We start from the raw sequence: 144,179 nt of genomic DNA, 5'->3' as shown, positions 1-144,179 counted from the left end.
CTCTGCTCCTAATTGCTAAATAGCCAAGAGTAATTAGAACAAGGAGGAGGATATCTCCCATTGAGCATCTAGAAGGTCAGGTTCTGTGCTAAGCCTTTGGGGTAATTATCCTAGAAAAATGATTACCATTATTTCAAAAATTTCCAGTAACTGGAAGCTTCGGTACCTCATTAACTTATCTTATTTTTCCCCATGACTATTAAAATAGAAAACCAAGCAAAACTCCCCAAACTGAAAAAGGTTTTCTGATTTTTAGAGTCAGAGGGAGGAAGGGACTGTGTGCATGTCAAGGTTTTGTGGCATTTTCTTCATCGGACTTCAAGTGGGAGAACAGATGGTAGAAGTAGAAATGGGCCAGTCGGCAAATCTCTGAGACATTGAAGGGACAGGAAGGAAGGAAATGGGATGCTGCCCTGGGGGACAGGTGTCCATCTGCTGAGCAATGACTGCTCGCCTCAGCACTGCTAAATAACCAGAGGTCTGCTCTCAAGTCTTAACCCTGGTACTCATCCCCTGGGTAATCGTGGCAAGTCACCTTACCTTGATGACCTTCAGGTTCTACTCTGTAAAGATTAGCCACGGCCAGTTACCAAACTCAGAGGACACAACTGTTGTTCAGGCACCTTCTCCCCAACAGACTAACTGTGTGTGACCTTGGGTGAGTCATTGAACACTGTCTGAGTTCATTTCCTCATCTAAAATGGAAATACTGACGCCTACACTACCCCACGGATCAGTGTGATAATGCTGGGCCATTGCTTTCAAAGCTTACGAACTTATTTAGGAAGTGAAGGGGTTGACAGGTGGAGATGCAGGTCCCTTTTAGCTAAGACATATTCGGATACGGTGACCTCATTTACTGGAGAAGGGCCTTGCAAAGCCTCCAGCAGCCCTGCCCCTCCACATGGCTACTCCCTGTTTCCTACAGCACTAGATGAGGGAAGGCTCCTCAGGGGTGCTCACTCAACCAGGCATTAGTATCTTGTTTCTCTGCTGATCGGAGAGGCTGGCCAAAAACTAAAAGGATTTCTCTTTCGATCTGGCAACCGTTTTCTTCTTCCCTCTAAAGTCACTAAGCAAGGTCCAGTTCAGGGAACTGAAGTCCTTAGAAAAGGATTCCCCGATTGTCTGGGGAGAATTAGTTCATAGTTACGATGGGTGTGTCGAGACCCCTGTGGTTTCTTTCTCGGGGTTTTTGTAAATTAACCAAAGGTGGATTGTGTTGACGCAGGCATTAACTGTGACTGTTTTTATGGGCTGTTTCAGGTGCCTTTTGTGCATTTCATGATTCTCTCTTATGGGATGGGTGGAGTGGTGAGGGACTTGTTTTTTAGTTATTGATTTAAATTCATCATAGCTCATCCTGTCCAAATGCTTACTGTGTACACAGGTGACAAGCTATTCATCTTCAGGCAATGAAATCCTGCCTGCTCTTATATATCAGTATAGATAGACCATCAGGCTGCAAAAAATATAAGGATCTCCTCCTGAAGAGACCTCTCATACTGCTTCTAAAAGGTTATCGAAATAGAAAAGAAGCATTTGGCTTTGGAACCCATATTCTGATTTTTTTTAAGTGGCTAATATTGAGGAATGAACTGGATTCTATCTTTGGAATGATAAAACTTGTTGACCTCTCTGGAAAGCCCCAACTCTACTGTGTAGAATACTGGGTATTCTTGAGTAAATTACTTCTCTGAACATCAGTTCAGTTTCCTCATCTAAAGATGAAGGTAGGGCACAAAACCATGCCACATCATTTTTAGAAGCATATTTATCTCAATTCTAATATGCAAGGTCTTTGGTTCCTTATGGGTTATGATATGAGGGTAAGGGGTACCTTTTCTTTTTCCCTGTCATGAACATAGTGCCTTGGACATGGTAGATGTTTGACATATATTTACTGGGTGGATTGGAACGGAGTTAATTGTAAGTAGTGCTAACTCAGAGCATCAGGTTGATTTCTCAGTGGCCGCACTACTACACATCCTCATTTTACAGAGGGAGGAACTGGGAGGAGAGAGGTCAGTTGGCTAGAGAGGTCACCAACAGGCTCACGAGCACATGGTCTTGGGTGGTAGACCAGAGACTAGAATCCGGATCGCCTAAATTTCAGTCCGATTTCTCTTCCACCGCATACAACAGCCTCTCACATCTTGTTTGTACTTATTTACGGAAACAAATATAAAAAGAACTTATGCAAATATATGTATACACACACACACACACACACACACACACACACACACACACACATATAAAATGTTAACTTCACCCTGAATTATCAGAGTCCCAAATCAATGAAGCCTAAACGGTTTTTAAATTTTCAGTTAACTGAGAGGAAGTGGTATGTCAAAATTCAAAGAAAATTCTGTACCCTCAAGACATTCCAGTATAGCAAGGTAAGTGATAGAGAGTGATAGGGAGTGGATGCCATTTACATAGGATGATCTACCAAGGCCTCTTAGATGGGGTGACATTTAAGCAGAGGTCTGAAGGAAGGGGGGGGAAGCTAGGCAGGTGTCCAGGAAAGAGTATTCAGGCAGAGAGAACACTGAAGGTAAAGGCAAAACTGGGGGCATGCTCAGGCCCTCCTAGTTGCCGTGGAGCGAGACAAGGGAAGAGAGGGAGGAGGTGAGGTCAGAATCATAACATCCCCTTCCATGCCAGGAGAAGCGGAATCTCGGTACGGACTTAATATTTTACCTAGATGAGCTAAAAGTCATGTAAGATTTCAGGTAAAAGAGGAAAGTGGTCTGATTTATATTCGGGAAAAATCACCAATGACACTACGGAGTATAATATGTAGGGGAGGAAGTATATAGAGGGGACCAGTGAGAAGTCCAGGGATGATGGTAATTCTGACTAGGGTAGTAGTAAGAAGTGGTGGTAAGAATTTAGGGTTTATTTAGAAGGTAAAACCAATAGAATTTTCCGCAAATTGGAAGTGGGTTGAGAGGTGGGAAGGAGTGGGAAGATGATTTCAAGACTTTTGTCCAAACAACAAGTAGAAAGTAGCCGTTGCTAAATGAAGTGAGGAGAACTGAAGGGGATGCAGATTGGGGGTGGGGGCAGGAATGAAGGATTCGTATTTGAAAGTGTAAAGTTTGACCTTCCTATTGGTTATTCAAGTGGGGGTGTTAAGTAGGAAACTGGATGAAGTCTGGAGTTCAAGTGGAAGGTCAGGTTGCATTTATAAATTTGGAAATTATCAATGGAGAGATGGTATTTCTAGCCATGGAACTATACAAGATAACCTTAGGAGGGGTCGTACTTACAGAAGCGTGCCCAGTACTGAGTCCTGGACATTCCAGCAGCTAGAGGTCAGGAGCATGAAGACGCTTATAAAGCAAAGGACGCGGAGAAAGTGCATTCACTGGAGTGGCTGGGTGGCTCAGTTGGTTAAGCATCTGGCTCTTGATTTTGACTCAGGTCATGATCTCCCCGTTCGTGAGGTCAAGCCCCACATCGGGCTCTGTGCTGATAGCCTTGGAGGCTGGAGCCTGCATCAGATTCTGTGTCTCCCTCTCTCTCTGCCCCTCCCCTGCCCATGCTCTCTCTCTCTCTCTCTCTCTCTCTCTCTCTCTCTCTCTCAAAAATAAATAAACATTTAAAAAAAATTTTTTTTTAAGTACATTCACTGAGACAGGAAAGAGAACCAAGAAAAGTGGTGAACCAGGAGCTAAATGAAGAAACCGTTTCAAAAAGAATAGAGTGTTCAACTGTGTCGAATGATGTGGACCGATGTTTGACTATCAGACTCAGCAGTAGGAACGTTGTCAGTGATTATTATTATGTCAGTTATGACTATAATTATGATCATTATGATTATGGAAGAGCAGAGAAATTGGAACTGGAAGTACACACGGAATCAAGGGAGATGCTTAGCTGATGTTCGGAATGATCCCCTGTACAGAGAAGGCAGGAGAGAGAGGACAATGGCTGGAACCATGTCCCTGAGTCGAAGAGATGAGAAGGAATCCAGTGATCCGATGGAGGGTTTGCCTCCAGATAAGAGCCCAGTTAATTCATTGTAACCAGGAAGCAGGCTGAGCCTGGTTGTGTAGATAGTTAGCAGAAACCGTGAAAGCTCTCTTCCGCTAACTCCTGCTTTCTCAGTGAGATGACGAGAAAGCTCATTAGCTGCGAGAGAACAGGACAGAGAAAGTACTGGAAGACTGAGGGGCAAGCGGAGTTGTGAAATCACAGCTAAGGAGAATAATGGCCCGGAGGAATGAAGTAGAGACGCTGGACACCTTGCGCCCTGCCTGGCACAGAATCAGGCTCAATAAATCTTCCCTGGATGAAAGATGACCCGGGAACCTAAAGAACGAGCCAGACTGAGGATCCAAGTCCCAATAGAGTGTGCGACTCAGCCCATCAGATTTGAATCCATATTCAATCATGTATATTTGGCTATTTTCCTGAAGTTCCATTGAAGGAAACTATAAAAATCGTGATTTAAGCATCTTTCCTGGCAACTCAAAGGAGGGCTCCAACCTTTGCCAAATGATAGAATTACAGACTCTCTCCTTGGAAAGCTCCTTTCCCGCGTAGAGATTTTTATGGCTGCATTTCATCTCCCAGTATGGTACTGCTCTCTTTATTGGTACCTTTATACCCCTTACAGGTTTTTAAACAGCAGTTCCCCAGCATCTATCATTTTTACAGCCCCTCTTCCCATTTTCCACACACAGAAATGTTCTCTTACACTTGCCTTAGGAATGTCCCACGAATTTCATACGTTTACAAACTTTTGCTATCCCATAAAGGCACTTCCCTCTACCCCCAGAGAAGTATCTAGTCAGAGAAATAAAATATGTGAACCAAAGGCTTAGCATTCTTTTCAACTCATTCATCTACATTAGCGAGGTCTCCCGAGCCTTCGGCTGCCTACTAAATGAATGATTCACCTGCTTGTGGACAATTTCAGTAACTTTTTGGTAATAGCCTTTGGTTTTCAGCCAGAGGTTGCCTCTGGAAACATATCTTTCCAAAGGTTTGGGGCCCACAAACTTTGACCAGAGAAGTTCTCAAGGGATTGACTCGTAGGTTCGGCTTTTCCTCTCTCTTTCCTTTTTTTTTTTTTTTTTTTTAAAGAACATGTCTCAGTGAAGAAAGAAAACTATCTTGAGAATTAACCAAAGTCTAGGACTTAACTTTTTGAAGAATATCTATGAAGGCAGTAGTCAGAAGCTATAGACAGAGATACACAAGTAGATACAGAATTTTTATCTTATTTTTGAAACATAACAGGAATATCCAAAAACCAATAACAGACACTATCGCTTCTTTTACACCCTACCTTCTTTCTGGAGCGTATCCTTTAGTAGTTCTTTCAACAATACTTACAAGCCATAGATTCAAGTTTTGTCTGGAAATTTCAAACTTTTACTCTCACTCTTGCGTGATAATTTAGCTAGCTGTAGAATTCTAGTAAGATTTTTACTTCTGCACAGAACATTGATCTCCATCATCATCTGTTTTCTATTTGGCTGGTGATAAACCTGTTATAAGTCAAAATATAACATATGAGATATATATATATATATATATATATATATATATAGTCTCTTATGCTGACTTTCTTCAAGATCTTCTCTTTCTTATCAATGTTCCACATTTCCACCCTGAGGTATCTAGATGTGAATCTGACTTTATTTATCCTCTTTGAGACTCCCTGTAATTCTTATATCATGCCATCAATTATGGTAATTCCCACTCAGGGTTTATTTTTTTTAGTATAACTAAAATTTCCTTTTCCTCTTCTTAAACTCCTATTAGGTATAGGCTTGACATCTTAGGATTCCCCCCAGGCTTGTCATGTCTATTTCATAGTGTCAGTTACTTTATTTTTCTATGTGAATGCTCCTCAAGTAGATCTTTTCATTTGCTGATTCTCTCTTCATCCATATCTAATCTGTTGTTTCATTTGTTCACTGAGTTTTTAATATTAATGATTTTTTTTTTACTTTCAGAAATTCTAGTTTCTCTGTTGAAATGAAACAATTATTTCATTTTTTTTCCTGCTTATGCCCTTAATCATTTAAACTCAATTGTAGGCAAGTGTTCTATTATCTGAAGTATTTAAGATTGCAATCCTATTAGCTAGACCTTCTTATTCTCACTCATGTTGGATTTTTTTTTAACCTCCTATGTTTTCTAACTTTCTACTGGGACTTCTTCCTCAGTAGGAATTGTTTTCTGTGAGAATCCCTGCAGGCTTGATTGTGGGAAAAGCCCTCCAGAGGGATGTGAAACGGAATAAAGGTAATTTGCGTTTCTTTTGCTTCTATGGGTGCCTGTTAGGCATCACTGGCTCGGGCTTTAGAGTATTGGTGCCACAGTGGTTGCATATTTTGAACTACTAATTTGCCAAGAGCTCAGTCCTGAGACTTTCATTTCCCACAGTGCTTGTACTCACTCAGAACCTCAGCAGAGCTAGATGAACTTCCCTGTCATCTCCCTGGACCACTGGGCAGAATCTCTCCTAGTCCAACCTTTCACTGATGCCCTTTAAGAGTTCTGGTGTTACGGGGGCGCCTGGGTGGCTCAGTTGGTTAAGCGTCCGACTTCGGCTCAGGTCATGATCTCATAGTTCGTGAGTTCAAGCCCTGCATCGGGCTCTGTGCCATCAGCTTGGAGCCTGGAGCCTGCTTCAGATTCTGTGTCTCCCTCTCTGCCTTCCCCCACTCGCATTCTGTCTCTCTCTCTCTCTCTCTCAAAACTAAATAAACCATAAAAAAAGAAAAAAGAGTTCAGGTGTTATGCAGACATGTCCGTTTCTGTGCCAGCCCGTAATGTTGACTCTGTCCCTGCGTGGCTATTCGAATCTAACCCAAGGCAGAACCTGACCAACTCCCATTACCCCCCCACACATTAACACACAAGCTTGTTTTCCTAGGTTTAAATTTTCTCTTTATTTTTGGCACCCAGGTAATTCTCATTCCTTCTTGAAAACTAAATCAGACATAAGAGAACTTCCACAACTTTCATTTCACATCTACTTACCTATCAGCAACTACCCTCTACCTTTCCTCCTGTTACTACGGATAAACAAACCATCTGTGTCTGTAAGGCCAATCCCTCCACTTGGTCACCGGCTCCCATTTCCTTTCACTTATTCAATGACATCACTCCTGTAATTCTTCTCGCTCTCTCCTACATTAACTGTCTTCTTTTTCCTAGACTAGTCCTATCAGTCTATAGTTATTTCTCCTATCTTAAAAAAAAAGCCTCATTTCCTTTCCCTATCCATCTACTGCCTCACTTCTCTGTTCTCTTTACAGAAAACTCTGAATGTTTCTGTCTCTTAGCTCCCCTTTCCATTTCTTTCTTATGCACCTTCTAATCTTTGTACTCCCATTCTTCCAAAACCGCTCTTTTCAAGGGCACCAATGATCTCTATATTGCTAATTCAACTCCCAGTCAGCCTCTTACTTGACATTCTAGTAGAATGTGGTGCAGCAAAGCATTCCCTTCTCCAGGAAGTCCTTTTATCCCTTGTCATTCAGGATTCCACATTGGCTTTGTTTTTCTTCTTTCTCGTCAGCCATTTCTGTCTCCTTTGCTGATTCTTCCTTTTTCCCCAAACTCTAGAGTACCCCAGAGTTCAGTCCTTGGGTGTCTTCCCTCTCCTAGCCACACACAGTCCACTGATGATCTCATTTAGTTTCAAGACTTTAAATTTAAATTCCATTTGTGACCTGACAACTCCCAAATGTATATCTCTAGCTTGTAACGCTCTGCTAGATTCTAAATTCCTGTGTCAAAGTGCTCACTCAACATCTCCAATAGGTTGTCTAATAGACATTTCAAACATGGTCCAAAATTGGCCTCTTGATCTTTCCTACCAATCGTACTCTCAGTTAATGGCAGCTCTGTCCTTGTGATTGTTCAAGCAAAACCCTTGGAGTCACTCTTGATTTCTTCCTCTCCTCTTTGGATCTGAAGATAAAGCTCTGGAATTTGGGCATTTCTTCCACTCAAATGAATAAAGTTGTATGATCACAGAGAACAGGGAGTATATGTTCTTTTAAGGAGAGGTATGAGAAGCAGTAAGTATTATACAAAACTGAGCATGCCAAATGAGAGGTGCAGAATGCTATAAGAGTTGAAAGGAAGGAATGATCATACCTAGAGACAGAGAAGCTAATGGGTCTGTAGAAGGACAGAGGGTTTCGAGATGCTCCTGAAGGATGGCAATGATTTGAGTACTTAAGTGGAAGTGGGGCGAATTTTAGGTGAAGGAAGCAACTGAGCAAGACACATATCTTCGTGGTTAGTGTCCCCTTCCCCTTAAGTATGATTCTTTCTGCCTACCTTGGTAATATATTATCTGTGAGCCTTTGGTAATCCCTTGACTTATCCTTACTCTATCTCAGCCCCAATATAGTTCAAATCGAAGTTGCTATATCTTACCAACATTAGTTTCCAAAATGCCTCTCACAGGTTATAGGCTTCCCTCTCTCAACTCATGTTACTGCTCTCCCAGTCCACCCTTCTTTTTCCATGTTCTGCCATGTTGGTCTCTTTGCCTTTGGGCCATTGCTCCTCTGTTCATTCTATTCACTGTAGCCAGACTTGTGTTAACAGCGTGTTGACTCCCTCAACCAACATATAAGAGCCTATTCTGCACCAAGCGCTGCTCTCAAGGAAGCTTTTAACCGAGCAAAGGGGCCTAGGACACATACACAAGTTATAGGTGTTTCTAGGCATGAGGGAAGGAAATGCAAATTCTACCAGCTGGCAGGGCAGCAATCATAGAAATCACTCAGAATCCATGGTTACCCATCACCTACAGAAGGAAGATCTTGAACAGTGTGCCCCAGCTACCTTTTCTGCCTTGTTGCTCCTACTCCCCTTCACATATGTTACATTCTAGCAACACTGCTCTGTTTGTGCGTGTGTTCTGAGCCTTCTCCTCTCCATGTCTTTGTTCATGCTGGTTCTTCTGCCTGGAATGCTCTTGCCCCACCTTACATGTTTGAATCCTACTCAGCATGTGAAACACTGAGCACAGTGCCCTGCACATAATGAACACTATATAGTGTCAGCAGTCTTTGTCATTATCATCATCGTCATTATCCTGGAAAGATTAGCTAAATTCTCACATCCCTAAATTTTTACTTAAGTTACTGTCATCTACATATATACAATCTTCTCTGCCTCATTGTCCTTCCCCTTGACAATAGAAAATTACCTAGCTACACGCTACCATCACTGAATAGTGAATAGTCATAAGGAATAAGCAGAAAATGAATTGGGAAAAAAAAAAAAAACCTTTCAAATAAAATATTTGGAAGTTTTTAACTAATTGAATGTAGTGGCCATAGATTTAAAGACCTAATCTGATTAAAATAGAATGGAGCAGGCCTCTGCACTTCCTGGTAATGTACAGCCAGATTGCCTTAAACTATGACCTGAGTGAGTCCAACCTAGATCACACCCTGACTCAAAATACCTTTATTCAGATAACATAACTTACTCTCGTCAGATGGCTGGCTTAGTCTGAGGAAACCACTCAACCTCTTAGAAGAATTTATGAAGAATCTGAGCCCATCATTCAGATGTGGATAACAGGGAACTGGGTGTCCCGGTTGGGTAATATTTAATGACAAGAATGAGAAGAACAATGTAAAGGGTCCCCTAATGGAAAGGGGATGGTGCTCTCACTTCTGTTGGTCGCAGCTCCTCTGCCTTGTCACTGTCTCCATCCCCCCAACTAACACCACTCTGCCCCTTCCCTGCTTTCGGAATCAAAACCTCATCACCAGCGTGGTGATTTGAGATTTGTGCCTCGAACACTCTCAGCTCAACATAGCTTCAGGTTCTAGGAGCATCCTTCCTTCTGTAGTCTTACACAGATGCCTGCTCTCTCCCAGCAAGCCCACACATTATAGGCATGCTTGTTCAAGAAGAAAACACACACTGGAGCCATCTCTCATAAGTGGAGGTAGGACGGGGCTAGAGCCTTTATTCCACTTACCTGTGGTCAGCACAAGGCGCCCAGGCAAAGCACCTAGTGTTAGGATCAGCAGTTCAAATATTTTAATGTCAGCTCCCTCAAATTCACCCCCATTTGGTTTCTTCTACCTAGACTTTGTGCAAGGACTTAAAAAATATGAACCCACCTCCACTCCTTACCCCACAGCACATGTACTTGTATTCTTTTTCTTGATTTGGGATTTTTTGGGAAGCATATACCAACTCTAAAATATGGTACACCTCATGTATAGAAAAGAGCATAGGTTTTGGAGCCACAAAACCCTGGATTTGAATTCTGGATCTACCAGAATTATACACACACACACACATACACACACACGGTTAATTATATATATATGGTTAATTTTATATATATATATATATGGTTAATTATATATATGCTAATAATATATATAATGTATTATATAGATTGGGCACACTGCCCTCAACCCAACCCGGTGCAAGCCTGGACAGGTAGCTCACAGCTAAGAACAGAAGGGTCTATACCCTGCCATAGGCTTTCTAAGAGGAAGAAAACCAACCAAGCCTTTATAATAACTTTCCATTCATCTTCATTAAAAAGGCAAGATAGAAGAATATACAGCTCACTTTGGGTGGCCTCCTCTTCCCTTTCCATGCAATCAAGGGCTGCTACCATGTTCCCCCTCATCTTCCCTCATCTTCCTATCTCAGTCTCACACTAGTCAGACTTAGCCCTGAGCCACTGGTCTGGCAGACGTGCCTGGTGATGCCAGGCTGTGGAAGAAGGTGGAATGAGAGAGATAAACATTGAAAGAGGGTGGGTTGGGGAGGCAGAAAAGGGATGGAGAGAGATAGCCTGGTTTTTTTACTACCCAATTCAGAAACAAAGACAGTAACTTCCGTAGTATGGGTCAGTCAGATGGTATACAAAGTAGCTGGGACTTAGGCCATCCTGATATGGCCTCTCCCAAGTCCACACATCAAGGATAAGACACCATAGTGGCAAAAGGCTCAGGAGTGGGCCCCACACTGTGCAGTCAGGGTGGAAAAGGTGGTTCAACATCATCCTCCCTCTACCACCACCAGCCAAAGAACCAATCAAATAACCCAGAGGAGCGCCCAATTCTGGAACCAGTAAGCAGCACATCTTTCATGGGTCAATCAACAGAAGACTGAGCCAAGTCCAACAGGCCACTGCTGACAAACCCACAGGTAACTCCTCCCCCACTGGCTCTGCCGCCGGGCATCAATATCGGTGCTGGTAAGGAAAGGGCTAGGAATAGAAAGGTGGAGAGAGCCAAGACAACAACTTAAATACCCAGGTCAGACTACAAATGAGTTAAGCTAAATGCATTTGGATGCACTGAGATACCTTTAAAAGTGTTTTACATTCCCCTCCCCTCCCCACCAGCCAGCCTGTGCAAGGTGGGTGCTGGTCAAAAGAAAAAGTTGCTATCAGTTATTTGGAAAACTCAGAGTGATCAATGTTTATATTTTCCTGACACAGAACTCTTCGGCCAAGGCTGTTACACTCTATAAATCCCCGGCTGAGTTTCTTAACCTCTGAAATGGTTTGCTGCTTCTGAAGGTGGAGACCCACCCCAACTCATAGGGCTTGGGGTTTGGAAAGTTCCTGCAAAGAGCCTTTCAGTGGAGTTCCTGAGCCTTGAGAAGTAGGGAAATTGGCATGGCCTAGGAAGTGGTGAGTTATGTATTCCATTCTTTTCATTAACATTAACTTAATTGCCTGAGAAAGAGAACACGCCCTTGCTACTTCTCCTTACACAGGTCTCAGCTTAAATGTGCATTCTCAGGAAGGTCTCTCTTAGCCCCGCCAACCCATCCAAAGTAGGGGGAGCCTTCAGCACATTTCCTGTTATTCCTTTACAGTCCTAATCAGGATGTGAAGTTGTTTAATTAACTTATTTGTCGAATTGTTCCTTATCTATGTCCTGTCCCCCACAACACTCCCTAAGGAGTCCCCTCTGCTTTTTCTCTCTTATGTGTCTAGTGTCCTTAAATGTGTGCTCCTTAAATTTGTTGACTCTTGTTTCTGGAGGTTCTGGGCCATGAATCTGAAAGTTCTTTTCTCTTATTTAAAATTTCTGAAATAAAGTATCTTCTTAGTTTGGTCATCCCACTGCTGTTTGCTTGCTTTGGCAGAGGAAAAGTGAAATGCCCTTTAATTTTGGGGGGGGGAAGGGGGTGGTTTACAGAAGCCAGTAATATAAAGCACAGAAATGGTGAATTTCAGTACCTAAAACTCTGTGAATGATTACTGGGTGGAGCTATCTTTACAAGGCAATTTTCTACCTTCCCCGTGAAATAAAACCCCAAAAATGTGTTACTATGGCAGCATATTTCCTTACCGAGACAAAAGCGGAAGCAACCTATGCACTAACATCAACCACACCCCTGCATTGTGAGTCCTCTCTGAAATCAGGTTCAGTGTGTTTGGAGATGCACCAACTGTTAGACTAGTAACATGCTTGACACCTACACATGTGGGGGGAATGTGCACACGCACAAACTGTAATTTAGCAGCATCAGCAGCAACTGTGTATTGAAAAAAACAAAAAAAAAGAAACTGCATTTAAACATAGTGGAGAGTAGTCACATCAACAGCATTGGGAAGGAGCTGTGCACTGATTTGGGAACGTTTCCTCATTTTCTTACAGATGTTGGCCCAGCAAAATGAATGGATACCATTGTGATGTTCTCTGGTCCCAATCCTGCCATCTCGAGGCACATTCAGTGGCCAGCTCATGGTCCAGCCCCTGCCATTGGTCAGGATCCACACGGACATGTATTTTTTTCCAGAACTAAATCCTTTCCACAAACAGAAAGCCATTGCCACCTCTCCTGACAATCAGAATGGAGGCAGTGGCACCTCCCATCCTCCTAGGAACTATAGAGAGGGCTCAGGAAGCCCCCAACTTGCTCCATGGTGGACACCCAAGGAGCCCTATCTGGTGCCAGAAAGTTATTCAGAAGTACTGACAACAGAAGGTCATTCATTAAACAGTGTTATTTCTTATGGCATCAGTCCCTCTCTCAGAAGCATCCACCAGACACCAGACCAGGGAACTGGGCAACTTTTTTCGCCCTCTGCAAGAGCCAGGAGCAAGATTATCAAAGACCCTTTTTCTACTATAATGCCCTGTGCCCGGTGACTCCTCCAATGAATGCAAATCATTCTTTAGCTGTGGATAGACCCACTGGCTTAGGATCCACATGTTGTAGGCAACCAAAAAAGATTGGTATTTTGTCATTTGTAAGAATTTACAGGGTGCTTACTATGTGTCAGGAACTGTGGTAAACCCAGCACATGCATTTACACATTTCATTTCTGCAACAATCCATAAGGCAAATACCAAACCCATAAGGTAGATAACTAATGTTATCACTCCCATCTCAGATGAAAAACCTAAAGCTTAGCAAGCTTACGGGAATTGCCCAGATTCTATGTATGAGGCAATGCCAGGATTCAAGGCTACGTCAGCCTGACACCCAAACCAATACCCTCAGCCGTGATGCTATGCTGTCGGTGGATGGAACCTTTCCGATGTGCTGCAACCCAACTAACGTTTCAGCCAAGAAGAGATTGTGTGGTGAGGTTGACTTCGGGAGACCAAAGCAGAAACTGATTCTAAAGAGTAGACTTTGGCTCCTCAGAGGGGTCCAGGACCAACAGCATCACATCCTGGTGCAGAACTCGGGCCCATCCCAGACCGCTGAATCAGAGTCAGTGTGTTGACAAGATCGTGGGAGGGTCACAAGCGTATTAAAGGAGAAAGAGGCACTTATTGATATTGAAGAAACGCTAAATAAACTTTGCAAGAAAGTAAGTCTGTAACTGAAACAGAGAGGGGAAAATGTGAGATCGTGGAGGCTAGAATAGTGCCTCTTTTATTTTTTAACCCCCAGTGCCTATAGAAAAGTAAGCATATGGCATATTTATTGAATAAATGAGTGGATAAAACAAGGGATTGAGGCACTTTGCAGTAGGGACATTACATGACACCGGATATTAAGTCTAGGTTTGAGTCCTGGCCCTACTTCTTCCACCCTTGGGCAGGTCACCATTGTTCTAGGCCTCAGTTTCTCCATCTAGAGGCAAAATATAACAAAATAGGACAATAAAACAACGATCAGTGTAGGCCTAGGAAGACCTGGCCAAGTTGGCATAACAGGGAATAATCTGAAGGCCATTCTCACTCCAGAGCCCCATGCAGCCTGCTGAGGCCCTCACGGGCCCACGTTGCAGCATGACTCCCCCCCTCTGGCCACTCCTGCTTCCTTCCCCTCCCTTCAACAGGTGTGTGTTCCAAAAACAAACTACCAAATAAACATCCGGCATCTGAAACTTCATCTCAGAGTCTGCCTCACTGGGAAACCAAGCCACAAGAGCCATTAAAGGAAAGCCAATCATCCTCCAAGCATCTAAGGTGGTTTCGCATGAATTTGTGGAGCCCCTGCTGGGTTGTGGAAGATCAGAATCTAATGTTCTCCAGCATGGATTGTATAGCTCGGAACTGTGTACCACAACTTGATTAGGCTGTAGCACTGGAATAGGCTTTTATAGAAATTCCCATATGAGGATACTATTAGTACTTAATAGCTTGCTGTTGTGGTATGTATTTTCTATTTTTGCTATTTGAGGTTTTTTTGGTTGTTGTTATGTTTTGTCTCCCGTTGGTGAAACCGAGGTACAAAACGGTGGCAACTTGCCCGAGATTGGGAGAGGTAGTGCCAGAACTCAAGTGCAGGCCTCCTAATCATCCAGTGTTGAGTGACATAGTATAGTGGGTAGGAGGTGGTAACTGGGATGGATGGGGCTTCCTTCGCTTTTCCACGAGGAAAAGATGTCAAAAAGCTTACGGTCAGCAGTTCATAAAAGGACTCACCCTTGTGTCATCCAGTTGTATCATCACTTCCTGTTTTCCTTGCAAATTTCGTTGGAACAATTTGGTGGGGTTAACCTTGGTCATGAGATCGGTTGCCTGGGGACAATGCACCGAGTGCAAAGGGGAGCACGCGTCAGTAAGCCTGAGCCTCAAGCCTCAAGCCTCAAGGTGAGCTCCTTGAGGGAAGGCCCCATGTCCTTCAGCCTTGTGTTTCCCCCACCATCTAGCCAGGGCAGAGCATGGAGTTAGTGTTGGATAAATAAAGGTCTGCTTGGATAGGCAGTGGATAGCAGCGACTACTACCTGCCTTCGAACCTACTGAATGTTGACTCAAAAGAGGCAAAACAATTGCATTTTACTATCGACTTAAAACTTTCCAAGCACAGACCCTGAGAGGCTCAGCCCTCCTGACCCGAGAGACCCATGACACTCCTGCCTATGTCGCCCAGCCCTTCCCGCTGCTCTTCTGACCGTGACAACCCGTGCCACTCAGTTCAGCACTGGATTACAGAGAGCCTTACCCTGCTTAAGTCAGCACGCAAGTCTCATGCCCGGGGTAGGGCGGCCCCCAGGAGCTCAGTTGGCTTGCTGTGGGTTACAGAGCTCTTGCCCATCCCGTGCTTCCTGCCCAGGAGGCGGGAGCAGCCGGGTGCTGCCCTCCAGGATCTCAGCCGGCTTTCCTTGGCAGGAGCCATGCCTATTGTTGGAGCCGCTGAGCTGCTCATGGGCAGGAGCCAGGGACGGAGCTCCCGAGGCTCACGTTGGACGCCACACGCACAAGGTCACAGGGTCAACCCTAGAGTCAACCCACGGCTCAGACCCCCAGGTTGCCTTTTCACTTTTATCATTTTCACCTGAGCCCTCATTATGCAAATGCAGTAGCCTCTAGTCAATTCATGGGCCAACAGACCGTAAAAGGAAGGGAAAGAAATACTGGCTAACGCAGTGGAGCAGAAGGCCAGGAACGGTGTTTCGGCTCCTGGGTCGTCCAACACACGCAGCTCCTGTGACACCTCCAGGACACGTGGCAGGGTAGGATGGCGGGCGGCCTATCTGAGGGCGGAGGCACAGAGAAAAACAGTCGCCTTGGGTCTAGGGAGGGCAGATGGCAGAGGCAGGAGAGCAGAAGCATTTCCTCCTTCAGCGTCCGAGACGGAAAAGCAAATCTGCTGGACAAAAGAACCTCCACGTTTTATGTGTTCTGTTGTCAGGCGCTTCACGGCGACAGAGCGATGTCGAAGGTGAGTCAGGTGCTGCGGCTGGAAGGTCAGGACGGCCAGTCAGCAAAGCCTTCCTTCCCCTGCCCGCGCGGCCCCGCTGACCCCTCTTCCTCTTCCTCCTCCCCTCCCTGTCGGCCAGTATTCTCATCCCTGGTCCTCAGCCCGCTGCTGGGCGTGGACGCTGTGGGGATACTTTATGGACAAGTTTTTACCCTCCCTGGAGCCGGGAGAGGTCCGGGTAAGTTCAGTGACTTGGCCAAGGGGCTGTGGTCAGGGAGTAAGAAGTCCGCCCCCGACAGCCACCTGAGCCATCAGGAGGCTTTTAGACACAGCGAGCGCTGCTGTGCCCTCTTGGGCCCGATGGTCTAGGAAAGTCCAAACTCATTTCCTGAAATAAGGATGACATTTAGTAAGGCAGTCTGGAAGCTGAAAACAAGTGGTCAGAGCCTCCCCTCCTCCCGACCGGTCCACAGGGCGTCTGCCAAAGCCTGGTGCCCTACAGAGAATAGGACAAGAACACAGCCCGCAGGAAAACTGCTCTGCTCATCTCCCCACTTTGCCCTGTTCTCTTCCCTTCCTCTGTCCCAAGCCCCCGGACCTGCCAGGCCCAGAGGAGTTCACAGAATATTTTTGATCATGGTCCTGGCAGTGGGAGTGATGGGCTGTCCGAGGAGCACCCGGGAGACCAGCTGGATGCAAGCATGAGCACCGTGGAGCTGCCTGGAGGCCAGCTTCTCACACCCATGCTGTCTTCTGGATTGTGGCACGTCCCTCCTATCGGGTCTGCTGGCCACCGCTCCCACCTCCTCCGACCCAGTCTCCACTCCAGCCAGAAAGGAGCATTGCCAGGCACACACCCAGTAAGCTTGCTACTCACTTGAAATCTGTGGTGGGTTTCCCAAAGCCCTCTGACTTAGCCTGAACCCCAACCTGACTTTGAGATCCTCACGCTCAATCCCCTGGCTCTCTCGGAAGTTCCTTCCCGCTGCTGCACCTCACGCTCCGCGCTCCAGACTCCCCCACTTCAGAGAATCCATCATTCTTCCTCCTGCCTTCCAGAAATTGCTTTGAACTCAATGTCACTCTGCTCAGAACACCCTCACCAGCAACTCCCCCTTGCCCCCACCGGCCTGCAGGTCCGTGCCTGTCCTCTCCCGTCCCACCCCCTAAGCCAAGTGAGGCTAAGTGTCCTTCCCACGGCAGGCTGGGCCCCCCACCCCCACCCCGGAGCCCTCCCCACAACGTAGGCCAAGCTCCTAATGTTCGTCTCTGTTCCCAGCTAGACAGAACCTCCACAAAGCACAGTGGTGGTCTCCGTATCACTAGCCTGGTGCTGACGCCCCAGACCAGGCCTGCCCGTCTTTTGCTCACTCCAAGTCTCCCTCCAGCCATTAGCGGGGGCAGGGGAGATGCTCTGGGACTTGGTGCCAGGATCCTAGCGCTGCTCGGTACTCCCCTCACTCCGTACCTTCAGGCAGGTCACTGTCCCTCTGGCCCTCAGTTTCTCTACCTGCTCTTCTCTTCCCACAAGCTCAGAAGTAAAGCGACCAAAGCAGCTTGATTGACTGACTCCCATTTTTTTCTTTAAGTTGACTTATTTATCTTGAGAGAGAGAGAGAGAGAGAGGAGAGCAGAGAGAGAATCTCAAGCAGGCCCCCCGCTGCCAGCGCAGAGCCCAACACGGGGCTCGAACTCACAACCGGTGAGACCGTGATCGGGGCAGAAGTCAAGTGACTGACTGACTCCCCTCGAAAATGTTATTTTAGCGTAGTAACATGGTACCTACCACCTTAACAGATGTCCAAGTGCACAATACAGTATCGTTGACTCTAGGTGCAGTATTCTGTGGTTGACTCCGTTTTGGCGTGGGCTGGGGAGAGCTGGACTGCTGACAGTCCCCTGCCCACTGCCTGCCTTCCAGTGTCCCGGCCTGGGCAGCTGCGTCACAGGAGGCAGGGGTCTGGTGGGTGGGTTTGCAGTGGTTCAATCAAGGGAGAAAGCGTGTGCCGAAACACAGACAGGGTCACCCAGAGAGCTGGGCTGGGGCCAGGGAAGTTTCCCCAGATTCTTCAGAGACGTTGTGCTCCTTACCTCAGGGAAACAATTAGCCATTTCTCAGGGACCCAAGGAGGCAGAGTCAGAAACTGTGCCCCCACACACACAAACAGCCTCACAGAGCCTGGGGGCCAAGGCAGGGAGCTTAGCCGGGACACAAAGCAAGACAGTAAGGTGGCAGAAGAGATGAGACATTTTGCCCGGGGGCCTGTGATCCAACAAATTGCATCTTTCCCGTCTGGCTTCAGGACAGACAGAGCGTTGGCCTGCTTCCTGCTCGCTACCCCTCCAAAGGCCAGCACCTGTTTGGCTTTGAGCCGCTACGTAAAAAACACGTATTTGCCTGATTTAACAGCCAATGATAGATTCATGAATCAAAACTCCACTTTATTTTTCTTTAAGTTTATTCATTTATTTTGAGACACACTGAGACAGAGTGAGCGGGGGAGGGGTAAAGAGAGTGGGGGAGAGAGCGCGAGAGAGAATCCCAAGCAGGCCCCGCACCATCAGCACAGAGCCCAGTGTGGGGCTCGAACCCACAAAACCGTGAGATCATGACCTGAGCCGAAACCGAGAGTCGGACGCTGGACCGACTGAGCCACATTGGTGCCCCTCAAAGCTTCACTTTAAATTCTACCACAAATGATAATCGTTGGCCAGTATTGCCCGAGCCTGAATCCCCGACACCAGACGAAAGTCAAACCCGTTTTAATTTGCTCATTGGCACTGATAAGTTAAAAGAAACTCATCTTCTAGCACAGACTATGAGATGGAATTAGAACTCATGAAGCCACACGTGTTCTTGCCTGATGCTTTTGATAAAGACAAATACACTCCTTGTCAGAAGTTAAACAAAATGAGTTTTAGGGACTACAAGTTCCCTCTGCCTTTGAGGAGGGGGTGATCAGAGTGCTGCCCGAGAGAGAGAGCCTGTGGCCCTTCCTTTGCAGGCTATGGGGCAAGATTAGCTCAGCCCCTCTTTGGGACATGCCTCTTTCTCCTCCTGCATTCCCGATTTCCAGGCTAGTTGGGCTTCCTAATTTGGAAGTCACCACAGAGCAAACGCTGACAGCACTTGAGTGTCCTGCTGTGAACTCCCTGAGAGGCAGTGGCCCTGGTTACATAACACGCACCTCGGTTAACCCCTCCAAATGCCTCTCAAGGTTCCCAAGCGGAGTGGAGATGAGGCTCCAGACCCCCATGCACTGAAGCTGTGACATCCGAACGCAGCCTTTCTGTTGCATAGACATTCCTCCCAGTCCTGCTCTCTTCCTGCTCTTTCCACTTTCTCCACCCCCTCACCCAGAGGAGGGCCTAGAATCTCACTCCGGGCCAGCCCTCGAAGGCAAGGACCTCATGGTCTTTGCATCCACGCTAATACTCAACACACTGTTGGGCTCATCAAGGTCGACACGCAGGCACTGAGTGAAGACAGAGGGTGAGCAAAAGAGAGACAGGGAAGTGGAGGAGAGCTGAAGAAAGGAACTGTGTGACTCATCCCGTGTTCATTTTGAACCTTTCTGGGGGTTCTTGCAGGTGAGCCCAGGTGGATAAGTGTCCACGGAGGGGTGACGAGTAATGTCCCCAGCGCCTGCGTGGGGGTCTGACCCCATCAATCAAACGCCTCCCCCAGACACGGCAGGTGAGTGGTGGGGTTGCTGGTCACAGCAGACATTATCCAAAATTTACTTTTGTATTTACTTATAAATACTGTCTTAACATTAATGTGAATTTTAAATAAGAATATAAATCATTCCTGATCCCCCAAACACAACAGATTTTACTCTAGCCTATTCCTTCTGGTTGGCTTTAAGTGTTTTATTTTGGGATTGGACCGAGGGCAGCAAATTCCTATGTGGCCAGTATATGCTTGTGCGTTATAATTTTCAACCCCTTCCAGCTGGAGAGCTCCTTGGGGGCGGGGACGTGACTTTCACTTTGGTGTCTTAGCATTTAGCCCAGTGCTCCATACTTAGTAGGTGCTCACTAAACACTTGTTAGATGAATGAACACACTGCCTCGACACCAGGACCTTGCCAGAAGTGTACATTTAAACCGGGAGGGGAGCAACTTATCATTATTTTCATCATGAATAAATTCAATATTCTCTGAAAACAGGAAGCACGGCCAGCGTAGAGAGTCAGAATGTCACCCAGAGGCACCAAGGTCAAAGTTACAAGGGAACACGGTGTCTCGAATCTTCTGGGAGGAAGGACAGGAATGGGAAAATGAAGCTGATGACCTGAACACTCAAAATCAGGACAGAGACGGGGGAAAGAATGGGCTGGGGCAGGGGTTGAGAACTGGGTCTGTGAGCTGACCGGGTCTGCCAGGGACTTTGTAGCATTGGTACCCCGCATCCATTGTGGGGGCTAAGTGTGGAGGTTTCTAGGAAGCACACCAGGCTGAAGAGTACCTGATGCTCACGCATCTTAAGCTGCTTAGGTAGAAATTCTGCTTTTGAGGGTCTAATCAGAGTGACTGGTAGGGAAATTATTCTCGAGGTAAGAGTGGCAGTGACCGTGTGATCATCGCATTACTTCCGTATTACGCAGAAGAAAATCTTTCAACCAAGGTAATGGAATTTCTGTCCCTTTCCATAGATTGGATCAACTATGGTTCTCTCCTATTATCACTTATATTGTCTGTTTTCAAGTACATCCTTACGTTTATACACACCGTATGGTGTGTTTAATTCACACTTGAAATCTAAATGTCTTGGCTGAACTTTCGGAAAATGCTAAGAAGGGCTCTATTTAACACCCAGTATTATGCACAGAATAACCGTTTCTTTAGTGATAGGATGGTCTTCTTTTCTGGTAGATGTGACCCTCCTCCACAAGGCCAGGGCCACTTGCATGGCACGGGAGTGGTTCCTGGATAAGGCACCTGGGCTTTGAGCTGTCACGTGGCCTGAGCTGGCCTGCAGAGCGGTGCTATCTGTCCCTCAGTTGGGCAAACAGAGTTAATGCTTAGCTTCCAGTTCTGAGTTTCTCTAGTAATCCTTGACCAAGTCTGGATTTGGGAGTTCTGGGATTCTGTTAAGTCTTGGTTTTTGTTTTTTTTTTTTTAAAATAACTACCTGTTATCATGCTATAAAAACTTCTTTACAGGGTCAGGTAATCTATCTGCGAAGACATACAGAGTAGGAGTCAGTCCCACATGATGGATAAAGTGGATGTGAATTTCCAGATTGTAAATGAGTTAGGTAATGACACTCAAGAAGCCATAAATATCTGTGGGTTCATAACAAAGTGCACATTTTGGAAGTGCTTCCAACAAATCAACCTCGCTCGAATCTCATCCATCTCCTAGAACCCTCCTATCCCATCAGCCTAATCCTATGGAATACTTGTTCCTAATATCTCTCATGTCCTTCACTTGCTTGGCCTCCTGCCGTTATTCCAGCTCAAGTCCTCACCACAACACCCCTGGATTATTGCAATGGCCTCCTCATCGCTCTACCTGTCCCCAGTTTCTGATCCATTCTCCACACGGCCACCGGGCTCAGGGCTTGACTCTCCTCCACGTAACCACTTTCGACACGCTCCAGCTCGACTCAGAAATTTCCGACTATTTCCTATTGCCTTCTGAGTGAAGGCGAGATCCATAGTCTGGTAGTCAAGGTCCTATAGGTTCCATCTGACCTATCTAAACTTCTCTCTTTCTTGAGGTTCCCGGGTGGCTCAGTCGGTTAGGTGACTGACTTCGGCCCAGGTCATGATCTCCCAGATCGGGAGTTCAAGCCCTGTGTCGGGCTCTGTGCTGACAGCTCGGAGCCTGGAGCCTGCTTCGGATTCTGTGCCTCCCCCTCTCTCTACCCCTGCCCTGCTCACGCTCTGTGTCTCTCTGTCTCTCAATAATAAATAAATGTTTAAAAATTTTTTTTTAACTTCTCTCTTTCTCTACGGCTGAAAGCACCAGCCAGGTGGAGGTGCTCACTGTCTCCCCGTAGCAAACCTGTGCCTTTCTGCACTTTGTTCCCCGGGCCACCCTCCACCCAGATTGTCCCTAGAAGGCCTTCTCCCTTCCCCTCTGCCTGTACAAACCCAAACTTCCTACAAGGGCTCCATCTCCTAAAGTTTTCTGCCATCTCTGTAGTCCATCTTGGTCTGAGTGGCTTTCTTGTATTATCCTATTTAAATATAAGCTTCCTGGAGACGCAGAGTAACTTGAGTCAAAGGGGAAAAAAAGAGGAATTTCAGCTACCAAGACCTATGGTGGCAGAACTACTTTGGGTCAGAGGGCCTTATAGATGACCACACGCACTCACCCCTGGCTCTGTGTCTCCACGGCCCCATCTCAGAAAGGTGGCAAGGAAGCTCGTGTTGGCTCTTGCAATCAACCCAGGGCCGGGATGGCCACCCAGGCCCTACACGGTGAAGACTGTGTGCACACTTGCACTCTCCTTGGCCACGCTCCACTCGACAATTTAAAAACTACATGTTGTTCCTCGCTTATTTTGAGGCAAAAGAGGAAGAAGGGGATGGGAGCAGATCAAAAAGGAGGTGTCGGTTTTGACTCCTTTCTATTCCAGCATATCTGTGAAAGTCACTTAGGAAGACAGAACCCACTCTAGATATTTCAACCAGGGAATTGGTTCACGGGTCACAGAGATATTCACGGTTGCAATAACCCATGACCGGTGCTGGGACTGGAGAATCAGCAGGAGAGGGGGCATAACCAGGCCAGAAACCAGCCCCCCCGCCCCCCCCACTAGGGCAGGGGCTGCTTGTTGGGAGCTGGGACCATGGAGGGAGGGGCTTCCCTGTAGGGCCCGGAGCCCAAGAGGAAACACAGCCCACGCCAGTGATGCCACAGGGAGGGGAAGAAGGTGAGAAATAACCTCGAGTCGCCCTTCCTTCCACCCCCCAGTACTCTGCCAGTGCCTCCACTGGTGGATGCTACCTACCGGCTGGCGGGCTGGGAAGCCTGGGAAGAGTCGGGATGGATCTGACAGGACGCTGGCCCCTCCCAGATCTCACCCCTCCTTGCACCTGTCAGACCCGCCTCCCTTCCCCGAGTTGGGGCCAGATGATCACCAGACATCTCTTTGATGCCCTCATGCCCTGTCCTCTGCCGCCCCAGCCCTGACCATGCCACCCTGGTCCCGTCTGCACTCCCTCCGGAGCTGCTGAGCCCTGATGGAAGACAGCCACAGAGCAGAGCTCCCCAAAGCCACCAGACACGGATCGGATCGTTGAAACTCTATGTGAACCTCAAAGCTGTGGGAGGATCCTTTGCACCGCTTTGGCTGATTTCCGGCTTCTCTGGTCTTGGCTCTAAAGCCCCTGAGCGAACCTGACTCCTGCAGGCTTTCTTCACACTTTCCTGAGACACCCGACGCCTTTAGGCAGGACCTTTCTCAATGTCTGTCCCGTGGACTTAACCTTCATCCTGCTTTCCCTTGTACCCATGCCAGTCTCTGAGAAAGGAGCACTGGTCTTTCTTGGCCCGTGCTCTTGACCCTGTTTCCTCCTGTCTCCTCTGTCACTTGACCGAAGTCCTCGTCCCTTCTATTTTTCTGCTTTACAGCTTCCCTCTCCCTTGGCTTCCTTCTCTCTGCCTGTAAGTGAGCATAGGTAACAGCCATGAAAAGTCCTTTTACCCCTTTTATCCCTTTAGGCCAGTTTTCCAACTTTCTCTTTACCTTCAAATTTATTGAAAGAGCAAGGTTAACCCATGATCTGTTTTTCATGACTTGCTGACTGTCCGTTCCCGTGGCTTGTAACCGTCTTTCTCCTCTGACTGTCCCAGCAGCACTGGACTCCACTGACAATCCCCCGTAGCCCCACCCCTTTCCAGAATCCCTTCCCCCCGATTTCTCTGAAGCTGCTCCCCCTTTGCGGTCCTCTCACAAGTTTCTCTCACTCCTCCTGTACAAATGTGTGGGTGCTTCCCTGGTCTCTGCCCTCAGTTCCCATCACACTCCTCCAGCGGCCAGGGTTAGGGTTAGGGTTAGTCTGTAGGTGGTCTCCAAATCGGTCTCTTGGGTCCAGATCTCTGGAATGTAAGCTTGTACCAATTATTCAACTGTCTCTGGCAATCTGAATATCTTCTGCTGCCATAAACTCACTACGTCCCAAACTACATTTGTTTCTTCCTATAATCCCTCAATCAGCTCCTACCACCGACTTTATGCTTTTCTCAACATCCTGCCTCAACACTCTAATGAGGCCTTGACTTTCCCCTCCCCACATCCAATCCATCACCAAGCCAAGGGAATCCCATGCTCCTTTCATGTCTCCATCCACCTCAGCTTTGAACAAGCCCTTATATATTAAATATTAATATTTTATATCAATCTATATAATTAATCTATATCTATATCTAGAGACATTTCATACCCATGAGCATATCTGAAGATAGATTGTGTGCTGAGCCATCCAGAAGGCCACAGTGAAATCATAGGAGCACCACTGGGTATTTTATTTTATTTTATTTTATTTTATTTATTTTTTTTTTTTTTAAATTTTTTTTTTTTTTTTAATGTTTATTTATTTTTGGGACAGAGAGAGACAGAGCATGAACGGGGGAGGGGCCGAGAGAGAGGGAGACACAGAATCGGAAATAGGCTCCAGGCTCTGAGCCATCAGCCCAGAGCCCGACGCGGGGCTCGAACTCACGGACCGCGAGATCGTGACCTGGCTGAAGTTGGACGCTTAACCGACTGCGCCACCCAGGCGCCCCTATTTTATTTTATTTTTTAACATTTATTTATTATTTTTGAGACAGAGAGAGACAGAGCATGAACGGGGGAGGAGCAGAGAGAGAGGGAGACACAGAATCGGAAGCAGGCTCCAGGCTCTGAGCCATCAGCCCAGAGCCCTACACGGGGCTCGAACTCACGGACCGCGAGATCGTGACCTGAGCCGAAGTCGGACGCTCAACCGACTGAGCCACCCAGGCGCCCCTCCACTGGGTATTTTAAACGTCCAAGAGACACCACATAATCTACTACTTTGAAGTTATGTGGACCCAACCACTGAAAAACAAAACTATTAGGTATTTGGTTTTGTCTCAGGACACTGAAAACTTCACTGAGACACTGAGAGCGCTCTGAGCTGGGAGAACTTCTAAAACTCTAGCACACAGGGTTTCAAAGGAGAACGTATTGACCACCCATGTGCCTGCAAAACAGCACAAGGCAGGGAGAATGTAACCATTGTTTGAATGAGGCAAGGACAGGAATCAAGATGGCGACACAGGAGACTTTACAACCTCTATCTGAAGTTCCGGTTTCTAATCTGCGGGCATCTAGGGGCTAGCTACGATCCTCAGTGGAACCCAGGGATGCCAGGGGGCATTTCCACCACCTTCTCCCTCTGTTCATCCCAGCTATAACAACCAGATCATCACCATCTCTCTGGGAAGAGCTTGTACACACGCCTGGTGCCCCAGCTTCTGTGGCTGCTATTCGGGGATACTATACTGTATAAGTATAATTTGCTGAGAGTGTTGAACTTAAGGGTTCTCACCAAAAAAGAAAAAAAACAAAAAGGAGAGGCGCATGGGTGGCTCAGTTGGTTAAGCGTCCGACTTCGGCTCAGGTCATGATCTCGCGGTTTGTGAGTTCAAGCCCCGCATCAGGCTCTATGCTGACAGCTCAGAGCCTGGAGCCTGCTTCGGATTCTGTGTCTCACTCTCTCTTTCTGCCACTCCCCTGCTTGTGCTCTGTCTCTGTCTCAAAAATAAATAAAACATTTTAAAAAATTAAAAACAAAGAAAAAGGAAATACATGAGGTGACTGGTCTGTTAATTAACCTGATGGTGGGAAACCTTCTGTGATGTGTATGTATATCAAATATCAGATTGTGTATTTTTTTAAGTTTATTTATTTTTGAGAGAGAGAGAGAGTGAGTGCAGGTGCATGTGTGATGGGGGGGGGGGGGCGGGTAGAGAGAGAGGGAGACAGAGAAGCCCAAGCAGGCTCCATGCTGTCAATGTAGAGTTCTACCCGAGGCTCAAACTCACACATAGCAAGACCACGACCAGAGCAGAAATCAAGAGTCAGACGCTTAACCGACTGAGCTACCCAGGTGCCGTGCAGATTGTATATTTTAAAAGATTACAGCTTTACTTATTAATTATACCTCAATAAAGTTGAAAAATAAAATAAAATAAATAAAACAAAAATAAATGCAGTTTAAGCCCACTGAAACTTCGACCCTCATTATATCCTCCCTCCTTTTTCTGTTCCCCCTTCCCAGAAGTAACTATTAGCCTGAATTTTTGCATTTGCAATTTCCTGGCTTTTCTTTGTAGTTTTTATTGCAGATGATCGTGTTTTTATTTTTTTTTATTTTTATTTTTTTATTTTTATTTTTTTTAATTTTTTTTAATGTTTATTTATTTTTGAGACAGAGAGAGACAGAGCATGAATGGGGGAGGGGCAGAGAGAGAGGGAGACACAGAATCCGAAGCAGGCTCCAGGCTCTGAGCCATCAACCCAGAGCCTGATGCGGGGCTCGAACTCACGAACCGTGAGATCGTGACCTGAGCTGAGTCGGACGCTCAACCGACTGAGCCACCCAGGCGCCCCTGATCATGTTTTTAAAGCATATGTGTGTGTTGTTTAGATTTGTATGTCAATCTTTAGCACATTTTCCACCAAATGCTAACTGACCCCTGGCTAATTTCCCACCTCTTGATTTATCCTATTGCCATTCTACACACTTCTTTTCTTTAGTCTCTGATCAGGTCATGTCCCTGCCCAACCACCTTCAAGGACTCCCCCATTTGCCACTGAATCAATTCCCTTCCCAACCTTGATATCTTGAGCTTTGCCAAGTCATGTAATTTCTCTGAGCCTCAGTTTCTTAATCTGTGAAATGGGAATGAAGATCCTCAGCTTGCAGGGCTGTTCCAAAGATTGCACGAGACAATTAAGGGCAAACATGGGGACTGACACACAGTAGGTGTGTGATACCCTGGAGCTAATCTTTTTACTATTTATTTATTTGTATTTTTTAACGTTTATTTATTTATTTATTCATTTTGAGAAAGACAGAGCCAGCATGAGTGGGGGAGGGGCAGAGAGAGAGAGGGAAAGAGAGAATCCCAAGCAGCCTCGCCACTGCCATTGCAGAGTCTGATGCGAGATTCGAACGCATGAAGCCACAAGATCATGACCCGAATCAGAACCAAGAGCCAGAAGCTTCACCAACTGAGCCATCCAGGCGACCCTCTGATCTTTTTATTTCTATTACACCGCCCTGAGCAGTTCTTTTTTTTAATGAATATTATTACTCCTCTCTGAACTTTACCCCAAGCCATGGCGCAGAGCCCTACACGTAGTGAGAGCTCAGGAAACGCTTGATGAACGTGAAATAAACCAGTCTCCGGCAACTCACACACAAGCTGATAACGCCCAGGGTGGGGACTCCTATTACTTGGTCGAACTCCAAAGGGTGGTTGATACTGCCCTACTCTGCAAGGAGGGAGGAGAACACGGACAGCTGCTCTTGCTAAGTGGAGTACGTAAGACGTTATGAATCTTTAAAACATTTTCAGTAGCAGCGTGCGGGTATGGGCTTGGGCTGGGCTACTCCCCGAGCTGGCTCTTGTCAAGCATCCGATGGCCACCCTTAGAGCACAGCTGCCGTCCTGGGGAGACCGCAGGATTAGCGCCTGCCCCAGCCGAAGGGAGGGAACCCATTCCTCTGATGTGCACAGTTGCCCCTCTGCCTGGAACCCATCCTTTGCTCAGTTGCCAAAGGACTATTTTAGATCCTGTCGAGTTGGCAGGAGTCCCTCATGCGCCCGTGTCTCTGTGTGAGAGCTGCTGTCACTTGCCTCTTCCCCTCGGGATTTTCAAAGAGGATAGAAGAGATTAATGGCTGTAAAGGACCGAGGCCCTCTAGTTACGATTTTACTTCTGCGTAATTTTGACAGGTTGTCTACTTATTGAGAAATGGCATGTTTCCTATCTTTTAGAAAAAGTGTTCTCATGGATCTGAGAAGGGGTACATTCTATGTTGCCGGAATAGAGCAACATGTGATCAGTCTTAGCAAAAATACGCCCCAAGAGGCCCGTGATTGGGCCTCTTCGTCTTTGATTGGGTTTGTTTCCCCAGTAGGTCCTCAGCCGGGCCTCTCCGTTACTTCTGCCCGATCTCCAGGCTTGCAGAGGAAATTCACTGCTTGTTCTCAAAGGAGTGCCGTGTCTTCAGAATTAGGCACACACTGGAAAACAGAAAAAATTTGCACCCAGGTGCAACTATTCAAATTTAACTGTATAGAAATATATTTCTACACAGCATAGCGACGAAACAGAATAGGGTTCTGTGATAGGAAATGTATATTAACTACTCAAAAAAAAAATGATAAAAGTTTATCTGTCTCCTATCCTGAGTAGCACAGAATAACTTACCAAATGTCAATGGTTATGCTAACATTTACTTTAGCAAAGAGATAATTACAAAGGTTGAAAAAAGCCTATTGAACCCATCAGATTGTCCACACATCAGCTGGTTTTCATCCAAACCAGTTTATAATCTAAAACAGAGAAGTCTTTACTTTAGAGGCAACCAAGGTCATGACCTTTTGGTTTTTTTTGTTCTTACAAAGGTTCCATGGCCCGAGTGACCCCAACCATGTTTCTCTTGTCTCTGAATTTCTGAATGCAACTCTGTTCCTAATGTCAGCAGGCCGAGGGTAAGAGTGGACCAGTGGTTCTAAGTGTAATTCCCACTTGACAGAAGAGGTTTCTGTGGAGGCAGACGGGGCCTCTCGTGGGTCACAGCCCAATTGAGCTGTAAACTACATTTGTTTCACCAATTCATAGGGCCCTGAAGGAGTAATCGCCATTTTTTTTTTTTTGTGATCTCCATTTTTGTGTATTTTGTTTGAAAGTCCGAGTAACTTACAAAATAACCCTTTGCCCAGTGATCTTAGTTGCAATTTGTGATTTGACATTGAAAATAAAGATACATTGGAGGGTTTGAAACTTCTTGCTGACTTCTGGGGAAAAAAACAGTCAAATATCACTCAGATGCACTTGACTTTGCACAAACGTGTAAATAGTTGCACGCCCAGCAATGTCTTTTTCTCACTGGCACTCAGCTCTGAGGTGCTTTGTCTTAATTTCAGATAGAACCTCACTTGGCAGTGGCCTCTACCACTGGGGCGTTTTGCCCTGCCTGCATTTGGAATTGTTAAGCAGATAATTGCTTATAGCAATGGGACGACTTCCTCTCTAGAGAAAACAATTCTTTTGTGCACCTAAAAATCCTCTGTAAAATAATTGCTCATATGCACCCATTATGTAATTTACACTTTCTTTTGTTAAAAAATGTTTATTTATTTTGAGAGAGAATGCAAGCATAAGCAGGGGAGGGGCAGGGAGAGAGAGGGAGAGAGAGAATCCTAAGCAGGCTCCATGCTGTCAGCACAGAGACCGATGTGGGGCTCAAACTCACGACCGTGAGATCATGACCTGAGCTGAAATCAAGCTGGACACTTAACCAACCGAGCCACCTGTAATCCTAAACTTTCTCAAAGTTGTTTTCCTTTAAACCCACCTAGAACACCTCCATAGGTTTGCTATGCAATCATGTGAAGTTTCAGGTTTGAACTTTTCACGCTCCCAGCCAAACCTTACTTTCCGGAAAGGGCAGGTGGCAGTACCAACCTTCCCCTCTCCATCATTGTGTCATTCTGGGAATGTTCACCTGACATTTTTCGAGAGGCTCCTGTTTGCTGGAGAGGTCACGCTGGGCTTTATCTACCTCAAAATGAAAAAGACTCTCAATGGCAGAAGTGCCTTTGTAAGCAAGCCATGGCAACAGAATCAGATGAGGCATTCAGGGTGGGGACTTGCTTGAAGGAGTCAAAGAGAAGGTTCCACAAGGAGATAATATTTGAGCTCGATCTTGGAATAGTTTTGCCAGGCAAAAGAAAAGGCCGGAAGGACTCTGAAGTTACAAGAAATGTCAGCATGAAAATGCAGGGGTGATAGGGAAGTATTGGCGGAACAGGTGGGGAGTGACACATGTAGTAATGCCAAGCACTGAGGCAAGTGCATCTTTATACATTGTCTCATTTCATTACGTGGCAATGCTATGAGCTAGGAGTTCTTAAATCACCATTTTACCCAGGAAGAAGGTGTTGTGGTTGTTACTTTACAGAGGAGGCCCCACATAGTGAAGGACTTACCCAAGTCAGGTGTCACTAACACCAGAGCTTTTGCTCTTAGGGACAGTGCACATGGGTTCAGGCAAGGGGATAAGTCCCCTTCACTCCCTCAGCTTTCCTCATTACATCACCTTCTCGGACTCTGACCCTCCTGCCTCCCTCTTATGAGGACTCTACAGAGTACATCAGGTCCACCCAGATAATCCAGGATAGCTCCCCATCTCGAGATCCTGAGCTTGGTCACATCAGCCACGTGAGTCCCAGATGCACGTTCAGGTTCTAAAGATTCGGCCACGGGCATCCTTGGAAGGCCATTATTCTGCCTGCCACAGTAACTTATCTTCTAAATTCGGGGCTAAAGCCTCTACCGAAGGATTTCACAAGCCCTGTCTGTGAAATTCTGGATGTCACCATGTCTACCCTTACCAGAATGGCTTCAGTGCAATCCTTCTTCATATCCATAGCTCCCAAATCACCATCTCTGTGGTCGTATGTGATCAGAGGTGTCTGGATCACACAGCCAAACCTTAGCTGCAGGGGAGGCTTGGAAAGCAAGTTCTGGGGCACCCGAGTGGCTCAGTTGGTCAAGTGACTTCGGCTCAGGTTATGATCTTAAGGTTTGTGAGTTCGAGCCCGGCATTGGGCTGTGTGTTGACAGCTCAGAGCCTGGAGCCTGCATTGGATTCTGTGTTTCCCTCTCTCTCTGCCCCTCCCCTGCTGATGCTTGCGCTCTCTTTCTCTCTCTCTCTCAAAATAATAAATAAACATTAAAAAAAAATTAAAACTCAAAAAAAAAAAGCAAGTGCTGACTTCTTTCTTAGGGATAACCAGGCTCCTAAGAGGGGGTATTTAAAAGTTGCTGGGTGGTCAAAAATATGGCAGGTATCTACCGAACCTGGTCAGACCTCAGGCTGTGGGATGGATTCGGTGGTCAGCGTCACACTGAAGAGGAGCGTTTGCAAACTGGAACCAAGACAGTCAGCATTGGAGCCTGGCTCCATGGCTCAGGAGTATTTGTAGACTTGGGGCCATAAGGATCATCTTGAGCGGTGCCTGGGTGGTTCGGTCAGTTAAGCGTCTGACTTCAGCTCAGGTCATGATCTCACAGTTCAGTTTGTGGTTTCGAGCCCTGCATCGGGCTCTGTGCTGACAGCTCAGAGCCTGGAGCCTGCTTCAGATTCTGTGTCCCTCCCTCTCTCTCTCTCTCTCTCTTTCTGCCCCTCCCCCACTCACACTCGGTTTCTCTCTGCCTCTCAAAAATAAATAAATGTTATATATTTATTATATAAACAAATATAAATAATATATATTATATAAATAAATAAATAAAATATTTTATTATAATATAATATTAAATAATAATATAATACATAATAAATATTTATTATAAATTATAAATAAAATATTATAGATAGATAGATAGATAGTCTTGAAAGGCATATAACCGAAGTTTCCTAATGGCAAAGGAAGGGCTTGCGCAAGGAAGAGAGATTGGACTTGCGCGTCTCCAAAAGGCATCTCCAGCACTATGGGGAGATAGGGTAGCAGAGAGTTCTGCCTCTCAACCAGCAAGTTCCAGAGACAGTTGCCCCAGGAGGCAACAGACTTGCTGCCACTGAAAGTTTTGAGCCAGAAGCAAGATGGCAAGATGTTGGGGGCACAAAGAGGGATCCAAATATCAGGTGAGAATTGCTCTCGGTGACTTTTAACTTTTCGTCATTTGGTTCGTCCCCAATAACCCAGTTATTGGGGGGTAACTAAGGGTCAAGTAGTAATTTTACATAGAAGGAGTATTTGTAAGAAGGAAATGCTTAAGTTTTTAAATCTTGCCCTTATATTTAATTTTCTGACTCCTGATTACTTTTTTTTTTTTTTTTTTTAGCAGTAAGTAACATTTTAAAACAGTATAGCTTGTTCCCACTCTGACTCCAAAGTCTGGTTTTTATCTCAGGCCCACTGCCATGTTGGAGGACTTGACGTGCCTTTTGCGTTCTGTAATGTCTTCATCTGAACAACAGGCCTGGAAAGGTCGATCCCCAGGCGCTGATGCCAAATGTTGACTGGATAGAAGTTGATGAATGTACAGAGGAACTAAGTGATTCCAATCTGTTTTCTTTTTCTATGTATGCAATTCCCCGTCTGCATTCCAACCTTGGTAGAGAAGTCCTGGTCGGCTGCCCCAGTTTATCTGCTGGGTGCAGAGATCAGGTGGCAGGCACTGAGCTGAGAGTGGGGGCCGTGTTGACTTGCTTCTTTCCAAACTGCTCTAAGGGCTACACAGGTACACACGCCCACAAAATGTGTTTTGGAAAGTTACTTTGCAAAACTGAATCTAACGGAAGGAACCGCACACGTTTCTAAGCTAAAAGTCAAGATGCTTTTGCTTGCATTCAACTTAACCTTCTTTTGTCCGAATCCAAACCCTACATTGCTCCATATGTCACAGGTTTCCTGAGTGACCCAGGCACCGTTAGTAGCTGACACTTTTTTTTTTAATGGGAAAAGCAACTTCTGTCCAACTGCAAAACACCATAATGGATAGGTCTGCAGATGACATGCTTCAGTTTCTGAATCTGTTGTCGACTTAGTGTGCAAAGAGTAGTGTGTGTGTGTGTGTGTGTGTGTGCGCGTGTGCGTGTGCGTGATATGGTGAGAATAGAGAATGGGGGACATAAGAAGCTGCAAAAATAAAAAAAAAATCTTAGTGCTTTGTTGACCTTCTTCTAGCAACCGCCACCCCAAATAACAAAAATTATGTGGCATATTTATAGGCAGTTTTTTTCTTCCTTTATTCTTGGAAAGCATTCCTTCTGGGTTGCTTTGTTTCAGCCCTGAACAGCTATGCTGCCCCAGAACAGAGGGAATCTTCATGAGCAGGTGTTGCAATCAAATAAAATTTACAACAAAAGACACTCTGGCAGATATTCACCATATAGATAATGCTTGCCTGCACAGCGATTAGCTAGAAATGCTAAGCAGCGATTCTCATAAATGACTGTAATTAGGAATCTTTTAACACAGCTAAACCGACTCACGCTGTCTCTTCTTACAAGGTCTCTAGAATCTATAAATAGAATATACGAAGCGTTCTTTCGATACTATGGGCAACCTGATTCTCCCTCATAGAGCTCCCTTCCTTTTTTCTTTTTCTCCCCCTCCCCACTCCCTTTCTCTCTCCTTCCTCCGCCCATCCTTGTCCTGCAGGCAATCCATCCCCGACACTACTTTCACTATCATTTTCTCTCTTTCTCATTAAAAGAGGAAAATTCTGCATCTCACTCTCCCTGCCCCCCCCCCCCATAACGGACATTCTGTATGTCTGTGTCCTTGTAAGGGAAAAAAAAAAAAAACCCGTTTTCTCCTTCCGTGTAGGGAAAAACCCAGTTCTTCCCTTCTAGTGTTTCCTCCCTTTGTGTCTCCTTGACTTAAACACATGAGAGCACTTCCTTTCTGGTCACCAAGCGTGTGAAGGTTTCTCCCCACACCAAGCAATTTGTGACATCAGCTGGATGTCCTACAATGCAACTCGATTCTGACAGTCTCTACCTAGAAATGTATTTCTAACCACGTCAGGCTAGACTGGCACGCTTTTGCTTTAGGAGTGAGGGGAGGGGGAGCGGGCCAGAAGAGGGGCCAGGAGCATCCATCACCAAAAGAAAGAGTGGTAACAACTGGACTATTTAATCTTTACGATTGCCAACACTTTCAATATAGTACGTGATACTCAACCAACACATATTAATGGAAGGCCACCTCTGCGGAGTCACTGTGCTGGACTCCTGGGGTACGGGGGAAACGGGCAAAGTCCCCGACCTAGTGAACCTTCTATTCTAGTAGAGGAGATAGGCAATAGACAAATAAACATACGGTAGCAAGCCAGCTAATGCAGTAGACATTTGTCATCCTTTTGTCGGTGCCTAGAATCTGAAACTCCATCTCATACCTGGAGAGTCTGTACCTATGGGGATGCAGAGCCCATGGCCCACTACATAGAAATAGAAATCACCAGTTTGATCAGCCTCCCTTGCAGAAGGGGCCAAGACCTGTGGTCAAGTCTTGGCCGATCAGACATACGAGCACATACTTTGGGACAGGAACCGGTGATTCAAGGACACAGGACCTGCAGGAGATCCTCCCTGGTGGTGGTGGCATGTGCAGGGGGGATGAAGATTGCAGTGGGTACAGCAGGGCCAGCATCCGGGACAGTAGCACCGGGGACGCACCCTCTGGCAGAAGGGCAGCAGAATTCTTACCCACTGGCATGATTTAGGCATTGCTCTTGGCTAGGAACCGCTGAGCCTCCCCAACCATTCCTCCAGCTTCTGTCTCTTCTCAAATCCCTCTTCTACTTAAACTAGCCAGGGTTTCTCACGCTTTCGCCTAAGGATAGGTTACTCCTAGCACAGGTAGTCAGAAGTACAATGACAAAAAGACAGATGAGGGAATGGAGAGTGATGGGAAGCTATTTTACTTAAGTGGCCCAATGAGGCCGTCTCTGCACTTCTGAGAACACAGCCACGCAAAGAACCGGGGACCGAGAACTCCAGAGAGAGAACACCGGTGCAAATGTGAGGGAGGAACAAGCTTGTGAGTCTGGGGAATGCCAAGAAGTTCCGCGTGGCTGGAGTAGAGATACAGGCTGAAGTCAGAGGATACGCGGGGACCGGAGCCAGCGAAGCAGGCTAGACATTTGCACGGAGTTTGAATTTTATTCCGTGTGTGAGAGAAGCCCTGATGGTTTCGAGCAGGCACTTAAAAAAAAAAAAATCAGTCTGCCTGCCGTATAGAGAATTGCCTATAGCAGGGCAAGAGTGTGGAGCAGAGAGACAGAGACTGCAGAGGTGGTCCAGGGGGGAGGTACTGTGGCTTGTTCTCCATCAAGCCTAGCGTGTCTCAGGGTGGTGGGAAGAGGTCAAACAAGGGATGCATTTTGAGGCAGAGCCTCCAGGCCCATGGATTAGATGCAGACTGGGAAGGAAAGAGAGAAGTCAAGGATGACTGCAAGGTTTTGGGACTGAGCCACTTACTGAGGTGGGGAAGGTTAAGACCAAGGGCAGCGGGAGCACCGGAAGGGTGGGAGCAAGAGTTCAGCTTTATGGTCTCTTTAATTTTGAGGGACCCAGTTTATTTCACCAGTCCCCTATTGTTCATCATTTGGATTGTTGCCAGAATTTTCCCCTTATCAAAATTCTGTTGTAGCAAAGGTTTTTATGATGAGTATGATTATATTCCTAGAAGTGAAATTTCTGGTCAAAGCATGCCTTAATACATGCTTATTACATATTAATACATATTATCGTGTTGCCCTCAGGAAAATCACAGCCAGTTATATGCCACCAGCAACATAGAGGTATGCCAGTTTCTTCACATCTTATCAAAGCTAACAATATTGTAGAAAAAGGTTATAATCTGACAAGGCATGAATACCATTTTACGGTTTTCATTTGTACTTCTTTGGCTGCTAATGAGGCCAAACACTTTTAAAAGACTTACTATTTCTTCTTTTTGTGAATCACTTTCCCTTTGCAATTTTTAATTGAGATTCTATCTTTTTGTTCTTTATTTATAAGAACTATTTATATATTAGAGATAGGAAAATTTTGATTTGTCATTTACTGGGAAGTTGTTTTCCTGATTTGTCACTTGCTTTTAAATGTAGTTTATGTTTGGGGCACCTGGGTGGCTTAGTCAATTAAGCGTCTGACTTTGGCTCAGGTCATGCATGATCTTGCCGTTTGAGGGTTCAAGCCCCACTTCGGGCTCTGTGCTGACGGTTCAGAGCCGGGAGCCTGCTTCGGATTCTGTGTCTTCTCTCTCTTCCCTCCCCCCCTCAAGCTTTCTCTCTCTCTCTCTTTCTCAAAACTAAATAAACATTAGGGGCGCCTGGGTGGCTCAGTCGGTTAAGCATCCAACTTCGGCTCACATCATGATCTCGTGGTTCATGAGTTCGAGCCCCACTTTGGGCTCTGTGCTGACAGCTCAGAGCCTGGAGCCTGCCTTGGATTCTGTGTCTCCCTCTTTCTCTGACCTTCCCAGTTCACACTCTGTCTCTGTCTCTCTCAAAAATAAATAAGCATTAAAAAATTTAAAAAAAAACATGAAAAAAATTACATGTAGTTTATACTTAATTTTCCAAAATGGACGTTACGCCTCTTTGAGAAGTTGGTTCTGAGATATTTTATATATTTTTTAAAAACTTCTGCCATATACAGCACCTTTTTCATTATATCTTGAATTTGTTAGAGCTAGTATAAAAGGTATTAATATATGCACATTTATTTTCTAACTGACTGTTACCTGATTGATCTCTCTTTTATATTATTTTCTGTTAGATTCTCTTTGGTTTGCAGTGTTGACAATCATGTCATCTGCAAATAATAATTTTCACCCTCCTTTCTTCTATCCTCTCCCCTCGTTTTATTTAATTGACTAGAAGCTCCTGATCATTGTTTACTTTTTTTTTTACTTTTTTTTAAAAACGTTTATTTATTTTTGAGACAGAGAGAGACAGAGCATGAACGAGGGAGGGTCAGAGAGAGGGAGACACAGAATCTGAAACAGGCTCCGGGCTCCGAGCTGTCCGCACAGAGCCCGATGTGGGGCTCGAACCCACGGACCGCTTGATCGTGACCTGAGCCCAAGTCGGCCGCCTAACCGACTGAGCCACCCAGGCGCCCCTCCTGCTCATTGTTTAAATAGCATCAAGATGGCTACCTCTTTCCATTCTTCCTGACCTTTAACATGAAGGCCCCTATTTTTCCATTATTGCACACGAGGTCAACTATTGGCTCTACATGGATGTCCTTTCGCTCGTTAAAAAGAGTCTTCTAAAAAAAAGAGAGAGAGCGTTCAGCTTTAGATCTGGTTAGTGCGAAACACCCATTAGACCCCCCCAGTGGGGGGGGGGGGTAGAGTCCGCAGCAAGCTATAGAAATCTGGAGTCAGGGACAAAGCAAGAGCTAGAACTAAGCATGACAGATTCCTCAGGGCACAGAGGGAATTTATGGCCATGAAACTCGGGGTGTTCATCCCAAAGTGAACGTGGCTAGGGGAGAGAAGCCTCAGGACAGAGGTCTGGGGCACCCACAGTGCAGAGATTACAAAGCGGAAGCAGATCTGGCAAGGGGACTTCGAGAAAACAGGAGGAAAACCCAGATTGCTGTTATCCTGGAAGTCAAGAAAAGAAAAAGATTCACAAGGACCCTAGGGGATTCCGGGGGATGCTTGTAACCAACAGGTAAAGGGAGCTCAGAGAGCCTGGGCCACTGAGTGTTGGGGTTCGTTTCAGAGGCCCTGACTCCAGAATGTGCTTCAATCTGCACAGGGCAGACAGCAGTGTGGCCCACACACCATGCCCGCCCCCTTTCTCTCTGAAAAGAGCCCTTTGTAACTTCTTTAAGAAGGAAACACCTCCATCAGGGGAGGAACATTATTTGCTTCCTGTTAGAACAGACTCTTACTTAGGATCAGGTTCCATGCCAGCCCCATGCCCGCAGGGAGCAATGATGGAAAGAGGAGGAAGGGGCCCTCTGGGGGGTGAGTGGTTTAGCAGGAAAGGTTCTGGAGAGCTTAGAGCATGGGGGGCTGGATGTCTACAAATCCAGCCTTTTTCAACCAAAAACTCTCCCCTGTCTTCCACCAGTCTGTCCTCTTGAAATGCCTGAGAAGTGGCATAAAGGTGGTCAGTCTGGGCGCTTAGTGGTTGGGTCAGTTTGACCCTTAGATGCCTGCCAGCCTTTCCCAGGGTAGGTTAAAGTCAATCACTCTTTCACTCATTCGGCGGTCCTTCACCAAGCACCTACTTTCTGCTGGGCCCTGTGCCAGGCACGAGGACACAGCAGGACAAGAGACAGACTTGTGTCACATCCCCCGGAACGTAGAGTCTAGGGGGAGGAGATAAACAACCATGGAAACAGCTCTCTAATCACAAATGTGGGAAGGCTGTGAGGGAATATTTCCTCCAGGGTGCGGAATACGATGGAGGCCAGGCAAGGAGTCCTGCCTGAGGAAGTGACCGAATCTGTTAAAGCAAGAAAAAGGGCAGGGTACAGGAATCTGACCCCCCTCCTCACCCCCCGGATTTTAGAATCCAGCCAGACACTGTTTGGCCTTGGCCTGGATGCTTTATGTCCCCAAAGCCCAGATTAAATAGCGGCGCATGGAGACGGGTCACTTATTTCTGGCAGGAATTGAGAAGCTGGAACTAGCAGCCTAAGGTCCCTGGTGTAGAAGGTACTCCCCTCTAGGGGACAGCAGCTTGAGACCCAGGAACCAGTGCCATGAGACTCCCAGGATTCCTAAAGCAGAAATGACAATATATCTACCCTCACCCACAAATATTTGTGAATCTTCTGTTCAAAGAAGAACAGAGGGTACTATGGTAATTTTATTTTTAATGTTTTGAGGAACCTCCATGCTGTTTTCCATAACGGCTGCGCTAATTTACGTTCCTGCCGGCTGTGCACAAGGGTTCCCTTTTCTCCACATCCTTGACAACACTTGTTATCTTTTCTCTTTTTGATAATAGCTACCTTGACAGGTGTGAGACGATATCTCCTTGTGGTTTTCATTTGCATGTCTCTGATGATTAAAGATGCTGAGAAGCTGTTAGCTATTTGAATTTCTTCTTTTGAGACATGTCTATTTTTTTTTACATGTCAAAAATATTTCAATAAGCTATTAAAAAGGAAAAAAAGAGGACGTCTATGCCTCTTGTAAAAATCAAGGGAGAAATTCCACGTAGGCTTCTGCAGACCTATGACTGTCGCTGCAGTGCAAATACGCTTAGGTAGCACGCTTCACCTGCACCCCACGAACGCGTGCCCCACAGACACACACACAGCACCTCCACACGCGGGTACACACGCTCCTACAGAAGAAAAGACAGTTGAAAGTGAGAAGGAGAGCGCAGGCTACCTCAATAAACTGATATCCTTTGGAGTCAAGGGTTCTTTTATTTAATTCTCTGGATAGCTGAATATTAACCTAAACGTTCCTTTTATGGTTGAAAACACCTTGGTCCCGGGTCTTCCATGAATCTAGTACACCAAAGGCCATTACATTGTTCATGGACAGATGAGCAAATTGAACACTCGAGGCTTTTATTCTGAATTTCAGTGTGCGTTAGAGGAGGTTGGGTTGAATGTGTGGAAAGGATAAAAGAAGGCTCATCTGGATGTAGGACATGATCGCTCGCAAGGCATTTATACTACATTACTGCCTTTGATCTATGCAACCATCCTGTGAATTAGGCAAGAAACATTTCAGCTTTAAAGAGGAGGAAACTTATGTTCCAAGATGTTAACTTACCCAAAAGTCATATAATTAAGTTGTTTTGTTTTGTTTTTCATCTTGACCACTGTATTCTTCTGTACTGTCTTCAACACTCTGGAAGATAGATATACGTAACTTAGAATATATATTTATAAATAAAACACATAATATATATTATATTCTGTATATTTTATATATTAGTATATATGTATATTATATATATTTTTAATTGCATTCTTAGTTGTCTTAATATTCATCTCTTCCTAAAATTATGGTGCAGAAAATAAAATCTGACAAGTAACTCCAAATTTATTGTTTGTCGGGATAATTACATTTTACTATATTTTGTTTTAATCCTGTTAATGAAATTTTGCAAGGAGCCCAGAAGATCTTCCCTAGAGTCCTAAATTAAACACACATGGATCACATATGCATCCAGCTCAATTACACGGCAGTTCCAAATTCTTAATTTCAACCTTTCATTTGAATGAAAATCTTTACTTTCTTTTCACCGTTTTTTGTTTGTTTGTTTGTTTGTTATTTATTTTGTTGTAATGGCCAAGGAAAGGAGTAGGGGGTGGGGTGTTTGGCCGCATCTTGTCTCTTTCGACAATCGTCAGCGCCATCTACTGTCAAGAAATAAAATCGCGAAGCATTGCAATAACTTGTCAATGAAGTTAGGGGTTGTGTAGTGCAGGAAAGAAATTTTGCATCCCCGGGGACTTAACTAATAAATTCGTGCACACATATTTTTTACTTTAGATCATGAATTCCTTAAGCAACTTTCAGAAATAACCAGATGAAATAAAAATAGAATTATCTTTGTTGAGGACTAACTTTGGAAGAGGAAAATACGGGCTCCCAGCTAAACCACTTAGTAGATACCTTTACCCTCAGATTTTCACCTGTAAAATATGAATAATTATAAGATCCTTCTGCTGAATAAATGATAGATGTAAATTTTACCCCAAAGCTAGCGGAACAAGGTAGCTTTGTTCTATGACATTTACTGAGCACCTGTTAAGTATCAGATTGTGCTAGGAATTTTCTTCATAGCAATTCTGTGAGATGGCGAGCTTCTGAGATAGGAGAGACCACACCCAAGATTATACACAGCTAAGTGAGATCCAGGTTTAAACCCAATTTTTCAACTGATTCCAAAGTTGTTCTCATTCCTGACAACTCACAAAACATGGCTTTGCATTCCCTTCTGATATCTTTCTGTGGATGTTCATTTTGGGGGCAATCAGGTATTGATACGGACCCCATCCTTTGTGGTCTGATGCATATATCTCTTTGCATAGAAGAGCCAAGTTTGCCTAACCATGCTATGCATATGTGTATTTAAGAAAGTAATTTCAGGAAGAAGTTTAGAGAGTTTGGCACGTAACCTTGACCGTAACCAAGAATGAAAAGGATGATAAGCGTTTAGGCCCACGTGTCCTCATAGCATTTTACACAGACCTCTCTTTTACTATTATCTCACTGTGTTACCAAAGTTTTTTACAAATGGATGAGTGAAAAATGGTTACATACTATAGAGATGGTATCTCTATAAGGTTTTTGAGGACAAAGACCTTAAATTCTACCCTGCCAGCAATGGTGGTCATCATTCATTTAAGATTTATTGGCTTGATTGCCAAGTAGTATTCCATTGTATATATAAACCACATATTCTTTGTCCATTCATCACTCGATGGACATTTGGGCTCCAAATTGTCCTTAGACACAAACCACTGTAAAATGCCATCCTTCCCCCTTTTGGATAACTAAATTTAGAGAGAATTTCTTTTAATTCGAATGTCTTCTCTAGGGAATATGAAAGGATTTTACTAAGATCCAAAAAACCCCCCCAACAATTGGAAACTGATAAAATGCTTATATGAAACACAAAATTGTATTGCTAAAGTTGCTATAGCCTAGGGTGTTCGGCCACCCAGCTGTCAAAGAAGAAACCTGTCATCTGGAAGGGCTCTGAGTACTGAGTGAAATAACGTATACAGAGCATCTGGTCCAGTGCTTACCAGCTTCATTCTTTCACCTACAAGCACATTTCCCAACACTTGAGCAAAGAGCTGATGAAGTGAGAGACTGCGCCATGACGATATCTGGGGTAAAGCATTTCAGACGGAGAGGACAGGAAAGATAAAAGGACAGGAGAGATAAGGGCTTCCTAAGATGCAACTATGCCTGGCTCGGCAAATGCCAGAAGGTGTTCCTTCACGCCTTTGCTCCCACAGCTCAGCAGAGGTTTTCCTGATGCGGCTCCCACGATCACATTGATTTAAGGTGTGTGAGTATTGACCGTGACTGTGTAGAGACACCATTGACAAAGTCCTGGCCCTTGCAGTGTGCCTCAAAGGTTATAAAGAAAAGGAGCCAAGGTGAAGTTCTCTGTGGCAAGACCATTCCCGCTTTATGACTATTTCATTTACCATGTTGTAAAGGGTGACTGGGTTTCCAGGCTAGACCACAGGACCCTACTTAACATCTAAAGTAGGTGGAATGTGGGGCATTTGTAATAGAACACACTGTAAAACAACTCTGTCGGCAAGGTATAACATGATGGTCTAAGTTCCATTTCAGCCCTGACATTCTGTATTTCTATGATATATATAAAAGGAACAAAGGGAAAACTCATTACCTGTACTAGGGGTGGAATGAGTCTTTGTGGGTTGACCTGGAGACCCAGCAAACACTTAAAACATCCTCTCTACAGAAAAATGAGTTCTGGGTTTCAAATGCTAGGCTTATAGACATGCCAAACAGACTATTCGTGAACCGGAGACCTTCCCAGGGTGGGTGAGAGCGTCCCCAGTGGCAATGGGCAAGAAAAGATGAAAGAACAAAGCCCAGAGCTACTGAAGCTGGAATCTTACGGGGGAAACACGACAGAGAACCCAAATATAGAGCCCTCGGAGAGCCCCAAGCTTCAGCATTACACGGCTGGTAGTGTCACAACACAAGGCCAGCAAACCACGATCTGTAGAGAAGACTGCAAAATGTCTGTGGCCAACTGATGGGGCTCTGTAAAGAACTCCAGAAATGTCAACATGCTTTTCTCTCTACGTTTTTTGGAGTACACGTCTTTTTCCCTTGGCAGCCTGAAATATCACCTGTCTCTAGGATTAAGATTATTACAGCAGGAGCACAAACTGGATAAAAAAAAAAAAAAAAAAAAAAGTTCGATATTTTGGATCATAGCTTTAGTTATTCAAAACAGGATTTTGTAGTAAAACACCACGAGTAAAATTCAAGCTTAAGAGAGAGAAAGTTCTTCCAACATTCTGTTATTTCCTTCTTTGACATATGAAAACCCCTATTGACCATAAAAGTCCATATAGGAAATAAAAAAGGGGAAGAGGATGGGGCGCCTGGGTGACTCAGTCGGTTGAGCGTCCGACTTCGGCTCAGGTCATGATCTCACAGCTCGCGAGTTCGAGCCCCGCAGCTGGCTCTGTGCTGACAGCTCAGAGCCTGGAGCCTGCTTCCCATTCTGTGTCTCCCTCTCTCTCTCTCTGCCCCTAACCCACACGCATTCTGTCTCTCTCAAAAATAAATAAACGTTTAACAAAAAATTTTTTTTTTAAAAAGAGGGGAGAGGAAAGTGTTGGTCTCTAGACCCAGGCACCGGTTAGGAAGGAGAAAGAAGCTGACTTAGACAAGCTTCCGCATACTGATTTGGTGCCAAGAAGCTCACACCAGTGAATGTGAATCAACTCACTGCTTTATTCGGCAAGAAAATCTTATTAACCATCCTTTAAAAGTTGGCTGAACTATGCAATGTACTTACTGATACAGGAAAAAAAGTGGAATGACATCCTGGCTGATAAGTCCAACTCAAATCATTCTCTTTATTATGTGTTAATATGGAATACTGATCCATAAAAAAACAATAGTTTCTTGATGAGGCACGATGGCTATGGAGGGGCAAAGCTCTAGCGACTCAGGGATGTTTGAACTGTGAGATGAGCTCAAAGTGTTTCTGCAAGGTGAGAAACCACTTCAGTCCCAGCTTCTGTAGATGTGAACGAGACGGCCAGACTTGCGTATGCGTTCGACGTCTTCGGTGTCTTTAACAATCATGACGCTGCCATGCAAGGAAGGAAGGCACCATGGTCTTCAATGTGAGATAAGATCAACGGGCAAACACACAAGTTAGGAGCTTGGAGTCACGGTTTCTACATACGGTGGCAACAATAATTACATGTGAGGCAGATGAGGATCTTATTATGGAACACTGGAGAAAAGTTAACACACTTTACGTGTTCGGTAGAACGTCTTGAGTCTTTCCACCAAAGAAGATCCACACATAGGAAAACCAGGGATATAGAATCCATTTCCGTCATCAAAGATCATGTAAATGTTCCACTGTTATGAAGAAAGAACGTTTGTAATTAAATTTTGCTAGTGTTTAATATTTAAAACGTATTTGCTAATGTTTAATATTTAGTGTTTAATATTTGCTTAATGTTTAATATTTAAAATGTTGGTACAAGGTATATGTAATTCGTAAATAAATATACATACACCAGAGGCTCTTTGGTCCTCTGAAGGTCCTGTAAAATCTAGTCCATTCTACACAGTAGCTGCTTAATAAAGTTATGGTGATGTAAATTACTGATGAAGGAACCAGAGGAAGTGTTAGGAAATCAAATCAAAGGTGCCAGTAACAAGAGCTTAATAGATTAAATAAAGGGTTGTGCCAGCATTGCGGCTGGTTTCTGGTTGCCATGGAAACCAGGCACCCTTCAGTCCTCCTATTTTGAAGCCCAGATTACTGAGGACAATTGGCCGGAGAGAATGGGGCAAAGAGGCCATTGCTGGAAAAGTGACCTGGCCCAATTACTCAACTTCCTCATCGGTGAAGCCAGAGGGACAGACCGGATGACGTCTCAATCCTTGGGCTGGTATTTGGCCTGCGTGTTCCTACAAGAACATTCCAGGTCTTAATGTGTTGAAACACTTGCCTACTGGTGGCTACGAGGCTGCTGGCACACTTCCCTTAAGGGCTCCCCTACAACCTCCCTACCCTCACTACACAAACCCTTCTGTCCTTTCTCATTCCCCCTGGTTCTCCCCTCGATCTGGCAACAAAGGGCTAAAGCCTTGGCTCAACAACGGACTTCCAGACCCAACCCAGCGCTGTCGCCTTGGTAAGTCACTGTCACGCCCTCCCTGGTCAGGCCCCTGCCATATCTCACAATCCAGCCTCCTCGAGTGTGCAATGGAATATGGGGGTGGCCCTCCTCGGAGGGTTTGGCTGGACGGGGAGGTGAAGATGTGCCCAGGATTGAGTTACCCAGTTCGGCTGCCCAGACTATGTCTCAGTCTCTGCACTGGTGTCCTGCTCAGACAAGGCCCGGGAAAGCAGGAAACGCACAATCCACAGGGATGGACTTGGCGTCTCCAGCCATGGAGAGGTGAGCAAATCAGTGCCGGACCGTCCATGGCTCAGTGGGACGCTTCTTCGTGAGGGCTAAGTTTAAGCAGCTTGTTTAGACGTTTTCAGTCGCCAAGCTGTGGCCGATGCATCACGCACTCAAGGCTACTACTGAAGGTAAAGAAAAAGTTTGTACAAACACTTGAGCTGCGGGAAGGGATTTGAAGCTCAGGTCCTCAGAAACGTACCTGAAGACTCCGAGAATTAACTGATTCCTTCCTCCGACATCCTATTTGGTGCTTATGTTGGTGGCTAAACTCCGGCTTGATTTCTCAATATTGTAAAACGTTTTGTGGGCTGCACAAGACTCTAACATGCACGATTGTATCTGCTTCTCACAACAACCCATGCTGGGCAGTAACTATTATTACTCATTTTACAAACAAGCAAACCAAAGAATCTCAGAGAGGTTCGATAACCTGCCTGCGCTGTTTCTGAAGTCAGGCCCTCAGGCTTTAAATCCAATGTTTCCCATTACGTCATGTTGTTTCTCAAAGTCCTGTGAATAAAAACAGGGCCCTCTTTTGTTTGACTTAACAGGAAGCAGCCCAGTGAAGCTTAGTGATGTATGTTCATTTCTGAAGCAAGTAGGTGGCAGCTAGATTAGGTGGAGTTTGAAAAGAAGTACAAGACAGGGTCCCAGGAACTTGCTGCCCTGTCAGTAAAACAATACACACACCCCTGGGACTCATCATGAGAAATATAAGAACCCACTCTTTTTCGGTCGTAAGAACTTAACTGATTTCTCTACCGATAAGTACAGTTCATTGCCACGTTGCCTTTTCAGCAAGTGAAATAAACAGAAAACTTAGCAGTAGGAAGTTGACTTCTTGGATGCGTACCCATAACCAAGGAGGTAGAATAGGATGACAGATTCAATGAATGGGGAAGATTTCCCCAGGATTTGGAAAGAATGCAGAAGAAAGAAGAACAACCTGCTCTGATTGTAGCATTGGGAGAGGGGGAAAACTTCAGGCAATGCATGTTTTCTGAACCTGCTAATGGACGGAGTTCTAGAGAGAAGCCTGTAGACATTCTGTCACTTGTCCTCGCCTGTCTGAGTTTTTTGTGTGGATTTTCTTCTGTGGAGGAAGAGACTGAATATCTCTTCATGTCGTTTCATGGTTTTATGATTGTTTTGCCTGCCATATATGTAAGGAGATGAAGACATTTTTGTTCTTCCAGCAGCTGGTAGGTGAATTCCTCTTCACAGGAGTCCCATTCTTATTGGGGAAATACTCAATAGGCCCACTCAGAGGAGATTCATCTGGGGAGTGGGGAGGAGGGTGGGGACTGGTGACAAGGCCACGTGGGAAGGGCAGACAGTGCAAGGAGATGGAATTGTCTGCTTTCTATGGAGGGAGGGAGGTGGTGTTAGGAAGAGGAAGAGGAAGAAGAGAAGAAGGGAAGACATGGGAGATGTCAGAATGTGGGTGTGGCATCAGATGACCCCTCTGACTCCTCTTTTACACCATCAACTTCTAGAGATGATTGAGTAGAATGACCAGGTACATAAGTTTCCAAGTCTCTGAGTTTCCAGGTTGAGGGAGAGACAAAATAGAAAAACATTTGCGAATGTAGGAGCTCAGCCCAAGTTCCATTAGAAAGTTTCCTAAATCCCCAATGGGCAAGGTGGTCTTAGATGAATTCTAGGTTCCATACTTAATCCCTTTAAGACATTTTGTACAATATGGAAACCAGGGCAAGTTGCGTGCTTTGCCAGTTTTCAAATTTGGGGTGAGCTTGTACCAGGTACCTTTTTGGTCCTCCTCAACTCAAGGCACCATGATTCTTTTTTTGTTCTAAATTGTAGTTTCTGGAAATCTGGTCTTTGAAGGCCCTCCAGGTGGTCTGCGGTTGCCCAAATGCAATGAGTAGGTTTTGTTCGAAGAGTGTTTTTTGCTAGAGATTTGAATTATCCATAAAAAGGGTACAAAAATAGATATTTGACAATTGTAACCACAAAGATGGTCACACGCTAGGCAGACACTTCAAATGGTGTGGTTGTGGTGGGGTGTGTGTGTGTGTCTCTGTGTGTTCCATGGTTGCAAGCAGAAGCTTTGAGGTAGGTGGTCCAAGGGATTCTTTCAATGTGGTTCATAGTCTAAAATCTCACTTGGGAGGAAGTGAAGCCAAGCACTTACAGGACACTAGGAAATCAAACCGCTTTGTTTGAGAATCTTGAAAATAGGTATTTGAAACTGATACTTCAACTGAGAAAATATCCTGACCCCAAACCTTCGCAATTCCATTTCTGACCATAATGGGAGGATATCTTAGCCACATAACTCTCTATCTAATTTTATTTCTAGTAGTATAAGTAGCTACCCAGCTTTGAAGTTTAGTGCTGAGTCATATTTTAGGGGATGGTTTGGGAAGAGATTGGCTAGGAAATCCATTCTCAGAAAAGGTCTTTTGAAAACCTTCATTAATCTTTATCATGATACCTATTTTCTAACTTCACTTAAAAAAATAATACCTGTCCATGACTTCAAAACCATGGCAAGAGTACAGACCATTCAGATAGCAAGAACTTGTGGCAACAGAGTTTTATTTAAACTCCCCAAATCCTAAAAAACAGACATAGCTACAAGGGTGATTAAAAGGAAAACACTAAGGACACCTTCTACATAACTAGGTGAAAAAGAATTCTCATAGCTTCAGAGTATGGGAGGGTGTGCCAAAACGTGAGACAGAAGCAAAGCCTGAGAGAGAGAAGAAAGTCTAAAAAGATCTCAACAAGCCGGAGGATCCATAGATTATCAGCCAAACTCACCCCTGAAAAAAATGAGCCATACTCTATGTGAGAACCTAGGTGAGCAAGTTGAAAATCATCTAATAAAAAAGGCTCCAGTTGGTGGGAAGATGGCTGGGCTGTGTCACTGTGGTGGTCCGAATCACAAACCCCGAAACATGGTCACGTTCTAATCCCTGGAACCTGTGAATGTGTCTCCTTACACGGCAAGAGGGATTGGGGCACCTGGGTGGCTCGGTCGGTTAAGCGTCCGATGTCAGCTCAGGTCATGATCTCAGGGCTCATGAGTTCAAGCCCCATGTTGGACTGTGCTGAGCTCAGAGCCTGGAGCCTGCTTCCGATTTTGTGTCTCCCTCTCTCTCTGCCCCTCCCCCACTTATGCTCTGTCTCTCTCTCAAAAATAAATAAACATTGACAAAAAAATTTTTGATAAAAAAAAAAGAGGGATTTAGCAGATGTAATTAAGTTAAGGATATTGAGATGGGGAGCTTATCCTAGACTATCCAGGTGGGCACAATATAATCACAAGGGTCCTTATAGGAGGAAGTCAGGGGGATCACAATCAGAAAGGAGATGTGGCAACAGAAGCAGAGGCTGGAGTGACACGTTTTGAAGATGGAGGAAGGGGCCACAAGCCAAGAGTGCAGGTAGCTTCTGGAGGCTGGAGAAGGCAAGGAAGTGGACTCCCCCACAGAGTCTCCAGAGGGAGTGGGGCACCACCAATGCCTTGATTTTAAGTAAGTGGAACATGTTTTGAACTTCTGACCTCAAGAATTGCAAGCTAAGTTTGCATCGTGTTAGCCACTGAGGTTCTGGTGATTTGTTACAGCGGTAATAGGAAACAAATACCCTGGAAACCATGTTTCCCAGAATCCCCTTTCCTGTATGTCCCGGTTAGAGTTGGCCAAAAGACAAACTTGGACAAGATTTGGGAAGTGAGAATGAGTGAAGCAGGAGCTGTTTCTCTCAGACAGTCTTCGTGATTAGGTGCCCTGCAGAGGCCATCCAGGTTGGCCTCGTTCTCCTTGGCTACATGTCTAGCTCTTCCAGACTATAGGCCCTGCTGAGCCATGGCAGCCCTGGGCCTCCCATCAGATGCTTGGCCGTGAACCCACAGAGGCCACAGCTACACCAAGGCGAGAGCTTACTATAGACCCTCTTATGAGTTCCCCTTCATAGCCCCACATCAGAGCTAGACACGTGGCTTTTCAGATTCCATCGCATTCTTCAACTTATCCTATGAGACCAGAGCTTTGAGAGGACTAGTTAATGTTGGTGTTTCTCAAAGTAATTATACCATTTACTCTGCAGTGAGTGGATTTTTCTATTGTCCCGTAACCTCGACAACACTTAATATTGGCTGATTTATCTTGACCAATCCACAAGCTATGTGCTGATATCTCTTTGTGGCTTCACTTCACAGTTCTCTGATAACTAATGACATTGGACATAATATTTTTTTTTAATTTTTTTGACGTTTATTTATTTTTGAGGGAGACAGAGACAGAATGCGAGTGGGTTAGGGGCAGAGAGAGGGGGAGACACAGAATCCAAAGCAGGCTCCAGGCTCCGAGCTGTCAGCACAGAGCCCGATGCGGGGCTTGAACTCACGAGCTGCGAGGTCATGACCTGAGCCGAAGTCAGATGCTCAACTGACTGAGCCACCTAGGGGCCCCTGGACATAATATTTTTAATGGCCTTCTACATCTCCTTGTTTCTGAAGCATGTGTGACTTTTGCCCATTTTTCTTCTAGGTTGTCTCCCTTTTCCTTATGGATTCATGATTGTTCGTATACTCTGCATATTAGTCCTTTACCAATATTCTACTGCAAACATCTTATCCCAGGACATGGCTTGCCTTTTCACTACCTTTAAATATTGATGTGATCAAATGTATCAGTCTCTTTTATGGATAGTGCTTATTATGCATACACTAAAACTCAGCAATTCTTCTTCTAGATGTATGCCCCAGAAAAACTCTTGAGAAATTCTCCAGGCACAGGAATATTCACAGAAATGTGGAGGGAGAAACCCAGAAGCTCTGTAAATGTCCATTGAGAAAGGAGATGAGGGGTGCCTGGCTGACTCAGTCAGTAGAGTATATGACCCTTGATCTTGGGGTGATAAGTTCAAGCCCCACATTATCGGTAAAATTTACTTTAAAAGAGAGAGAGAGGGGGAGAGAGAGAGGAGATAAATCCATGTAGGCATGTACATGGTAGTGAACTACAAACACATGTGTCCATATGGATTTTTCTCAAAAGCTTACTGTTCATTGAAAAAAGATAATTCCTGGGGTGCCTGGGTTGGGCGTCCGACTTCAGCCAGGTCACGATCTCGCGGTCCGTGAGTTCCAGCCCCGCGTCAGGCTCTGGGCTGATGGCTCAGAGCCTGGAGCCTGTTTCCGATTCTGTGTCTCCCTCTCTCTCTGCCCCTCCCCCGTTCATGCTCTGTCTCTCTCTGTCCCAAAAATAAATAAACGTTGAAAAAAAAAAAAAAGAAAAGAAAAAAATAATTCCTTTTGTTAAAAATTCAAAATCAGCCCAAGTTAAATAATCTATTATTTAGGGATAAACAAACAAACAAAACAGAACGAAAACCAGAGGTGGTAAGCTCTAAAGACAAGGAAGGAGGTGATTTGTACAAACCTCAGGATTATGGTCACCTCCTGAGTGAGGGAAAAGTTGTGAGGTGAGAGACACACGCGGGCTTCGAAGGTGCAGACGACATTCTACTTTTCCACCTACCAGGTGTCGGCACAGTTCTTCCCTTTATTACTATACTTTGAAATGAGCATATGTTTTAGATATTCATTGTTGCATGATTTCTTTTCTCAATAAAACATTTTAACACATTAGTCTCCTAACAATCGTTTTCGTCGTCCTGGGTTAAGGGAGCTCAAGATAATAGAAGATTCAGAGTACTTTAGGATACTGTGGATCTGTTGCCCAGTTAAGACTACAGACCGCCGGCCCCCACCCAGGCTACTGAGTCAGAATGTCCAGGGTGAGGCCACGGAATCAAATCAGTTTGCCCAGGTTTGGGGGCACCTAGTCTCCCACAGTACGCCACCTAAGGGTGTCAGTGGCTCCCTACCGCCCTCTCGTGGCCAAATTTTCCCATCCAAACTGCGCAGAGTAGCCAGCCAAGATGAGCGAGTGCAGACGGACTGTCTTGGGATCCGTGGTCTTTTCCAGGTTTGGTGGCAGCTCTGAGAACTTCTACCATTGAACTTCTACCAGGACGCAGTAGAGAGGACCCACTAGGCTTGTCTAGCATTTCTGTTTGAAGTCTTAGGCGCTCTAGCCTGGCTTACTCGCCTGAAACTTTATCTGTGCTCCTCCTGACAGAGATGATCTCATGGAGCCGAAGACCTCTCTCACCTGCCCCAGACCCTCCTGCTGCTTGGTCCTCCCTCCCACAGAGATGCCCTGACTCTGTATCCTGCCCCCACCACCCCCCGGACTGGCCATCTGCACACAAGTGCCCTACATTACCTGGTCTCCTTTTCTGCCTGAACAAACAGCTGTCTGACTAGACCCCTGGTCCTGGCCTCTCTACAAGAGCCTATCCTGTCCTTTGGTTTCCAGAAGATGAGAGCTATTAAGAGGCCAAGAATTGGGGCACCCAGGTGGCTCAGTTGGTCGGGCGTCTGACTTTGGCTCAGGTCATGATCTCACGGTTTGTGAATTTGAGCCCATGGGTCGGGCTCTGTGCTGACAGCTCGGAGCCAGGAACCTGCTTCAGATTCTGTGTCTCCCTCTCTCTGCTCCTCTCTCTCTCTCTCTCTCTCTCTCTCTTTCTCTCTCTCAAAAATAAGTAAAGCTTAAAAAAAATTTTTTTTAAGAGACTAAGAATCAAAAGCCACAGAGAAATGCAGGCCGGATGCACGCTCTGAGGCTCCATGAACACACTGCTTCTCCACCCCAATCCACCACTCTCCTCCTTTCTCTCTCTCTCTTTTTTAAATGTTTATTTATTTTTGAGAGAGAGAGAAAGAGAGACAGACAGACTGTGAGTGGGGGAGAGGCAGAGAGAGAAGGAGACACAGAATCTGAAGCAGGCTCCGAGCTCCGAGCTGTCAGCGCAGAGCCCGACGTGGGGCTCGAACCCAGGAGCTGTGAGATCAGGACCTGAGCCGAAGCTGGACGTTTAACCAACTGAGCCACCCAGGCGCCCCTCCTTTTTCTCTTTCTCTTCCTTAGTCAGAGTTTCTGATTCCTGACATGCAGCTTGGAATGGGCAGGTTAGGTCAGAAAAAACCAGAATTGGTATATCTCGAAGGAAGAGTCTGGACCAGACCCCAGGGGCAGAACCCTAGTGTGGAGAGTCCTCACTCATTTTGCCCCATCTCTGTCCCCCTATTGGACCCTGCTAGAGTCCTGAAGTTACTGTACATGCTCATTGATTCCTCTCGAGTGAATAAGCTCTTACTTCATCCCCAGGAGCCAATAACCTGCCCAGTGGAAGGTGGTGTGATGTAACGATTAAAAATGAATTTGGAGGGGTGCCTAGGTGGCTCAGTTGGACTTTGGCTCGGACTTTGGCTCAGGTCATGAACTCGCAGTTGATGAGTTTGAGCCCCGCGTCGGGCTCTGTGCTGACAGCTTGGAGCCTGGAGCCTGCTTCCGATTCTGTGTCTCCCTCTCTCTCTGTCCCTCCACTGCTCATGCTCTCTCTGTCTCAAAAATAAAGACAAACATAAAAAAAAATTTTTTTTGTAAATAAAAAAAAAATGAATTTGAAGTAAGAGCTGGATTGGAATCGCTGCCCGCTTATATGCCGAGTAGTCTTGGGACGTTACTTTACATCTCTAAACCTCAATTTCCTCCCCTGCAAAGTGAGGATAACAATGTTTAACTCGAAGTTTGTTGTGATTATTGAATGAGACAGAGCATGGAGAAATGCTTATCACATTTCATACACGTGGAAGTACATAATGATGGGGTTTTTGGAGATGAGAGTGGGGTTCGCAGAGTCCAGAGCTGACAAGCAAGAAAGAATTCTTGGAGAAGCGTTTGGTGCAAAAAGGCGATTTTAGTGAAGCACGGGGGACAGAGGACCCGTGGGCAGGAAGAGCTGCCCGGGACTGCGAGGAGAGACTGGTGGTGTACTATGGGGTTGGGGGAGGTGAAGTCCAGGGGAAGTTTCCAGTGAGATTTTCATATGCTAAAGTCTTCTTTAGAGAGTGGAGGGCCAGCTATTGTCAAGCTAAGGAGGTGTTTCCCTCTAGCAAAGCATTAGCATTCAGACAGTAAAGAGTTCCTGGACAAACGTTTTACTCTGCCAGCCTCAAGTATTCGTCAATGGGCTGCAGGTTGTAAGGAAAGTTAGTTCTCTCTGCCATTTCCTTCTGCCTTTGTTTCCCATATCACTATGGAGGGGTGATGGAGACTATGATCTCTATCACGCCATTTAAGTTAGGAAGAAGTTTTTCATGGATGTAAATCTACCAAGAATCTTTTCTGGTTACTCTGTCAGTTAACCATTTGTTTTTCCCCTTTCCTTTGTTCTTGGGCAGCCAGGAGTGTCCAAGGAATATCACACATATCCCACCTGGTTTGGGGGGGGTGGCGGGGGAGGGAGTGTTTGTGGCCTGTCAGCTTGCCTTATGCTCCCTCATGATTTAATACATCTTGCTTATTATTTATTATCAAGTCCAGACCTTTTAGGGTTCCAAGGGCTGTATCTTAGAGGCGGAGTCGTTTGGAGCCCGATGGAAGCATCCATTGTCCAAAGGCTCCATTTGGAACAGCCAGCTACTCAGAGACTCTAGAAAATGCTCCAGTGTGACTCCATCCTGCCTGTCTCCTCCAAACCCTATCAGGGCGCTGGCCCAGAAGCTGGCATTGCACCCTCTAGCCCAGAGATCACCTACCCTTCCCGTCTGTCAGGTAGGCGACAGCCCTGCTCCATCAGAAGAGGGAGGACCCTTTCTGTCTGCTCTCTCCTCGGCTTGCTTCTCCCCTTCTTTCCCTCCCTTCCCTTCCCCTCCCCTCCCCTTCCCCCTGGCCAATATTCTCACCAGATACTGTTTTCCCAATATCCGTCGGCTGTCACTCAGAGTCTGGGCACCGAAGCTCCCAGTTCCAGAGAACATGGCTTCCTAATCAGGTATCACATCGTTACTACACGCTTCAGATCTAACAGTTGAATCCCTCAAAGCAACTCTTCAGATCACCCCCAGGAAAACAAAACAAACACAAACACAAACAAAAAAGCAACACACATGCGATGCCTGGATAACCTCAGCTGTGAGGTGTTCTGTGCCCAGGGGCAGCCTACCTCTGCTCTGACCCTCCCGAGTTCATGCTCTGTCTCTCCCTGTCTCAAAAATAAGTAAACGTTAAAAAAAATTTTTTTTAATTTATTTTGAGAGAGAGAGAGAGAGAGAGAGAGAGAGGGCAAGGGGGGGGAGGGGCAGAGAGTAAGGGAAAGAGACAGAATCCCAAGCAGACTCCACATGGTCATTGCAAAGCCCAACGTGGGGCTTGAACCCACGAACAGTGAGATCATGACCTGAGCCAAACCAAGGCTCTGACGGTTAACCAACTGAGCCACCCAGGCGCCCCGAAACTGAATGCTTTAGGTGCACAGCTCACCGGCACAGAAACCCACACTGACTCAGCTCTGAGTATTGAATCCCCACAGACTAATCGGGCTCCCAGGAGGAAAACCACTGAAAGGAAACATTTTTTTCCCAAGGCAACATAATCTTATCTCTGACTTTGTTCCCTTATCTAAGAAGAGAGGATCAAATTCTTCCTGCTTTTCCCAGACCCGTGCTTGTGGTGTCGGAAGCAAGGCTGATTTCTAATTTTCCTCTGTGATAAATCTCCACGTGCACACAACTGTATAAAAGGAAAGTGAGGATTTGGAAAATCTCGAGGTCGGGAGTCTTTCATTAGATAGCTGTGCTTAATTGTGTCACCATTTTTTTTTTTTTTTTTTAATGAACGGGCCAGTTTGCCTCAGAAAGTTCTGTTACCCCACCCAGGTAAGAAAGCCAGCCGGGCAAGAGTTTCTAAGACCCCTAAGGATGGAGGGGGCAGGGGGCGTGCAGAGTGCTGGGAGGGCCAGAGAGCAGAAAAAGCTTGCAGTTGTGATGCAAAAGAAAACAAAACGCTAGACCTTGAAACCAAAGGCTGCCATGGACCCCAGCTCCTGAAGCCAGAGTATGAGCCCAAGGACAGAGTGGAGGGAGGGCTGGGGGGGTGGGGGCAGAAACAAGTTCCCTGGCATGAGAAGTGAGTGGGAACAGAGCATGGCCACACTAGTGAGGTGCCAGGTTGATACATGAGCCTCCCTAAGAGCTTAGCTCACCCTCAGGGAGAAGGAGAGAAGGTGAATTGGAGTGGAAGATTCCCAGATTTAAAATCTAGAAGCAACCGAGTTCCCCTGAATCGGTGATATTAATCTCTGCTGTTGCGTTGCTAGCCAGGATTAAAAGATCCAGCGTGGAGTTCAGGTACAGATTAATAAAGAAAGTGACATTTCTGCATATTTGAATCTTCTGACTGAAAGGCTTATCTACTCTACTAGCGATATTTTGTTTTACTGAAGATACTGTGGTAGATCTCTGTAAGGATCCACTAACTCCCTGACTCCCACACTGTGAAGGTAAAAGCCAGAATCCTTTTTTTTTTTTCTTTAAGTGTCATTAGACATGGGGCGCCTCCACAAATCTTTCATGGCCAATTGGAAATTTGTTTGCATGTGTACAAAAGGAAAAGCAGTGAAAGCTGTTTTTGCATGAATACAAATGTGATCTCTACAAAACAAAACTCTTTCTTGACCTCCCATATTTTTGGACCTCTGTTCACTGTGTTTCTGGCAACCATAACATGTTGGAACACATTCTCCTTTTTCACACAGACATTGCTCCTTCAAGTGCAAAAAACCGTGTTAGTGGGAGAGCGAGCTCATAACCAACACCCTGTTCTCTAAAGTGAGTTAATGGGCTAGAATTACTCTCAGGAGATAGGAAATATCTGGGCCTGAGCTATTCTAATATGAAGCCAGGTTTAGAAATCTGACTCCCTTGTATTGAAACACCTAGGCAGAAACACTATATCTGCTCACGAAACAATTTTGTTTGCTCACCCACAAGTTGCTCTGCCCAATAGCCAGTCTCCTTCCTATTCTTCCTGTTTGACAAAGTCTGCCTCCTGCAACAGAGGTGCAAAGGACAGTTGTTTCTTGTTCTGAAACAGCTCCTTTATGGTGATGGCGTGGGTATGATCAGTTACAACCACTGAGACATAAGGAACACCGGGGGAAATTGTCCTTAGTCATAAAAAAAACAAAACAAAACAAAAAAAGAGATGGCCTCCTTCTTCCCTCCTGCCCTTTGAAGCAATGGTGAAAGGGCCTGATTCCTGGAGCTGGGGCAGCCATTTTCCAACCATGAGGACGCAGGCCTAAGGCAAAAGTCAACACGCAGTGGGTTGCAGCTTGGAAATATGGTAAGTGTCTGGCTCCTAATGATACTGTTGAGATGCTGAATCAGTCTGATCTCCAGACTTTTTGAGATATGAGATGATAAAAACCTTAAGTGTTTAAGACATGTCAAGTTGGTTTTCTGTTACTTGCAGGCAAGCAATACATTAAAAGTCATAGGAAAGAGAACTAATTTCCATACGCTGTGAAAATGGAATAAAAATATTTTAGGTTGTGTTCTAATTGTCCTGGATTTAAAGGGAGGGAGTCCCCTTCCCTTTCACCTCCATTTTATTCTCCAGAGCTAAATGCTTCATTCTCTCTGGAGGTCCACCCTACTCCCAGCCCCTCTGTCCTCTCAGGACCACCCCTCTCAGAGCTTTTCCTCCTAGTCTAGATCTGTTCCCCATAGGGGTTTCTCTGGCACTCCATGGTGCTTTTCAATGGCTCTTGCATAGTACCATGACAGACCAAATAGATGATTTCCTTATCATCCTGGGTATTCAGATATTGCAAACATACATGAGCACAGAGTGGAGAGCTTCTGTACTATTTTTCGTGACTGTGAGCATCTAGATTTTCATTCTTTACAGTTTTCTTCTTCCCACCACAACTCTTTTTTTTTTTTTAATTTTTTTTTTTTCAACGTTTATTTTATTTTTTTGGGACAGAGAGAGACAGAGCATGAACGGGGGAGGGGCAGAGAGAGAGGGAGACACAGAATCGGAAACAGGCTCCAGGCTCCGAGCCATCAGCCCAGAGCCTGATGCGGGGCTCGAACTCACGGACCGCGAGATCGTGACCTGGCTGAAGTCGGACGCTTAACCGACTGCGCCCCCCAGGCGCCCCCCACCACAACTCTTAAAGAAATCCCCTGTGTATTCCCTTCAACGATCTAATTGATGATCTCAGGAAGTGAGTCTAATAAGTGCCTAAGCCATAGTGTACAAGATAAATGAAAAGTACCAAGAGTTGGAATCTTGAGAATGGATCCTCGTGGGCCTTTCTTACCCTTTCTTATCTTTGCACTTGTTCACCTGTTCGTCCCTGTGCACAGGAAAAATTGCAAGAAGGACCCCTGAAGAGGTACGCAGATTCCCAAACCTGAATTTCATTTGGTTTCTTTTTTCAACACGATCTTTGAACCTCTGTTTTTGCACAAAACACCAAAAATGAATAAAGAACAGATTTAACAGTGGTTCCTCCAGTATAACGCTGACTTATCTCATTTTTACTTTAGAAATACTGTTACAGTGCAAAGTTTCTTCAAAGGGTGGCCCATGCGACATCAAGTCAGAATAATATTTTGCTTAATTGTTTTTTAATGTCTTATTTATTCTTTTTTTTTCTTTTTTTTTTTTCTTTTTTTTCAACGTTTATTTATTTTTGGGACAGAGAGAGACAGAGCATGAACGGGGGAGGGGCAGAGAGAGAGAGGGAGACACAGAATCGGAAACAGGCTCCAGGCTCTGAGCCATCAGCCCAGAGCCTGACGTGGGGCTCGAACTCAAGGACCGCGAGATCGTGACCTGGCTGAAGTCGGACGCTTAACCGACTGCGTCACCCAGGCGCCCCTGTCTTATTTATTCTTAAGAGAGACAGAGAGCAGGAGCAGATGAGCGGCAGAGCAAGAGAGGGACACAGAATCCGAAGCAGACTCCAAGCTCTGAGCCGTCAGCACAGAGCCCTACACGGGGCTTGAACGCATAGAGTGCGAGACCATGACCTGAGCCGAAGTTGGACGCTCAACCGACTGAGCCACTCAGGGGCCCCCAGAATAATATTTTGAAATGCAAGTTCCTGGGCCCCATCTCAAAGTTAAGAATCTGAGGGGCGCCTGGGTGGCTCAGTCGGTTAAGCGTCAGACTTCAGCTCAGGTAACGATCTCGTGGTCCATGAGTTCGAGCCCCGCGTGGGGCTCTGGGCTGATGGCTCAGAGCCTGGAGCCTGCTTCCGATTCTGTGTCTGCCCCTCCCCCGTTCATGCTCTGTCTCTCTCTGTCTCAAAAATAAATAAAAAAAAACGTTTAAAAATTAAAAAAAAAAAAAAAAGTATTTTAAAACAAACAAACAAAAAAGCTAAGAATCTGAAGTCTTGGTGGTCAGAGAGTCTACAAAATAAGCAAGCAGTCTAGTTGATGAATATGCACATAAATGTCCTAATCATTCACTTTTCTGTTTTAGTTACAAATGCTACCTACAAGATTTAATGGGCCTTGCAAAGCAGAAACCAGTGACACTAAACCTTTCTGAAGTATACATATTTAGAAAGAATTCCAAACACAGGATAGTATAATCCTGATGAGAAAAAGTGGTTTGATAACCAGAGCTAGCTTCACGCAAAATTTAGGTCTTTGAGGTGAAGTCAAAAATTCCATTTAATTTTGGATAGTTGAGTTGTCCTTTCTCCGTTTCCCCACAAATTCCATATTCCATGACCAATGGTCCTTTCTCCTCCATAACGTACCTTACCTGGCATTAGCTGTTTACGAAAAAACATTTTTTAAAGCAATCACGTAGGCTGGCTACGTATGTGCAAACTTGCCAAACTTCAGGTTGAGAATTCAGGTTAAAGAATATAGATGCTGAGGTATTTGAATTTATCCATCAGTCTATTTATTCATTCAAGATGTATATTAGTGAATGCCAAGTATTGAGGGTAGAAAAATGAATCAGACCTGGGCCCATGCTTTAAGAAAAATGATCTAACCTTAGAAATTCAGAACTCACATCACATTCTTTCAATGTTGCAGCACTGCTTGACAAGCTTGCCCAGGGGGTATTTAATTCTTTAGAAGAATGCATGGGTGTTTGGGCTATTCACTGTTAAGTAAGGGCTGAGATTCCATGAAGTTACATGTCAATTTATAGGTCTACCGGTTAACTAGAGGGTGGAGGCCACGGATGCTGTTAAACATCCCACAACAGGGAATTCTCCCTACAACGAACAATTCTCTAGTCCCCAAAGTCGGTAGGACTGTGGTTGAAAAACCCTGTTCCAAAGAGATCAAAAGCCACTAATTTGGGAAATCAGGAGACTCTGTCGCCTTAGTGAGAGTAGTGTTAGTGGTTTCCTGCACTGGGCTGATAAATGGTTGGGGGATCAAGAAGCGAAGTCTGTGAATGGAAAGTTTTCTCTCACAGCTTTTGGTAGTTCCCCATGTGAGATAAGGTATAAACACCAAAGGCAAAGCAGGGTTAAGAAGCTTTTTGCAGAAGGATAATTGGTGGTAGCAAAGTATTTAAAAATATTTGGATCAACTAAAATTTTCATTTTTCCTTTAGATATTTGATGCTGTTGAAGCTCTAACCTGAGCCAGAGTGGCAATTACATCATCTTTTTTTTTTTTTTTTTTTAATGTTTACTTATTTTTGAGAGAGACAGACACAGAATGCGAGTGGGTTGGGGCAGAGAGACAGGGAGGCACAGAATGCGAAGCAAGTCCCAGGCTCTGAGCTGTCAGCACAGAGCCTGACGCCAGTCTCGAACTCACGAGCTGTGAGATCATGACCTGAGCCGAAGTCAGACGCTCAACCGACTGAGCCACCCAGGCGCCCTAGCAATTATATCATCTTGTTGAAAGATCTTTACAGCTTTTACCCCTTAAAAGGAGGAGAAAATACTACTACTTACTTTTGGTCGTGCCTTCACAATAACAAGTATTTAGCAAACCATAATGATAGAAGTGCTTTTATGTAGAAAGTTGGGTTCTCACAATTAAATATACTTTTTTAAACTACTGTCACTCTGGAAAGTTGCATTGCATTTTTCTATGTGAATATCTCAATGATTAAAATTAGTTTAAGAGTCTTTCATTTATTAAATACAGACACTCCTTGAGTTATACTTCCTGTACCATGAGTGACTACCCTGTGGCTGAATGGATAGTTCTTTTCTTGCTAGAAAACTCAGCAGATCCTGTGGTTGGAGGTAGGAAGAATTTTTTTTTTTTTTTTTTTTTTTTTTAACTAGCAGGTAAGCAGATGCAATAGTTACAATATGGGGTCTCTCTTTTCATCGGACAGTTATTAGCTGCTGCAGCTGGCCGGGACAAGTCCCTTTTTTCTTTTTTTTTCCTAAGTGGAAACAGCAAAGGCCATAGCTACAGATTGGTGATAGCCTGACATCAGCAGTTCTGAGTGAGAATTCAACTGAAACCATATAGTATGTTATTGTGTAGATTACAAAGGATTTTATGGGGTTAGTTAGAAAACAAAGCACAATTATGGCATGATTTTTGTAAGATATGTTCTAAGTTCCAAACAAACCACAATTATTTTGGATCATAATGCCTATGGGTTAGTCACCTGCTTTATGAAGCAAGTTTTCTTCTAAAATCATTACGGGAATGAATTCCAATCTTCATCTGTTTTTAGATTCACTTTTCTGAATGAGAGTCTACACGTCTTAATTATAATGATGGGACTACAATCTTTATAAAATGGAAAAAGTTTTTTTTTTATTTTTTTTTTCAACGTTTACTTATTTTTGGGACAGAGAGAGACAGAGCATGAATGGGGGAGGGGCAGAGAGAGAGGGAGACACAGAATCGAAAGCAGGCTCCAGGCTCTGAGCCATCGGCCCAGAGCCTGACGCGGGGCTCTAACTCACGGACCGCGAGATCGTGACCTGGCTGAAGTCGGACGCTTAACTGACTGCGCCACCCAGGCGCCCCAAAAAAATGGAAAAAGTTTTAACAATGGTTGGTTAATTAATGTGTCTCTCTTGTGGCATAGAATGAATTCTTCCTACAGATTTATTTGCATACCAAGAGGCTGTGTCTACTGAATAATTTTTTGAAAGAGATCTGCGTCTAAGGAGAAAATGACTTCTGTTTGTATAGTCTGAGGAGAGTGGGTCTGGGAAACTGCTAACCTAAATTTTCCCCAGCAGAACCTCCTACAAAATTTGCCTATCACCCAGGTTCAAAATGAAATCTTTTGTTCTTATGTATAATTAAAACTATCCAGTTATCTTAACTACTTTGTACATACACGTATTGCAACAGTGTTTTGCCTAACTGATGAACATTTGATTTTGTTTTGAATCTGCCACAAAGAAACTGACCTTGCCCTGTGAAGTTGACATATAAATCAGCAAGAATGTCCCTGAACATTTTCTCTCAAGATGAAGAAAAAAGGCAGAGGGGAGGGGCAAAATTACTCTATACTCTGAACATGTTGAGTTCCATTTTCAAGTGGATCCAAGGCTGTGCTTTGAACTTTGAACAGGCCGACCAAAACAAAAAAAAAAAAAAAAAAAAAAATTCAGTGTAAGAATGTGACTTAAAAAGCCTTCTGCAATTTCTGAAGAAATTTCATTCCTCTCTTCAAGTGTGCCGGAAAAACTGATCATCGTCAAACGAGGTTAGTATCAATCAGGCAAAGTATATGCCTTTCTGCAGATGACTTTCTTCACTGAACAAAAACTTAATTTTTCTAGCCAGACAGAAAGTTTTTAAAATGAACTCCATATTTCAATGAGGTAACCATATTTAATAAATTGTTTCAACATTGAATTGCTAACTAGTATTACATAAATATTGTTGCTAATTTTTCTTTCATACATACTTTTCTAAAATACCTCTTAAGATTTATTCAGCACAGGAATATTGGGTCAACTATTTTATTGTATTTAAGTGATGAATACGTAGTTTATTACACTAATTACTTAGGCTTGTGGAAACAGTTAATAAAATTATTCTTATGCCCTTTTCAAAAAAAAAGCATTTTTCCCTTGGAAGGTCCAATTTAGTCATAGGAATCTCATCACTTGGGGGAATAACTTTCTTGTGTTTCTTGTGTCAGGGGTCCTCCAAAAGGAAAAATGCCCCCAAAACACCCTGCTTGCATTCGACACAGCATTATTTTTCCTCTTTTCCCCAAGTCTATTCCTAGCCTAACCTGAACACGACAGACCCACCATAATTCTGTATGCATCCTGTGGCTTAGAGATAATGGTAAACCCCTAGAGAGAGAAGCTCCCCATAGGATAAAGTCCTCTGATCTGGAGATTCAGTCCCTCTTGTAAGAGACAGTGAGGGTTGAATCCCAAATAACTGGGGTGGGAGATTCTGACAGGACAGTATCACGTAAGAACTGCTGTAATGTGCTTAGGAAAGCTGTTTTGTGGAGCCTCCTTGGTCAAGTGGTCCATCAGGCATGGAGGCCTGCAGTCCAGGCTGGGCTCACAGGGTGTGGTCAAGAGGAAAGGCTCTCAGACAAAGCTAGGTTTGATTATTGCTGCTAAAGTTTATTTATTTATTTAGAGACAGAGAGAGAGAGAGAGAGAGAGAGAGAGAGAGAGAGAGAGAAGGCAAGGGGCAGAGAGAGGGAAAGAGACAGAATCCAAGCAGGCTCCATGCTGACAGCACAGAGCCTGATGCAGGGCTCCAACTCAGGAACCATGAGACCACGACCCGAGCTGAAGTCGGGCACTTAACGGACTGAGCCACCCAAGGGCCCCTGATTATTGCCTGTAAAAGTGACTGTGTGGCCGGGGCCAAGTGTCTTCACCTCTCCAAGCCTTGGTTACCTCACCTGCAATGTTGTTTATCTCACTGCATTGCTGGGAAGATGGAATAAGATAATTCGTATGATGAAGGAAGCAGGAAGTAAGTGTAACACGTATTTTTGCTGTGGCTGTTGGCTCTCCCTCGTTTCCAGGTCTGACTTGGGAAACTTGGAGCTTCAGTTATCCTCCACCGCGGCTCTTTGAACGTGTAGTTTTTATTTGGCAGTTTGTTTTCATTGTACAAACCACAGAACGTGAAACTGGGTAAAATCTCGAAACTGGGTAAAATCTGAGAAGACAGTGGTTTTCACATAAAGGCAACTCAGGATGGTGGGGGGGGGGGGGTACGAAGAGGATGGGGATTTTCTCCATTAAAATGGAACGTGAGCTAAAGTCAGGAAAACGTGGTTGCGGACACGATTACTAAGTAGTGTAAGACGTCTGAGCTACCCTGTATTGCAGATCAAAGTTCAAGGTTGTGCCCCGAAGGGGGAACTAAGAAGGGTTGGGGAAGGGGGCGGCGCCGGAAGGGGGCCAGCGGGGGCCAGCGGGTTCGGGGAGCTGCAGAGATGGGATGGAACGCGCTGAGCCAGGCGCGGGTGGCCCGGAGCCAGGGCGGGTGGCCCCGGGGGAGACGGGCCTGGAGGGGAGGCGACATCCCGGCAACAATGTGCGGTGCGGGCCGAGGCGCCCGGGGAGCGCACTCTCCTTCTGGGAAAGGTGCGCTGGGCGCCCGCCCGGCTAAGTCAAACCCCCCGCGGGAAGAGGCGGGAGCCGTAGGGCTAGCGGCCGCGGGCTCCTCCCCCGGCGCCTCCGCTATCTGGGTCAGGACGCGGCGGCCGCGGGGCCGGACTAGGGGACCCGCGGGCTCTGGAGTGCCGTTCGCCCGCCGCTCCTCTCCGCTCCCGTCCGCTCGGCCGCAGGTCCCCGGCCCCGGTTCTCCGACGGCGGAGAGGCCCGTCCGGCGAACTCAGGTGCGTGCCGAGGTGGGCAGCGGGCGGCTCGGCGGGCGGGGGCCGGACGCGGCCGGGGTGCGGAGGGCTGAGGCGGCACTTCCGGCGTCGTCCCCGGCACTTCCGGGTACTGCGCGAGTGCTCCGCGCCGCCGGTTCCCTGCGAGGCGTCCTCCCGCTGGCCGGCGCCGCGGTGCGTCAGATTAGGCTTGGGGCGGCTTCCTCCCCGGCACGGCCCCGCCGAGCCGGTGTTTGGAAGCTTCAGCCCTGGAACTCGCCGGTGTTTCCACGCAGGCCGCCCGTCGTGGGTGCGCGGAAAGCTGGCGGTGTGCTGCCGCGGCCCCGGCGGGTCCCTGCAGACCCGGGGAGTTTCAGCCGGAGACTCTGGGTCGCCTTTAGCCTTCGCCCCTGGGTCTGACCTTTCAGCCTCTGGCAAACATTTGTGTTTTGCTGAGACTCCGATTCTTTGTTTTACACGAAAAGAAGGCCAGATTTTCAGTGCCACAAACATTTGCAAATAAGCCAAACGTCAGCGACCCCTAAATTTAAAAGAAATTACAGGAAAAACAGTGAAAACCTAGATAAAATAGGAGTATTAGAATTCATTTAGAAAGTATCAGGTTATCCAGGTCGCTGTGGGGAATCTGATCGCCCAGTCAAGGTCTCGGAGACAATCCCTTGGGAAATAAACCTCAGGCCTGCGTGTAACCCATGGTGTTCCTGTATCCTTGCAAAATTTTTCATACATCTCATGTAGCAGAATTACATATTTCATGTACTTCCCCCTGAGATTCCGCTGATGAGTTAAACGAAGATATGTGCTGGATATTGCTGAAAACATTCTAAGTAACTGGGTAAAGCATAATTTGCATATCTAAAAATTTTACGTGTCTAAAATTTCTTTAGTGTTAACATTTTGATGACTTATTACTTCAGTAAGATTCCTGGTTCTCATCTGCAGATAATTATGTATTGCCCATTAATTTTAGATGCCAATAATTTTTATTAAAATAATGCCTATCATTTTCCGCCATTATTGCTAGCACCTCACACATCGAAATTCGTAACAGGAATAATGATAAGCATTTGATTATCTAGTCAACAGATTTTTTTTAATTAATGTGTTTTTATACTAAAGCGTGAGTGTGTGCTAATTTGATAATTAAACATAAAAGTTGCGTAAATAACATAACCTTTGAAATTATACTGCAGGCAAGCAAGTATTCTGATTTCTTACTTTGCTAGTTACTGTTTTTAACGTGTGGCATTTTTCAGATTGGTGGCTTAGAAGCACATTTATTTTATGCTGATAAAAAACTCCAACATAACGTGCACTGTTAGGCTCTAATTGTGGTTATTTAAAAGCAATACCTGCTCCATTGATTCTAGTTTCCCCTCCCCCCCAGTTGATTTTAATAGTTCTGAAGTCATATTTCCGCTCTGGACGTCTCTGCCCAGCCAGCATTCTCCTTCATGTCCTTACTGATGCTTTTGGAATCTTCCTCATGCCCCAGTACATCCAGGAATTACCCGGGTGACAGTTTTCCTGTCCTAGTTGGATGGGCCCTGGGTAAATGACTTGACAGCTGTATGCCTCAGTTTGCTTATCTGCAAAATAGAGGTAATAATAGGACCTGCCTCAAAGAGGTAATTTGGAATTGGTGTAATCCCTAAAGAAAAGCTCAAACAAAATTGATACTCTTTGCCATCTCCTTAAACTGGTACAATCTCAGCGAAAAGATCGCCTTCCTGGGTAGATTTTGACTTCCGTTTATTTACTTATTAAATGAAAAAACTTTTCAAAGTAGGCTACGTTTTTTCACGTAAAAGTCAAGGAAGGCCGGGCAGGAATGAGCCAAGAAACAATCGGAATAGGAAGATTTCTTTTAATAGACTTCAAGATCAGCATATGAACATTCTGCATTAATCTTTTTATTGACAAAAAGCCAAGATGTCCAAGCTCTACGCATGGTCATTAGATAACGATGCAAATGGAAGCCATGAGCATGTAGGGCCTTTTCTTGTATCTGTTGCCTTTTTGCAATAGTCTTTCAAAATAATTTAGTTTGGTGATACATTATTTTGTGGAAATAAAAGAGTACGGCTAATAATAATTACCTACAACTTCAGCTGAAGTTACAATTGATCCCAGTCTATTGCTGGCATGTCTCCTGGATGCGGTAGGTGTAGGCAAATGGTTAGACTTACAGTTCAGTTTCTACCAACTAGGTAAAAATGCTTTTTGCTTAAAAAAATTAATTCTAGGCAAACTATGCTGAGGTCAGGCAGGCCAGATTAAGCATACGGGCTTTCTACTGGAATCCTTGGCTTTAAGAGAAGGGATTCTTAATTCCCTTGGGTATAATATTCACCAACATCTGAGGTAATTTCTGGAAAATTATTTAAAATTTTTTTAACGTTTTATTTAAAAAAAAAATTTTTTTTAACGTTTATTTATTTTTGAGACAGAGAGAGACAGAGCATGAACGGGGGAGGGGCAGAGAGAGAGGGAGACACAGAATCCGAAGCAGGCCAACAGCCCAGAGCCCGACGCGGGGCTCGAACTCACGGAGCGTGAGATCGTGACCTGAGCTGAAGTCGGACGCTCGACCGACTGAGCCACCCAGGCGCCCCAACGTTTTATTTTTTTAAGAGACACAGAGGTACGGAGTGTGAGCAGGGGAGGGGCAGAGAGAGAGGGAGACACAGAATCCAAAGCAGGCTCCAGGCTCTGAGCCGTGAGCACAGAACCCGATGCGGGGCTTGAACCTACAAAAGCAAGATCGTGACCTGAGCCGAAGTCGGATGCTCAACCAACTGAGCCTTCCAGGTGCCCCATAGAAAATTATTTTAAAATCATTACTCCTTCTCTTTTACACTTAGACCTGTAATGAAATAGAACATCCAGATAGGATACTCCATGTGTTCCATGTGTATCATCTAATGTATTATTTAGGAATCTAAAGAGACATTCTTTTAGGCAGACTTCTTGGAAATATTCTTATTCGCTCTCCCATAGGGCATCATTTGAAACACCACATTTAGTTGGTCATTTAGAGTGTAAGAAACAATGCCTTGGGCCGCCCCTGTGGCTCAGTCCATTGAGCCTCCGACTTCGCTCAGGTCACCATCTCACAGCTTGTGAGTTTGAGCCTCAGGTCGGGCTCTGTGCTGACAGCTCGGAGCCTGGAGCCTGCTTCAGATTGTGTCTCCCTCTCTCTCTGCCCCTACCCCTCTCATGCTCTGTCTCTCTCTCTCTCTCTCAAAGATAAACAAACGTTAAAAAAATAAAAAAAGAAATTAAAAAACCCCCCAAACAATACATTGCTTAAGTATGTGAGATCATGGGATATAGACCATAGGAATTCATATGTTTCCAATGTGCCTTCCCCTATTTTCACTCTCGGCTGTTTATTTTGTTTCCTATTTCACTTAGAACAATGAAGCAACCACAAAGGACTTTCATAAGCTCCCACTGTCACATCCACCCACCTTCAATCTGTTCACATAATCTGCCTTTTCTTTCATTACTATGAATGAATGGTTTGTGTTTCCATCAAAGGTCAATGTTTGTACTTGGGCACTGCAGTCCCTCCAACCCTCTGCCTTCTCAAGTTCACTGCTGCTGTGATTCTCTGATCTTTCTTCTACTTCATCATTTTATCTTCCTTTTAGAAAAAAATTGGATTTCGTCCATTCCCAAACAGAAATACTGTTATTTCTCCATCTTTTTTTGGCACCATTTTTCCTGTAGAGTCATGACATGATTTCTTCTCTCTTTCCTGGCTTTCTGTTTGCCCATTTGTTTTTTTCCCCCTTCCCTGGCTTCTTTTGGACTAATTGAATATCTTTAGTATTGCATTTTTATCTCCACTCTTGACTTACTATATATACCTTTGTAGAGGTGTTTTTTTTTTTTACTGTTATTATTGTTTGTTTGTTTAGTGTTTGTCCTTGGATTTACAAATGTATATCTTTTAACTTATTATTATGACACTGCATTATAATCCAACACCCTTGCAACAGTATATCCTACTTGTCCCTTCCCATACTTTGGGCTACAGTTGTCCTAATTTTTTACTTCTATGTAATAGTTTACTATTATTTTTGCTGTAATAAGCCAATATTTTATAAAGAAATTTTTTTTTTTTTTTTACTTTCTAGTGTTTTTATTTATTTTTGAGAGAGAGAGAGAGAAAGAGAGAGCATGCGCACACACGGGGGAGGGGCAGAGAGAGGGGGAAGCAGAGGATTCAGGCGGACTGTGCACTGACAACAGAGAACCTGATGCGTCACTTGAACCCACGAATGCTTAACCGACTGAGCCACCCAGGCACCCTTATAAAGAAATCTTAAAGTGAGAAAAATGACTTTTGTTTTACCCACGTATTTGCCACTGCTGGTGTAATTCACTGCTGGTGAATCACATCTCTTGTGTAGATCAAGTTTCTGTCTGTTATCATTTTCCTCCTGCCTGAAGAACCTTTGTTAGGATTTCTTGCAGTGCTTGTCTCATGGCATAGATTCTCTCAACTTTTGCCCAAAACAGTCTTTGTTTTACCCTCATTTTTGGAAAATATTTCACTGGATATGAAAATGTAAGTTGACCATTTCTTTCAGTACTTTCATTGGTTTTTTTGCTTGAATAGTTTCTGAGGCTATGTCTCTGAGACAAGGTCTGCTGTAATCTTATCCCTTTTTCCCTGTACACAATATGTCATTTTTTTCCCCACTGAGTACTTTTGTAAAAAAATTTTTAAATGTTTATTTATTTTTGAGAGAGAGAGAAACAGAGTGCAAGTGAGGGAGGGACAGAGAGAGAGGGAGGCCCAAAATCTGAAGCAGACTCCAGGCTCTGAGCTGTCAGCACAGAGCCCCATGCGGGGCTTGAACTCTTGAGTTGTGAGATCATGACCTAAGCAGAAGTCAGGCGCTTAACCGACTGAGCCACCCAGGCACCCCTCCCACTGACTACTTCTAAGATTTCTTCTTTATCACTGGTCTCAGTGTTTTAATAACATTGTGCCTGGGTTTACTTTGCTTACTTAATTCTGCTTGGATTATGTTGACCTTTGTGGATCTCTGGGTTTATAGATTTTGTTTAATTTAGAAAATTTTTGGCTATTTTTCCTTCGAATATTTTTTATGCCCCTTTTTCCTCCCTGTAACTTTATATATGTGTTAGACTACTTGATATTGCCCATAGGCTGTGCTTGTTTTTGTTTTTGTTTTTGTTTGTTTCTTATCTTAGGCATATATATAATATATGCTTTCTTTTGACTAGTCTGATGGGTTTTCACTCCGTGCATATGCAGACTGGTATTCATTTAAAGACTTAAGAGACCCCTATGCATATTTCTAGATCTCTTTGTCTACATACTCCCCTTCATCTTCAGGACTGTGTGACACAAATTCTAGGTGCTTTGGTTTCTCTGAACTCTGATCTCTGTTCAACTCAGTAAACTACCAGGCTTTGTTTGGATTTCCCCTTCTGTGCCATAGTCCAGAAGTTGCCTCCAATTAATAATAACCTGGGAGATCATAGGACTTAACTTCGTTTGTTTCCTCTTTCTTGGGAATCAAAGTGATTAATCTCCTGGAGAAAGTGTCAAGAAAAACAAACCAAAAATTTTGTGAATTTAAATACCTGTAATGGACAGTTTACCATTATTTGTAACATTTTCCCCAAGTTGCTAACAACATTTAATATAGATGTTTACCTGTTTACACAATAGTGGAAATTGATGGGAAAATAATTGTGAGAACTTCAAAAGTCGATAAAAAGCCTCAGTGTATTTTGCTCTAATCACAGAAGTTTATCACAATACTAATATATTTACTGCCATTTTAAAGTCTGGGAAGAAAAGGGAGCTTTATATTTTTTTGCCTTTAATGGTCTTCTGATTTTAAAACCAGAGATGAGCAATAAAACTAGTGAAGACGGGGTACACCAAAGAAAGATTATGATGCATTTAGTCAAAGTAGCTGAGTTTATGTGGAATTAGGCAGGCTAAGGCTTGAGCCGTACATGCAAACAGTGAAAGTTCAGATGGAGAAAAGACTCTAAGAAATGACATTCTTGTTACTTTAAAAAATAGGAAAATTTAAAGAAAATAACAACATTAAGACTTCAGACAGAAATAGACATGTAAGGAGCAGAGGAATTCCGGGTAAAAAGAAGACCAGAGATAACACCTCTACATGTTAGCAGTTTTGCTCTCCATGTTGAATAAAACAGAGATGAGGTGCATTACAAACTTGCCAGAGCTTTCTATGTTTTATATTCTCAATCCTTGGGCTTTTAAAATGTTGTTTATTGGGGCGCCTGGGTGGCGCAGTCGGTTAAGCGTCCGACTTCAGCCAGGTCACGATCTCGCGGTCTGTGAGTTCGAGCCCCGCGTCGGGCTCTGGGCTGATGGCTCAGAGCCTGGAGCCTGTTTCCGATTCTGTGTCTCCCTCTCTCTCTGCCCCTCCCCCGTTCATGCTCTGTCTCTCTCTGTCCCAAAAATAAATAAAAACGTTGAAAAAAAAAATAAATAAAATGTTGTTTATTATTCTAAGTGTACATGTGAACTGGGTGCTAAGAAAAAGCTCCTTTGACTTCCTTAAAGATAAGACCCAGAAATCAGCACACTCATTTTATAAGGGCTTCAAACACAGTTAAGCACAGTTTGAATTCTTAAGTCGTTTTTTTTTTCAGAAATGTATAATGATGCTTTTCTTTTACCATTATCATACTCTTTAAAAATACATGATACAGTACGTTTCAAATCAGTCATGTAGAATACAGATTCCGAATTAGAGTTGCTACTTTTCACCGCACTTCAGTGATATCCTTAAAGCAAATATTTCTATCGGGCCACTACATTTTTAGAGGTAAACATATTCCCATTTATGATTTATTGTGTGTGTGTATGCGTGTGTGTTGTTTATCCTGTAGACTTGGCTTTTGTTGATTGAGAAAGCCTTCATATTTTTGTCTTGGGCAAAGACAGAAACAACATTCATTTACATTTATGCTTTCAATTTTAGAAACAAAACCCAAGAAATGCCTCATTCCACAAATAAAGAACTGATATTTGGCATCATGGTGGGAACTACTGGAATCAGCTTGCTTCTCTTATGGTACCACAAGGCTCGTAAATCAAGGACAGCACTGAATTTACCTAAATTTCTTTCTCTGGGTAGTAAGTTTGATGCGATGACTTTTCAAGATGAAATGTATAATGGCCGTGGAACAGTAGCAATCTTTCAAGGAAGGCAGCTTCAGATACTGGAGAAGTTAAATGAATTACTGACAAATATGGAAGAACTCAAAGAGGAAATCAGAGTCCTTAAAGAAATCGTTCCAAAGCTGGAGGAATATATACAAGGTGAACTTGGAGGGAAAATAACTGTTCATAGGATAAGTCCTCAACACAGAGCTAGAAAAAGAAGGCTTGCCACAGTTCAAAGTCCCACAACAGGTAATAGTTCAGAGGAAGCAGAAAGTGAAGGAGGGTAAGTTTCTTGACGATGTTTCCCATGTTGAATTGATGATTTCATTATTGCTATTATGTAGGTACTTTCATTATGCACATCCAGTTATATATCCTGCTATTAATAAGATATAAAAAGGAATGATTATTTTGGCTTACATCATACTTAAAACTACACTCAATCGTGGTCTGTATTTAAGATAGTTTAGACTCCTTTGACGAGAGGAATGTAAGTAACTTACTAGTACGAGGTGACATCATGTGAGTAATGAAAAAGCCAGTAATTATTTGTAAAATGTGTAACCTGTTTTTGTATGTGGCCATGGTATGACCCCTTATATAAGAACTTTCTGTGATGATGGAAATTGTCTAAATCGATGTTGCCGTTACGGTAGCCACTAGCCACATATCTCTATTAAGCACCTGATATGTAGCTCGTGCAACTGAGAAACTGAATTTTTAATCCTGTTTCATTGTAATTAACTTAAATGTAAATAGCCACAGGACTAGTGGCTTACCGAATTGGGCAGTGTAGACCTAGAAAGATTTGAAAGTGTTAGTGTGATTCACTGTCATCCTCGCTGTCCTCAGTGGTCATCCTTTGAGTTCTAAAGCCAAGAACATAAATAATATTCGTTTAGAAGAAAAACAAATGATTAATGAGTAAAGAAATCGTGCCTAACTAGCATTTGTGAGGGAGTAAAATAGGCAGATAAATAAATAATCGCTAGAAATTCTTTAGGGCAGGGACACTCTGTTTCCTTTGCCATGTTCTTAACACCTTATTCTTGTACATAGCAGAGTAGATGCCAATAAATATTTCTTGAACGAGTGAGTATTCTGCTAAATCACCATGGAATTGAGAGAAGGGATCTGGCGAGAAGAGACAATCAGGAGGGATAAAAGTGTGATTTCATAGATAAAGAAATGTAAATGGTTGATCAGGTCTTTGACATCATGCTAGGACTGGAATTACTTAGCATTTTTATACATAAACCGGACACATAACTCCATGAAAATATCTTTCAGATACTGGAAGATTCATGATAGATCCAGATAACAAGAAGGCCTTAGACATTTGTGTTCCTGAGCAACAACAAATCGTGGACTGATTTTGAAAATTGGCAATGGAGTGTTTAAAAGGAACCGAAAATAGTTCTAAATCATCCAGAACTGTAACTTCCAAAAGACATCAGTTAATTGTTAAGGGTATAGAGAATAGCAGCTCAGTAGTCTCATGAAGACAGAAATCCCAATACAACATTAGACATCGATGAGAGTTTTTGAAGAGCAGCAGCGGGTATCCAACCTTTATCTACATACTCTGTAGCATTTCCTCCTGAGGAGTCCCTTTGGCAATCACATCTCAGGGAGGATATAATGGAACTAAGGACCAGCCAGAGAAGATCCGCTAGACTGGGAGGGGGGATGGCAGTCCTGGTGAAGGAGTGGAGATCAAGAGGCCGAGTGGCCCTTAATCTAAAAAGACCGTGGTTGAGCGCAGTCTTGTTCAAGAAATTCTAAAATTCTAGAAAGAGAGGCAACTTTTGATACAGTTTGAGATAAGTTTGGAACAAATGAAAAGAAGGTCATTGTGGGACTTAAGTAACTTCAAGTAGCAGCGTAGGCATAAATTGTTTATGTGAGTTCAAAAGGATTTGTGAAATTTCTGAATAACAGTCACAGACAGCTGATAAGAAAAACTTTAAGACTGATGTCAAGATTGAGCTTGGGTGCCTTTGTTAGCAACAGAACACTAGAATAGAGATAAGGACCAGGACTAGATTACAGTGAATGGCTCTTGATAGAGTAGAGGAAAACTTATTCCTATTTAGCAGTGCTTCAATAAAATAAAGAAAACAACCAAACAAATACTTAATTTGGATATTTTTTTGAGAGAGAGGAATAAGATAAAGATTTTTAACACGTCTTTCTAAATGAAAACCTAGAGCCAAACGTTTTAAATGAATAAAATACTTTTTAAAAACGCCTGGGTGACTCAGTCGGTTGAGCGTCCGACTTCGGCTCAGGTCATGATCTCACAGTTTGTGAGTTCGAGCCCCGCGTCGGGCTCTGTGCTGACAGCTCAGAGCCTGGAGCTTGCTTCATGTTCTGTGTCTACCTCTCTCTGTGCCCTTTCCCCACTCATGTTGTCTGTCTGTCTCTCAAAAATAAATAAACGTTAAACATTTTTTAAAATAAGATAAAATAAAAACAAAGTCCTTATAAAGTATACTTGTGTAAAGTTTAGATTGCCTGTCCTTATAAACCTCGCATGGGACAGAAATGACTGCTCATGGTCAGATTCTGCCCTAGTCCCATCACCACATTTAAGTTGGGGTATGTCCTTGATAGCAAAATTAAAACATCAAATGACAATTGCATGTTCCATATGTAAAGTTTATCTTTTGCTAAAGGTTCCCAGAGATTTTGACTTCTTTTAGTGAAAGAGATGCCAGTCACAATTTGCTGACACTGTTTTACACAAGGAAAGGAAAAAAACCTAATTGTATCCTTCGGGGGCGTCAACAACTTGAGTGGGTAGGTCAGTAGAACGTGTTTTCTGCAAGTATTATTAGCGTTTTCTGCATGATGTCTTAGTTCACAGCATCATCACGGACTTAGGGATTTATGCCTTTTTTGGATTTAGCTGATTTCATCTACTTTGTTGTAGATCCGATCATGCCTGAGGCTCAAATTCTCATAACGGGGCCATCGGAGGGCCCGTCAGGGTTCTTCTTTTTCCTTCTTAGCATCAGCACGAACATCTTGGAAAGCATCTGTGCTTCTCGGTAATATTATGTCTCGCTGATTTTGTTTCTGTCCCTGCTCCAAGGCTTGGAGTCAGTCACTGCCTTGGCAGCATCGGTTCCTTTCAGTGACAAGTAGCACTAGAAAGCAGCATCTGGGTGTAAAGACACGCACTGTTTGTAGGCAGGATGATACCGGAGCTTGTTTGGGCCCATTTAGGGTCAGGGTGAAGAAAAGTCATTGTCAATATTTTTCAGGTCACAAGTTCATGTTGGTGTTTTTCAGCGTAAACTGAAGTCCTGCCTTATTTCTGAAAACTTTTTAGCTCATCTTCTTTTTCAGGCTGCTCACTGTTCTTTTCTCTGTCAACCATTATCTACATTGCTCTGTTGAACCATGAGTTTAAAAAGCTCTTGATTTATTTGTAATGGTTAAATTTATTTTTGAGAGGCAGAGCACTAGCAGGGGAAGGGCAGAGAGAGAGGGAGACACAGAACCCGAAGCAGGCTCCAGGCTCCGAGCTGTCAGCACAGAGGCCGACGTGGAGCTTGAACTCACGGACCGCGAGATCATGACCTGAGCCAAAACAGGACACCTGGGCGCTCCTAAAAGGTTATTTAAACCACAGTGTTATGTAAAGCTTTAGAAACCTCTCTTACAACAGTTCCATCTTTTAACAGTTTGGATTAAAGTAATATCCCATAATAAACTCATAATTCTTCATTTCAACTGGGCTTTACAAAGAATACATGTGTTTCAAAATGAGACAATTCTGTTAGGTAAATCAGGGTTGTATAGTGACCCTATGGGCCTTCTTTCTTTTTTTCTTGTCTTAGGCATTTTCCATCATGTGATAGCTTCAACAGACACAATTCTGATTATTTGAAAAGAAAAACTCCACAAATCTACCCCCAAAAGAACACCAGGCCATAATACAAGCCGTAATACCTAGTACTTCTGCAAATACAGGGGATGGTGATGCACCCCAGAAACAGACTTTTGAGATTTTATTGAAAACTCCTTGCATTTTCATTTCATGAGTCAAAATACAATGTTTGCTTTTAGTTCATTTATATTTTTTATTCTTACACTTTTTACTTTTGCTAAGTCTGTTTTAAGGTTGGACTTCCATTTCTCAAGGTCTTGAGAGAAAGACAAATTCAGATATTCATGATGGGGTGCTTCTGTATTTTTTTTTTTTTAATTTTTTGTTAACGTTTATTCATTTTTGAGAGACAGAGAGAGACAGAGCATGAGCAGGGGAGGGGCAGAGAGAGAGGGAGGCACAGAATCTGAAGCAGGATCCAGGCTCTGAGCTGTCAGCACAGGGCCCAACGCGGGGCTCGAACTCATGGACTGTGAGATTATGACCTGAGCCGAAGTCGGACGCTCAACCGACTGAGCCACCCAGGCGCCCCGGGTGCTTCTGTATTCTTTCATGTTGTAGAAGTACACATTTGCACACAAAAATTGGTTTTTGTATCGGATTTTTGAAAATAAAAAACTACACGTAATTGAAATCCTTTTTGCAGTCCTTTCTCTCAGAGGTAACTATTGTCTCATAATTAGTGCAGATTCTTCCTTTGAAAGTCTGAATGTTTCCCCTAGGTGTGCATGTTTGCGTTAACAATGAATAAATGGTGTTTGGGTCTTAAGATTTACATAAATGGCATTATATGGTATAGAGCATTTTGTTACTCACTTTTGCATCAAATGTTTTTATTTGAGATTTTTTCCATGCTGATGTATGTAAATTTATCTCATTCTTTTCGGTTGCTATGTTGCATTTCATCGTAGGTATATGTCTTAATTTCTCTCTCCCTGGATAGATGTTTATTTAGGTCACCATTTTTTTGTTCCCTTAACCAATGCTTTATTGAACACCTTCATATTCCCTTAGGTACATGTGGAATGATTTGAAAGTATATACTTAGAATTGGATGCTGAGTTGTAAACCAAATATATTGTTATTCTGTATAACTAAACTATTCTTTAGAGTGTGCCAGTTTGTGAGAACTCTTATTTTCCCATACAAATTCTTAATAGTTAGACTTTTTAATTTTAGGCAACCTGATGGTTGTAGTAACTAATCATTATTTCAGTTTGCATTTCCCTGAACACTAATAAGATTGAGCATCTTTTCATAGTTTACTTGTATTTTGGTCTTCTCATCTGTGAATCTCTTTCATTCTTTTTTTTTATTAAAAAAATTTTTTTTGGGGCGCCTGGGTGGCGCAGTCGGTTAAGCGTCCGACTTCAGCCAGGTCACGATCTCGCGGTCCGTGAGTTCGAGCCCCGCGTCGGGCTCTGGGCTGATGGCTCAGAGCCTGGAGCCTGTTTCCGATTCTGTGTCTCCCTCTCTCTCTGCCCCTCGCCCGTTCATGCTCTGTCTCTCTCTGTCCCAAAAATAAAAAGAAAAAAGAAAAAAAAAATTTTTTTTATGTTTATTTATTTTTGAGAGAGAGAGAGACAGAGCATGAGCGGGGGAGGGGCAGAGAGAGAGGGAGACACAGAATCCGAAGCAGGCTCCAGGCTCTGAGCTGTTAGCACAGAGCCCAATGTGGGGCTCGAACCCACAAGCTGTGAGATCATGACCTGAGCTGAAGTCGGACGCTTAACCGACTCAGCCACCCAGGCGCCCCTGTGCATTTCTTTTAAAAATGAGGGGCGCCTGGGCGGCTCAGTCCATTAAGTGTCCGACTCTTGATTTCGGTTCAGGTAGTGATCTCACTGTTTATGAGTTTGAGCCCTGCCTTCAGCTCTGTGCTGACAGTGCAGAGCCTGCTTGGGATTCTCTCTCTCCCTCTCTCTCTTTCTGCCCCTCTCCCACTTGTATTTTCTCTCTCTCTCTCTGTTCCCCTCTCTCAAAATAAGTAAACTTTATAAAAAATAAAAATGAAAATGAAACAACAAAGGAAGGTAAAACTTGGCGTTCCTTTTATTCATTCAATGAGAGCGTCTACTCTGTGCTAGGCACTGGGTTCACACTCAAGATCCATTAGGAAATAAAACAAAGCCTCACAAGTCAAACAGAATTAACAAAAAAAAACGTAAGAGAATGTTAAAGAGAGACACTGTATTCCAGTTTTAGCCGGAGCCCCAAAGGCCAACAACAGCAACAAGGGCCAAGTCTTCCCTTGCATTGTAGAGCCAGTTGTTAGACCCTCTGGGCAGGACTTGGCAATAGATGGAAGTCACTGCCAGCTTGGGCATTCACCCGCCTGAGGCCTGTGAAAGGAAGCAGCCGAGGGGCTGCGAGAAGCATGTCTTTGGGGAAAGTTGCTCCTGTTCCAGGCATCCCTCCAGAATGTGTACGATGCTGATGCTCTAGGATCGGCTGACATTGCTCGGGCAGAATGTGTCACATGGGAAGAGCGAAGAGGTGGAGTACAGAGCCTTTTGGAACCAGTACCGACCGGAACGGGCAGAAGTGGGTGAGCCTGCCGAAGAAGGACTGAAGACTGATCCAGGAAGTGGGAGCAGACCTTTGGTGTTCCATCTAAAAAGTCATTGCCACACCCAAATTTATCTAGGTTTTTTTTTTTCTCCCGTGGTATCTTCTGGGAGTTTCACAGTTTTGCATTTTATACTGAGGTCTGTGTTCCGTCTTGAGCTAATTTTTGTGAAGGGTGTAAGGTCTGCCTGACCACTGTTTATCGAGGCCAAATCTCAGGGTTGTGGTGAGAAACCCTGAAACAGAAACAAGAGGTAGTAACAGGGCATTTAGGATATTGAGGAGTAGAAATGTTTTTGAGGCAGTTTTTTATGTCATCCGTGACTTCACACACACACCTGTTATACAGCTAATGCTCCAGGTTGGTTTGGAAAAGGAGAGGACAGTATTTCTTTTCTGAAAACTCTGTTAACCTTGTCTTGAAATGAGTATAAGCTGTTTCCCGGGGTCAGAAACAGTCGCACCCAGATCTCCGTAATCTGGCGCATGTGACCCACACTTTCAGATGGCAGCCTTGCTGCCAATGTAGATAAGGTTTGTTGCATTTTGGGGGGAATGATGTTTGCTATTTATGTTTCTGTTTTCCCTCTCAATACATCTTTTGACCAAAGTCTGTAATGGTCACTTTTCCATATCACCGGAGGGTGTAAAAGCCTTTAGGAGTGTTCGTGTGAAAGTAGAATGAATTAGTAGGCCAAGGGGTGCGTAGGGCAGCTAGTGAGAGAGACAGTCCTGGGCAAAGGATTGTGCAGATATTATATACATTACTGCCTTTATCCTACTGTTTTCTCGTCCTTGATTTTTTGGCTGACTCCTCGAACACGATGGAATTAGAGAATACATTCCCCAGTCACGTGAATTGCAGCTTTTCAGAAAGGCGAGCCACAGAACAATTTTATCCTGACCTGATGTCATTAGATTCTAGAGTCTGCTGTCATCACATTCTGTGTTATTGCCATGTTAATTCCACGTGGAGCTTAAACATTCAGTCTTCTGACCTGTTCCACCTACACAGGGCATTTTATGGCTTAAGGATGATGGCTTAGAAAGGAAGGGAGAGATTTACTTTGGATTAAATTCAACATGGGAAAATGCTTAAGGTAAGCCTTTATAAAGAAAAAGAAAACCCACTGTTACATATGTTTCATGTGCTAAAGAACACTGAAGCATTCATAAACCAAGCTTTATCGCTTCCTTTGGTTTCCCATAGTAACTGAATCTCTGGAATATGTGGATATTTATCTACAGTATTCTCTCTAGAGAGGTCCCACTTCATCCATCGTAGTTAATATTTTAAAATGTAGTAGTCAACAGGGCATAAATTTATTCTACTTAACTCCTTTAAATATAGTAGTTCAAGAGTCTCAAACAGATACTATTATTTGAAACAGGAAGACCTACCCTTTTCTTCAGGGGAGACTTTTGTTCTCCAGCCCTCTCGTATATTTCCCCTGATCTTTCTTTCTGCCTGTTTCCCTGAGTCTTTCAACTTATCTTCCCCCAATTTAGTAGATTGGGCATGTATTGTGTTGGTAGAGATAATCTTTTAGACTAGGGCATTCTGTGGGGGTACATCTGGGTGACCATGAATTCAGACGCCATTATTTTCTCATTCCCCATTGTTTCCATATTGATAAAGTGGATATTATTCTTCAGGAGCCTTGGCAGGTTTCCACCTCTGCTCCCTATTTTTTTGCCTCATTTGACGCTTTTCTCACTCTAGCCACTGCAAAGACGACCAGAGCTTGCTACCAAATTATCCTGCAGATCAAGTTACTTCAGACCACCGGCACCTTGGATTCTCTTCCATTACTCATCGAACTATATCTCTTGATCCTAAAACAACCCGTCTATCTGCAGTATGTAAAGTCAGTTCACGCAGAGGAAGTAAAAATTTATCTTCTTCATCAAGTGCATCTACTCGCTCATCTTTCTCTGGAAGAAAACATTCTTTATTTGTGAAATTTCAGAAAAGCGGTATTTTCCCCGACTGTCAACAAAGTAGAGCCAATTTTGATTCTCAAGAAAAAAGCAGCTTCAGTGATGTAAAATTCTCCTCAAACCATTTTGGCCTTAGATCCCAAAGACTTTTCTCTGCCCCGAGACTTAGTATAATTTCCTGTTACGAGAGCACTAGTTTTTTTGATCTTCAATCAAGATGTCATAAAATCTTTAATCCAGATGAAGTTGAAACAGTTTCTAAAAGCTCAAGTATGACTAGTGCTGAAAAATATATAAGCTCTTGTTGTCCCAAATATAACATTAGATGTTCTATGAATTTTGAAGCAAAAGCTAACTCTTCAACCCATCGGAACACTGTTGATGGAAGCATCTACCCACACAGCACGGCCACCTTACTTTCTCTTCCCACTATAATTTCCTATTCCTGTCAACAAAGCAAGATTGCGACTGATACCGAAGGAAGAGGCCAATCAAGGAAAGTTTCCTTTCATCCTGGTTCTCAAAGTCACTGTATCTTTCATTTTCCACCTAGGATTCAATAGCATCCCTCTCAAAGAGTAACTTCCCCCGTTTCTCTGTAATGTTGGATTTTCTTCACTTTGTAAAAATGCTACCAGCTTTATCCCACCTCAGAATAACATTGCCTCAGATTCCTTGGAAGATGAAAACATTGCTATTTCATCTCAAGATGAAGACACATCTTTATCTATTACAGTTCCTAAAATAAGGTCGCCTCAGAGTTTGCCTTTTCTTTGAAGGGTAGCTCAAAGCAGAAATTTTTCCACCAGGCACACTCCATAGTCCATGGTATTCGTTGCTCAAGTTCTCACAGAAATCTTCTGTCTTCCTAAATTTCACTGCATTTTGGGGGGAAAAAAAGACCTTCATGTTGCATTCTAAATTTAACTGTAACTGCTGTAATTTTTTTGAAAGATAGTTTATTGACATTATTGGAGTTTGGAAGTCAAAGGTTATTAATCTGTTTCTGGCTTTTAACAAATTGCTTACAAATTGACTAGTCTCAAATTGCTGGGTGATGATTGTAATATTTCTGTGATCTGAAAATAACATCAAACATTGATATATAGGTCTTCTAAATATATGACATTCTTTGAGAGTTTTAACATTTTCTTTTATCCTACTCTAATCATGAGGGACAGTATTCCTACCTATGTCATCTCTAGAGCTATATTCAGTAATTCGCAAATTTTCATTTATATTAGCCTTGTTAGCTGCGTTTCTCATGCCAGACATCCCCCTGACAGATGATATTTTTACTAATATAAGGATCAAATTATAAATACAAACATATTATAATGGAAATATGTAGAATATTTCAATATTGAAACCAGTTATTTTGACTAAATAATTTTCATATACATTTGTGTGTGCATGTCTGGGACTTCAGAGAACTCGGTATCAGACGTAATAGATTCATAGATTAGTCGTTATTTTTAAAAGTGAATATTTTTCAGACTTTTTCCAAAATTTTTATTAAAACAATTTTTTAAATAAAATTTTTATTTTAAAAAATGTCTCCCGAAATTTTATTTTTGAGTAAATATTTTTCAATTTTTTCACACTGTATTAAAGTTTATAAATGTTTATCAGAATAAGTAATGAATGGAAAACTCATATAGGCCATTAAAAATACTTAAGTTAGAATATAGCTAGTCTTTGTAGAGGAAAGGAATTGGCATTATTTTCAATCGTATGTCATGATAAAATGCCCCCTAAACCTATATCATTGGGCTAAGATGTTACTTTTACTTTTGCGTTTTTCTCCTCCTTTTAGCGTGTATCTTTTTTTTTAAATTTTTTTTTTAACGTTTATTTATTTTTGAGACAGAGAGACACAGAGCATGAACGGGGGAGGGGCAGAGAGAGAGGGAGACACAGAATCGGAAGCAGGCTCCAGGCTCTGAGCCATCAGCCCAGAGCCCGACGCGGGGCTCAAACTCACGGACCGCAAGATCGTGACCCGGGCCGAAGTCGGACGCTTAACCGACTGAGCCACCCAGGCGCCGCTTAGCGTGTATCTTAAAAAAGTTTTTTTTCTACTTCAGTTTTTTATTTGTGGTGAAATACACATCACATAAAATTTACTGTCTTAACCATTTTTAAGTTTAGTGGCATTAAATACATTCATATGGTTATGCAACCATTATCACCATTTATCTCCAGAATTTTTTTCATCTTCCTAACTGAAATTCTGGACCCAATAAACAATCATTTCCCACTCTCCCATCCAGCAACCACCCTTCTACTTTCTGTCCCTGTGAATTTGTTTCCTCTAGAAGTGGCATTATATGGTATTTGTCTCTTTGTAACTGGCTATTTCACTTAGCATGATGTCCTCAGCGTTCCTCCATGTTGCAACACGTGACAGTTTCCTTATTTTTTAAGGTTGAGTAGTATTACTTTGAGTGTATATGCCACATTTTACTTATCTCTTGATCTGTTAATGGACACGTTTGTTGTTGCTTCTACCTTTTGGCTGTGATGAATAATGCCGCTATGTACAAAGATCTCTTCAAGGCTCTGCTTTCAGTTCTTTTGATTATATATCCAGAAATGGAATTACTGGGATTGTATGGTAATTCTGTTTTTAATTTTTGGATGTACTACCGTATTTTTTCCACAGCACAGAGGCACCATTTTATGGTCCTCCAAGAGCTCACAAGGATTTCAGTTTCTCACATCCACACCAACACTTGTTCTTTTCTAGTTTTTGACAGTAACCATCCTAACAAGGTGGCATCCTATTGTGGTTTGCATTTCCCTAATGCATAGTGACATTGAGCATTCTTTCATGTGCCTTTCATGGCCTTTTGTGTATCTTCTTTGGAAAAATATTCCTTCAAACCCTTTGCCCATTTTTTAATTGGGTTGTTTGCTTTTTGTTGTTGAGTTGTAGGAGTTCTTTATATATCCTGGATATTAATCCTTTATCAGATATATGATTTACAAATACTTTCTCCCATTACGTGGGTTGCCTTTCACTCTGTTGATTATGTCCTCTGATGGACAGAATTTAATTTTAATTTTGATGTCTAATTTATTTTAATTTTGATGTCCAGTTTATCTATGTTGCTTCTGTTGCCTGTGCTTTTGTTGCCATATGCAAGAAATCATTACCAAATACAATGTCATGAAGTTTTTCCCCTATGTTTTCTTCTAAGAGTTTCATAGTTTGGATTTTACATTTACTAAATGATCCATTTTGAGTTAATTTTTAATTTTTGCATATAGAGGGTCTAATGTCATTCTTTTGCATGTGAATATCCAGCTTTCCCAGCACCATTTGCTGAAGAGACTTCCCTTTCTCCATTGAATAGTCTTGGCACCCCTGTCAAAAATCATTTGACCATATATGTAAGAGTTTATTTCTGGGCTTTCTGTTCTATTGATGTATATGTCTAACTTTATGTCAGCCCACATTATTTTGATTACTGTAGCTTTGTAATAAGTTTTAAAATCAGGAAGTATGATATCTCCACCTTTATTCTTTTTCAAGGTTGTTTTGGCTATTCGCAGTCCCTTGAGATTCCATATGACTTGTAGGATGGATTTTTCAACCTTTACAAAAAACATTGTTGGAATTTTGGGAGGGATTGCACTGAATCTATAAATTGTTTGGGTAGTATTGACATCTTAACAATATTAGGTCTCCAAATCCATGGCATGAGATTTCCAATTGAGTCTTCTTTAACTTTTTTCAGCAATGTTTTATAGTTTTAAGTGTACAAATCTCTCATCTCCTTTGTTAAGTTCACTCCTAGGTATTTTATTCTTTTTGATGTTATTACAGAGTCATTTTCTTTATTTCCTTTTCAGATTGCTTCTTGTTAATGTATAGAAACAACTGGTGTTTGCAAATTGATTTACATTCTGAAACTTGGCTGAGTTTGTTTATTAATTCTTACTCTGTGTGTGTGTGTGTGTGTGTGCATGTGTGAAATCTTTAGGATTTTCTACATATAAGATCATGTCATCTGCTAAGAGATGATTTTGTTTCTTCCTTTCTGATGTAGGTATCTTATTTCTTTTTCTTGCCTAATTGATCTGGCTAGGACTCCTAGTACTGTACTGAATAGAAGTGGCAAAAGCAGTCACTCTTGTCTTGTTTCTGTGGTTAGAGGAAAAGCTTTCAGTCTTTCACCATGGAGTATGATGTTAGCTATGGGCGTTTCATAAATGGCCTATAATATGTTGAGGTAGTTTCCTTCTGTTGCTGGTTTGCTACACATTTTTATCATGACTGGGTGTTGAATATTGTCTGGTGCTTTTTTCTGCACCAATTGAAATGCTCACATGTTCCCCCCCTCCCTTAATTCTGTTAATGTGGTATATCACATTGGTTTTCATATGGTGAACTGTCCTTGCATTCCTACTTGGTCATGGTGTATAACCATTTTAATGTGCTTTCAAATTCTGTTTGCTGTTATTTCTTTGAGGATTTTTGCATCAGTATTCATCAAAGCTGTTGGTCTGGTTTTCTTATAGCATATTTGTATGGCTTTGGGATCGTGGTAATAATGACCTCCTCATAGAATGAGCTAGGAAATATTCCTTTCTCTTCAACTTTTTGGGGAGTTTGAGGAACTAGTTAATTCTTTAGGAACTAGTTAATGTTTTGGGGAGTTTTAGGAACTAGTTAGTGTTTGGTGGAATTCACCAGTGAAGCCATGTGATCCTGGGCTTTCATTTGTTAGGAAGTTTTTGATTACTAATTCAATCTCCTTATTAGTTATAGATCTGTTCGGATTTTCTGTTTCTTCCTGATTCAGTCTTAGTAGGTGGTATGTTTCTAGGGATTTGTCAGTTTCATCTAGGTTATCCAGTTTGTTGGCACGCTATCCTTGATGGTAGGTACTCTCTTATAACCCTTTTTATTTCTGTAAAATTGATAGTGATATTCCTCTTTCATTTCTGATTTCAGTGATGTGATTTTCTATCCTTTTTTTCTTAGTTCAGCTAAAGGTTTGTCAATTTTGTTGATCTTTCTGAAGAACGAATTCTTGGTTCCGTTGATTTTTCTCTTTAAAAGAAATTCTCTATTACATTAATTTCTGCTCTAATCTTTTTATTTCCTTTCTTTTGCTAACTTGGGGTTTAGTTTACTCTTCTTTTTCTAGTTTCTTGAGCTGTAAATTTAGATTGTTGGTTTTATATCTTTCTTTTTAATGAAAGCATTTATAACTATAGATTCTCCCCTTACCACTGCTTTCACTGCATCCTGCACATTTTGGTATGTTGTGTTTTTGCTTTCTTTTGACTCCAGATATTTTCTAATTTCCCTTGTGATTTCTTCTTTGACTCATTTGTTGTTTAAGAGTGTGTTGTTTAATTTCCACTTATTCGTGGATTTTCTAGCTTTCCTTCTGCTGTTGACTTACACTTTCATTTTATTGCAATCAATAAATATGCTTTGTATGATTTTAAATCTTTTAAAATTCATTAAGACTTGTTTTGTGTAATATATGATGTACGCTGGGGAATGTTCCATGTTCACTTGAGAACAATGTATTCTTCTGTTGTTGAGTGGACTATTCTGTATTTGTCTGTTAGGTCAAATTGTTCTATAATGATATTCAAATCCTCTGTTTCCTTATTGATCTTCTATCTGGTTGTTCTATCCGTTATTGAAAGTGACATATCAAAGTCTTCTACTGTTATTATGTTGCTGTATATTTCTCCTTTCAATTCTGTCAATGTTTGCTTCATATATTCAGGACCTCTAATGTAAATATATGAAGAATATTACATATCCTCGTGAATTGAGTCTTTTATTGAGATATAATGTCCTTCTTTGTCTCTTGTAAAGTTCTGACATAAAGTCATTTTTGTTTGATATAGCCAACCCTGTTCTCTTTCAGTTATTATTTACATGAAGCATCTATTTCATCTTTTTACTTTCAACCCATATGTGTCTTTAGTTCTAAGGTGAGTCTTTTATAGACAGCATATACTTGATCCTGTTTTTTAAAATCTTTTCTACCAGGGCACCTGGGTGGCTCAGTCGATTGAGCATCTGACTTCAGCTCAGGTCGTGATTTCACAGTTCATGAGTTCAAGCCCCACGTCAGGCTCTGTCCTGACAGCTCAGAGCCTGGAGTCTGCTTTGGATTCTGTGTCTCCCTCTCTCTCTCTCTCTCTCTCTGTGCCCCTCCCCAGCTGGTGCTCTTTCTCTCTCAAAAAAAAATAAATAAATAAATAAAATAAAAAAAAAAAGAAAAAATCTTTTCTACCAACCTGTGTTTTTTGATTGGAGAATTTAATCCATTTACATTTAAGTTAATTACTAATTAATTGGTAATTTAAATTAATGACCAAATAATTACTAATTTAAATTGATTAATAGAGATTAACTTACTATTGCCATTTTATTATTTGTTTTCTATATGTCTTATAGCTTTTTTAATCCTTCATTTCCTCTGTTACTACTGCCTTACTTTGCATTTACTTGAGTTTTTGCAATGACACATTTTGATTCCCTTCCCATTTCCTTTCATGTGTATTCTGTAGATATTTTCTTTGTGTTTACCATGGGCCCTGCATATAATATCCTAAAGTTATAACAATCTATTTTAAACTGATACCAACGGAACTTCAATTGCATTCAAAAGCTCTTCTCCTTGGGGTGCCTGGATGGCTCAGTCGGTTAAGCCTCTAACTTCGGCTCAGGTCATCTCATGGCTCCTGAGTTCGAGCCCTGCATTGGGCTCTGTGCTGACAGCCCGGACCCTGGAGCCTGTTTCAGATTCTGTGTCTCCCTCTCTCTGTCTCTCCCCCCACTCCCACTCGCGCTCTGTCTCTCTCTCAAAAATAAATAAAAACGTTAAAAAAAAACACCTCTTCTCCTTTGATAGCTCCACCCCTCATTTAGTTATTGATATCACAGATTATATCTTTATATATAATGTAGCCATACAGATTTATCATTATTTTATGCTTTTTTCTTTTAAATAATGTAAAAGAATAAAAAAGGAGTTATGAACCAAAATTATAATAAAACCAAAATTATAATAAAAAACAAAATTATAATAAATTTATCCATGTATTTACCTTCATCAAAAACTTCATGTTTTCATATGGCTTCAAGTTGCTGCTAATGTCCTTTCATTTCAACTCAAAGGACTCACTTTAGCATTTCTTGTAGTACAGTTCTAGAGGTAAAGAACTCAGTCAGCTTTTGTTTATCTGGGCATGTCTTAATTTCTCTCTTATTTTTTGAAGGTCAGTTCTGCTGGATATAGAAGTTTTGGGTGACAGTTTGTTTTTCCTTTCAGCACTTTAAATATATTATCCCACTGCCTTCAGGCCAGAAGGTTTCTGCTGAGAAATCCATTCATAATCTTATTAGAGATCCTTTATATGTGATAAGTATTTTCTTTTGCTGCTTTCAAGATTTTTAAAATTTGTCTTTAATTTTCCACAGTTTGAGGGTTTGTCTTGGTGTGGATTTCTTTGGATTTATCCTACTTGGAATTCACTGAGCTTCTTATATTTATGTATCTATATCTTTCTTTAAATTTGGGGAGTTTTTGGCCATTATTCCACAAAATAAGCTCTGTGTCCCTTTCTCTCTTCTTCTGGTATTCTAATAATATGTATATTGGTCTGGTTTATGTTATTCTGCAGAGTTTCTTAGGCTCTGTTCACTTTTCTTTTTTGACTTTTCAGATTCATCAATTTAAAATAATCTGTCTTCAAGTTTGCTGATACTTTATTCTGCTTGTTTGAGTATGTTGTTGATCCTCTCTAGTGAATTTTTTAAGTTACTTATTTTATTTTTTCAGCTCCAAAATTTGTTTGATTAAAAAAAAATAATTTCTAGCTCTTTGTTGATATTCTCATTTTGTTCATATATTGTTTTCCTGATTTTCTTGTGTTCTCTCTCCATGTTTTCCTTTGGCTCTTAGAGCATACTTATCACCATTGTTTTTAAAATTGTTGTCTTGTAAGTCTAAAGCCTGTATTTCTTTAGAGTCAGGTTCTGGAAATTTATTTTGTTCATTGTTTTGTTCATTTATTTTGTCCATCTTTCCCTATTTCTTTCTATGGTTCATGATCTTTTGTTGAAAATTACAAATTTGAAAAACAGCCACATAGCCTGGCCTTTGTAGATTGACTCCATGCAGGGGAAGACCCTCGCTAATTAGCCCAGTGCAAGGGCTTAAGGACTGTCAGGTCTTTTCTAGTCATTAGTTTTCCCTGGGCCTGTTTGTGTGTATTTTCCTCCTAATTATCCTATATACATGACTTTTTACATATCTATTTAATTTAATTAATTTTAATTTTATTCAATTTTGTTTAATTTTATTTTTTTGAGTGGGGGCAGAAAGAGAGAGAGAGAGAATCCCAAGCAGGCTCCATACCCAGTGTGGAGCCCAACATGTGGCTTAATCTCACAACCATGAGATCATGACCTGAGCTGAAATCAAGAGTTGGACACTTAACCGACTGAGTCACCCAGGCATCCCTAAATATCTTAATTTCAGTGAGCCTTACCCCTGTTTTTAGATCTCATTGTGTTCCTCTCCCCATAATCTCTCACAAACGCACCCATGAGTTTGCAGACTCCTATAGTTCTCACATGCCACGGTGCCTGCCACTGCTTTTAGCAATCTCCAGTCTGATATCCAATGATGCCTTCGTTTCTGTCTAAGCTCTAAGGCAAGCAAAACAGAAACCAGTTTCTCAGGAAGCCATCAGACATGCCAGGACATTGCAAACAAGATCCACTCTTTTCCTCCTGTCCCAAGGGAGGAGCTGGGAATTGGACAACTTCTTCCCGTCTATGCTGTATGATGCCAGGGAGGGGTGAGGCAAGGGTGAACAAAAATGCCAGGAAGTTTCCTACCACTGCGAGTATGGCTTTTTCTTGATTTGACATTCACTTTGTTGTTCCAAATCTTTGACTAGCTTCTAAATCTCCCACAAAGCCGTTTCATTCTGCCTGTTGTTCATCTAGTGTTTCCATGTCAGAATGAGAGCCTAGAGCTTCCCGTCCACCATCTTGCTGACATCAGTCTCTCTTGGTGTGTATCTTTTGGAAAAAAAATGTTGGAGGGAATGAGGTGTTAGGTAAGGCTGAACAAAAGGAACTGATCGGGGTGCCTGATGTGGGGGGATGACACAGTGCTATAGCCAGGCATGTTTTTGCCTATTCTGGTGCCGCTCACTACTGATCTACTTTTGTAAACACACTACTTTCTTTTCCTAGAAAATAATGTCATTTTCTCTTTAAATAGTGCAGTGATACCTTTAGAGATGCTATTGTTGCTATCGAAGCAAGTAATTGATTGTGCAGAAGAAATGAAGGCGTAGGGGAAAAGGTATAGTTCTTATTTAAATTGGGAGCAATAAATAGGGCCAGAAAAGTACATGAAATGACAAATGTTTGTAAGTAAATTTGACATTTTAAGGTGGGACTCTCCAGACCTGCTAAAAGAAAATTCTGACAATCGATAATCTATGAACTGCCTTTCCCCGGCCTAGTCCAGATCTGAGCTCTAACCCAAAATTAACACATGTTCGAATTTTCCCAGACCTGTTTAGATATGCCCCGTTTTTAAAATTTGCTTTTAAAACTTTTTGATAATTTTTGATAAATGCCCAGTTAGAAGTAGAAGATTACTGTCCAAAGTAGGAAAACAGTTTCCCCACACTTGAGTGTTTCTAAATGTGGGGAAGAGACTAGCCTAGATGTTGTTTTGTTTTATTGGCCAGTTTGTCTATTGCTATGCCATTACCACGTTGACTTCTTATAGTTTTATCCTTTATACTACAGCACTGATGGCTGTTATTTAAAAGTGTCTTTGCTGTTCTTGTACTTGCCCTTCCATATTGATTTTAGAGTCAGGTAAGTTCCATAGGGGGAAAAAAAAAAAAATTGTGGTTTTGACTGGAATTGCATTAAAGTGTAGTTAAATTTGGGGCTATGTGAAATTGGTTCAATGTTAAGTTTTCCTATCCATGGTATCTTTTTCTAATTATTTAGATATTCTTAAGGTCACCAATAGTATTTTTATAATTTTCTATCGAAAAGTAAAAACAAAACCAATGTGGAATTTTACCCTAGGTACCATGTATTTTCCTGCTATTGTAAATATTATAATTTGTGAAGTTACATTGTCTAACTTGTTTTATAGATATAAGAACATGATTGATTTTCAAAAATTGATCATAATGTTGATTAGCTTTGTGTAATTTTTCTTCTAGAGTTTTTTCTATTGAATAAACTCCAAACTTCTGTTTCTTCTTTCCCAATTCTTATAATTTTTATTTGTTTTCTTTTAATGTGCTAATGGGACCTGCAGTACATTGATGATTAGAAGCAACAATATTGAACGTCCTTTTCTATTTCTTATTTTAAGGAGAATGCTTCTAATGTTTCATCATTAAGTGTGAAATGTATTATAGTTATCGGCATATAACCTTTACTGTGTTCAGAAGACCCCTTCTATTCCTTATTTATGGGTTTGGTATTCCTTTGTCCTAACATGGTATTATTGCATTTATTGAAAAAAAAGTTTCGGTAACCATTGAAATGATCACGCAGTTTTTCTAATTCTACTTGTTGTGCTAGAGAAATGTTTTAATATTAAGCTACGCTTGTAATTCCTGGGAGAAATCCAGTTTGGTTATGATGCATTCTTTCACGTTTGTTGCAGTTTTTGGTTGGTATTTGTGATGTCTCTGATACCTTTGGTTGATATTTTTACATCTGTATTTATGTGTGGAATTGGTCTATAATTTTCATTTCTTACACTATCTTTGTTTGATTTCGGTGTCAGTTTTATCAGCTTCAAAAAAGGAGCTAAGAGGTTTCCCTCTTTTTGAATTCCTTGCAAGAATTTGAATAAATCTAATTCTTTGGATATTTGATAGAATTCCCCTTAAGGGAAATTGATTGTCTCTCTCCTTATCTCTCTTTCTCTCTCAATCTGTGGTGTGTGTGTGTTGAAATAGATTTTGGTTTAATTTATTTAATGGCTATAGGACTATTCATGTTTTTGTTTTTTCTTATAAAAATAAAGTCCTTATTGAGTATATTACTCATATACTATAAAATTCACCCTTTTAAAGTGTATAATTTGGTGGGAGTTAGTTTATTCACAGAGTTATATAGCCATCACCACTCTCTAATTTCCAAACAGTTTCATTATTCAAAAGAAAACCCTGTACTGTGTATCCATTCATTCTCTCCTCATCCTCAGGCCTTGTCAACCATTATTCTACCTTCTGTTTCCATGGTTTTGATTATCTTGTACATTTCATAAAATGGAATCATAATAATACGTGGCCTTTCACTAAGTAATGTGTTCAAGGGCGGTTATGTCATATCATACAATAGTACTTCATTCCTTTGTATTACCAAATAATATTTCATCGTTTATTCATTTTGTTTACCCTTTCATCTGATGATGGGTATTTGGGTTGTTTTCATTTTTTGGCCATTACAAATTAAGTTTCTATGTACATTCCTATACAGGTTTTTGTGTGGACATATGTTTTCAGCTCTCTTGGATGTGTACTTAGGAGTGTAATTGCTGAGTCATATGGTAACTCCATGTTAAACATTTTGAGGAACTACTGAATTGTTTTTCCAAACTTGATGCGTGTGCATTTTACAGCCCCATTGGCAGTGTAGGAGAGTTCCAGTTTTTCCATATTCTTATCAACAGTTGTGGTTGTCTTTTTTATTTTAGCCATCCTAGAAGCTATGAAGTGATATTTCACTGTGGTTTCGATTTTCGTTTCCCTAGTGACTAAAGATATTGAGCATCTCTGTGTGTTCATTGGCCATTTGTTATCATCTTTTGATGAGATATCTGTTAAATCCTTTTTCCATTTTTAAGTTCAGTTATTTTTTTTATACAACTCTTTTTATTATTGAGTTGTAAGGTTTCTTTATATGTTCTCTATGTAGGTCCCTTATCAGATATATGATTTGTAAGTATTTTCTTCCATTTTGTGAATTATCTTTTCATTTTCTTGATGAAAAAAATTTCCTTTGATGCACAAATTTTAAGTTTTGATAAAATCTATTTTGTTTATTTTTTCTTTTGTCACCTGTGCTTATAATGTCATATCTATGAAATCATTGCCTAGTCTATGGTCACAACTATTTGCTCCTGTGTTCTCTTCTAAGTGTTTTATAGTTTTAGCTCTTACATTTAGACTTTTGATCCATTTTCAGTTAATGTTTATATATGGTGCGAGGTTTAGGTTCAACTTCATTCTTCTGCATATGGATATCTATTTGTCTCAGTACTATTTGTTGAAAATAAAATTATTTCCTCCACTGAGTTGTCTTGGTACTCTTGTCAAAACAAATTGCTCATAATAACCATAAGGGTTTATTTCTGGACCCTTAATTCTTAATAGGCCCTTAATCTCTATTCCATGTCTATCAGCCTTCTGACAGTACTATCTTGATTACTATGACTTGATAGTAAATTTTGAAAATTGCAAGTGTGAATTCTCTGACTTTGCTCTTGTTTTACAAAATTCTTTTGGCCATATTAGGTCCCTTGCATTTCCATATGAAATTTAGGATCAGCTTACTCATTTCTGGGGGAAAATGTTACCAGCTGAGATTTAGTAGAAACTGCTTTGAATCTGTAGGTAAATTTGGGGAGTGCTGCCATCATAATAATACTAAATCTTCTGATTCATGAGCATGAGATTTCTTTTCATGCATTTAGATCGTATTCTTTAATTTCAACAATGTTTTATAGTTTACAGTGTTACAAGTCTTGCACATTTTTTGTTAAATGCAATCCTAAGAATTTTATTCTTTTTAATACTATTGTAAATGAAATTGTTTTCATTTTTGGATTGTTCATTGCTAGATTTACAGAAATACAATTGACTTTTATAAATTGATCTTCTATCTTGTAACCTTACTGAACTCGTTTATTAGTTCTAAACTTTTTGTGGATTCATTAGGATTTTATATGAATGAGATGATGATTGGAGCTGTGAACTGTTTTAATTTAAAAAAAAATTTTTAATGTTTATTTTTGAGAGAGAGAGAGAGAGAGAGACAGACAGACAGAGCACGAGTGGGGGAGGGGCAGAGAGGGGGAGACACAGAATCTGAAGCAGGCTCCAAGCTCCGAGTTGTCAGCACAGAGCCTGACGCGGGGCTCGAACCCACAAGCTCATGTGAGCCAAAGTCTGACGCTTAACTGACTGAGCCACATCAATTATTTTTAAATATTGGGGTTTTCTCTCCTACCTTTTAGTGGTGATTTCTAACTTACTTGCATTGTGAACAGGGAATGTGGTCTACACAATAGATTATTATCATTTGTCGCTTGCTTCATGGCCCTCTGTACGTGGCTGTTTTCATAAATATTCCATATATACTGGAAGAGACATTGTTTTCCAGGGGTTCTGTGTCTAGTTCTAGTATCTCGATTGCATTTAAGCTAGTTCATACGGTGTTTAAATTGTATCCTTACTTTCTCTCACACTTTATCAATTACTTAGAATCTTATGTTACAAATCTCCCATTCTGATAGTGGATTCAGTTTCTCCTCGTATGTGTTAATTTGTGTTTTCTATATATCTGAGACCGTGTTTGTAGATGCATAGAAGTCTAAAACTGCTCTTTCTTTATCATAAGGTGAACCATTTTTAGTGTTTTGTGTCCCTCTTTAGATTTAAAGCTTTTTGCTCTAAAGAGTATTATGCCTGATATTCAACTAATTATACCTTTTGGTTATTATTTTCTTCTTATACCTCAGGTGCGTAGAATTGGACTAAAACTACTTTTAGCTCTTACAAACTCTCATGACTGGTCCATGCATGTGCCACTTTTATTCATTTAGTTAGTTATTATAAATAATGTGAAGCATCCATGAAACCACGTCCTAAAACAAAAGATAGGATGTAGACAGTAGTTCTCATCAAACATTTGGCTCCCCTGCCTCCCCTCACCTGAAGATAACTATTATCTTGAATCTATAATGTATATTGTTCATTCCTTCTTTTTAATACATCATTTTATTGCATCCATGTGTATATTCCTTAAAACACATTTAATTTCGATTGTTTTTATGGAACGGGGATTGTGTTGTATATAATTTTAAGAGCTTTTTTTTCCACTTAATATAAATTTGTTAAGATTCCTTCATATTGGGGCACCTGATGGCTCAGATAGTTAAGTGTCTGACTCTTGATTTTGGCTCAGGTCATGATCACGGTTTGTGAGATCAAGCCCTGCGTTGGGCTCTGAGTTGATAGCACAGAGCCTGCTTGGGCTTCTGTGTCTCCTTCTCTCTCTGCTCCTCACTGCATGTGCATGCACACACTCTTTCTCTCTCTCTTTCCAAATAAATAAATAAACATTAAAAAAGAGATTCCTTCATAATTTTGCACATCACTGTGTTTCTTTCATTTTGACTGTTGTGTAATATTCATCCACTCTTTGATGGGCATTTAGTTTGTTTCCTGGTGTTTGCTATTTGAAAGTACTGCTCTTTTTATTATACATCTCTTTCTGCACATAGGCAAGAGACCTGGGTTACTGGGTCCTAGCATATGTGAAAGTTCAGTATTAAAAGAGAATTCCAAAGTGTTTTCCTGAGGGTTTCACCAATTTACACTTCATCAGATCCTGTGGATTGACTTCCTCCCCAGCATTTGGTATTGTCAGATTTTTTACCTTTTATCAACAAAATGAGCTTAAAGCAATTATCTCTTTGTGGTCTTTGCTAGTATTTCTCTAATTGGCTGAACATTGAACATCTTTTCTTATGTTTATTGACTATATGTATTTTCTCATTTGGGAAAGCCTATTTATATCTCTCAAGCATATTTCTGTTGAGTTCACTGAGTTTTTATTATTGAATTTTAGGAAAGTATTTATGTGTTCTTGATATCCGTGTTCTCCAGTTGTGTTGCAAAACTATCCATTCCTGGTTTTTATTTTGCATTTTTATATTTTTTAAAGTGTCTTTTGATTAACAACAGTTTTTCATTTTAATAGAGTCAAACTGATTAGTCATGTGTAATTAATAATCATTTATAATTAATGCTTTCATATTTTGGTGAAGAAAAATTTTTGCTCCAAAGACTAAAGGGTATTCACCTATACTCTCTACTTAGAGTTTAAAAAATTATTTTTAACATTTAATTCCTTATATCATCCAGACTTGTTTTTATATTATATGATAGAAATTCAATTTCATTGGTTTTTTATAGGAGTAGCCATTCCCCCCCGCCCCCCCCCCCCAGGTCAATCCCTTAATTTCCCACTGATCTCACCTGCCAACTCTGTCATGTACCACATTTCCATATATGTATGGATCCATTTCTGGCCTTTGTTTTATTCCATTAGTCACTCATCTGTTCCTGTACTAATAGCATATTGTCTTGCATTTTAAAAGGATCACTCTGGCTATTATAACTTTCAAGAGAGTTGATCATTATTTATTATTTCTGCAATTTTAGGTATATTACAGCTAATACTGACACAGAAGAACAGAGTTTTCCTGTCCCTAAGGCATTTAACACACACATAGAGGAATTAAATTTAGATGTCCTTCTTCAGAAGGTTGATAATTTACGTATGAATGAATCTAGCAAGATGGAGAGTTTTGAACTACTTTGTGACCACAAAGAAAAGGTAAGAGATGTGAGATAATAGCATCTGTATGATTTTAATTTTTATTTAATCTGCTATCCCATTTATGTTATGACCGTAACAATTGGGTTAGTTTACCCAAGCCAAATTGGTTGATGCAAAATTTTTCTATAATCTAAACTAAACGTTAAAAAAGTAAATCTAAGAGTTTATTATGCTCTAAGATCATGAATATGAGAACCAGAGATATGATTATACAGTTTTATTTTTATTTGATATTTATTAATTTGTTGTATTTAATACATACTCTGTAAGATAAAGAATAAGACATACTCCTCTTGGGGCAAGAAAAACTACATTTTAAGTTTTCTGTCTTGTAGGTATTAATGTAACAGCTATCAGTACAGTATTTCAGTCCATTTCTACTAATGGTCGTTTTTCAACATTTAACATTGGGCTGAACTGGGAAAGCCCATCCTTCCCACTACAACCACCAAAAAAAAGAAAAATAAAAAGAGAAAAAGAAAAAAGGAGAAAGACAGAGAAAGGAAGGAAGGAAGGAAGGAAGGAAGGAAGGAAGGAAGGAAGGAAAAAAGAAAGGACAGATGTAAGAAGAGGTTCTCAATAGCCCAGTGAGCAATGAATCTTTCTTTCCCATGAGCATCCTTTGTCTGAGGCTTCAGCAACTCTAAACAGATTGTTTAAAAGTTTTTAAATCTCCAGCATTATGATTATATTTTTAGGTAATATAGGTTAAAAATGTGACTGCTCTTTCGAGTATATGTGATCTCTAATGCTCACTGAGACATCATATTGAAGGTAGGTAACTTAGAAGTAAGAAGAAGATACTACCACCAGGGAAAACTTACAAATTCTGGTACCTATCAATTCTCTCTTCCATGTTGGTGTAGAGGTAGAGTCTGGATATCATTCATTATTTTTGAGATCCAAATGTAACCCTATTAAATCACTTTTTGTAGCCTGAATATTTGAATTTAAAATTCAAATTTTATGCACAAATTCATTGTATGCACGTGATTAGATTCAGTCATCTATAAATACCAGTTCATCTGCCTAATTTTTTAAAAGTTACAGTGGAAAACATTTATAGTTTCATCAAGTGACTGAGTTAATCTAATGTATAGTGCTATTTTTTCTTTTCAGTTTAGAGATGAAATAGAGTTTATTTGGAGGTTTGCTCGCGCTTATGGAGACATGTATGAGCTATCTACTAATGCACAAGAAAAGAAACATTATGCTAATATTGGTAAGTATTTTATAAAGACTGATTATTCTCAAGTGACAGTTGTTACCCATCAATGAATTTTAATTAAAGCCAAATTATCTTAGCTAAAACCAATATATTTAATCTATTTTATATATCCTAGTACTGGAAAATACATGTAGTCTAAGGCCAGAAATTTTTTTCAGGACTAAGGTATATATTCTTTAAAAATATTTGAGTATAATAGAATAGACAGCTGAAAAACTCAAATTTCAGATACTAAGTTTATGACAGAAAGACAATTAGGTAATATTTGAGGAACAGTAAGAGGCAGAGGATAGGTATCTCCAGCACAATTAAAATAACCTTCCTTGACTCCTATAAGGGAGAACTTCAGGTGCCACAAAGAAATAACTACTTAAACTTCAATGTCTTTCTTTTTCTTTTTTTTTTTTTTAATGTTTTATTTATTTTTGAGACCGAGAGAGACAGAGCATGAGCAGGGGAGGGGCAGAGAGAGAGGGAGACACAGAATCTAAAGCAGGCTCCAGGCTCCGAGCTGTCAGCACAGAGCCCTGCGCGGGGCTCAAACTCACAACCGCGAGATCATGACCTGAGCTGAGGTTGGTCGCTCAACTGACTGAGCCACCCAGGAGCCCCGTGTTTTGTTTTTTTTTTTTTTCAAAATTTATCTCAATAAAACAAGATTAGTCTTGAGTTGATCATTTTTTAAGCTGACTGACCCAGTACATGGTGGTTCATGATACTGTCCTCTACCATTTTATGCATATTTTTTGAAATTTTCCCTAGTAACAACAGCGTATAACAACATAGTAATAGAATGTCAAAGCTTTTATACATATCTATTTCTGTCACTTAATATCAAAACTCTTTCTTGCAAAAAGCCTGTTAGCTGCCAATTCTCTGAGCTTCGGGGCAATAATCTGACATCAGACTTCTTTAATTTCTTCTTTCATTCTAAACTTTTCTCTTCTCTAAGCTTTCTTTCTTTAAGTTAGCATGAGGAAGAAACAGCACGAAAATAATGATACTACACATCTCATTCCACGGTAGTTCCCTGTCTTTTTTATTTCCAAGAAGGAAATATTTCCAAACCCCTTGTAATTATATTCCTTCCACTTGTAGATTTCCTTGCCACATTATTCATCATCAGCTTTGTGGGGCAGTTTTTCTGTAGTGATCCATCTTGCAGGCCATACACAAAATCGAATTCTAGAGAAGAGGTTTGTTAACTCTAGGGTAAATAAAAATTTAACCAAAGAGAAAAAACTGATTTATTTTCATATCTCCTGAGAAAATCACAGTCTAGCTATGTAAACTGCTAAAGTAGGAAAGACTTTTTATTGCCTGTAAGCTCCTGCCCTACCCTGGGCATTAGGGGTCGTCCTGTGTGTGATAGGAGGTAGAAATGAGAGCAAAATCACATCTTCTCAGACTGTAGACAAGCTTATGGCTTTGAGGGGGGAGGAGCAGTATCACTGAAATAACCATATATTATAAAGAAACAAACAGAAATACGTTGTGAGTAGAGGAGAATGCAAGGTGTTAAAAGAGTAATCACAGAAAGGATATGATGGCAGCGGCTGGGGGTTGATGCAGGGAAGTCTTTACTGTGAAAGTAAGAGTTTCACATAGGTGAAATTACTTGGAATCTCTATTTTTAAACGGAGTAGAAGTTTAATTGAGTTCATGGAAGAGGTGGTAAAAATGGAAAAAGAAATAGGCGGGAAGAAATCTGGGGACAAAAATGGAGATTGGAATAGGATGTATCTTAAAAAATGAGAAACCTTTATAGTGTCAAGACAAATGAGTAAAAGCCTACGATGTATTCTACTCATTCACGTATTGAAATATATTAAAAATAATTCTTTTTTTTTCTATCCATTTAGGAAATATTTATTTGAAATTACTGTGTCCGGGAGTGATGTTTAAATGAGGGGTAGAGGGAGGGAGAGAAGGAAGAGAGGAGGGAGGTAAATGTGATTAAGTTGGTGCCATGCTAAGGAACTTGCTAGATAGATCAACATGGAGACAGCCCAATATACTTCAGTGTTTGGGTAGTGAGTGCTTAGGAAAGGTGATGACAGTGTGCTAGAGCTGAGACCAGCGTTGGGGGACACTGGAACTCAGTGTACGGGAGGAGGAAGTGGTGACTCGTTTTCCCCATAATAGCATATTTAAAATTGTTACCCCAAGGCATGATTTGATCACTGGAGAGCACAGAATTCCTTCATAAAACTCAGGCTGGGGTATAGCATTACACAGTGTGTCTTATAAGTACTCTGATCATAATTTGTATTCCAAGTAAACTATGAATCTTATATCTAAAGAAACATTATTATAATTTCCAGAATTAAGTGATCGATACATGTGCCTCAAATAGATCACAAAGTACCATTTTGTAAGTGAAACAGCTTTCCTTTCAGACTTCAGCTACATAAACGAGGCTGCAAAACCAGCCTGCATATGACCGACCCAGCTTCCTTTTGTATTCTCAGGGTTATGGACTCTCCTCTATTTTAGGCTGGTGGTTGTACATTAAAAGCTATTTTTGTTCATTTGGCAAAGTAGCTACATGCTGATTTCATTTTTAACATTTGTACATTTAAAGCTATGTTTTTCAGTTGTTTATTTAAAAATCACTCTTTGAATATAGGTCTACAATGTAATGTCAGTATTAAAACACTTCACTTTTTAATTTTTTCCACTTTAGGTAGATTTATACATGAGATATTTCCCTTAATGAATAGAGCTATAAAATATAGAAGTGTCCCACCTTAACAAATTAACAGAATGGTTTTAGAATTAAGGATCCTTATTTATAAAAATTACATCATCCACTTACTTAGAAGAGCATTTTGCAGATCCCTGGATATTCTCTTCAAGGCAACAGCAACAACAAAATGGAGCAGGGTAAAGGGAGTTGTTATAAAACAAAGCAGCCCCTTTTAGAGAAGGATTTTCAGAATGTTGTCCAGTTTCATTGCAAGCATTTTGGTTTTTCAGGCCGCTAGACAAACCTCTATCCAAAGTAATTATGACATTACGAAAAGTTACTTCTAAAACTAAGTGGAATGATTTGGCAGGGTGATTTATGTGTCGAGCCTGTTCGTTTTTGTGCACGATTAGGTAAGCACTTCTCTGGGAAGCCTTCCCTTTGGATGGAGTTCTCTCTACATCTCAACACTCTGTTCTCTAACATGCTCTCTCTGTTTTTCATCTCATTTTTGGTTTTTACACGCAATTTGTTTGCTTATATACCTGCTTTCTACTGAAATGTGAACCCTTGGAAGTCAAAAACTGCGTCTTAATTTGACTTTTTATTCCCAGAGATTATGATACGACACTCAGAAGGCATACAGTAAATGTCGGTCAATTATAGAATGATTTTTATTAATGCTTTTAAATAATGATTGGATGACTTTTCTTGCACTTGGTTACATCGCTTAGTCCAGTGAGCTTAAAACCTGAGCATTCATCAGAATCTCTACAGGCTAGTTAAAACAGATTGCTGAGCCCCAGACTTTGTTATAGGGTAAGTCTCTCTTTTAGCCAAAAATCTGCTTTTCTGTAAGTGATGCTTCTGGTCTTAGGAGCATATTTTAGGAACCACTGACTTAATTCAGTAATCTAACCCCCCCCCCCCCCGACTCATGTGAAGGTACTAAATGCAAGTACATTTTTCTTTCAGGGAAGACATTGGGGGAAAAAGCTATTACTAGAGCGCCCATGAATGGGCATTGTCATCTGTGGTAAGTACATAGAACTTACGCAGTCTTTTAGAATTCTCATATGCCTCTATATAAGTTATGATCGATTTTTAAGAAATTATTGACCCTTTAACCTGTCAGTCACATTCACTGAAAAATATATTTAATAGATAGCAGAGTAACTATTCTTAGTCTCATGTATTTTACAATATGTATATTTTAAATATATTCAAGGCAAACTTTCATCGAAGATTTCATAAGTGAATCTACCAAGTGCAGCCCCTTCGAACATGATAAATTCTAATTAAGTGTGATTTAACATTTTATTTGAAAACAAATATTAAAGTGATATGCTTCTAAATGAAATGTGGAAAGAATGCTTCACAGGATAAAAGCATATCGCTCATTTTTTATACCTTAATGCGCTTGTGTATACTAATACTACAGGTCAAAGAGAAGTCGTGTATAATATAAGAAAGCTCAAACAAAGGGAATTTAATTCGTTGGATGGGTGTAGCTGACTACCCTTGGGGAAACAAATATATTCTTGAATATGTTTTATTTTGGATCCTTTGTTTGTTTAGAATTATAAAACACAAATAAGAAGACATATATTGTTTTTAATTAACACTTTGTAGTTGCATTTTTACAACATTTTTTAGTTCCTTGCGGCAATACAGGTAGTTCAGGTGCTAGAAAGATAACAGTAATAAATTAATTTATGACCCTTCTCTCAGACCTCGGTTTCCAGAAATCCACCCCTCTTCGGAATTATTTTATTTTCCTGGAGCACCTTGAGGCAGAAATGGCTCCCTTTCTGCAGGTCTGCATTTGCCCCACAGGGAATTGGTTTCACTCCACCAACTCTCAAGTGCAAACCTGTTTATTTACTCTGCCACCAGCAGGGGGAGCTCCATTCACACTGTCCTCTTCAAGCCTTTCTGGTTAGGAGTCAAGGACATTTTCTATGTCCCTGGAGGGACACAGGCCAAAATAAAAATAGATCTTTTGACCTGCTCTCACTTTGCCTAAGACGAGGTGCAAGCTTGCCCCGGCCCCCCTCCACGAGGGGAAAGCCACAGGACTGTGGAAAGCCAACAGTCCCCAGAACAGCTCTATCCACAGGAGCCCTCACTCCTCCACCTCCCGCCAGGAGAAAGGTACTTTTGCAGTTAGCATCTTGGCACATATCTTTAGGGTCATTTTCCCAATGTATGAGGGTATTATTTCTATAACCAAATTTACCTTCTCATCTAATTTGCACATTAATATTAATAAATTAACATATGTATGCCTTAAAGTACTTCCTTTCTTCCACTTTTAGTGGTAACTATAATGAATTTGTACTGATCAAGCCACACTCTCTTCATGTCCTCTGATATTGGGAGTGTTTGGAAGCTAATTGGCCAGATTTAGAGGCAGAAAAAGGACCCAAGCCCTCCTCTTAACTCTGATCGGCTCCTCCCCCCATAAGTTTGTCATAAATGACAAACTTTGGCCAGGCCAACCGCCTATTTTTATAAATAGTTTTACTGGCTCACAGCCCCGTCCGTGCATTTGTGCACAGCTGTGAAGTTCAGTAGTTGCAACCTTGACTCTCTGACCCGAAGCCTAAAATGTTTGCTACCTGGCCCTGCAGCACAACTTTGCACATCCATGACTGAAAGGACTATGTGATGGCTTATAAGCTTCAGTTTGAAATACAAGATGCAATCTTCAGGAATAATTATCAGAAAGGATTCACATTGAGGGGATGGTTGAAAAACAAATAGCATCTTAAGACTTGTTTTCCATCTTCATTTCTTCCAGAAAGCTTCAAAACTTTAAGTCTTCATAAAGCTGTCCACAAAAATGTTATTTTTGTTGAACCAGCCCAAAATACTTCTAGGATCAAGAGAGTAAAGTCGCTGTGGCTTTGTAGTTTGTCAGCCCCATAGGCTTGACTGTAATTACAAATAATATCTTACATATTTGTTGTGCTCTACTGTTCACAAATTGTATCCACATGACTTGACAGCACGTGATTTACAGAACAACCTGTTTCCGTTTTAGGGGTTAGGGTGAGCAAGGTAGTGTATGGTGGGGGTGTGGGGGGGGATAGGTTGTTAGTGAGCAAGGGTCACGCAGTAAGTAGAAAAGCAAACACCAGATCTTTTATTCGTATATACTCGGTATTCTATTACATTATTCTTCCTCTGCTTTCTCACGGCATAGGTAGCATTTGTGCTGAATCAGAAGTACTGCAGGGAGAGTAATGGAGTTATTTTAGTAGTTGTTGACACAGGAATGTTTGTCACTTATTAAAGATATATTCCATATCAATGCCAAGAAAATACAGAATTTTTGTCAAAGCATGTATGGTGAGAATGACCTCTAGATGGAGGTAAAAGACCATATTGCGAATTAACATTCTTCAGCGTTCCCATCAACATGAGATGGTTTGTGAAATAAGATTTTAAATTACATTTTTAAAGATGAACAATATACAAGAACAACAACAACAACACACACGCACACACACACACACACACACGCACACACACACACACACAGGTGGAACTGATTGCCAGAAAAGAAATGATGATCCTTTGGGAAAAAAGTGGTCAGGTGAACTTTGAATTTATGATATCTAGAAAGATAAATAATATTTTAGACTGTAAAGAAAAAAACTTCAAAACAGATTTGGAAATGCATAAGACTGTAGGACAGATTATTATAAGGGAAATGTGCATGTTTCATGCAATGGTATTCATAAGTCATAGTTTTTGTTTTTCCTTTTTCTCCTCGCTCAGAGTCAGTTGGAGAGAATGTGCTGAGACAGCACTATTAATGCCTCGAGGTGTGCATTACATCAACCTGATGCTGATGTTCAGAAAATAGATGATTGATCCTAGATCAGTGAACACAGATTCTTTTCTTTTGCTTCCAGTACAAATGTTTCGTTCTATAAATCTCTGGTTGAGAAAGTTCATATAGATCCAACAGATTTTTCTAAAAATGTGACATGATTTGTTTTTTTAATTTTTCTGCCAGTGTAGAGAGTAGGGAAATTGAACTAGTATATGTGAATTTAAGCAAGGCAGTGAGGTCAGTTTACTTACCACATTCTTGTGGACAAGATATAGAAATGTGGGCAGGCCTCTGGGTTACCCATATCGAGAGAAGGGTTTAAGCCAGTTGTTCAACAGAGTAACTGTTGGCAACATCACTATCAACCTGGAAACGATTCCAGGATTCCACGTCTGTATCTTAGACACTAGTGTGTTCCATAATTTTGTCAGTGGATGAAGATAGAATAAGTATGTAATAAAAGTTGCAAGTAACACAAAATTATGAGGAACAGAGTGTATGATGGGTGACAAGAGTAATTCAAACGACTTTCACATTAGAAACAAAAGATTTTCATATATGTGAATGAATAGAGATAAACGTGGAAGGAGGGATGGAAAGAAAAGTGTCAAAATTTAATTTAGGGGAAAACATGAAAATTTGGATAACGTGGGGAGTTTAGTTAATAATAACATATTAATTTTGGTACATTGCAAAAATTACATATCAATCTTGTCTGACAGTATTAGTACAGTTGTGATAAATGTACTATAGTAACGTAAGATGTATACAGTAGAGAAAACTGAGTATGGGTAGATGGGAACTCTCTCTACCCTCTTTGCAACTTTTCTATAAATTTCAAGCTATTTTAAAATAAAAGCTTATTGGGGCACCTGGGTGGTTCAGTCGATTAAGTGTCAGACTTTTGGTTTAGGTTGTGATCTCACAGTTCGTGAGTTCGAGTCCCACATCAGGCTCTGTGCTGACAGCTCAGAACCTGGAGCCTGCTTTGGATTCCGTGTCTCCCTCTCTCTCTACCCCTTGCCCACTCACATACTCTCTCTCTCTCTCTCTCTCTCTCTCTCAAAATTAAAGAAACATTAAAAAAAATTTTTTTAATAAATAAAAGCTTATTTTTTTTAAATAAAGTGACCTAAGGTTTTAAATACAAATAATGCCCACAACAGAAATGGGGGAATTTGGGGATGTAGCTGTGTGGAATTTTGCTCCACTTTCTGGAACTCCCTGGGAGGAATGATAAAGCAGAATGGCAGAGAGAATTTCAGAAGAACATGGTCAGACTGGAGGTGACAGTAACGGTTTTCCAGGGGAACTCACGAGTCCAGTAATCTATTCCTACAAACTCAATCTCTGGTGGGTGGTAAGAGGTATGTGTCAGGCAATGTGATGGTAGAATTTGTGAATAGTAACATCTCCTAATCTGGTTAAGTTCTCAGGTCACTTTTGATAGGTTGATTTAGTCATCATTCTTATTTCTACTGTTGCAGATTTGGTTGATTGTATAGAAACTGAAAATTAAGAGGTCAAAAAAGTCATAACTGAAAAGTGACCATTTTATTGTTTGTCATAAGTTGTGCAAATTGTGGGATCTTTTGTGCTCAGGAATGGTCTCACTGTTCCAAATTAAGAAAACTGTTCACTTCATTTTTGTACTTGAAAGTTATGCTTATCCACAGAAATGATCAAGATAAATACCCAAAGTTACATCTTTCATTTCAGTTATGATAATGCAAGTAACAATTAATACCTACTCTTGAAAGATTTAGGTAAATGAATATTTTGCACAGACAGAAACCCTCTGAATATGAAAAGTAATGTATCCCCAGGTTTTGGAGTGAGCAAATTGCTAAACAAATATTGCACCCAACTTATTTCAAATAATTATTGATGTAACTTTTGTATTCCCAATGGGAAAAAAAAGTAAACAATTCATGGGATGCCATATTCTAGTATGCAGTGTTTCCAAGGAAGGATTGAAGGTCATGGGGAATTTTTTGGAAAAGCGTATTCACGGGGTGTCTAGGTGGCTCAGATGGTTGAGCGTCCAACTCTTGATTTTGGCTCAGGTCACGATCTCACGGTTTTTTGTCATTGAGTCCCACGTCAGCCTCTGTGCTGACAGTGCAGAGCCTGCTTGGGATTCTGTCTCTCCTCCCTCTCTGCCCCTCCCCCTACTTGCACTCTCTTTCTCTCTCTCTTTCTCAAAATAAATAAACAAATTTTTTAAAAAATTTCAAGAAAAAGAAAAGTGGAGATGCCCGGGTGGCTCAGTGGGTTGAGCATCTGACCCTTGATGTCAGCTCAGGTCATGATCTCATGGTCTGTGAGTTCGAGCCCTGTGTTGGGGTCTATGCTGACAGTGCAGAGCCTGCTTGGGATTCTCTTTCTCCCTGTCTCTCTGCCCCTACACGCCCCCCCCCCTCAAAAATACATAAATAAACTTAAAAAAAAGTGTATTTTGAAATTACCTTTGACTTTGTTTGTTTTAGTCATGATACTTATTTTTGTTTTCAAATGATATCAAGGGAGGCCGTGACATTTTTATTTTTAATTCTATTAAGGAAGAACAGGGAGGGGCGCCTGGGTGGCGCAGTCGGTTAAGCGTCCGACTTCAGCCAGGTCACGATCTCGCGGTCCGTGAGTTCGAGCCCCGCGTCGGGCTCTGGGCTGATGGCTCAGAGCCTGGAGCCTGTTTCCGATTCTGTGTCCCCCTCTCTCTCTGCCCCTCGCCCGTTCATGCTGTGTCTCTCTCTGTCCCAAAAATAAATAAACGTTGAAAAAAAAAAAAAGGGAGAACAGGGATATGATGACACAATATATTTTTTCAATTTATCACTGTTATGACTAGACTTTTTCTGAGAGCCTCTTTGTGACTTTGATGCTGATGATGGTGATAGAAGCAGCTAATATTTCTTGAAACTCACTGTGTGCCACGTAGTATTCTAAGCAATTACACGTTTTAGGTACCTTGCCCTTGTGGCACACATATGAGGTAGATGGTATGAGTATCCTCAGTAATAGCTGAGGAAACCAGCCTCATGTTAATGTCAAGTATTTATTATTTTTAGGGCCCTTGTATCTGTCTGAATACTTTCATCAAATATTAATGAACGCTTTAGAGATATTCTTAAAATGTTTATTTGGTATATTTGATTAAAAAGTTGACGCACTGTCCATTGTTTTTATCCTTTTCAGGTATGCAGTCTTGTGTGGCTATGTGTCCGAGTTTGAGGGCTTACAAAATAAAATCAACTATGGACATCGCTTCAAGGTATTTCTTGATATTAAAGATATTTTAATGTAGCTATGTGTTCCATTAAAAGGCATAAATCACATTATTTAATAAATGGATCTCTCACGGTGTGTGGGTGGCTCAGTCACTTAAGCGTCCAACTCTTGATTTTGGCTCAGGTCATGATCTATTGGTCATGGAATTGAGCCCATGACAGGCTCCATGCTGGGTGTGGGGACTGCTTCAGATTCTTTCTCTCCCTCTACCCCTCCCCTGCTCATGCTCTCTCTCTCTCTCTCTCTCTCTCTCTCCCTCCCTCTCTCTCTCACTGTCTCTCAAAGTTATAAAACCCAAATTAATCTCAATCTCAAGAAGTTTATCTTTTTAATTTTTATTTTATTTTTTCAGTGTTTATATATTTATTTTCAGAGAGAGAGAGAGCATGTGCGAGAAGGGGAGAGGGGCAGAGCGAGAGGGAGAGAGAGAATCCCAAGCAGGTTCCACGCTGTCAGCAAAGAGTCCAAGGTGGGGCTCCAACACACGAACTGTGAGATCATGACCTGAGTCAAAATCAAGAGTCAGATGCTTAACTGCGTGAGCCACTCAGGTGTCCCTATCTTTTTTATCTAAATGAAGTGACAGTCTTTAAATAGTACTGTGCCAAAAAAATGAAACCTATTTGAGTGATTGAAGATTATTATTCTAGATCTTGAAAGAACTTACATAGTAGATGAATATTATTTTTTCAAAGACAGAATTAGTCTTGGTGATGAGTTCACCAACATCATAAACATGATTGGGACTAATTAGTTAACATTACTTGCATATTGACTTGGTGGAAGGAATAGAATCCAATCTGGGACTTAAACTTACCATGATAAATGAATAAAATACTTGCATATTGATTTGGTGGGGGGAATAGAATCCAATCTAGGACTTCAACATACCGTGATAAATGAATAAAATAAGTAATATACGTGTAAATCATTTGTAATGTGTCTGTAGCTTTGATAGCTCAATAAATGAGCTAAGAAGTTTCTTTGTTTTCCTGCTCCCTATACCCATTTTAATAATGTCAGGGGAATAGCTTCCTCCACAACCCAGTTCTGCTATTCTGTCTTCCATTATATCCTAATCATTTGAAACTTGCAAGCATGTTGCTGAATCAGTATTAGCTAGGCAAGTCATGGGCAGACAAAAGCATCACTTGGAGGTTTTCTACTTTTTATAGTGACGTTGGCTTTAAATTATCCATAGCTTAATGAAATCATCATCACAGTCAGGTTCTAGTTGTGAGCAATCATTTCTGATAATTGAATTATTGGTATGACTTCTTATGTTAATGGTAGGGATTAAGGAGGGGGACTAAACAACACTGTAAAGCCCCTTTGAATTTCGGCACAGCTGCATTCAGCACCACCTGAACCCTGAGAGATGGTATTTGTTTTGGACTTTTCTTTTAGGAGCATCTGGATAAAGCAATCCAGTTTTTACCCGAAGAACCTTTTTTGTATTACCTCAAAGGAAGATACTGTTATACTGTAAGCTGAATGTTTTTATCCATAATTCTTATCTCAATATACTTTGGTTACGTGATATATTTTTAGTGACTTATTCTTTCTTTAGTTGTCTCACCAGGTGCCTGCTGTAGGGAAAATGATAAAATCAGTACGTGTTTTATGAGTTTATGATTGATTGGTTTATATACCATGTTACATATGGCGTGTGGTTTTATATGTATACATAGATGTCTGTACTTTTCCACTTAGCACCTCTCCATCTCCCCTCACAACAATCACACCGTCTCCTTTGTGCTCTCTCAGTTGGCGGTCAGCCACCTACCTGCGTGTGCCCTGTGTTGGTGTCCTACTCTTTGTTTCGTGTGAGGACTTTGTCACTTAACAGAGTGTCTTGAGCATTTATGTGCCTACTGTTCTTGCCTTGAAAGACCTGAATTTAGAAAAGGACATGAAATATATAGGAATAAATAAAGGCAGCTGGCGAGTCTAAGCCCCGGTGTGTTAAGTGACATTAGTTTATAGAAAATTAACATAATGTGAAAATACGTCTTCAGGGATGCATGAAAAAATTATGCTTAAGAGAAATGCTATTTCTGAATGAGAAGATTAGCATAAGTAAAAGAGGAAGCTTGTTAGTTGAGGTTTGAAGATTAGGAATGGAAAAGGAGGCTTTTTTGTTGAACACCTGCTATGTATCAAATGTGCAGTTTATACTTTATATTTCTTATCTCCTTTAATCCTTAAAACAGCCCTGTAAGCAGTTTTTATCACGCCAGTTTTTGGTATTAAGAATCTGAGTCTTCATGAAGGTACAAGACTCCAAAGGCTTAAAACCCACCAACCCGACCTCACACGAGTCTGGGGCTTGAATGTACATTATTTGTTTAGGCTTAAAAAACCCAAGAAGGAGGGGCGCCCGGGTGGCTCAGGTTATGATCTCACGGTCTGTGGGTTCGAGCCCCGCGTCGAACGGCTGACGGCTCAGAGCCTGGAGCCTGCTTTGGATTCTGTGTCTCCTTCTTTCTCTGCCCCTCCGCTGCTCACGCTCTGTCTCTCCCTGTCTCTCAAAAATAAATGACTGTTAAAAACAAACACCAGCCTGCAGCCTACCAGTGCGGAGCCCCCGCCACCCTCAGGGCCCTGGAGGTGCTGGTTGCGTGGTGGCCCTCTGGAAGACCCGACCCGCGCTGTGCCCCGGGATGGCTCTGCAACCGCCAGGTGAGGCCGGATCCAAGGGCAACATGTGCTACCCGCCTAGGGCGGCCCAGGACGCCCCCAACACCTGGACGCCTCCTGCACACCTTTCCCGGCCTGTGGCCGCTATGGGAACATGCTAACCGCTGCGGGGGAAGATGTCCAACTTTTCCTGCAGCTGGAGGCCGCCGTGCCTGCATCCCACGCTCTGCCCCCCTTTGCCTTCCAGTGCGGTCCACGCCTCCCTTGCTGAGCTCCAACCTGGCCCTGTGGAGGGAGCAGCTCTACGATCCGCCCTGGTACAGCCAGCCGCCAGCGCGGTACCCAGTTCCCCAGCTCCCCAGAGAGGTGCCCCACTTCCTCAACAGCAGCCACGAGTATACAGGCGCCACCAGTGAAGGCTTGGGCCATACTGGTGGCCGACGCGACAGCGGCCAATGCCGTGGACCTGAAATTTTCATGCCGCCGCCAGTTGCGAATGCTTCCCGGTGACCTGAGGGGGTGGAGGCCTCCCAGTTATTATCTTGCTCCCCCAGCAAGCGGTCTGAGGAGGGCTCCAAACTCCTGAACCAGCAAGGGAAGTCGTCTCTCCGGGTTCCTGGTCCCCACAGACAGCTCTGGATCTGCTTCTCTTTGTCGAACTCTGGGTAAAGACTCCTTCAACTACCAGAAGGTCTCTGCCTCAAGCAGACGATGTTTGGTGAAGTGTGGCATTTTTGGTGCATTCTGCAGTAGCCTTGTTGCCAAAGGAGTCAGGTTTGGACCTTTTCAAGGTAAAGTGGTCAATGCCAGTGAAGTCAAGACCTATGGGGACAATTTCTCTGATGTGCGAGACTGTCAAAGATGGTCATTTGAGCCACTTTATAGATGGAAAAGGAGGTGCAGGGAATTGGATGTCCTCTGTCAACTGTGCCTGTTTCCCCAAGGAGCAGAGCCTGGTTGCAATGTCGAAGGCAGATGTCTTACGAGAGCTGCAAGGATATCTGCCAGAACCAAGAGCTCCTTGTGTGGTATGGAGACTGCTATGGAAAGTTTTTGGACATTCCCGTGAGCCTTTAGCTCACAGAACAGAGGAAGCAGGTGCCTGGGCCCTCTGAAGAGTCTGCAGAAGGCTACAGGTGTGAAAGATGTGGAAAAGTATTTACCTACAAATCTTACAGAGATAAGCACCTCAAGTACACCCCTTGTGTGGACAAGGGTGATAGGAAATTTCCCTGCTCTGTCTGCAAACGATCCTTTGAGAAGTGGGACCAGCTCCAGATCCCTGTCCTGCACGTTCACGAGAAGCACCAGCCTCACAAGTGTTCTACGTGTGGGAAATGCTTCTCTCAGTCTTCCAGCCTAAACAAACACACGAGAATCCACTCTGGAGACAGACCATCCCAGTGTGTGTATTGCACAAAGAGGTTCACTGCCTCTAGCATCCTCTGCACATATATCAAGCAACACCTGGGAAAAGCCCTTCAAATGCAAGTACTCTGGTAAATCTTTTGCATCCCACGCTGCCCATGACAGCCACATCTGTCACTCACGCAAGGAGGATGATGGCTGCTTGGGCAGCATCTGTGGAAAATCCTTCCCGGATCAAGAAGCCTTCTACTCCCACACGAAGCTTCATGAAGGCTACTAGCCCTCAGAGAGTATGGGGACAATGTAAAAACTAAAAGCTAGGACTCTGTCTTTGTTTTCCTTGCTTATGGGTGTGTCGTACGGACAGATGATAGTTATACTAAGATGAGAAACAGAAAAATGGAACCGGCCAAAAAGCTGAGTTTAACTGATTTCACCAGCTTTCACAGAAATATTATTCACAATTAAAAAAAAAATTTAATGTTTATTTTTGACAGAGAGAGAGACAGAGCATGTAACAGGAGAGGGGCAGAGAGAGGGAGACACAGAATCCAAAGCAGGCTCTAGGCTCCGAGCTGTCAGCACAGAGCCCGATGCGGGGCTCAAACTCACAGACCGCGAGATCATGACCTGAGCCAAAGTTGGATGCTCAACCGATTGAGCCACCCAGGCGCCCCATTATTATTCACAATTTTTAACAAGAACAGAATTTTGGTGAATTTACCTAAAAGTAGTGAAAGCTGGCTCTTAATAGAGCTTAAGGGTCTGGAAACTCAACACAAACCCTGAGAGAAGGACACTAGGAGTAGAGTTTGATTTTGGTGATGAAAAAGACCTTTTCTCTGTTTTGGACCCCAATTGTTATGCCTGTGGCCATCACCTGGTCTCTTTTTCATAGAATAAATTCTTTAAAAGTTCCAAAAAATAAAAATAAAAATAAAAACAAACAAGCAAACAAAAACCCAAGAAGGAAATTCTGATTTAAAGTGGATCCTGGTCTTCATGGCATAAACAAATGGCAGAAGCTAATGTTGATCTTCCCTGGAAGAATATACATGCACATAGGTCTTATAAAACTGCAGAGTAGCCCAAGGATGATGAGGTCACAGTCAAAAATAATAGAATATGCAAAGAAATAAGGCATCAAGTATGACAGTCAACAGAAACCAAAATCAGGAATAGATCTAAAAGGACTTCAGATTTTGGAACCGTGGAATATACAGTGTTAAATAGCTACTTATACAGTGTGTTTTGTTTTTTTTTTTTTTTCTCAAATAAAAGGAATCGGGGAGAGGGGAATGGACGAGGATGACCAGGTAGATTAGAAAAAAGATAAGATAAATTTTGGTATAAAAGTCTATTATTTTCACATTAAAAGAAAACTCAGTGGAAAGATTTAGCAGTTGATAGGCACCACTAAAGAGAAAATTAGTGAACTTTAAGGTAAATCTGAAAAAGTTGCCTGGAGTGCAGCACAGAGGAACAAAGAGATAGAAAATATGAAGGAAAGATAAAAAAACATAGAAGGGAAGAAAGGATATTGCACAGTGCTAAATTTTCGTGTGCTCTTGGTAATTAATAAAACAAGAAGGCAAAAAAAACATGTTAAGCATGTAAAACATTGGAGCTTCCCGTTTAATAACCTTGATCCAATACACATATAAAAATAATGTACCATTGGAGGGTACACATTTTTCCAGCATATGTAGAGTGTTGACAACATTGATCAATATGAGGTCATGAAGCAAGTCTTTTTTTTTTTTTTTTAAATTTTTTTTTCAACGTTTTTATTTATTTTTTTGGGGACAGAGAGAGACAGAGCATGAACGGGGGAGGGGCAGAGAGAGAGGGAGACACAGAATCGGAAACAGGCTCCAGGCTCCGAGCCATCAGCCCAGAGCCTGACGCGGGGCTCGAACCCACGGACCGCGAGATCGTGACCTGGCTGAAGTCGGACGCCCAACCGACTGCGCCACCCAGGCGCCCCGAATCAAGTCTTAATAAATTTCAAAGGATTGATATCAAACAGGTTTCCTGATCATAATGCAATTAAATTCAAATTTTGAAATAAAACAACTTAAGAAACGTAAGTCTTGAAATAAGAAATTATAATTAAAAAACAACAAGGAGATTCCATTTATTCTTACTCATTTGATAAAATTTATAAATATCAGTGTAAGATGTTGCAAAGATATGGAGCAACAGGAACTTTTGCATTGTTGTAGGAGCATGCTGCTTTGGAAATAATTGGATACTATCTTTTAAGTCTGATTACTTGCCTACCATATGACCCACAGTGGTGCCTACCCTAGAGAAAGTCTTGCAAATGTACTCTGGAAGGCATGTACAAGAATGCCTGCAGCAGCCTTGTTCCTAAGAGCAAGAAAATGAAAAAGATCCAAATGTCCATTTACAAAAGAGTGGATGAAAAATCACTGACATATGTTTAAATGATGGAATGTTTCACAGCTACTTAAATGACAGAACTTCGGTCACACTCAGCAACCTGGATAAAATCTTAAAACTATAATAAGTGAAAAAAATAAGTCATAGGAAGAAATAAACAACATGGGATCATTTTTTTTAAAAGTAAAAAAAAAAAAGCAAAAATAAACAGAGCAATAAGTAACACTATGTAGGAAAGCAAGGGAATAATTTTGTTTAATAGAGGTTAATGGCTACTAGAAACCTAGAAGATGATACTGGGAAGGAAGGCACTTGATGGGGTTGAGAGAGTATCAGTACCCTCTTAAGTATTCATTTCTGAATCCTTTTAATCTTTTATGATAAACCTCTAATATTCATATTTGGGAAAAAAGAAAAGTTTTTAAAAGGAAGCAAAAAATACTGTGCATCCCCTGTAGAAGAGGACTGACGCACACAACTTGCAAGCACCGTGCCCCTGCCCACATGTGCTTTGCAGAGTGGCCCAGCTGGCCCCTGTCTTGGCAGGAGCTGCACATCTCCTGTGGAAAAGGACCAGCACCACCTTGTTAAGGGTACACACCCTGCCCGCTATGTTTAAGAGCAGGAGATATATCTGACTTTCCTAACACAGAGAAACAGGCACAGAGAGTTAGGCAAAATGAGGAAACAGAGGAACATATCCCAGATGAAACAACAGGACAAAATCACAGCAAGAGACCTAAGGGAAACATAGATAAGTAATAGGCCTGATAGAGAATTTAGAGTAATGATCACAAAGCTACTCACTGGACTTGAGAAGAGAGTGGAGGACATCAGCAAGACCCTTAACACAGAAATAGCAAAGAACCAATCAGAGTTGAAGAACTCAATAATTGAAATTAAAAGTGCACTGGATGGAATAAATAGCAGGCTAGAAGAAATAGAAGGATGAATCAGTGATCTGGAGGACAGAGTAATAGAAAGGAATCAAGCTGAGCAAGTGAGAGAAAAGAAATTATGCAAGATGAGAATAGACTTAGGGAACTCAGTGACTCCATCAAATGTAATTAACAATTGCATTATAGGGATCCCAGAAGAAGAATAAGAGGAAAAAGAGGGCAGAATATTTGAAGAAACAATGACTGAAAACTTCTTGATTTGGGAGAAGGAAACAGAAATTTAGATCCAGGAGGTACAGAGATCCCCCAACAAAATCAACCCAAGGAGGTCCACACCAAGACATATAGTAATTAAAATGGCAAAAAGCAGTGGTAAAGAATTTTAAAAGCAGCAAGAGAAAATAAAACAGTTACATATGAGGGAAACCCCATAAGGCTAGAGACAGGTTCTTCAACAGAAACTTTGCAGGCCAGAAGGGAGTGGCATGATGTATTCAAAGTGCTGAAAAGAAAAAATCTATAGCCAAGAATACCCTATCCAGCAAGGCTATCATTCGGAATAGAAGGAAAGATAAAGAGTTTCCCAGACAAACAAAAATTAAAAGAATTCAGGACTACTAAACCAGCCCTATAAGAAATGTTAAAGGGGACTCTGTGAGTGGAAAGGAAAAACCATCAATAAGAGTAAGAAAGGTAGAAAGCACAAAAGCAATAAAAATAAGTATATCTTTTCAAATGCCCATGGAACATTCTCCAGAATAGATCACATGTTAGGCCATGAAACAAGTCTCAACAAATTCAAAAAGTCATACCAAAAAAAAAAAAAAAAAAGTCATACCATGCATCTTTTCTGACCACAACGCTGTAAAACTAGAAATCAACTGCAAGAAAAAATCTGGAAAGAACACAAATACATGGAGGTTAAATAATATGCTACTTATCAATGGATGAGTCAACCAAAAAATTAAAGAGGAAATAAAAAAAATACATGGAGGCAAATGAAAATGAAAACACAATAATCCAAAATTTTTGGGGTCCAGCAAAAGTGGTTCTAAGAGAGAAGTTTATAGCAATACAGGTCTACCTCAAGAAGCAAGAAAAATCTCAAATAACCTAACATGACACCTAAAAGAGCTAGAAAAAGAAGAACAAACAAAACCCAAATCCAGCAGAAGGAAGGAAATAATAAAGATTAAAACAGAAATAAATGATACAGAAAAAGAAGGGAAGGAAGGAAGGGAAGGCAGGAAGGCAGGAAGGCAGGAAAGCAGGAAGGAAGGAAGGAAGGAAGGAAGGAAGGAAGGAAGGAAGGAAGGAAGGACAGATCAGTGAAACTAGGAGCTGATTCCTTAAAAAGATCAACAAAATTGATAAACCTCTAGCCAGACTCATCCAAAACAAAAACAAAAACAAAAACAAAAAGAGGACTCAAATAGAAACAAAAGAGGAGAAATAACTGACCCCACAGAAATACAAAGGATTATGAGAATATTATGCAAATTTATCCCAACAAACTGGACAACCTAGAAGAGATAGATAAATTCCTAGAGACTATATAACCTACCAAAACTGAAACAGGAAGAAATGCAAGATTTGAGCAGATTGATTACCAGCAGTGAAATTGAATAGTAATTAAAAAACTCCCAACAAATAAAAGTCCAGATGGTTTCACAGGTGAATTCTACCATATATTTAAAGAAGAGTTAATACTTATTCTTGTCAAACTTTTCTTAAAAATAGAAGAGGAAGGAAAATTTCCAAATGCATTCTAATAGGCCAGCATTACCCTGATTCCAAAACCAGATAAAGACACACTACAAAAAATAACTACAAGCCAATATCTCTGATGAACATACATGCAAAAATCCTCAACAAAATAATAGCAAACCAAATCTAACAATAGATTCAAAAAATCATGTACCATGATCAAGTGGGATTTATTTCTGGCATGCAAGAGTGGTTCATTGTTTGCAAATCAGTCAGTGTGATACATCACATTATTAAGAGAAAGGATAAAAAACATATGAACATTTCAATAGATGCAGAAAAAGCATTTGACAGAGTAAATATCCATTCATGATAAACATGCTCAACAAAGTTGGTTTAGAGGAAACATACCTCAACATAATAAAGGCCTTATGTGGAAAAACAGCTAACTGAGAGCTTTTCCCCTAAGGTCAGGAACAATGCAATGATGTCCACTCTCACCACTTTTATTTAACATTGTACTGGAAGTCCTAGCCACAGCAATCAGACAAAAAGAAGGAGAAGGGGAAGGGGAAGAAGAAGGGGAAGAAGAAGAAATAAAAGGCATCCAAATTGGTAGGGAAGAAGTAAAACTTTCACTATTTGCAGTTGGGAGAATCTATATATAGAAAAAATAAAGACTTCCTCGAAAAACTGCTAGAACTAATAAATGAATTATTCAGGTCACAGGACAAGAAATCCCCATGTACAGAAATCTGTTGAGTTTCTAAAAGCAGCAGAAAGAAAAATTAAGAAAATGATCCCGGGGCACCTGGGTGAGTCAATTGGCTGAACGTCTGACTTTGGTTTAGGGCATGATCTCGCAGTCCGTGAGTTCGTGCCCCATGTTGGGCTCTGTGCTGTCAGCTCAGAGCCTGGAGCCTGCTTCAGATTCTGTGTCTCCCTCTCTCTCTGCCCCTCCCCCACTCACACTCTGTCTCTCTCTGTCTCTCAAAAATGAATAAAATGTTTAAAAATTAAAAAAAGAATTCCATTTACTATTGTAGCAAAAATAATAAAATGCCTAGGAATAAACTTAAAGAGGTGAAAGACCTGTACTCAGAAAACTATAAAACATTAATGAAAGGAACTGAAGATAACACAAAGAAATGGGAAGACATCCATACTCATGTATTGGAACAACAAATATTGTCAAAATGTCTATACTCTCCAAAGCAATCTATAGATTTGATGCAATCCCTATCAAAATACCAACAGCATTTTTCACAGAACTAGAACAAGCAATCCTAAAATTTGTATGGAACCACAGAAGACCCTGAATAGCCAAAGCATTCTTGAAGAGCAAAACTGGCAGTATCAGAATTCCAGACTTCAAGTTATATTACAAAGCTGTAGCAATCAAAACAGTTTGTACTAGCACAAAAATAGACATGTAATCAGTAGAACAGAATAGGAAGCCCAGAAGTAAATCCACAATTACATGGTCAATTGATCTTTGACAAAGGAGGCAAGAATATGCTATGGGAAAAAGACAGTCTCTTCAACAAATGGTGTTGGGAAAACTGGACAGCAACATGAAACCGGATCACTTTCTTTCACCATACACAAAGTCAAAATGGAATAAAGATCTAAATGTGAGCCCTGAAACCATAAAAATCCTAGAAGAGAGCACAGGCAGTAATTTCTCTGATATTGGCCATAACAACATCTTTCTAGATGATTCTCCTGAGGCAAGGGAAACAGAAGCAAAAATAAACTATTGGGACTGCCTCAAAATAAAAATTTTCTACACAGCAAAGGAAACAACCAAAAAAACTAAAAGACAACCTACTGAATGGGGGAATATATTTGCCAATAACATATCTGATAAAGGGTTAGTATCCAAAATATATAAAGAACGTATACAACTCAATACCCAAAAAACAAATAATCCAACTAAAACATGAGAAGACATGAACAGACATTTCTCCAAAGAAGATATACAGATGGACAACAGACACATGAATAAGTGTTCAACATCACTCATCATCAGGGAAATGGAAATCTAAACCACAATGAGATATCACCTCACATCTATTGGAATGACTAAAATCAAAAACACAAGAAATAACAAGTGTTGGTGAGGATGTAGAGAAATAGGAACCCTTATGCACTGTTGGTGGGAATGCAAACTGGTGCAGACACTGTGGAAGGTAGTATGGAGGTTCCTTGAAAAATTATAAATAGAACTACTCTATGATCCAGTAATCACACTACTGGATATTTACCAAAGGATACAAAAACATTAATTCCAAGGAATACATGCACCCCTATGTTTATTGCAACATTATTTATAATAGCCAAATTATAGAAGCAACCTAAGTATCCATTGATACATGAATAGATAAAGAAGAAGTGGTATTTATACACAGTAGAATATTATTCAGCCATAAAAAGAATGGAATCTTGCCATTTGCAACAACATGACAGATCTAGTGGGTTTAACACTAAGTGAAATAAGTTAGAGAAAGACAAATATTTTATGATTTCACTCATATGTGGAATTCAAGAAACAAATAAGGGAAATAAGAAAAGAGACAAACCAAAAAACAAACACTTGACTAAGAGAACGAACAGATGGTTACCAGAGGGGCAGTGGCGGGTGGATGGGGGAAATAGGTAAAGGGGATTAAGAGTACACTTATCTCGTAGAGTACTGAGTGATATATGAAAGTGTTGAATCACTATATTGTACACCTGAAGCTAACATAACACTGTATGTTAACTCAACTGGAATTAAAATAAAATGATGGGGGAAGGAAGCAAAAAATAAATGATAACAGGAAATTGAATTTTGGTGGTTATTGGTTAAAAAATTTTTCTCCTGGATTGTAAATATGTATACTGAGACCTCGCTCTACACTCCCCCTGGGTTGAGGATCCTTGTTCTATTTACATTTCTGTGATGCTGTATTCTGGATCAGGTTGGCAGCGGGAATTAGGCAGTAAGAAAGAAAAGGTGGGGTCTGGTAGCTCCTATACTCCATGCAAAGAAATACTGTGTGGCCATCTCAGACTCTTGAATCACATGAACAAACAGGATCAGCATTATTCCCCATCCCCACCCCTGACTCTGATTGAACACACATCTCATCATGAGTATTTTATTTTATTTTATTTTATTTTATTTATTATTTTTTTAATTTTTTAACGTTTATTTATTTTTGAGACAGAGAGAGACAGAGCATGAATGCGGGAGGGGCAGAGAGAGAGGGAGACACAGAATCCGAAGCAGGCTCCAGGCTCTGAGCCATCAGCCCGGAGCCCGATGCGGGGCTCGAACTCACGGACCGTGAGATCGTGACCTGAGCTGAAGTCGGATGCTTAACCTACTGAGCCACCCAGGCGCCCCTCATCATGAGTATTTTTTTTTTTTTTTTTTTTTTTTTTTTTTTGGGACAGAGAGAGACAGAGCATGAACGGGGGAGGGGCAGAGTGAGAGGGAGACACAGAATCAGAAACAGGCTCCAGGCTCCGAGCCATCAGCCCGGAGCCTGACGCGGGGCTCGAACTCACGGACCGCGAGATCGTGACCTGGCTGAAGTCGGACGCTTAACCGACTGCGCCACCCAGGCGCCCCTCATCATGAGTATTTTAAATTGGTTTGGTAACCAGTGCTTTTTAGAGCTCATAGATTGTTAGAATTATAAAAAAGGGAAGGTACAATATTAATATAATTAAGTTGATCTCTGTCGTGTATGTTATTTAGGAATATGTTCATATTTATGTATTATACGCATACACACACATATACACCTACACACACACACATGCACACACACACATCTAACTGAGGAGAGATTCTTCATTCAAAAAGTGAAAACTCTCTAAGAATGATGTTGCTTCATATTTGCAGGTCTCGAAACTGAGCTGGATTGAGAAAAAAATGGCTGCTACTCTGTTTGGAAAAATACCATCCTCAACTGTAGAAGAAGCTTTGCAAAATTTCCTTAAGGTATATTTTGTGTATCCATTATTTTAGTATCGAACTGGCTATGATCTGCGTTAGTCCCCCCTACCCTTCTTCATGTAGATCTCCAATGGAAGCCTGGGGTGGAGTCCTAGTTTTAGCATGTCCAAACTGCTTCCCAGAGCAGCTAATTATTCCCTAGGTCCTAGGTACAGCCCTTACTACCAAATCCAAGAGCAGCTCTCCAGGTTGTGTGAGCATGTGCAAAAGCATTCATGCCCTGATTATTAGACTTGGTTCCAAATTCTCGTAATGAGCCTAGTATAGAACCAGTTTAATCTTAAAGAACTAAAAGATGCCAAAAGGGAGAGTTATTTCAAAAGCCATTCTACAGGTTGCAGACAGTTCTCTAGAACATTCTTAGAGTATCAGACCAAACCAGTATTTTCATTCCTGTCTTAAAATGTATAATAAAACTCTAAACAGTAATATATGTGTGTGCATATAATCAACTTTCTGGTAGGCTAATCCCTTTATTTTTCTCTGGAACCAGTTATAGAATCTTATAGAGACTAAGATGTTTCATCTTTTTCGTCTACCTATTTCAGATTTGTAACAATATAGACAAAATCAGACTCTAAATTGTATTGTCCAACATTTTGTACCTTCTCATATTTTTTTGTTGTATCTTAGGGATCAATTTTGTAGAACTGAAAGGGATTTGGGGAACACATATTCTAAGATCACAGGTACATTTCACTGTACTTTCCATTTATGAATGAATGCTTAGTGCCTACCTACTGTGCTCTGTGGAAAAAAATAAATGTTCTGAGCTTAAGCATGAGTCCAGTGGGAAAAAGTACAGGGAATAAAAGTACAAGGGCCAGATGTTTCTTATTTTTTATTTAATGTGATCTTTTTTGTTTTATAAAAAGGAAATCAAGGGGCACCTGGGTGGCTCAGTCAGTTGAGCATCCAACTCTTGATTTTGGCTCAGGTCATGATCCCAGGGTCATGGGATCGAGCCCCACATCGGGCTCTGCACTGAGCATGGAACCTGCTTAAGATTCTGTCTCTCTCTGCCCCTCTCCCTTACCTGTGCTCTCTCTCTCTAAATTAAATTTAAATTAAATTAAATTAAAACTTAAAAAAAGGAAATCAAGACCTCAGGAACTTAATTTTTTCTAGTGTCACACAATGGCAGACCAAAGACATGAATGTAGTTTAAAACTGTATCATCCTTATTTCTTCACCTTTTATCCACCACTGGTAATTTATTTCATTTTAAATTTATAAGAATACAGATCATAGTAGGGGCACCTGGGTGGCTTAGTCGGTCACGTGACCAACTCTTGATTTCTGCTCAGGTCATGATCTCACAGTCGTAGGATCAAGCCCCGAGTTGGACTTCATGCTGTGTGTGGAGTCTGTTGGGGATTCTCTCTTCTCTTTCTTGCTCTCTGCCCCTCCCCCATTCTCACACACACACACACACACACTCTCTCTCTCTCTCTCTCTCTCTCAAAATAAATAAATAAACATTTAAAAAAATATATAGATCATGGGTATATTTAAGCTAAATGGTTCATAGAAGGTACTAAGCTAATTAGGAAAAATGTCGTTGGGGCTTGAAACTCATTTCTCCATAGTAGCAGTTATAAATGGGGGGTCAGATCTTTAGGACACTGCCCCCAAATTCTTAAGGTGCTAATGTACCTGAAATATTACACAGATAAAATAAAAAGTGATCAGAGGCCCAACAATGTAGAGGTAAGGATTGCAACCTCTAGAACTAGACCACCTGGTTAAATCTCAGTTCTGCCATTTACTGGCTGATTAACATTAGACGAGTTTCTTAACCTTTCTCTCAAGTTCATCAATAACATGGAGAGAATAGTACCTGACTCAGAGTGTTGTTGTGAACATTATATAAGTTAATACAAGTAAATTACTTAGCGATTTCCTAGCTCCTAGGAAGTGCTCCATATCAGCTCAGAAAATGTTAATGTTATTAAAATGTAAACACCTTGGCAAACCATCTTGGGGACCTCCCCATTCAGTCTTGACTTAGATTCTGTCTGAAAATGTATTTGGTGGTGTTTGTTCAGAGTCAGAAGGCATCAGGAAAGCTCCCCTCTACATTGACTGCAACATCTGGGGGTACCGAGGAGCCCAGAGTGCTAACGGCAAAGGCTGGGGAGGAAGTGAGAAATCTGGGAGGTGTGGGGAGGAGAAGGAACTTGGTCCCATGCCCTAGGAGAGTCTGCAACCCCTAGTCCCAGTAGGAGGTCGTGTTTTTGGACCCTAGACTGTAGGACTCCTGTCCCCAGCTCTGTCTCTCCAAAGAGGATTCATAGGTGCCAGGAATGTGTCCCTAGACCATCCATCTCAGTTCTGGAGAGATGTAGAGCATTAGCTTTAGAATCAGTTTGAGATCTGGGCCTCTCCCTGTCCCTGTGACCTGGCCGTGTTTCTTTATTTCTCCTAATCTTAAATTCTTCATCTGTGAAGCAGATGAATACCTACTTTATATGATTTGTGGTACAATTCATCAAATAATGCTTGTAATTTTCTTGGCCCAGAACCTCGCACATTAACTACTCTAACTACAAATAAACATTCACTGCTATTATTTTGCTCTTATAACTGGTGAAATCTTATCCCCCACAGCATCACAGCAATCCAGGGAGGTGATTTTAGATCAGGAGTCATCTGTGAATCCTCTGTGGGAATTCTTTCAAACTATAGCATGCTTCCCACCTCATCCAAAATTCTGGCATAATTCCCTCGGGCAGTGGTTCTCAACCTTGGCTGTACATTAGAACCATCTGGAGAGCTGAGACTGAGCCTTGCATGGAGTCCACACTGTCAGCACAGAGTCTGTTTGGGATTCTGTCTCTCCCTCTCTCTCTGCCCCTCCCCAACTTGCTTGCTCTCTCTCTTTCTCTCTCTCAAATAATAAGTGGGTGAACTTTGAAAAAAAAAATGCCAGCCCAGACCATGACCCAGACTAATTATTTCAGAATCTTTGAATATATTAAGATATAGTTTATATTCAATAAAATGCACCTATTTTAAGTGTGCAGTTCATTGAAGCTTGGCAAATTAATACACTCAGGTAACCACCACCATTTTAAGATTTAGAACATTTCCATCACTTTCAGGAGTTCTCTTTGCCCCTCTGCTGTCAATTTCCCTTAGCCCCTGCCCCAGGCAACCACTGATCTGCTTTTCTGTTTTTTTTTTTACCTATTCTAGAAGTTTATATAAATGGAATCATTGAGCTTTTACTCTGTGTATCTGGCTTCCTTTGCTCAGCATAATGTTTTGAGATTCATTCATTTCATCGGTGTATCCATAGTTCCTTTTTACTGCCTTGTAATATTCCATTTCATGGATATACAACAGTCTGCTTATGCATTTGCCCATTGGTGGACATTTGCGTTGTGTCCACTTTGGGGCTATTATTAATAAAGCTTCAATGAACATTCATATACAAGCTTTTGTGTAGACATGTTTTTAATTTTCTTTGGTAAGTACCTAAGAATGGAATTATTGGGTCACAACAAAGTGTGTTTAAAACCTGATCAGTGTTTTTAAAGCTCTCAGAGCTATTCCTGTGCAGCCCATGGCGTGGTTGAGAGCCTGGAATCAGTGCCTGGGTGTGTGTAGTAGATAACAGGTGTGGCAGTGTTGGGGGATAGACGGACGGCCCTGATCTCACTCACTCTTTGCAACATAAGACCTCTGGATCTCCCTGAGTGGTTTTACCACCTGCAGAGCCTTCTTCTATGCCCTGATATGGTGGAGGGCTATGGCTTGAGTTTATGAGATGTTTTTAAAACAATGCTAGCTTATTCAGTAATGTTTATTAAGCACATACCTAGTACCAGCATGGCCAATGTAGGGAATGCAGAAATGACCAATGCAGCTCCTGTCTCCAGGGAACTTGTACAGCCAAGACCAAGTAAACAGCTACAATATTCTCTGCCAGGTATTATTATAGGATGTTCTAAGAGCCTAGCTAGGAACTGCTTCTTAACTAGAACATTCTACTGAGCATTAGGTACTTACCTAAATAACTACCTTCCTTGTTATTTAGGCAAGCCCTTTGGTAAAAAGTTAGAATCTGCTCCATTTTAGGAAGTTGGTGTTGTTAGTAGCCTATGTACCTTTGGCGGCTTCTTTTTTTTTTAACCATGAGCACAAAAAGAAAGAGATGTTCTGATTTATAATCAGGATGGCTAATTAAACATAAGTGCTAAGGTATATATGCAGGATTAAAATGCCAATATTAAAGAAATAAGCAGTCCCTATCAAAATAACACCAGCATTCTTCACAGAGCTAGAACAAACAATCCTAAAATTTGTATGGAACCACAAAAGACCCCAAATAGCCAAAGCAATCTTGAAAAAGAAAACCGAAGCTGGAGGCATCACACCCCCGGACTTCAAGCTTTATTACGAAGCTGTAATCATCAAGACAGTATGGTACTGGCACAAAAACAGACACTGAGATCAATGGAACAGAATAGAAAACCCAGAAATGGACCCACAAACATATGGCCAACTACTCTTTGACAAAGTAGGAAAGACTATCCAATGGAATAAGGACAGTCTCTTCAACAAATCATGTTGGGAAAACTGGACAGCGACATGCAGAAGATTGAACCTGGACCACTTTCTTACACCATATACAAAAATAAACTCAAAACAGATGAAAGACCTAAATGTAAGAGAGGAAGCCATCAAAATCCTAGAGGAGAGAGCAGGCAAAAACCTTTTTGACCTCGGCAGCAGCAATTTCTTACTCAGCACGTCTCCGGAGGCAAGGGAAACAAAAGCAAAATTGAACTATTGGGACCTCATCAAAATAAAAAGCTTCTGCACGGCGAAGGAAACAATAAGCAAAACTAAAAGGCAACCAATGGAATGGAAGAAGGTATTTGCAAATGACATAGTAGATAAAGGGTTAGTATACAAAATCTATAAAGAACTTATCAAACTCAACACCGCCCCCCCCAAAAAAAATCCAGTGAAGAAATGGGCAAAAGACATGAATAGACACTTCTCCAAAGAAGACATCCAGATGGCAGACAGACACATAAAAAAAAAATGTTCAACATCACTCATCATCCTGGAAATACAAATCAAAACCATAATGAGATACCACCTCACACCTGTCAGAATGGCTAACATGAACAACTCAGGCAACAACAGATGCGGAGAAAGAGGGTCTCTTTTGCACTGCTGGTAGGAATGCAAACTGGTACACCCACTCGGGAAAACAGTATGGAGGTTCCTCAAAAAATTAAAAATAGAATTACTCTATGATCCACCAATTGCACTACTAGGTATCTATCCAAGGGATACAGGTGTGCTGTTTCAAAGGGGCACATGCACCCCTATATATGTAGCAGCACTATCAACAATAGCTAAAGTATGGAAAGAGCCCAAATGTCCATCGATGGATGAATGGATAGAGTTAGAGTGGGAGAGAGCCAAAGCATAAGAGACTGTTAAAAACTGAGAACAAACTGAGGGTTGATGGGGGGTGGGAGGGAGGGGAGGGTGGGTGATGGGTATTGAGGAGGGCACCTTTTGGGATGAGCACTGGGTGTTGTATGGAAACCAATTTGTCAATAAATTTCATAAAAAAAAAAAAAGAAGATGTGGGGTATATATATATATATATATATATATATACATATATATATATATATATATATATATATATATATAATGGAGTATTACTCGGCAATCAAAAAGAATGATCTTTCCATTTGCAACTATGTGGATGGAACTAGAGAGTATTATGCTAAGCAAAATTAGTCAGAGAAAGACAAATATCATATGACTTCACTCATATGAGGACTTTACGACACAGAACAGATGAACATAAAGGAAGGGAAGCAAAAATAATATAAAAACAGGGAGGGGACAAAACATAAGAGAATCTTAAATATAGATAACAAGCAGAGGGTTGTGAGAGGGGAAAATGGGCTAAATGGGTAAGGGGCATTAAGGAATCTACTCCTGAAATCATTGTTGCGCTATAGCCTAACTTTTATGTAAATTTAAAAAATAATTAATTAACTAAAAAAAGAAATAAGCTGCTTATTCTCATATGTTGAAGCAAGTTTTATGAACAGGTTTTGGACAGAGCTGGGCAACTACTGGACGTAGAAGAAGGTGCAACTGAACAAAGTTTAATCAAAGTCTTCCTTTTAGAGAGACTTAAAAAATGCACTTAGTAGACTTGAAGAGTAGAGATGGAAATGATTGGACAAGAGAGAACCAGCAGAACCAGAACTCATCAATACCATGGGTGGCTCTCTAGGCTTTTCCAGGCTCTGGCTAGGATTGAACTTGACAGTGTCCTCCCATCTGTTGGCAGCCTTGCTGTTTCACTAGCAAGTTCTTGGCCAGATCCACACACTGTTCATCTACTCGGTCCTAAAAAATAAACACCCAGTTTGACTCTCCAGCCCAAGACACTTTATCCTAGGATCCTTCCCTTTTGGGTTTTGTAGAGTATATGCCCTTTACCAAAGATGTGAACTCCTCAGCCCCCTAAGTCTTAGATCCACCCAATAGTATCCGTCTTTAAAATGCATGTATCCGGGGTGCCTGGGTGGCTCAGTCGGTTAAGCGGCCGACTTCGGCTCAGGTCATGATCTCGCGGTCCATGAGTTCGAGCCCCGCGTCGGGCTCTGTGCTGACAGCTCAGAGCCTGGAGCCTGTTTCGGATTCTGTGTCTCCCTCTCTCTGACCCTCCCCCATTCATGCTCTGCTCTGTCTCTCTCTGTCTTAAAAATAAATAAACGTTAAAAAAAAAATTAAAAAAAAAATGCATGTATCCTTTGACTCAGCAATTCAACTTCCAGGTGTCTCTTCTACAGACATAATCACACTTGTACACAAGTATACAGGAGAAAGTATTTCACTGATCATTATTGGTAACAGTAAAAAAATGTCTAAATATGTAATAAAGAATGCTTAATTTAATTACGGCATATGTGCAATATGAAATACACCTCTTAGGAACGAGGTAGATCTGTGTATGCAAACACAGAACTGTGTCTGTGATATGTTGTGGGAAAAAAAGTTTTGGACCAATATACAGAAATGGTCCCATATTCATTTTTTTCCAAAGTGAATTTTTTTTTTTTTTTTTTTTTTACTTGTGTATGCTTGATAAAGGTTCTGGTAAGATTCATGTGAAACTGTTGACAGTGGTTACCCCTGGGAGATGAGATTGAAATTGAAAATAAAGTCAGAACAAAGAAGCACTCACTTTTTAGTTTTGGAAATGTTCGTATCACTTGTATCTTGTAAAACATGCATATCTTTGTAAATTTTTTAAAGTAACCTTCTTGGGGCTCCTGGAGGAAGTTAAGCATCCAACTCTTGGTTTCGGCTCAGGTTGTGAGCTCACAGTTCATGGGTTCAAGCCTTACATTGGGCTTTGCACTGACAGCACGGAGTCTGCTTGGGATTGTCTCTCTCCCTCTCTCTCTCTCTCTCTGCCCCTCCCCCTGCTGTCTCTCTCTCTCAAAATAAATAATAAACATTAAAAAAAAAAGTAACCTTCTTCGCTTGGGTTCTACGTCTCTCTGGGTTGGGTTCCAAGGTCAGATTGGGAGCTTATTTGCATTGGCCCTTAATACAGCAGCAGCTGACCGAAGATTAACTTAGGTTCTAAGAAGTGCTCTCTAGTAACAATGCCAGACGCCTGCAAGAATTCTTATTCACCAGAGATAAAGAAAGGGAACTGATAAAGAAAGGGAACTGATGTGTGGGGTGCCTGGGTGGCTCAGTCGGTGAAGCATCCAGCTTCAGCTCAGGTCATGATCTTGCAGTTTGTGAGTTCGAACCCCCACACTGGGCTCTGTGCTGACAGCTCAGAGCCTGGAGCCTGCTTTGGATTCTGTGTCTCCCTCTCTCTCTTGCTCCTCCCCTGCTCACACACTCTCTCTCTGTCTCTCTCTCTCTCTCCCTCTCAAAAACAAATAAACATTAGAAAAAAGTTTAGTAGATGTGCATAAGAGTTTAGTAAAGTGCCTTCATAATACCCACTTATTAAAATTTGTAAGTAGGTCTGCTACTTGGACTAGTTGTTTCCTGGGTCTGTCTTTTCTTCAAAAATACTTGACGCGATGGACTTTAGATACTATTCAGCCCGTGGGATGTGTTGAAATCATAAGAAATCAAATACTAACGTGGTGGAGGATGTTTGTCATGGGATACCTATCATCCTCTAATCGTCTCCTAAATAGACTAAATTGTAGAGGACTTGTCTTGGGAGAATGTATCGCCAATTGTTTCTGTCCTCGAAAAGAAAAAAAGAGAAAGGATAGGTTATACAAAGGAATCCTGAAATCTTAAAGGATCTCATTGTTTCATAAGCTCTATGAGCATAATAATAATAATCTCATTTTTTTTAATGTTTATTTATTTCTGAGACAGAGAGAGACAGAACATGAGTGTGGGAGGGGCAGAGAAAGAGGGAGATACAGAATCCCAAGCAGGCTCCAGGCTCCGAGCTGTCAGCACAGAGCCCGATGCGGGGCTCGAACCCACGAACTGTGAGATCATGACCTGAGCCGAAGTCAGATGCTTAACCGACTGAGCCACCCAGGCACCGCAATAATAATTTCATTTTAATGGATAATCTCAAAAGCTGTATTTCCACCATACTTGAATTGATCAAATGAGTCAGATGTAATATAACCAATCTAAATTTTTCAGACAACTTGGTTAATATCTGATTCTTTACTGGTTGTTATAATATTGCCCCATTTATTCTTTTTTCTGTTCTCTCTTAAAATCAGGTTGAAGAACTACACCCTGGTTTTTCTAAGTCCAATTACTTGTTCTTGGCCAAGGTAAGGAAGACCACTTGTTTTAAGATCACTTTGAATGCATTACATAAAAATGGGATTCCCTTTCACATTGTCGACTTTTCATTTCTAGTGTTACATCGATCTTGAACAAACAGATGATGCTGTGAAGTTTTGTAATTTGGCAGTATTGCTCCCTTGTGTTACCAAAGAGGTAAGTCCCAACAGGGACAGCGAAGGCTGTTTTTGTCACCAGTACTTTTCTAGTTCCAGGTAGGAACAGCTGGCTTAGATGCATCTGGATTTTTCTTCCATACTAAAACATTTGGGATTTTACTGGGATTGAACATGTGCTGTGAAGTTTTTAGAATTGCTGTGGGTAACCCTTCACCAGCAGACTCCCTGCCTCTTTAAGGGACACACAAATCATGGGCTAGCAGTTAAAATATACTGATGCTTGTTAAGCATTAGACCGCAAGAAGACCGTCCAGGGGTCTGCCGTCTTCAGTCTCCTGCTCACAGTAGGGTGTGGTTATCCTCTACCGCGAAGAAGCTTAAAAATGATGCATTGACATTTTCTTGGTCTTTGAATGCCTACCGCTAACGAAGAAGAAACTATCCCGTTGCTTCTTGCCCTTTTATTCACTAATTCAGGATTCTGGATGTGCTCTGTTTTAGGAATTTCAGAGTTAATGGCCCAGTCTGTGTTGCTGTGAGCCGTATGTTGGTATTGTAGGAATACAAGGAAATAGATCAGTGTTTTCCTGCTCCCTTCTCGTACCGCCGCACATTACCGTCCTCTGAATCACAGCGGAAAGAAATGCCTCAGAAAGGAGCATCCCTTGTCTTCTCTGCGGAAGCAAAACCGGCTCCGATGGTTGTTGTGAACCTCAAATATAGACACGCCCACAGCTCTCTAGCAGCTCACAGCCTGGGGGAGAATATAAGCCATATACCCAAGTAACTGTAGCCCAGGGTGGAAAGCCTGAAGCGCTCAGAGAGGTGCAAATAACTGGTGATGGAAATAGTGGAAAGGGAGAAATTATTTTCACCTGGAAGAGATCCGGTAGCATCAGAGGTGGACTTTGAGAGTGTACGTAAGGTGGAGGTGAGAGTGAAGTGCCTCGCAGGCGGTGAACAAAGGCACAGAGGTGGAAAAGCGGAGATTTGTTTGCCTGGAGGGGGAGGGGCAGGGGTGTTCAGCGCAGTCCTGGGAAACAAGGAAGAAAGGGGGGAGCGTACTAAGACCTGCCGGGAACTTCAGGGTTCAGGGATGCCTCCGCATTTAAACAGGGCTGCTCAGGCCTCACTGGGCCTTGCTGGCAACCACCTGCGCAAGGTCTCGGACGGCTTACGTTTGGGCTTTCCTGCGGGGTTGATTGGCCTTCTCACTCCGATCCCTCACTTGGTCGAGGCGCACAACAGCCTAGGCTCAGGAGCGGCACTTCTCCGGAAGACACTTTGTGCAATTGTTTGGGCAGAAAACAGATTTTGTCCCTCTGGTTGCTTGCTCCATAGAGGTGGTGGGGACCCTACCATCTTTTCCACCTCTCCTGAATGATGTTTCAGGTTATATGCAGTCATTTAAAACTGAGGGTCTGTGCATTCTTTTTAGAATTTGAGATTAGCATACAGTATGATAGTGAGGCATAATACCTGGTTTGACGTGCAAATAGTTGTGCACGATATCCAGAGCTGTCACACAAGGGCTAAATATCAATGACCCCCCCCCCCCCGGGTTTGGTCCTTGGTCCCTAAGTCTCCCCTCTCCTCGCCTCCCCTCCGCTCTCCTCCCCTCCTCTCCTTTCCTCTCCTCTCTCCTCCTTCCTGCCCCACAAACCTATGGTCCATGGCTTCGGATGCTATCTACCTGCCAGGAGTCCTCAAATTCGTATCTCTAGACCTCCCTTCTGAGCCCTAAGACCTGAGTATCCAACTTCCTACTTGACATCTGTACCGAGATGTTTCACAGACATCTCAAACTTAACTCGTCATTGGGCCTTTGGATCTGGTCTTTTCCAACTTCCTCTCTAGTAAATGGCACATCCGTCCATCAGTTGGGAATCATCTCCCTCAGCCCCCGACACAGACATCCACCCACTCACCAAATCTCAGTCTTCCTCTTCTAAAGCATGCCTTGAACTAGCCAACTGCCCTCTCACTCGACTGCTACCGCTCCAAGCAGGAAACCACCCGAGTTCACCGGAACTACGACGTGTGAACCTCCCACTGGTCTTTGGCTTTCTTCCTTCCACCAGGCCATTCTTGGCTCTCAGTAGCAGCAAAGGAACAGATTGAGTAAACCTCAATATGTCACTTCTTACTTGAAACCCTTTGCTTTGGGGATAAAGCCCTAAATGTTTAGCATGTCCTTCAAGGCTCTGATCTCTGTTGCCCACTCCCCCCACCTCTGCACTATGCCTTTCCCTGCTTCACACCCTCGGGACCTGTTCTTGCCTCTTCCTGAAACACTCCCACCCAAGCCCTCCACTCCCTTCCCCTGCTTTATTCCTACTCACCCTTCAGGCCTCACCATAAATGTCATTTCTTTAGGAAAGACTTCCTTGCCACTCCCAGGCAAGAAAGTACCTCGTACTTTTCCTTCACATCATTTAGCACGGTTTGTGGTTGTATAATTGTTTGTGTGATTCTTCCAGGAAAGTCACAGCTAAGTGTGTTTCATTCACCCCTCTATTCCCAGTGCTAACTACCATGCCTGGCATGTAATAAGCACCCATAAGTACTGATAGGAAAAATCAGAAGACTCATAGCATAAAAATAAAAAGCTGGGCACTGTGGAAATATTTAGGTAATAAGCAAAATAGCATTAATAAGTATTTCCTGCGTTACTTATTTTTCCAATGATGTTTCCATTTATATTTTCTAGGAGGTTTTGTTTTGTTTTGTTGTTTTGTTTTGTTTCGAGTAGTAAATGTAATGTCAGGAATATCCATTTTTTTTCAATTAGAAAATAGACTGAGGAGAGTTATCTGCAGTCCCCCTATCTCTGTAAGTTTTTCCAGATTGAAGTATACCCACCCCATTAGTGATTTTGCTGACAAGTCTGTTCATTTCCAAAATGTCCAGCAGAGCCACTAATAACAGTGAAGGCAACCCAGCCATCAGTTTTCCCTCTGTCATGTGAACCTGCCTGACATACCTGCTTCTTTCTCATGGCACTTGTAACCTCTTCCTGGCATTGGAGTCGTTTGTGATGTCTTCTGCCCCTTCCAGGGAGCTCTGAGCTCACCACACTGCACTTGACATTGGGAGTGTCAGCCCTTGGGCTCTAGGGCCCAGATTCCTGCATGTGATCAACTTTACATCCCCAGAACTTGAAACTACAGTATTTTATTATTCACGTGGCCTTTTCTTGACTCTAGGAAGGTCATCTCGGGTCCTGAGAAACGTTCCACTTTAAAAATTTTTTTTAAGTTTATTTACTTATTTTGAGAGAGACAGAGACAGCACAAATGGGGGAGGGGCAGACAGAGAGAGGGAGAGAGAGAAATCCAAGCAGGCTCTATGCTGTCAGCTTAGAGCCCGACGTGGGGCTCGAACCCACAAAACATGAGATCATGACCTGAGCCGAAAATGGGAGTCAGACGCTCAACCGACTGAGCCACCCAGGAGCCCCAGAAACGTTCCACTTTTAAACTGAAAAAGGATTCCTGTGTCGAAGGCAGTGTGAGAATGCTTGATGAAGGAAATCATGACCACTCTGGAAGCCTGGGAGTTGTTTGCCTGGACAAAGTATCCAAGTTACTGACCTGGGGCAGGCTGCCAAAGTTCGGTGCAGGGAGCATTACGTAATCTTTTGTTTTATGGCGAGGGATGTGCTAATTTGGTAAAGAAAAAAACTGTTTTGAAATTGTTGTCACATTTTGAAGTGACATTAATTGCACTTCTTTGAAGTGACATTAATCCAAACTCGTGTAGGATAGGAAATAAACTACACCGGGAACAGTGTCAGGAAGAGAAGGACTCCGGGAGTGTTCAATGTAAAGAACACGTCTTCCTGGCCAACAAGTTGTGTAGCTGGCTTTAAAGTTAACCTGTTGTTTAAAATCCTGGGCTGTTATTTCCATCCTGTTATATAAATGGAGAATCATCCCTCTCATTAGTAACCACTCTTAGTAATGAAATCCTAATCGTGCTTTTAATTTTCTGTCTTAATTAAGACCTCATATTTGATTTTTTTTTAACATTTATTGTTGAGAGACAAAGACAGAGCATGAGCGGGAGAGGGGCAGAGAGAGGGAGACACAGAATCCGAAGCAGGCTCCAGGCTCTGAGCTGTCAGCACAGAGCCCGACATGGGGATCGAACCCACGGACCACAGATCGTGACCTGAGCCGAAGTCAGAGGCTCCACTGACTGAGCCACCCAGGCGTCCCTCATATTTGATTTTTTTTTTTAATTAAGAGATTGGTTTCTCAGATAAGTTTATAAGCTATAATTAGTCCACAGATGTTCAGCCTGCCTTCCAGCTAAGGGAATGCTACAGCTCAGAGTATGAGTAGGCTCAGTTACTGAAACCCAGCAATATTGCCCACGGTCTCATTTGTTAGAAATTCTTATTTGCCTGTTTATTTCTGGTTTGAACTTACTTTCTGGGCCTGGAGAATTCATTCTTCCTGGTGCATTTTAAAAGAAATTAGGGGTGCCTGGATGGCTCAGTTGGTTAAGGGTCCAACTTTGGCTTAGGTCATGATCTCACAGTTCATGGGTTCAAGCCCCACATCGGGCTCTCTGCTATCAGTGTGGAGCCCGCTTTGGATCCTGTCTCCCTCTCTCTCTGTCCCTCCCCTGCTTGAGCTCTCTCTCTCTCTCAAAAATAAATGTTTTGGGAAGCTCTTGGGTGATTCAGTCGGTTAAGCGTCCAACTTCGGCTCAGGTCATGATCTCACGGTTCATGAGTTTGAGCCCTGCGTCAGGCTCTGTGCTGACAGCTCAGAGCCTGGAGCCTGCTTTAGATTCTGCCTCTGTCTCTCTGCCCCTCCCCTACTTGCTCTCTGTCTCTCTGTCTCTCTCTCAAATATAAAAAATAAAACATAAAAAAATAAATTTTAAAAAAAATTTTTTTTTTCAACGTTTATTTATTTTTGGGACAGAGAGAGACAGAGCATGAACGGGGGAGGGGCAGAGAGAGAGGGAGACACAGAATCGGAAACAGGCTCCAGGCTCTGAGCCATCAGCCCAGAGCCCGACGCGGGGCTCGAACTCACGGACCGCGAGATCGTGACCTGGCTGAAGTCGGACGCTTAACCGACTGCGCCACCCAGGCGCCCCAAAAAATAAATATTTTTTAAAAAGGAAATGAATAAGGCCACTAAAGAAGGGACACACTTTTCCTACTCTCTGAAGAGACATTTTCATGAGTTGCAGGCAGGGACTATTACTCTGTTTACAACCCCCTATTTCCACTCTTTGGGTTCTAACCTTTTATTGGCAGTCCAAAATATATTACTTGTTAAGCTTTCTTGATATATAATGGCCTTGCTTATATTTCTTAGGTTGATCTTAAAAACACCTTAAAGAAGTTTCTTAGACCTCTTTTTTTTTGATGTTTATTTTATTTATTTTGAGAGAGAGAGAAAGAGAGAATCCCAAGCAAGCTCCATGTTCTTGCAGAGCCCTACATGGGGCTCAATCTCACAACTGTGAGATCATGACCTGAGCCCAAATCAGGAGTTGGATGCTTAACCAACTGAGCTACCCAGGCGTCGCTCTTAGACCTCCTTTAATAATAGTCTTAAAATAACTGGTGACACAGCATCAGTCTGGGATCAGTCATTCTTACCCAGCACTCAGTCTAGTCAGGTTGATGTTTGATAATCATCACGCACATGCCAGGAGTGTAACCATTTAATATAAGTAAGTCTCTCTCTTACTTATCCAAAGCCTTTGGCGGAGAGTATTGATATATTTTCCCTCATGTGCCTCTTTCTTGTGGCACTTGTAACCTCTTCCTGGCATGATAGTTACTTGTGACACGTCTTATGTCCCAGGGAGCCCTAAGCTCGTCACACTGCACTTAGTATTGAGAGTGTCAGCCCGTGGGCTCCAGGGCCTAGATTCATGCATGTGAGCAGCCTTGTATCCCCGGAATTTGAAACTGCAGTGTTTTCAATGGAGAGAAAGTGTGCTGCTTCAGCAGAAAGGTTTGGATAGTGTGAATCTGGAGAAGGAAGGAATACCCTGAATTCAAAACCATAACCTGAGTCCTTAGAAGATGACATTTGAGCAAATGTGGACAATATATCGAGTGCTTGAAACATAGTGAAGCCCTCAGAATTGATCAGATGCCTGTGCAGTTAACATGCTATGAAGAAAAACGCTTACACGGAGGAGAGTATCACACCATGTGAGTGTAACCAATGCGGCAGAGACTTTATTTGGAGACCATCGTTGAAGGATCAGCATAGAATTCGTATGTAGAAAAATGAATAGACGAGTGGATGCAGGCACGCCTTTCACGTCCTCTCCTGTCCCCGTTAGTAGCAGAGATTTCACACTGGAGAGGAGCTCTTTGAGAATGGGGAAATACCCACGGCTCAACTGATCCAGCATGGGTTAACTGGAAAGAAACCCTACCAATGTAACGAACGTGGCACACGCTTCAGCCCGAGAGCTAACTTCTGTTCACAGCAGAGAATTCACACAGGAGAAAAACCCTTTGCCTATAATCAGAGCAGAAATGCCTCCAGTAATGACTCATCCTTGAAACAGCCTGAGTGAATTCACACGGCAGAGAAACTACACGAATGTCATCTATGTGGTAAAGCCCTTAGCTGATGTTCTAACCTTAGCCATCATGAGAATACACGCCTGAGCGAAACCCTATAAATGTAATGAATGGAGAAGAACCTTCAGCCTCAGCTTTAACCTTTATAGACACAAGAGTTCCCACAGGGGAGAAACTCTGTCACCTTCAGCCAAAGCTCAAGGCTTCAAATGCACAGAACACTGAGCAAACCAAGCAGGAAGGGAGCAAGTCTTTACCAGGAGGAGGAAGCCATTTGGGAAATACTAGATGATTCATGTTAGAGAAGCAATTCAATGAAGTGAACATGAGAACCCCTTTCCTCGTAGAGCAACGTTACAGGACATGTGAGGATTGTCACTGTATAGGACACTCTCAGTATCATGATGGAAGGAAAGACTTCCGTGATCACATAAACCTTAGTCAGCCTTAAAATGCTCACACTGGGAAGTCTCCCAGGCTTCAAGTCAAAGTAGAAATGCCTTTATCTACAATTTATATAAGAAAACTCATACTGGAAAATGAAACTATCAAGAACCCTTTAGAACACAATTCAGTCTATAATTTAGACTTTTGGCAAATGACATATCACTGAAAATAAACGTAGTAGAAAGATGTACCGTGATGCATTCTTGGAAATGTTGAATGCAGAATTTGTAAGCTATAATAGGCAATAAGATAACCTCTCCTCAGTAGATTAATAAAAGTTGTTGGTAAAAAATCTAACGCATTGGTATTTGTCTTTAAAAAAATAATGAAACGTTATGCTGAGTATTGGGGCCATTTTTCCTTTATTACATCACTGTCGAAAGCTGATCAGCTTCTATTCCTTTTGCAGCTCTCAACATATTTCCAAAAACTTTGTTCAATCAGAAAACAACTTTTAATGTAACTGAAAAAAAATATAGAACACAAAATAATGTGTTCTAATGATGATATTAGTGTTGAAATATGTTATCTACATGGCAAGGGCGAATGGAGACCTGGACAATTAAACACACACTTTGTAAGTAATTCACATTATGTCAGGTGATACTGATGCAGGTAGCAGACATGCCCTATTTTATGAAACACTAAAAACAGACAAAAGCTTGGAATGGAAAAATAGGCCTAAAAGCATCGAATCAAATAACAATATGGCTGAAATGTTGGGCACGAGAGGGAAAGAAGAGATGAGAGCCTTGTGTCTTTTTCTTAAAGGCAGGGAAAAACCATTACAGGGTCTTAAGCAACACGTGACAAATGAGATTTTGGAGTGGGCACACTGGCTACCTTGTGGGGACTGACTTGGCTTGGAGGGAAGCAAAACTAGAAGGAGTAGCATTTGAGTAACTAGCACAAGTAGCACAGACCTGAGCCGGTGATACCGACTAAGATGATGGCAGTGAGCAGTGAACGGAGATACACAGACTTAACGGATTCGTGGCTGGTGTTCTCTACAAGACTTAGAAATTGAATATCTAGAAGTTGGAGGACTCAAGAATGAGATCGGGGTTCCTGGCTTTGGAAACGGACCAGGATAGATGGAGGTACCCTTTAAGGACCCGGGGAGCATTGGAGAACCAGATTTGGTAGAGAAGGTGAGCTCAGTTATAGACATTTTGAGTTTGTGAGATTTTCAAATCCATAAACTGATTTTATATTTGCCACATAAATGATGTCTGAAGCCACAAGGTAGCAGAGGTCACCCAGTGAAGTTATACAGTGTTTGAAAGGCAGCAGGCAGAGGATCAGCTTTGAGAAACAGCAGCATAATGGAAGGGGAGGAGGAAAAGAAAGCTACAAGGGAGACCAGCAGAAGTGACCCCACGAGACAGGGCCTCAGAAGCCAAAGGATGGTGGAAGTGGTCACCTCTGTCAGAAACCCTGGAGAAGTCAGGACTGGAATGAGCTGAGTTCAATGATGTCTGTGTCACTGGTGATCTTAACCCAGACTGTTGTCAGTGGAACGATAGCTGCAGAGACCGTGCAGAGCACTGAGACAACGCGGTCGGTGCTGGTAGACGCACTTCCAACAATTTGATGGGGAAGAGAGGAGAAGTGGTGCCAGAGGTGAGAAATCGTTGTGTTTTTTTAGATGGGAAATAGGGGAGCATATTTAAATGATGAGAAGGTCCGCAAAGAAGGAAGGATTCAAGAACGACCAAGGAGTGAGGAGATAATTGGGAGAATAAGGGAGGCCCTGAGGAGGTCAGAAAGGCATCCGGAGCGCATCAGGGTTCTCTTTTTTTGTTGCCAACACAATAGAAAAGTTGATGGATTTGTGGACTTGGGGGTTTGTAGAGACCCAGGGCAGGTGCCACAGAGGGGGAAGGGGTTTTTGTCTTTTAGTTCAAAGGTCGCTGGATATAGAGTCTAAAGTGGGTAGAAAACAAGTCAAGGCAAAACAAACAAAAAAATAAGTCAAAGCAGGAGAAAGCTGGCAGAGAACAAGAAGGAAAAAAAAATCTCTTAATAAATCTGTGGAAGTTGAAAAATTATTGTTATTGAGAGTAATTGGATAAATGACACGAAAAGACGGGCAGTTGTGTTCAGAGGGCAGGACGCCTATTTCAGAGGTAGGGCAGTTGTAGGTCATGACACAGCCCAGGGTCCGCTCACCGGGGTGATGGGGGAGGGCATCAGAGGTGAGGAGGCTAACTCCAGGAAGGTGGGATCCACGGTCCATGGGGACTAGGATGTCTCCAACAGTGATGGCAGACCTTGGCATGGAGAGTGACCCAGGTGCCAAAGTCATAAAAAACAAATGTAAAAGGAGAGTGACCAGGAGATTAACAGCTATAAGAAATGGCAGAGGACAGGGGCGCCTGGGTGGCGCAGTCGGTTAGGCGTCCGACTTCAGCCAGGTCACGATCTCGCGGTCCGGGAGTTCGAGCCCCGCGACAGGCTCTGGGCTGATGGCTCAGAGCCTGGAGCCTGTTTCCGATTCTGTGTCTCCCTCTCTCTCTGCCCCTCCCCCGTTCATGCTCTGTCTCTCTCTGTCCCAAAAATAAATAAAACGTTGAAAAAAAAATTAAAAAAAAAAAAAGAAATGGCAGAGGACAATTATCCTCTACCCCCAAAATATATTCTCAGCAAATGCATTGCTGGTTATACAAAAATGACTTCAAAACAAGTCCCCTAACAGGAGTGCCAGGGAGCTCTGTAGACATGTGTGAGAAAAAGAGGAAAAGTGGGAGGTTGGCTCAAGGAGGGCGGTATTGGGGGGAGTACCCAATGAGGGTTGATGGTGGGAAGGGCAGACATTTGGGGCAATAACAGAGGAAAGTGTGTTTGGGGATAGCGGCGTTAGCTGGCGTTTTGGGCTAAAAAACCTGCACATAACAAATAAATAAGTAAAATGCTTGGATGGAAGCCCCGGGAACAAGGTACAATGGGAGGGGTGTTGTGTGTGCGGGTGTGGCTGTGGGTGTGCGGTGAGCACGTTCACTGCCAGTTGAATTGGGGTGGGGGGGTGGGGGTGCGCGAGGACACGTATTGCCAAGCTGTGATCTTAATTTTAAATCTTTCCTTCTGGTTTGTGCACGTTCATTCCTTTAGGCATCTAGTTGAAACGATTCTCTCGCGTGTGTCATTATTCTGCAAGAAATTGATCCGTAAACATCGATTAAGGGGAAATGTTACTGCTAATAGGTATCCTACTGAGGGACTTATCGGTGCCAGGCACTGAACTATCCAGGGTTACCAAGATAAACATGAATTACCAAGATAAGCATATTTTTTATACGTTATTTTAAATAATGCATTAATCCCCTAAATTCATTAATCATAGTTTCTCACAACCTTGAAAAAATACTGATTTGCTAGTAGGTAGACATCTGATCGACCAGACACTACGTTATGATTAAAACTATTGAAGAACTTCCAGGTTTGTTTGTTTGTTTGTTTGTTTGTTTAATCTGACAGCCACTTCCAAATATTATGTTGTTCATTTGTTCTCATCTATTTGTTTTAATTTGTTACATCCCTTAAATTCTTTCTAATTGTAGGTACTCAATAAATGTTAAATGCAAAAGTGCATAGGAGTACCCTGCCATCTAAATTTATTGCCACTGTTTCTAACCTCCACTCTTGTTTTAAAGAAATAACAAGTGGAATATATTAGACCATGTAGAAAACATATTATATGGTTTTTCACCTTTAATATAAACTACTTGATGACGTCAGTGATGAAATGTATAGCTAGCCTGGATCTTGCAGTGGAATCTCCAATTTCTTCCAATCCTGCTGCTGAGGCTAGGACTTCTTCCACATCATACAGCTGAAGAAAAAAAAAAAAATCAATGTTACCATTAACACAGTGGTGAGGGCCAATATGTCAGCTTACACTGAAGGATCTCTTCTTCCGGTATCCCACCCCTCCAGACCCGGTGGGGGAACAGCCTGGGAGTAGCTCTCTGCATTACACATGGTCTCGGAGATCTGAATCATGCCTGGGTCTCAGAAATCTGTAGTTTCCTTGTAATGGTCCCGCACAAAGTATCCCCTCGCTCAACCGAAGATTGTTTCAAAGTAGCTAGAGGAGCAGGATAAATGTGTGAAATTTTATTGTGTATTTGTATTTTCTTTATAGGATAAAGATGCACAGAAAGAAGTGAAAAAAATAAGCACTTCCTTGAAGAGGTAAATAAAAGAACTCACTCTTCAACAAATCAGATGTGGTCTACTAAACTTTGAACTAATCCAAGTGGCGTTTTTTATTATCCCTTTTTCTTTTCTGATGTAAGGGTAATGTGCTCAGATTTGAAGGTAAAACCATGTTTCTGCAGCATGCATTCCACTAGTATCACTGCGAAACTAATAATGTTACTTGGAGAAGTCGATTTCGCATAATGTCAGTACAAAATGATCTTTAAACACGTATGATTTCTATTTTTCCTACCAATAAACTATAGTCTTCAGAATATTTCTTTAAATAAAATATTTAAATCAATTCAATAAAATGACCTCTAGTGAGTGTCTGATTAATGTTTCAGTGGAGACTTGGCAAAACAAAATTTCATTAATGCGAATGAAAAACGGAAAAAAATAGGCAGAGGTCATGAACACATTGTTGACAGAAGAGGAAAAACAAAAGAGTAAATATATTGTAACCAGTAATCAGAAATGTGAATGGAATTACAGTAAGGTAATGTTTTAATATTAAATTAGCAAGGATTTTTTTTCTTTCAAGAAATATCCGGGGTGCCTGGGTGGCTCAGTCAGTTAAGCATCTGACTCTTGATTTCGCCTCAGGTCATGATCTCAACGGTTTGTGGGTTCAAGTCCTGCATCGGGCTCTGTGCTGACAGTGCAGAGCCTGCTTGGGTTTCTCTCTCTCCCTCTGTCTGCCCCTTCCCAGCTTGTGCTCTGGCTCGCTTGCGCTCTCTCTCTCTCTCTCTCAAAATAAATAAATAAAACGTGAAAAATACTTTAAAAATATTCAATGCTGATAATGATGGCACATGTTGGAACATTCCCATACACAGCCGGTAGAAGGGTATTTTGACACAAACACTTTACCAAATGTTTGTGTCAAAATACCCTTAAAAATGTCCTGAGCCTTCAAAATGTATTGATTCTTGAATCTTGTAATGTCATTTCCGGGAAATAGTCCTAAGGAGAAAAGGTATAATGATTTATGCACAAATGTTTATGACAGCATTATTTATTACAGTAGAACACTATGGCCAACAATAAGGAAGTGGTTAACCATATTGGAATATAACTACAGTAGGATATTATTTTGACGTTGAAAAAATTACAAAAATAGTGAATGCATAGAGCATCTTAAGTGCAAGTAAGAGGCAAAATAGTGTATACATCTGATCTCAACTATATGAAAATGTGCACAGAAAAGCATCTATTGGAAATACACTAAACTGGTAGTTCATATTTCTGTGGAGTTGTGTTTTATTTCTTATATTTCCCAAGTTTTAATAAACTAAAAGGATTTTTTTCCCATGGTACTTAGCAGTGATCTATAAAGATTCCTCACTACGTTTTAACCAGCCTCATCTTGGACATCAGGTCAAAATCTGAGTTTACCGTTTGCTGTCCCAAATATATGGGCACACACATACATCTTTACACTCAAAATTTCAAGCCCTGACCTAGATGCTGTTTAATCAAACTAAGCCAGTTCCTGCTTCTGGTCTTTTACAATGACCCATCGAGATACCTGAATCAGTTCAACTGCTCTTGCCCAATCTCTGAAACTACTAGCTAGAAGGGACAGGAGTCTGGCAGGTACCCCAACAGATTACACAGTGTCCATAAGGCTACCGATACCTCCGGCTTTCTCGAAACAGCTACAACAATGTGCCAGTTGAGACGGGTGAATGTCACTAGCAGCAAATGACAGAATGAACCACGTTGTGGGAGCAGAGATCAGTGCAAAGACTTCTGCTAGGAATTAGAAGGAACATCAAAAATCCTCTCCGTGGGACTGGGGACTCATCATAAGGGCTAATCAATCTCCATTTGTTTTAATAAAATTCCTGTTTGGTCCTTATAGTCAGTATGTCTTCAGTGGACAGATTGAGTGATTCCGTTTCTGGATAAGGACCTGACCCGATGGGAGTATAACACTCCTAAAAGTTACTTGAATCTTTAAAGTGTGAGGAATTGCTCACACACTTGACCACTACTGCAGGAGGATGTTAACAGAGGAAATTTCCCTCCTCATCATGGCTATACTGTATCCCCTTCAAAGTAACATTACAACCCTGCTGTCTGGCTCACCACTGAAGACGGTCTCCACATGAAATCTGCCCCCTTTTAAAAGCCGAGAGCTTGTCTTGGATGGCAGCATCATAGGTAGGTTGTTTCACTTATTGTTACACTTAGTCCGGTGAATTTCCCGTGAAGGAAGCCATGTGAACTGACTAGCTTTCCTTTCTATGGTTACTGCACTCACCGCTCCTGCTGCCACCCTGGGAGAAGACAGAATAGCTCCAGGGCACTTCTGAAATGATTTCTCCTGGGGGCATGGGGGTCACTAAGGCCAAGCCAGTGGTGCCCCGTCCACCACAGGCAAAGTACACAAACTCTTAAACTTCCAAGAGATTCATGCACAGCTTTGAGAAGGGGGAGTTCCCATCCAGAACTTCACATGGGTCCCATTTCAGAAGACGATAAACTACGTGTTAAAATTTCTCATGAAACATTGAAGAAGTCACTTGGTGTTCTGCTGAAGTTTTATCAGTTGTTCCGTCCATATAATTGGCAAGGTTACTTGTCTTTCTTACTAAATAATGAATGACCTACGTTGTAACATGAAAATCTCCATTGTGCCTAACAGTTGTCAAAAAGCTTTTCATTTGATAATATTTATGTAACTTTGAATGATAAAAAGCAGTGCTAACACCTGGACGGGACCATGGAGACCGTCCTCATTTCCCCAGTAAACAGTTTAAGCTCTGATGCATCAGTAGCACAGATGGGGGCAGGGAGCTGGGGACTGGCCAAGCCAGCACTGGGTTCCAGCTCCTGGAATCTCATGCCCTCTGCCGTCTTCTCCGAGCCCAGGGCTTTTTACATTTAACTGATTGGAGTCCAACATGTCTGTCGTAGATTAGGGGCCACGAGAACGGTAACACTTGCATGCTGTTAACCTGTGGTTCTGCCTGTTTTAAGTGCTTTACCTATATCAAATCATTTAATCCTCAGCAGTCCAGAGAGAAGGAACTTTTGGTATTACCCTATTTACAGACAGGGGGGGCTAAAGCATGAGATATTAAATACCATACTGAGTACAGGAGTACAGCATGAGGTTTGAACTTGGACAGTCTGTTCCAGTTCGTGCTATAGTCTGAACTTCTGGGCAACCCTGCCAGCAAAGGTGGGGTGGGATGTGGGGGTAAGAGGCAGGAGGTGGAAGGAAAGAAAGGGAAAAAGGACAGCAAAGGAAGAAAGGGTATAAAAAAAAAATGGTAAAGGTGAAGAAAAATCTTTCCTTGTATTTATTTTTTGGATACTGATATCCATTTTCTGGTTTCAAATAACTTTCCAACAACCTGTTGTATATCTTGCCTTATATTAAATCTGTTTTCATATCCCCACCTTCTCCTTTCCCAAGTTAAGGAAAGAGAAAAAAAGGAGGTGGTGAAACCCATTTGAAATGACTTGTTACCGATCAAGTGATCGGTGTGTGTCCTGAGAGCCTCAGTATAGACTTTATGACCTATTTTGGGGTGTTTAACAAGAATGTGTTATTTCACAGTTAAAGACAATGTCACGTTTTAGAACCAAGCATAGTTAATATCTTGATTGTCCCATGACTTTTGCAGCTCTCAAACCAGTATCTTGCTCTAGGTGCCTGAAGCCAAATCATAAGTTTTAAAAATAGCTTTATTGAGGTACAACTGACATACCAGAATATGCATATTTAAAGTGTATAGTTTGATGTCTTTTGACATATGTATCCCTGAAACCATCGCAAGATAGCAGACATTTCCATCACCCCAAAAGTTTCTTCCCACCTTTCTGCAGCCCCTCTCTCCTGACTGTCCCTGCACCTCCCATCCCCAAACAACCACTGTCCTGCTTTCTGTCACGATAGATTGTGTTTTCTAGACTTTTATAAAACTGGACTTAGGGCGCCTGGGTGGCGCAGTCGGTAAAGCGTCCGACTTCAGCCAGGTCATGATCTCGCGGTCCGTGAGTTCGAGCCCCGCGTCAGGCTCTGGGCTGATGGCTCGGAGCCTGGAGCCTGTTTCCGATTCTGTGTCTCCCTCTCTCTCTGCCCCTCCCCCGTTCATGCTCTGTCTCTCTCTGTCCCAAAAATAAATAAAAAGCGTTGAAAAAAAAATTTTTTTTAAATAAAACTGGACTTGTACATTATGTTCTCTCTTTTGCTGCCTGATTTCTTTCACTCAACTAAATTATTTTGAGATCCGTCCATGTTGCAGTGTGTTCTGATAGTTCATTCCTTTTTTGCTGAGTGGCATTTTACCGCATGGACAGACCACAGTTCTTTCTCTCCACTCAACTGTTGATGAGCCTTTGGGGAGCGCCCAGTATTTGATTATCACAAACAAGTCTCTGAATATTCATATGAATTCTTTAAATGGACCTCTGCTTTCATTTCTCTGGGATAAATAGGAGTAGAATGGCTGAATTGTGTGGTGGATCTGTGTTTAGCATTAAAAAAAAAGCTGTCAAGCTGTTTTCCAAACTGGTTAGCCCATTTTACATTCCCACCAGCAATGAATGAGCTTTCTTTCTTTCTTTCTTTCTTTCTTTCTTTCTTTCTTTATTTTTATTATTTTTTATTTTTTATTTTATTTTTTATTTTTTTTATTTTATATATGAAATTTATTGTCAAATTGGTTTCCATACAACACCCAGTGCTCATCCCAAAAGGTGCCCTCTTCAATACCCATCACCCACCCTCCCCTCCCTCCCACCCCCCATCAACCCTCAGTTTGTTCTCAGTTTTTAACAGTCTCTTATGCTTTGGCTCTCTCCCACTCTAACCTCTTTTTTTTTTGTTCCTTCCCCTCCCCCATGGGTTCCTGTTAAGTTTCTCAGGATCCACATAAGAGTGAAACCATATGGTATCTGTCTTTCTCTGTATGGAACTGGAGAGTGTGATGCTAAGTGAAATAAGCAATG

General features: G+C 42.0%; 2 protein-coding genes and 1 pseudogene across 4 annotated transcripts; all 3 read left to right on the top strand.

The window, feature by feature from the left end:
• Positions 1 to 63,601: 63,601 nt before the first annotated feature.
• Positions 63,602 to 139,760, top strand: RMDN2 (regulator of microtubule dynamics 2). 3 transcript variants are annotated; one of them, XM_030311286.1, is made up of 11 exons: positions 63,602 to 63,683; positions 70,694 to 71,161; positions 94,778 to 94,952; positions 96,075 to 96,177; positions 99,848 to 99,908; positions 105,912 to 105,987; positions 107,412 to 107,489; positions 118,920 to 119,018; positions 127,808 to 127,861; positions 127,950 to 128,030; positions 139,156 to 139,760. In XM_030311286.1, the coding sequence occupies exons 2-11, from the start codon at positions 70,710 to 70,712 to the stop codon at positions 139,207 to 139,209; spliced, it is 1,233 nt and encodes a 410-aa protein (XP_030167146.1). In that variant the 5' UTR covers positions 63,602 to 63,683; positions 70,694 to 70,709; the 3' UTR covers positions 139,210 to 139,760. The 3 variants fall into 3 exon arrangements, with proteins under 3 accessions (XP_030167146.1, XP_030167148.1, XP_030167145.1); XM_030311285.1 differs by lacking the exon at positions 63,602 to 63,683 and adding an exon at positions 69,818 to 69,906; XM_030311288.1 differs by lacking the exons at positions 63,602 to 63,683; positions 107,412 to 107,489 and adding an exon at positions 69,817 to 69,906.
• Positions 79,063 to 80,591, top strand: LOC115509813 (the record flags this gene model as incomplete). The annotated part of the gene is given in 2 exon segments (XM_030309082.1): positions 79,063 to 79,872; positions 79,874 to 80,591. Coding segments are annotated over 2 exon segments (999 nt in total), but the record flags the coding sequence as incomplete, so codon positions are not given.
• Positions 108,556 to 110,537, top strand: LOC115510919 (annotated as a pseudogene).
• Positions 139,761 to 144,179: the final 4,419 nt, after the last annotated feature.

This window comes from Lynx canadensis, chromosome A3, assembly GCF_007474595.2.
Source record: "Lynx canadensis isolate LIC74 chromosome A3, mLynCan4.pri.v2, whole genome shotgun sequence".
Classification (NCBI taxonomy): Eukaryota; Metazoa; Chordata; class Mammalia; order Carnivora; family Felidae; genus Lynx; species Lynx canadensis.
The sequence above is the reverse complement of the archived record's forward strand: the minus strand, read 5'-3'. Positions and strand labels throughout refer to the sequence as shown.

Coding starts and splice junctions, on each gene's coding strand:
- RMDN2 (XM_030311285.1), top strand. CDS start 69,863: ATGTTAGCAGTTTTGCTCTCCATGTTGAATAAAACAGAGATGAG. Junction 71,162..94,777: donor GAAGCAGAAAGTGAAGGAGG/GTAAGTTTCTTG, acceptor CTGCAATTTTAG/GTATATTACAGCTAATACTG. Junction 107,490..118,919: donor AAGGAAGATACTGTTATACT/GTAAGCTGAATG, acceptor TCATATTTGCAG/GTCTCGAAACTGAGCTGGAT.